This window comes from Camellia sinensis, chromosome 10 (assembly GCF_055761805.1).
Source record: "Camellia sinensis isolate YWXY chromosome 10, ASM5576180v1, whole genome shotgun sequence".
In the NCBI taxonomy this organism is placed as follows: Eukaryota; Viridiplantae; Streptophyta; class Magnoliopsida; order Ericales; family Theaceae; genus Camellia; species Camellia sinensis.
Window position 1 is genome coordinate 136,277,080 of NC_138970.1, and position 144,179 is coordinate 136,421,258.

Here is a 144,179-nt window from a genome sequence, read left to right on the forward strand (position 1 = left end):
AATAGTATTCAAAGCTTAACAAAGAGAACACAAAAAGAGCCAAACAAGGCCTAAGAGGGGGAGGTTGACCCCAAACAACAAAATGTCCTTAATGAAAGATCTTAAGCATGCAAATACAAGACTTTTTCAAGTTATACACAAAGTCTAAAATAGCATGCAAAGTGGGTTAAAAACTAGTGCAAGATTGGGGAATATAAAGCAAATAGTGTTACCCTTGAAGAACACTTGAAGAAAAGCAACCTCAGCCTCTTCCTTATGATCAAAACCAGCTCAAAACTCCAAGAACAACCTCTCAACACCTCCCAAGTCGAAGTATGGTGTAATAGTAGGTGTTCTAGTGCAAAACTAAGAACAAACTACACTTTTAGGCCCTCAAACACATACAAATGAAGAGAAAGAGGGAGATATATATATAGAGAGAGTGATATATATCAAATATATATCATATAAGGTTTGGTTTTGCTGAACCTCCCAAATGGAGAAGAGAGGTCTCCTTATATAGACAAGGCAAAGGCTTGAAGCTTCTTAGAGAAGTAAATGAAAGGGTAAAAGGGACTAAGCTTCTAAGAGAAGCTATCCCAAAGGTCCAAGTTTCTTGAGGAAGCTAAGACGAAGGGTCAAGTTTCCTTAAGAAGCTTGAGCAAAGGGTGCAATCTTCTAGAAGAAGTTTGGATCAAAAAAAGGGGGCAAAGGGGCCAAAATAGCCACACACGTGTGTGGAGGGAGGGTCTGTGCATCCCAGCTGGCACAGCTGGCATGCACCATGCCTGCAAGAGGCAACAATGTGGTACCGGCCAGAAAAGGAGGCCATCGGCCAACTAAATGGTTGGTCGACCACACAAAGTGCTGACCGGCCATCACCAATGGCCGGTGGTAAGAAGACACGGTTGGTGGCCTAAAGCCATGGCCGGTGAGGAGTGGGGATGGCCAACAAGCCATTCCCTGCCCTCCAAACAAAAACACAAGTGTTTGGTGCAAAACCAAACACAACACAGTCGAGTCGAGAGGTCCTAAGGCAAGGCGCGTAGCCGAGACCTCCGAGAACTCAAAACGAACACAAACGTGGATGATCACCGAGTTTTCAAACGGTGACGTCCAAGTCTTGAGGACGGTCAAAAATGGGGTGTCTACAGCAGGTGGTCAAACTCGGCTTTGAAGCATCGAGCAATGAGGCCGAATATGAAGCATTGTTAAGCGGCTTACGGAATGCACTTCTACTTAGTGCTTGGTGACTGCTTGTCTTCTGCGACTCAAAGTTGGTCATCAACCAATTGAAAGGGGAATACGCAGCTAAAAATGTCTGAATGGCAACTTACAAGAAAACGGCGAGTTCTTTGCTGGAAAAATTCAACCATCATGAATTAAATCAAATAACCCGGGATTAGAACACACACGTCGACGCCCTGGCTTGCCTAGCCTCTGCCATCAACTCAAAAATTAAACGGACAATTGAGGTAGGATTCATCCCTAAGTCGAATATTGCCTCCTCAGAGTCAGTTTAGATTAATGTCATAGAATCAGGTTCGAGTTAGATGGACCCTATCGCCGCATTCCTATCTTTCGAACAACTCCCGACGGACAAGAAAAAAGCACATAAGTTGTGAAACAAAGCCCTCACTACTACAAAAATGGTTAAAGATCACACTTTGACAAAAAAAAAAAAAGATCTCACTTTTATTGGAAGTGTGATAAAAAACATTAGATTGATATTTTAATTACACTTAATTTAATTGAGTGTGATAATATTTATTTTTTATGTCACTTTTCAATTAAGTGTGATTATATATATATACATATTTTTAATCACACTTTCTAATTAAAGTGTGATTATATATACACTTCTACTTTTTAATCACACTTTTTAAATAAGTGTGATTATATTTATATTTTTTAATCACACATTCTAATTAAAGTGTGATTATTTATATATTTTTAATCACACATTCTAATTAAAGTGTGATTATATATACACTTCTACTTTTTAATCACACTTTTTAAACAAGTGTGATTATATATATATTTTTTAATCACACATTCTAATTAAAGCGTGATTATTTATATATTTTTTAATCACACCTTCTAATTAAAGTGTGATTATATATACACTACTACTTTTTAATCACACTTTTTAAATAAGTGTGATTATATATATATAGATAGAGATAACTCACTACTAGAAAAGGAGGCTTTAGACACGAAACTTTTTCACCCATTTTTTCATCTTCCTATTTCTCTGTCTCCGTCTCTCTTCTCTCTCTCTCACTCATCACTCTTCTCTGTCTGTCTGTCTGTCTGTCTCTCTCTTTCTCTCTGTGTCTCTGTCTCTCTTATTTTTCTCTCTCTCACTCATCACTCTTCTCTGTCTGTCTGTCTCTCTCTTTCTCTCTGTGTCTCTGTCTCTCTTATTTTTCTCTCTCTCACTCATCACTCTTCTCTGTCTGTCTGTCTCTCTCTTTCTCTCTGTGTCTGTCTCTCTTATTTTTCTCTCTCTCACTCATCACTCTTCTCTGTCTCTCTCTTTCTCTCTGTGTCTCTGTCTCTTTCTCTCTGTGTCTCTGTCTCTCAGATACACCATTCACCGGTGTGTTCGAAAGTAGCTCACAAACAACCAAGTTTCCACCTTGAGGCCAAAGAACCTTTACCCCACTATACATGTCTTTGTCCAAGGCTTTGGGGGTTTTGATCAGGAAAGGGCAGTTGAAGCCCCTAGAGCTACGGCCATTGCCAGAAAAACTTCCCCCCTCCCATAACCCGGCGAAGTACTGCGCCTTTCACCAACAGCATGGTCATGACACCGACCAGTGCTATAGATTGCATCACGAGATTTAGGATCTCGTTGACAACAGGGTGATCGTGCCTCCGGAGAAACCGAATGTCACAACCAGCCCTCTCCCACCACATAACCAAGCTCCACCTCCCAAACGCATTAACCTGATCCAAACTGGGGTTGTGTTATACGACCCTAGCATATATGTCACCCCTTCTCACCTACCCAAGCTGGAGGTGTTCATTCCTGACAGCACTGACTTGTGCATGTTGGACATCTCCCAAACACAACCTGAAACAGTGGTGGTGACTATCGAAGATAAAATTGGGTCGATTGTAGAGGCAGATGAGAATGATGATACAGAGCCTGAGGGTCTGCCAGCTTCATGTACAACCCGAGCAGTTACATCACACCAGCAGATCAGCCTAAGCCAAGGGTGGAATCGCCAGTGGGGGCAGAGATTTGTGTAGTACGGGAGGATGGACCTAATCAGGGGCTAGAGGACCTAGCGGATCTAGAAGAGGACATTGCAAACCTTTAGTTTTTCAATGAACAAGACTCAAGGGACGTGACTGTCAACTGGTTTGATTTGGGAGGGTCAGCAGAAACTACAGGGTGGCTCAGTGACGAGCCGGATATTGTTGAGCAATCTCAGCCAGAATAGGGTCTGTTAGGGACGGGGACATCAACAGTGGCCGGAAGGGCCAGGAATCAGTCTACATCGCTGAAGAGCACCAGTGTTAAGAATTTTGCTCAGAATACAGGCAGTTTGTGTACGGAAGATACTAAACAGTAGGCCGCACTAAAGCAATTTGAGCGGGAAAGGATCAAGGATTCTGAGAGAGCCAGAAAGGCCAAAGCCCCTGCGGGGGTAGAATGTGCTGTGTGCACAAGAACGGAGTGTGCTGTGAGCACAGGAACGGAAGGTGCTGTGGGCACAGGAATGGTTGTAACGGAACTGGAAAGATGTTTGTCGGCTGCTGATGGTATGTGGTGGTAAGACGACGACTTATGTCTTGCCCACATAGGCGAAGATGGGGGACAAAGCTTGTCTAAGTCTTCGGCCTTGTCAAAAATGGTTCGTCTCTGGGCTTCGACATTCACTCCCGTCATTGTTATGACTTTTGAGTTCTATCAAAGAGGGGCAACTGTAGACACTCCATTTTTGACCGTCCTCAAGACTCGGATGTCATCGTTTGAACACTCGGTGATCATCAATGTTCGTGTTCGTTTTGAGATCCCGAAGGACTCGGCTGCGTGCCTTACCTTAGGATCTCTCGACTTGACTGTTTTGTGCTTGGCTGTGGACCAATAACTTGTAGTTTTTGCACCTGAGGGTAGGATGTGGCTTGTTAGCCATCCCTCAAACCCACCGGCCGAGGCACGAAGCCACCAACCTTGCTTTTTTTTTACCGACCAAATATTTGGTCGGTCGGCATGGAAATCTGATCGATCGGCCATTTATTTGGCCGATTGTCTCTTTTTCTGGCTGGTACCTTCTTTTTGCCTTTTCTAGGCATTGTGCATGCCAGTTGTGCCAGCTAGAGTGCACATACCAATCCTCCATACACGTGTATGGAGGATTTGCACCCTTTGCACCCTTTGCTCTAGCTTCTTGAGGAAGCCTGACCCTTTGTCTTAGCTTCCTCAAGAAGCTTGGACCTTTGTCTTGGCTTTCTCAAGAAGCCTTGACCCCTTTGCCTTAGCTTCTCTAAGAAGCTTAGGCCTTTGTCTTGCTCTATAAAAGAAGGCCTCTCTTCTCCTTTGAAGAGGTTCAGCAAATCAGAGATATATATGATATATATACCACTCTCTCTCTATATCTCCCTCTCTCTCTACGTTTGTGTGTTAGAGTGTCCAAAAGTGAGTTTTGTCCTTAGTTTTGCACTAAGACACCTAGTGTTACACCATACCTTGGTTATTGAGGTGTTAAGAGGTTGTTTTTGGAGCTTTTGAGTTGGTTTTGATCAAAAAAGGGGGTTGGAGTTTTGGTTCTTGAAGTGTTCTTCAAGGGTGAGCACTATTGCTTTATATTCCCCATTCTTGCACTAGCTTTCAACCTACTTTGCATGCTGTTTTGAGCTTTGTGTATAACTGATAAAAGTTCTGATTTTTCATGTTTAAGATGTTTCATTAAGGTCATTTTGTGTTTGGGGTCGACCTCCCCCTCTTAAGCCTTGTTTGGCCCTTTTGTGCCTTCTTTGTTTGAGCTTTGAGAAATTTCGTGTATTGGCCTTCTCACCACTGAAATCCAAAGGATTTTCAGTGGTGGTGAAGGGGTTTTGAGGTCTTGCATAGGGGAGAGACACCCCTCTCCCCTTTTGTCTCATATGCTTGAGTTTTTGGCTCATAAAGGTAGCATGCATGCCTAGCTTGTTTGGCTTTATTTCAGAGGTTATTTGGTGTTTATCTAGCTTGTTTTACCTCTGTTCCATGTTGGTTTGTTGACCCCTTGCATGCACCATACACTTGCCTTGCATTCCTCTATTTTGCCTAGAGATGAATCTTGCATTTGGATCACCATGCTTGCATGTTTTGGCTTAGCTTTGTGAAGTTTTTGGTCATGTTTTATCATGTTCAAGCTCTGTTGGGTGTTGATTTGGTCATGCTCTCCATACTTTGTATAGCCTCTTTGCATTTTAGCTTGTTGGCTTCGGGTGTGTGAGTCTTTAGCATGCATTACTTAGGCTATTTTAGTGATTTGGAATCACTTATCATGCCATTTCAGTCCATGTTTTATGCTTACATGCTTGCATTTGATTACCCTTTCAATGCCTTGAAGAGTTGTGGTCCTATGCTCCATGTTTGAGTCCTTGGTGTATGCCTTTTTGTTTAAATCCTTGGGCTGCCATATCAGTGGGTTTTGGGGTGTATTTTGACGCATTGAAACTCTGTTTTTGGTTGCATAATCCATGCCATGTGTGGTCATGATAGTTGTGGTGGCATGCTTCCTTTTATGCCTTAGTTTTAGGCCCATTGGTGTGTATGTTTGCATGAGCATTTGTCCATTATTTCCATCACTTTTGGCCACTGTTTATGGCAAGGCTGAGGTCTGCCCTTTGCAGTTTAAGTCCACCATTACATGTTCGTCGCACGTTTGTTGCATATTTGGTTCATTGTGTGTTGGCACATGCTAGTTCCATTGCATATTTTTCCATATTTGCTACATTGCATTTTGTATGCTTGGCATATTGCATATTTGCATGTATAGGTTGCGCTGCATTTGGCATGTTTTGCTAACTTAGCCTCATATTGCATACTTGATGCTGTTTTGTACACTTGAGCCATATTGCATACATACATTGCATTATGTTTGGTTTGGGGTGTCAAACCAAAACATGGGGAATGACGTGTGTTCGTACTCAAAGTGACGAAACACGTCTCAATCCTCGGTCGCCGACGCCCTTGATCTCAACATGATAGGGCGTTAAACATTCACTTGTTTGTTGCATTCATTTACATTGATTTGCAAGCTTGGTGCCTTTGGTCATCATGCATCGAAATGCGTGGTTGGTGGCCCGAGGGCCGAGGGCCACACTCCCTTGAGTCTATAGAATGATAGGGAAAAGGGCCATGCACACATCGCTTTGAAATTTCCTTGCCATGCACTGTCTGTCCTCTACTGCTGTCAAAACAGGATTCTGCAGGAATATTTGGCCGACCGACTACATACAGTGCCGACTGACCGAAAATATCTGGCCGATGGCTTCACAACTGGTCGATGACAATTTATCAATGGCCGGTGGATCTTTAGCTTGGCCGGTGGCATCCCAGAATGATCAGGGAGTGGTTCAGAAGCATCAAGAATATTTTCACAATGCTCAGAGGTGTAGAACAGTGCAAACAGAGGCAACAGTGGCATGGCAACGGGTTTTCGAACGATGCGATCGAGCATGCATCATTCAAGCATTTCAAGGCGGGGCTGTGGCCACCTCCTTTTGTAATTAATTTATTAATTGATTAGGGTTTTGTAATATTTAATTAGCTAGGACCCTCCGAGGAGGGCAATTTTGTAATAAGTGTGTGTGTGTGTGTGATGTATGTCTTCCAACCCCACGTCTTTCTCCCTTTTATTTACCAGCTTATGATGGTTAGTTTAGGGCATGTTTCAATTAGCATACTTATGATAACATGTTTGCATTCATTCATCTGTCTTACATGCACTGGGCTCGGCGCACCATACTAACTGCATTGTATTTCAATTCCGAGTTTGTGGGAGCCGAATAAGTAGAAGAGTCGGAAGATGCGTACTCCAGAAATTAGATACTATCCGGCTTCATACTGCGTGACTAGGACGCCGAATACATTAGGAAAGCCGAATAGACGGAGGTCAGTGGCTCCGAATGAATAAAAGGGGAATAGGATAAAAGTAGGCTCGAGCTCCGAGGCCCAAAAAGCAAGTATAAATACAAGAACCATAGATTTAGAAAGGTATGTAAGAATCACTTCACAAAACTAAGTAAAGAAGCTACCCTGAGTGTCTGAACTAACTTGTCCGTCGGAGTGCTAATTTCGGCACCCCCGACTTGAGTGTTTGTATCTTTTCAGGTGACTAGCTGAGGATCACTAGCGTCTCCCAGGATCCGAATAGTATTTCCAAACCACTTATCCACAATTGGCACCGTCTGTGGGAATACTCAAATACATCCATGGCAGGCGTGACTGCAGATCCTCCGATAGCCACTGACGAGACCGCACAGAGAGGTGACCTCATTCCAACGAACTCGCTTGGACCAAAAACCATCGCAGCAAGACTTGCCCCGAACCTCTACTCATCTCCAAACCCAACGCAAAAGACAATACAAGCAACCATGGCACAAGCTTGGCAAACCAAACAGAGGTTGGACAACATCATCGCTGAGAACGAACGCCTTCGTCGCGATCTAGCCTCAGAAATAGCAAAATCCAAACAAACGGTGCGCCAGGCATCTGAGCGACCCCCGAGGGCAGATGATCGACGATCTCAGACCCGACAGCAAGAAACTGACGGCCGCCGTGCTTCAACAGATCATCTTGAGGAGTTGGTAAAGGACGAACGTCTCCACCAGTGCGTCCGGAGAAGTGTGGTCGAAACACCTGCCCGTCCGAAGGATGCATTTCCGCTTGACACCGTCCACATGATATACAGCCTGTCAGCAGCCCCGGCCGTGCATGCGATCCAATCACATCCAGGCCTCCAATAGCAACTCACGCCAGCAAAGCGGCCCCGAGAAATGCCAAGTATCACCTTTGACGATTCTGATTTGATCAGTGTAACACTCCTTCATATCGATCCGTTGGTTGTTGACCTGCGCGTAAACCGGTTCACCGTCGAACGCGTTCTTATCGACCGGGGCAGTACCTCGGAGGTTATGTATTATAAAACCTTCACCAAATTCGGATTTAGCGAGTCAGACCTGACTCCGTCTCCTTATCCACTATTCAGCTTCAATGCCACTCCAGAGTACCCTTTGGGAAAGATCAGCTTACCTGTTCGAGCAGGCTCCAGAACGGTAGACGTGGAATTCTTGGTCGTCAGGCTGTCATCGCCGAACAATCTTATCATGGGGCGATCGTGGTTGCATACCTTGCAGGCCGTCCCAAGCACCTATCATCAACTGCTACGTTTCCCAACAGAACACGACATTGAGCAAATTTGCAGATCCCAAAAATCGACACAAGCATGTTATTTCCTTGCCGCCAGAACGCCAAAGGAACTGCAAGTAAACTCCATTGAGGTGCCGAATTAGGAGATCCTAGACGATGTTGGGCGGTATCTAAATGAGAAGGCCACGGAAGATTTAGACCGAGTTGACATTGATGGCAGCCTGAAAAAGTTCTTCATGATCGGCGCCTCTCTGAATGAGGCCGACAGGCAGCAGCTGATCTCTTTCTTGCTCAATAACCTTGATGTCTTTGTGTGGACTCCGTACGAAATTCCGGGAATAGACCCGTCAGTTTCACAACACCATTTGAATGTCGATCTGAAATGTAAGCCGATCGTTCAGAAAGGCCGACGGTCAGCTGCGGAGCACACTGCTGCCGTTGTTGAGGAGGTAGACAGACTGCTTGACGCCGGGGCAATTAGAGAAGTCACTTACCCTACGTGGCTCTCCAATACAGTGGTGGTGAAGAAGAAAAATGGGACTTGGCGAGTGCCCGCTGACTTCACGGATCTGAACAAAGCTTGCCCCAAAGACTGTTTTCCTCTACCTAGAATCGACCTGCTCGTCGATACGACGGCACGTCATTAACGCATGAGCTTCCTTGATGCTTATAGAGGCTACCATCAAATCGCCATGCATCTAGATGACCAGGACAAAACTGCTTCCTCACCCCAAGAGGAACCTATTGCTACAAAGTTATGCCCTTTGGGCTGAAGAATGCAGGGGCAACCTACCAAAGATTGGTCACCGCCATGTTCAAAGAGCAACTCGGCCACACTACGGAAGTATACATCGACGATATGGTGGTCAAGTCCAAAGAAGAATAGAGTCATATAGCCGATCTAGAAAAGACATTCAGCATCTTACGCAAATACAGAATGAAACTGAACACTTCTAAGTGTGCGTTCGGAATCGGCTCTGGCAAATTCCTGGGTTACATTGTCAATCACCGAGGAATCGAAGCCAACCTGAGGCAAGTCACAGCAATCTTGGAACTCGGCTCCCGTCGTTCAGTAAAAGAAGTCCAAAAGTTGATGGGGATGGCCGCTGCACTCAACAGGTTCATCAGCCGGTTTACAGATCGCTGCCGACAATTCTTTCAGACACTACGGTAGGGTAAAGCTTTTGAATGGTCCGCCGAATGCGAATCAGCCTTCAACGGACTCAAGGCCTACCTCCGCTCAGTACCTCTCTTGACAACACCCGGCGCTGGTGACTCGCTCATCCTATATCTGGCAGTTTCCGATAGGGCCGTCAGCGCCATACTGTTAAAAGAGGAGGAGGGGGAGCAACGGCCAGTGTATTATGTGAGCAAGGCAATGGTTGAACCCGAAACATGCAACCTTCCTCTGGAAAAACTCATCTTAGCCCCAGTCATGGTGGCAAGAAAACTGATGCATTACTTCCAGGGACATAGCATTGGGGTGCTAACAGATTATCCCCTCCGATCAGTTCTACGGAGTACAGAAGCATCGGGACGTGTTTCAAAATGGGCTCTTGAACTCGGCCAATACGACATTCAATTTTTATCGAAAACTGCAATCAAGGGGCAGGTGTTGGCCGACTTTGTTGCCGAATTCACCGGCGAGCTTGCCAGCCTCAAACTTGATGAAGTTCGACCAAAGGCTGAAGTTCTACCAAAGCCGAACTGGAGAATTTAAGTTGGGGATATTTGGCAATTATACTGTGATGGATCATCTAACCAAAGGGGCAGTGGCGCCGGAGTTGTAATCATGTCTCCAGACGGCGCAGTAATTGAGCAGGCCGTCAAGCTTGGCTTCGAAGCATCAAATAACGAAGCCGAATACGAAGCCCTTCTAGCTGGTCTGCGGAATGCGCACCTTCTCGGCGCTCGGCGTCTGCTTGTGTTTTGTGATTCAAAATTGGTAATCAATCAGCTAAAGGGGGAGTATGCGGCAAGAAACAACCGTATGGCAGCCTACATGAAAATGGCCAATTCCTTGCTGGCAAAATTTGACCATCACGAACTGAACCAAATAACACGCGACCAGAACATAAACGCGGATGCCTTAGCTTGCCTAGCCTCCGCCATCAATTCTGAGATCAAACAGACCATCGAAGTAGGTTTCGTCCCGGAGCCGACTATTGGCCCTTCGGAGGAAATCCACGTCAACGTTATAGAATCTGCACCAAGCTGGATGGACCCCATTGCTGTATTCCTCTCTTCTGAACAACTCCTAGAGGACAAAAAAGAAGCACACAAGCTGCGAAATAAAGCACTGCGATACTATCTGGATTCGCAAGGAGGGCTTTACAAAAAGTCCCTCTCTGGTCCATATTTGGAATGCGGGCACCCCGACAAAGTGGAGGGGTTTCTGACAGAGATACATGAGGGCAGTTGTGGTGCCCATTCTGGCGGACGCTCCCTGGCCCATCGAGCTATAACGCAGGGATACTATTGGCCGACAATGAGAGCTGACGCGGAGAGTTATGTAAAAAATTGCAAACAGTGCCAAAAGTTCTCCCCATTAACCCATCTGTCTGCTGAAGAGTTGAACTCTATCACCAGCCCCTGGCCGTTTGCTCAGTGGGGACTTGACATTGTAGGACCGTTGCCCAGGGCCCCAGGGAACAAGCAATTCTTAATCGTCGTGATAGACTACTTCACAAAATGGGTCGAAGCGGAGGCTTTAACACATATATGAGATGCCGACATTAAACGCTTTGTATGGAGAAACATCATAACACGATTCGGCATTCTGTGAGCTCTTATCTCAGACAATGGCACCCAGTTTGATTGTGGCGTATATCGAGAGTTATGCAGCAAATATGGCATTCGGCCTTACTTCTCGACACCGGCCTACCCCCAAAGCAATGGTCAAGCCGAAGCCTCTAACAAATCCATATTGGACGGCATCAAAAAGAGACTGGAAAAGGCTAAAGGCAAATGGGTCGAAGAATTGCCGAGTGTATTGTGGGCTCATCGTACTACGTCGAGGAGATCCACTGGAGAAACGCCGTTTGCTCTATGCTTTGGAACCCAGGCAATCTTACCCCTGGAAATCGGCCTCCCAACTCTGAAATCGCAAGTTTTTGATATGGGCCAAAACGACATGATGCTTGCCCTGGATCTAATTCTGACCGAAGAGCGAAGAGACCGCACCCTGGCATCCATGGCACGGTATCAGTAGCATCTCGCCAAATCGTATAATCAGCGAATCAGTTGCGCCGATACATGCCAGGGGAGCTTGTCCTGAAGAAGGTACTTCCAGCCGACCGGAGACCGGCCGATGGAAAATTGGGTCCAAACTGGGACGGCCCCTATCAGATCGAATCCATCACAGGAATAGGGGCATATTGGCTCTCAAACATGTCAGGAAGAAGCCTGCCACGGCCTTGGAATTCAACACATTTACGTAAATTCTTTCATTGACCCGACTTGTGGGCTTGATACTTGTACATATTCCACCGTTGCAATACAATGCTTCTCGTTTTCTCAAGCTCGCCCCCAAGCCTTTAAGGGCCGATTAAGCCTTCCAAGGCTAAAATAAGTCTCCGGATTCAGAGCCTCCTTTGGTGCATGTCACCTCAGGGCCGATAAAGCCTCCGAATTCAGAGCCCCCTTTGGTGCATGTCACCTTAGGGACGATTAAGTCTCTGGATTCGGAGCCCCCTTTGGTGCAGGTCACCTCAGAGCCAATTAAGTCTCCGAATTCAGAGCGTCCTTCCTAGATATCACGATTGGCCAAAATAAAGCCTCCGGATTCGGAGGCCCTTTTGGTGCATGACATCTTAGGGCCGATTAAGCCTATTAAGGCCGATTAAGACTCCGAATTCGGAGCGCCCTTCATGGATATCACGATTCGCCCAAATAAAGCCTCTAGATTCGGAGCCCCTTTCGGTGCATGACACCTTAGGGCTGATTAAGTCTCCGGATTTGGAGCCCCCTTTGGTGCAGGTCACCTCAGGGTTGATTAAGTCTCCGGAATCGGAGCGCCCTTCCTAGATAGCACGATTGGCCAAAATAAAGCCTCCAGATTCGGAGCCCCTTTTAGTGCATGACACCTTAGGGCCGATTAAGCCTATTAAGGCCGATTAAGACTCCGAATTCGGAGCGCCCTTTGTGGATATCATAATTGGCCCAAATAAAGCCTCCGAATTCGGAGCCCCCCTTGGTGCATGTCACCTTAGGGCTGATTAGGTCTCCGGATTCGGAGCCCCCTTTGGTGCAGGTCATCTTAGGGCCGATTAAGTCTCCGGATTCGGAGCGCCCTTCATAGATAACACGATTGGGCAAAATAAAGCCTTCGGATTCAGAGCCCCTTCTGGTGCATGACACCTTAGGGCCGATTAAGCCTATTAAGGCCGATTAAGACTCCGAATTCGGAGCGCCCTTCGTGGATATCACGATTGGCCCAAATAAAGCCTCCGGATTTGGAGTCCCTTTCGGTGCATGACACCTTAGGGCCGATTAAGACTCCGAATTTAGAGCGCCCTTCATGGATATCACGATTGGCCAAACTAAAGCCTTTCGGATTCGGAGCCCCCATTGGTGTAGGTCACCTCAGGGCTGATTAAGTCTCCGGATTCAGAGCATCCTTCGTACATAGCACGATTGGCCAAAATAAAGCCTCCATATTCGGAGCCCCTTTTGGTGCATGACACCTTAAGGCCGATTAAGCCTATTAAGGCCGATTAAGGCTCCGAATTCGGAGCGCCCTTTGTGGATATCACGATTGGCCCAAATAAAGCCTCCGGATTCGGAGCCCCTTTCGGTGCATGACACCTTAGGGCCGATTAAGACTCAGGATTCGAAGCGCCCTTCGTGGATATCACGATTGGCCAAAATAAAGCCTCCGGATTCGGAGCCCCTTTTGGTGCATGACACCTTAGGGCCGATTAAGCCTATTAAGGCCGATTAAGACACCGAATTCGGAGCACCCATCGTGGATATCACGATTGGCCCAAATAAAGGCTTCGGATTCGGAGCCTGCTTTGGTGCAGGTCACCTCAGGGCCGATTAAGTCTCCGGATTCGGAGCGCGCTTCGTAGATAGCACGATTGGCCAAAATAAAGCCTCCGGATTCGAAGCCCCTTTTGGTGCATGACACCTAAGGGCCGTTTAAGCTTATTATGGTCAATTAAGACTCCGAATTCGGAGTGCCCATCGTGGATATCACAATTGGCTCAAATAAAGCCTCCGAATTCGGAACCCCCTTTGGTGCATGTCACCTGAGGGCCAATTAAGTCTCCGGATTCGGAGCCCCCTTTGGTGCAGGTCACCTCAGGGCCGATTAAGTCTCCGGATTCAGAGTGCCCTTTGTGGATAGCACGATTAGCCAAAATAATTCCTCCGGATTCAGAGCCCCTTTGGGTGCATGACACCTTAGGGCCGATTAAGCCTATTAAGGCCGATTAAGACTCCGAATTCGGAGTGCCCTTCGTGGATATCACGATTAGCCCAAATAAAGCCTCCGGATTCGGAGCCACTATCGGTGCATGACACCTTAAGGCCGATTAAGACTCTGAATTCGGAGCGCCCTTCGTGGATATCACGATTGGCGAAAATAAGGCCTCCAGATTCGGAGCCCTTTTTTGTGCATGACACCTTAGGGCCAATTAAGCCTATTATGGCCGATTAAGATTCCGAATTCAGAACGCCCTTCGTGGATATCCCGATTAGCCCAAATAAAGCCTCCGAATTCGGAGCCCCCCTTGGTGCATGTCACCTTAGGGCCGATTTGGTCTCCGGATTCGGAGCCCCCTTTGATGCAGGTCACCTCAGGGCCGATTAATTCTCCGGATTCAGAGCACCCATTGTAGATAGCACGATTGGCCAAAATAATTCCTCTGGATTCGAAGCCCCTTTTGGTGCATGACACCTCAGGGCCGATTAATCCTATTAAGGCCGATTAAGACTCCGAATTCGGAGTGCCCATTGTGGATATCACGATTGGCCCAAATAAAGCCTCCGGATTCGAAGCTACTATCGGTGCATTACACTTTAAGACTGATTAAGACTCCGGATTCGGAGCGCCCTTTGTGGATATCACGATTGGCTAAAATAAGGCCTCCGGATTCGGAGCCCCTTTTGGTGCATGACACCTTAGAGCCGATTAAGCCTATTATGGCCGATTAAGACTCCGAATTCGGGGCGCCCTTCGTGGATATCACGATTGGCCCAAATAAAGCCTTCGAATTCGGAGCCCCCATTGGTACATGTCACCTTAGGGCCGATTAGGTCTTCGGATTCGGAGCCCCCTTTGGTGTAGGTCACCTCAGGGCCGATTAAGTCTCCAGATTCGGAGCGCCCTTCGTAGATAACACGATTGGCGAAAATAAAGCCTCCGGATTCAGAGCCCCTTTGGGTGCATGACACCTTAGGGCCGATTAAGCCTGTTAAGGCCGATTAAGACTCCGAATTCGGAGCGCCCGTCGTGGATATCATGATTGGCCTAAATAAAGCCTCCGGATTTGGAGTCCCTTTCGGTGCATGACACCTTCGGGCCGATTAAGACTCCGAATTTGGAGCGCCCTTCGTGGATATCACGATTGGCCAAAATAAAGCCTTCTGGATTCGAAGCCCCTTTGGTGCAGGTCACCTCAGGGCTGATTAAGTCTCCGGATTCGGAGCGCCCTTCGTAGATAGCACGATTGGCCAAAATAAAGCCTCCAGATTCGGAGGCCCTTTCGGTGCATGCACCTTAGGGCTGATTAAGCCTATTAAGGCCGATTAAGGCTCCGAATTCGGAGCGCCCTTCGTGGATATCACGATTGGCCCAAATAAAGCCTCCGGATTCGGAGCCCCTTTCGGTGCATGACACCTTAGGGCCGATTAAGACTCCGGATTCGGAGCGCCCTTCGTGGATATCACGATTGGCCAAAATAAAGCCTCCGGACTCGGAGCCCCTTTTGGTGCATGACACCTTAAGGCCGATTAAGCCTATTAAGGCCGATTAAGACTCCGAATTCAGAGCGCCCTTCGTGAATATCACGATTGGCCCAAAGAAAGTCTTCGGATTCGGAGCCTGCTTTGGTGCAGGTCACCTCAGGGTCGATTAAGTCTCCGGATTCGGAGCGCCCTTCGTAGATAGCACGATTGGCCAAAATAAAGCCTCCGGATTCGAAGCCCCTTTTGGTGCATGACACTTTAGGGCCGTTTAAGCCTATTATGGCCGATTAAGACTTCGAATTCGGAGCGCCCTTCGTGGATATCACGATTGGCCCAAATAAAGCCTCCGAATTCGGAGCCCCCTTTGGTGCATGTCACCTGAGGGTCGATTAAGTCTCTGAATTCGGAACCCCCTTTGGTGCAGGTCACCTCAGGGCCGATTAAGTCTCTGGATTCAGAGCGCCCTTTGTAGATAGCACGATTGGCCAAAATAATTCCTCCGAATTCAGGGCCCCTTTTGGTGCATGACACCTTAGGGCCGATTAAGCCTATTAAGGCCGATTAAGACTCTGAATTCGGAGCACCCTTCATGGATATCACGATTGGCCCAAATAAAGCCTCTGGATTTGGAGTCCCTTTCGGTGCATGACACCTTAGGGCCGATTAAGACTCCGAATTTGGAGCACCCTTTGTGGATATCACGATTGGCCAAAATAAAGCCTTCCGGATTCGAAGCCCCCTTTGGTGTAGGTCACCTCAGGGCTGATTAAGTCTCCGAATTCGGAGCACCCTTCGTTGATAGCACGATTGGCCAAAATAAAGCCTCCAGATTCGGAGCCCCTTTTGGTGCATGACACCTTAGGGCCAATTAAGCCTGTTAAGGCCGATTAAGGCTTCGAATTCAGAGCGCCCTTCGTGGATATCACGATTGGCCCCAATAAAGCCTCCAGATTCGGAGCCCCTTTCGGTGCATGACACCTTACGGCCGATTAAGACTCCGGATTCGGAGCGCCCTTCGTGGATATCACGATTGGCCAAAATAAATCCTTCGGATTTGGAGCCCCTTTTGGTGCATGACACCTTAGGGCCGATTTAGCCTATTAAGGCCGATTAAGGCTCCAAATTCAGAGCGCCGTTCGTGGATATCACGATTGGCCCAAATAAAGTCTTCAGATTCGGAGCCTGCTTTGGTGCAGGTCACCTCAGGGCCGATTAAGTCTCTGGATTCGGAGCGCCCTTCGGAGATAGCACTATTGGCCAAAATAAAGCCTCCGGATTTGAAGCCCCTTTTGGTGCATGACACCTTAGGGCCGTTTAAGCCTATTATGGCCGATTAAGATTCTGAATTCGGAGCGCCCTTCGTGGATATCACGATTGGCCCAAATAAAGCCTCCGAATTCGGAGCCTCCTTTGGTGCATGTCACCTTAAGGCCGATTAAGTCTCCGGATTCGGAGCCCCTATTGGTGCAGGTCATCTTAGGGCCGATTAAGTCTCCGGATTCAGAGCGCTCTTTGTTGTTAGCACGATTCGCCAAAATAATTCCTTCGAATTCGGAGCCCCTTTTGGTGCATGACACCTTAGGGTCGATTAAGCTTATTAAGGCTGATTAAGACTCCGAATTCGGAGGGCCCTTCGTGGATATCACGATTGGCCCAAATAAAACCTCCGGATTCGGAGCCACTATCGGTGTATGACACCTTAAGGCCGATTAAGACTCCGGATTCGGAGCGCCCTTCGTGGATATCACGATTGGCCAAAATAAGGCCTCCGGATTCGAAGCCCCTTTTGGTGCATGACACCTTAGGGCTGATTAAGCCTATTATGGCCGATTAAGACTCCGAATTCGGAGCGCCCTTCATGGATATCACGATTGGCCAAAATAAATCCTCCGAATTCAGAACCCCTTTTGGTGCATGACACCTTAGGACCGATTAAGCCTATTAAGGCCGATTAAGACTCTGAATTCGGAGCGCCCTTAATAGCCTCCGGATTCGGAGCCCCTTTTGGTGCATGACACCTTAGGGTCGATTAAGGCTCCGAATCTGGATTGGCCTTTTTTGAGATGCATTCGCACCACTTCATTGGCCGAATAAATATTCACTGAGAATGGTTCTTAATTCAAGCCGGTCAATACATGTTTAAACATTTATGCCACGCAATATAGAACTTGCCAGAAAGTTGAAATAATACGATTAATTACACACATAACATTTCAAGACCAAATACAAACGTTGAAAATAAAAGAAATTCTATTTATTCGGCGCGATGTCTATTCATTCGGCACCCTTATCGTCGCTCTTCTCAATTTCGAAATCGGAATAAGGAAAGTAGTGGCGATGATACAGGGGCGAGGCCGAATCAATGCCCACGGCTTTGAGAGCTTTCTCGGTTTGAAGGACCTTGATCTAGCTGTGCTTGAATCCACGATTTTCACATCGGCAGACGACCTCGGCAAGGTCCCGTTTGGTCTTCTCTATCCCGACCTTCAGGCCGTCCTGAAACCCCTTTTCATAACAACTCGAGGTCCGTTGGGTCACTCTCTCCGCAATAACCAATTTAGATTGACCGGCCGCCACCGACGCGCTCGTTCGAACATTCTTCAGCTCCCGAAGCTGACACTCAGCCTTTTCTGCGCGAATCTCCAGACTGCGATTCCTTTCGTCCTTTTTCTCGCTCTCACGTCGTGCTTCCTGCAGACGCATGTCGACTTCGTAAGCAGTATACAGCCCTTTTACGGCCCCACGTATGCCGTCTCGAAATACTTCAAAATCTCAACGTCCGACCATCGATTGTTGGACTTCCGGCGGGAATATGTGTCGAGCGAACTCGACTGCCACATCTGGGTCTTTAATGATAGAATCCCCCTCCATCATTGGTCTATTCCTCACAAAACCCGCAAAACTCAATGGTCGTGGCGTCGCATCAGGCTCCATTTTCAGTCGCGGGCGCGGAGAATTTCCTCGTTGTTGCTTGTCCTTTCGGGGCGATCTGCTTTGATGACGTTCTTCTTCCCAATCCTTGGATGTTTTTCTTCCTGTGCGCGTAGGCTCGCTACTACGACTCATTGTGGCGTCTGATTCTGTCAATCTTCGTCCCTCCCAAGTTGCCTGAATGGAAATAAGTAGGGCCTCTGGCATGCACCTGCCCCATTTATCCTTCAATGTTTGTAGCTCTCCCGAGGCAACGTCAGTAATCCCAAAAGTCAACCCACGAGCTGGGCTAGCTCGCGCTCTGGCTAAAGCAAGGGCAAATTTACTAATCTGGTCGGCCATGTTTTCAAGCACAAGCGCCGATCAATGTGTGCCTCAGCCAGCCCACGAGTGACGCCCATTCGGCTTCCCAAGCTTGCGCCGTGGCCAAGGCAAGGGCAGATTTACTAATCTGGTCGGCCATGTTTTCAAGCACAAGCGTTGATCAATATGTGCCTCAGCCAGCCCATGAGTGATGCCCATTCGGCTTCCCAAGCTCGCGCCCTGGCCAAGGCAATGACAGATTTACTAATATGGTCGGCCATGTTTTCAAGCGCAAACGCCGATCAATCTGTGCGTCAACCAGCCCACGAGTTAGGCCCATTCGGCTTCCCAAGCTCGCGCCCTGGCTAAGGCAAGGGCAGATTTACTAATCCGGTTGGCCATGTTTTCAAGCGCAAGCGCCGATCAATGTGTGCCTCAGCCAGCCCACGAGTTACGCCCATTCGGCTTCCCAAGCTCGTGCCCTGACTAAGGCAAGGGCAGATTTACTTTATTAATCTGGCAATTTGTGCCTCAGCCAGCCCACGAGTTAGGACCATTCGGCTTCCCAAGCTCGCACCCCAGCTAAAGCAAGGGTAGATTTAATAGTCTGGTTGCCCATGTTTTCAAGCGCAAGCGCCGATCAATCTGTGCCTCAGCCAGCCCACGAGTTAGGCCCATTCGGCTTCCCAAGCTCCCGCCCTAGCTAAGGCAATGGCAGATTTACTAATCTGGTTGGCCATGTTTTCAAGCGCAAGCGCCGATCAATGTGTGCCTCAACCAGCCCACGAGTTACACCCATTCGGCTTCCGAAGCTCGCACCCTGGCTAAGGCAAGGGTAGATCTGATCGGCCAAATACCTAAGCTAAGCAGTCGATCTAACCATAACCGAAAGAAATAACATTCATCAATAACATTTTCCTTAGCCAGTTGAGCACAACTCATGAAATTTTATATACTCAAGTTACCAAACAAAAAGCTACAAGCCCGCATAAAAATGCCTAGCAAAAACAAACACTATGATTGTAGCAAAAGATGAAAAATACTAAATTGAAAACCGTAAAAATACATTCGACATCCTAAAAACTGTCAGTCGGCCGGATCAGACATCGGAATCAGACTCCAATGGCTCAACATCCACTTGCTCATATGGTATTGGCATAATCAATGAAGCGTTAGCAGCAGCAAGGGCTTTGTGCCAGCCGTGTTTGAATCCCCGATTTTCAAACTTGGGGACTTGGTCCACGTACTCGGCGAGTCCAGCATTTTTCCCGGCCTCGAATACTTTGAAAGACTCCGAGCCGGCTGATTCCTTCGCCGCCTTCATTTCAGCCAACTCAGCCTCCAGTTTGGAGATCGCCTTCTGGGCCAACTTGAGCGCATCTTCGCTTGCGTCCGCCTTCTTCTCGGCATCCAACCTCAATTGATCTGCACAACGAGCCTTCTCCATCTCGGCGTCGGCCCTTGAGGCTTCCTTGTTCACCCTCAAAGCTTCGACCTCGGCCCTTCTCCTCTGTCCTTCAACTTCCTCGCGTAAATGACCAATCTGTTTGATGGCGTCGCGATGGCGATGACCCATATCGGCTATCCATTCGACGGTCTGTAAAACAGGAATTTAAAACCATAACTTCAACAGTATTTGGATTAAGTGAAGCTAAGTTCGAATATGTACCAAAAGTGCCGATTGGGCGGCTAGTGTTGTCGTATTTAGATTCGTTTCCACTCGGAAAGCCGCGTTGTCAGACGGCAACGACACAAACGTAGCCAAGCTGAATGCAACTTCTGGATCTTTAAGCATCGAAGCATCAGAAGAAACCGTCATGTTTTTTATCATCGGCTGAACGACAAAAGGAACGATCATGTCCGATCCATCCAATCGAGGACGTTTGCCGCCATGTTCTTCTACGCCGGCTTCAAACTCGGCAGGGCGTTTCTCTGCCTCAACTTCTTGGCCGGCCTGCACGATCAAAGTAGATTCAACATCCTGATTTTCCGCCGTCCCCACCTCAAGAACGCGCAAGGACTCTAATTCGCTAATAGGCATGGAGAATTGAGATTCGGTGGCGGGTGGTACTTCAGACGGAAGGGCCTCCGCACTTAGATGCGCGGCCAACCTTTCCGCATTCACCTTCTTGGCAAGTTTTGTCAGGCTTAATCCGGCCATGTTTTCGAGGTTTGCGGCGGGAATATCCTCTAAGCTGTGAAAAACGCCGTCAAGCGAAAGATCCCCTCAGCCCGAAGTAGATGGGGGATTGGCCAAATTCAATACCGCGTCAGACTTAGTTTCGGACTGATCTGATTCGGTAATATTAGCTACACCCCGCTCCGAATCTGACCTTTCAAAACCAACCTGCCTCAAGTTTTTGAATTCGGACAAAATAAAAGCGATGAGAGAGTCTTCACCCTCCGGAACCGGGATATTTTCCACCGCCGAGAAGGTCGTATATGTCGGCCTGTAACGAAGCAGAATGCGGGCCACCCTGCCTTGTTGCTGAAGACTTCGATGGCCAAAATATTTGTGTGCGACTTCGATATCCGAAAGAACGGCGCCGTCAGTTGAAGACAAAACTTTCTTCAAATTTCTCACTGCACAAGCCAAGCCGTAACATTTCAAAGAAGAGGCTTTACAACAAAAACGAACAAATAATAAAAACGAGAAAGCAATCAGCCACCTGACTCACCCCTCCATCTAGGAATAGGGTCGACGTGATCCTCCTCTTCGCTAAATTCCCAGTTACCCTGGACAACGACCATAACATCATCAACTCGTTTTCCAGAACTGGAAAGCATAGTAATCATCTGATGGTCGATATCCTTGGCCCTAAGGAAGAAACGCCCGTGCCGACCAGAAGACTTAGCCAAGGCATAACATTGCCGGATGGCTGGAATGCCAAGGTTAATTCTTAAGCGACGGTTGAGCGCTATAACCCCCATTATGATTCTAAAGAAATTCACATTAGGTTGGGAAGGGATTAAACCCCAATGGTGAAGCATAGCCCTAAGAAACGGGTGAAGGGGGAAACGAACTCCACCCTCTGCAATTGACAAAAGAGGAAAGACAATCGTGGTTTCGTCCTCCCTCTCCATATCAAGAGTGCCGTCTGCCACAAGCGACAGACGGACATCATCAGGAATGGAGAAATGGCGTTTAAAGCCAGCAATACGATCTGACGAGAGGAGGTCTTTTAAATGTTTTGCCATACCCTACAGTCTATGAGAATATGCCAAGGAAGGAATAAACTAGAAAGAGTCCTCGAAGCAAGGGAGGAGAGAACTTACAAAAGGCGAAGAGGATATAGGAGAAGAGAGTTTTAGGGACGATCCAAAAGGCAATCGAACGATGAGCATCATAAAATACATACTTGAAAGGACGTCGAAATCTTTAATCGCAATAAATAGACACGTACGAGGGGGCGGGAAGTCGACACGACAACCGAAAGGGGTGCGCTTAGATATCTGCATGAGGATAAGGCCAACCGCCGAATTTTGGCTCCGACTTTTAGGAATTGAAAACCAAGCACTCCAGCCAACTGTCATCAGTGAAGTGCTTGGGGGGCAATTGTAGGAGCCGAATAAGTAGAAGAGTCGGAAGATGCGTACTCCAAAAATTAGATACTATCCGACTTCATATTGCGTGGCTAGGACGTCGAATACGTTAGGAAAACCGAATAGACGGAGGTCAGTGGCTTCGAATGAATAAAAGGGGAATGGGATAAAAGTAGGCTCGGGCCCCGAGGCCCAAAAAGCAAGTATAAATACAAGAACCATAGATTTAGAAAGGTATGTAAGAATCACTTCACAAAACTTAGTAAAGAAGTTACCTAGAGTGTCTGAACTAACTTGTCCGTCAGAGTGTTAATTCCGGCACCCCCGACCGGAGTGTTTGTATCTTTTCAGGTGACTAGCTGAGGATCACCAGCGTCTCCCAGGATCCGACGAGTATTTCCAAACCACTTCTCCACAGAGTTGAATACTTGTTAGTTGTAGCATTTCACATGCCATCTTTAGAATAGCCGAGCCTATTGTAGTTGCATTCCTGCATGTGTTGCATTAGGCATTTCAGCATAGTTAGGATCATGCATGGATTTCTAACATAGCTTATGTTTTGGCTTGGAGTACTCAGTAAGTGTTTATGCTTTAGCATCCTTGCATGTGTGTGACTGACTGCCAGGATAGCATGCTTTCCATGAGGCTATGTGCTTATGTGATATAACTGCCTGAATGCCTGTGGGTGAAGGTTGGATTATCTGAATTGGAATAATGCATTGACTGTGAGTTTTAAGCCCACTTGAGAGTGGCAAACCATCATGTTTTCTAAGTCCACCCGAGGGTGGCAAATCCACGTCTTAGCCTACTTGCGGGTAGCATCATCGGTCTTGGACTCTTTGATGATTCATCGGTCTTGCATTGCACTCTGCGAGATCAGATTAAGAACCGTGACATTGAGTCCTGAACTGTAGTGAGACGAAATGAACAGAATGGGGTTTCCCCCCGGGACGTTCGGGCGCGTCTACAATTTCTGGCGACTCTGTTAGGGATTTAGAGAATTTGACTCGAACTCATGATATCTTGTTTTGACTACACTTATGTGTTTCTTTGCATTGCATTTGCATTGGTACGCCTAGGACACCGTGTTTGCCATCTGCTATTCCTGAACGGTTTGTTGGAGGCTTGCTTTGTTAAGCATGCCATAAGGCTGACCGGTTACGGGCTTTGCCATGATGGGAACACAAACCCCGATTTTTACCGGGGCACCCTTTTTTGACCATTCGAAGCTAGGACAGGTTGCTTACCTGATTATAGGTTGTTTGAAACCGCTGCGCGCGTAGTGAAACCCTAGCTCCTGACAACATAGGACAGGGAAACCTTACCCCAGCATAGGGGTGTTTTGGCTCTCACTTGTTTGCTATGTGTTTTTAGAGTGCGTCTCTACAGGAATGCATGTATTAGTTTGCAAGTATGGGTATTAGGCCCGCGGGCATCAGCATCAGTATTTGGGGGATCAATTTTACCCGAGGGTATCAGATTTAAGGCAGAACTTTGGGGCAGAATTCCGTAAAGAGCCAAATCCGTTTTGATGAAATCAGGCTGAGATGCTATCTGTTTTCTCTTTTGCTAAGTAGTCTTGGAACCATAGCTTCAGAAGGGTCTGATATCCCTCGGGTACTCTGGACCTGTGTTGTTATGTGATCAGGGGATGAACCACCTGCAGGCGGCACTCAGTTTACTCCAGATGTGGCACTGTTTTGAGCATTTGTGAATGCTGGTTTTTGTACTTTCTGACTTGGGTATTGAGTCTGTCTTGTTGTATCGAGTCAAACCTGTTGAGTCTGTCTTGTTGTATCGAGTCAATCCTGTTTTGTTAGAGTCGGGTGATTTCGGGGATGTTCCCTTGGGCATCACTGTTTTGTTTTGTGTTTGTCTTTTTGCTTTCTCTTGAGTTTGTTTTTGTTTTGGAGCCAGTTACGCCGGAAGTTATGAATGGAACAGCAGTGAATTTTCACACTCTTGTGTTTGCTTCTGCCTTGCGTCTGTTGTGCCAGCAAATTTGAGTGAAACAGCAGTCCATTTCACCTGCTCCTCTGTGCCTTCAAGTCATGGTATTGACCTAAGTTTTTCAAAACTTTTTGAACATTATGATGAAAACGAAGAGGAAGGAATTCCTCGGGTTTTGCAAAATTTGATCATATGAGAGAAAGAGAGGCGTGCTAAACCCTTAATGATTGAAATCATGCTTGTTAGTGTGAGTACTGAGAAGGACCCTGGCTTGATCAAGACTGGTTCTACACTGTCTTCAGCGCGAGCGATTTGTAGCTTTCTTAAAAGTTTTCAAAAAATGTTTTGCGTGGTCCTGCGGAGACCTGTGTGGAATCGCTCTTGAGATTGTGCAGCCCAGGATTGCTCTCAGCCTCGAAACTTGATCCCTTGCTTTCAAACCTTGAACTCGGACTCAGAATGTTCAACGGTCAACCACAATGTGAAGCCTGTGTGGCCAGATTCGAAGTAGCCCTCGAACTAGAGGCAGGGAAGTCAGATCAAGAATATCAAATGTCATCAACAGATGCTTGTGAAGCTAGATCAGAAGCAACCCTCGAACTAGGGGCAAAAATGTCAAAGGTGCTTGAAGAGTCAAAGACGAAGATTGGCAAGAATGCCAAATCCCAGAAGGGAGGAAAGAAGAAAACATTACGGAAGGACAATTGAGCTCCTATCCACAACACTAGGGGCAAATTCAGCACCTCATTGGATGGACTCCTGCATCGTCAGCAAACAACATGCATTCTCCTGGATTTAGATGACTTCAGGATCTCAAAACCATTTGACATGGACAAAGCTACACATTTACCCTTGAGAGGCTCGTTGGGCCGAAAACCCGAAAGGGTGACCCAGGCAAAAGTTAGAGCAAGAAAAAGAAGAAAAAGAAAAAAAAAAGAGAAAAATGCAAAAAAAAAAAAGAAAAGAAAAAAGATGAAAAAGAAAAAAAAAAGAAATGAAAAGAAAAGAAAAACAAAGCTCGTAAGGTTGAAAACCCAGAAGGGCGGCCTTGGCAAAAATTAGAGCTTAAAAGGAGAGGTTAATACCTGAGTGTACCTTAAACCGGAACTACGTAAGGCCTGATTCCCATGTTTGGGATATGTAGGCAGCTTCATCCTGAAGTCCAGCCACAAAGACTTCCAAATTGATTGTGTCCGTGTAATGGTTTTGATCATCTTTGCCTTATCTGTATCCAAGAGTTTGGTTGTGTTCGTCACTCTTAGGACTGACTACAATGCACTGTGGTGCCATTCAAACAAGGGGCAACTTTCCGTTGCCATTCAATGCGCTACGGTGCCATTCAAACAAGGGGCAACTTTTCGTTGCCATGCAGTGTCCTTCAGACAAGGGGCAGTTTTCCTTCCGATCTGAGGTTGTGCATCTCAAGAGTAAGTTCTGTGCTCGTTGTGCAGTGGTTGTTTGCCAAAATGGTTTTTGAGAATTTTTACTGAGGTTGACTGATTCTCTTGAAAATTATCCCATTTTTCCGAAACTAGACCATTTCTTGGACCCAAAAAAGGAAAATTTTCAGTGCTCATAGCCTGACTTGCATGATTTTAAATCAGAAAATCGAACAAACGTGTTAATCTAACTCTCATTTTGGTCAAAATTGTTTTAGTAGAAAACAAAACAAAAAATGGTCAAAATGATGAACTAGGGGCACAGTTGAGTTAGGTGTTCTGTCTTTTCCCCGTTGACAATGCATTTGCCAGAATGGGCACCCTACTTGCCAGAAAGGGCACTCTACTTTCCGGAAAGGGCACCTAGAAAAAGGCACCACTGAAGCTGACCGCAAAAGGGCAAAAAACTCTCACATCCTCCAAGCAACGAGGTATCAAGCAGAGTGTGAAGCACGAACTGGAATGGATCAAGATATTCCACTTCCTCATCTGGACAGATCTAATCACGTCCAAACTCCCCAGCAAAGCATGATCAACCGATGTCAGCTGCAAATTTGCTACACACCCCATCTTAGTGTAACCTCTCTGTGGGAGGAACTTACTGGCTGTGAGCCGAAGAAAAAGAATCTAGCAGCATGCTAGGGGTAAGAGCCCGCAATTTCTTGTTCATCCATCAACCACCCAGGAGAGGGATAAAAAATGAGAGATTGAAGAATAGAGAGATGTGCGTTGAGAGAAAAAGTGAGAAAAGGGATTTTTCAGAAAACTAGAGATTGAGTGCCAAGTGATGTGAGAATCACAAGTGAGAAAGGGTGGGAAACAATACCCGGTGAAACAGGCTCCCAGTGCACGTCTGAGTGTCGTGTCTTTTTGTTTTATCTCGATTCTTGTTTTGAGTCGCCTCGTGTGTTACTCGATCTGTTTAGGTTGTTTACCTTTTGTTTTCCGTTGTTGAGTCGTAGTGCGCTGTGTTCAGTCGTAGGCTCAATACCCGGTTAAGAACTCATCTCTCAATTTCAAAAAAAAAATCGTTTTGTGCTCCGAGTGCCGTGCCATTCTCCATATTTGTGCAAAACAAGATTCTTTCTTTCATAAACCGCAAGGGTTAAACCCAGGTCATGAGAGAACAGTAGAGCAAGGACCCATCTGAAGCTATATGGGTTTCGGGCTGCAAAGCAAGAGAAAAGAGGGAAAATTTGGAGCATCTTAGCATGTTTCAACTTCAACAAATTCCGAGACTGCATTCCAGGTGCATCTTGTCAAGCCTCGCCTTTCTCTGGAGTATGAGTGTATCTTGACCCCAAGCTTAAGCCTGCTTCAAGTCAGAATGGCAGTCCAAGCAGCACATGTGGTTTTAACATGCAGATGTTATCTCTTGCCAATATAAACAGGGTGTACCCTTTTCGAGCTGAGTGTGTTGCAAAGCCCTTTGAGAGATAAATCGGAGGCACCCGAGTACATGTTTGATGCCCCTCTATTGCATAGAATGTGCACTTTTATTGCATGCGTGCCACGCATCGTTATGATTCATGCATAGAATAAGCTTGCTTTCGATTCCGCATAGAATATGCTTTGCTTTCAATATTGCATAGAATATGCTTTCCATGTTGCATAGAAAATGCCTCCTTACTTGCACAGAAGATGCATTTTATCGCACTTCTTTTGTGCACCTTCCTCGCACTTTCTGGTGCATTGTATCTCTCTCACATTGTCTTGTGCATTTTCACATTTCATAGCATTCGTACTGTCTTGTGCACTCGCATTGTCTAACACATCACGCTGTCTAGCGCATCGCACTATCTTGTGCATTCGCACTGTCTTGTGCACTCGCGTTGTCGAACGCATCGCACTATCTAGCGCATCGCACTATCTTGTGCATTCGCACTGTCTTGTGCACTCGCGTTGTCGAACGCATCGCACTATCTAGCGCATCGCACTATCTTGTGCATTCGCACTGTCTTGTGCACTCGCGCTGTCTAGCGCATCGCACTATCTTGTGCAATCGCACTGTCTTGTGCACTTGCGTTGTCTAGCACATCGCACTATCTTGTGCATTCGCACTGTCTTGTGCACTCACGCTGTCTAGCGCATCACACTATCTTGTGCATTCATACTATCTTGTGCACTCGCGTTGTCTAACGCATCGCGCTGTCTAGCGCATCGCACTATCTTGTGCATTCACACTGTCTTGTGCACTCGCGTTGTCTAACGCATCACGCCCTCTTCCACATCGCATTGTTTTGTGCACCTCACATTACATTGCATCATTCGTGCTATTTTGTGCACCTCAATCGCACTGTTTTGTGCATTACATTTCAATCGTGCTATTTTGCGTACCTCAATCGCACTGTTTTATGCACCTTACTTGCATTGTGCGTGCATATTATCGCGCTATTTTGCACATTGCGCTATCTTGCGCACCTCATCTGCACTTGTTAGTGCATTGCGTTTTCATTCGCGCTGTTTTGCACATCGCACTGTTTTGTGCATTACATTGTTTCATTTGCGCTATCTTGCGCATCCCACCAGCACTTGCATTGCATTGTATTACATTCGCGCTGTCCTGCTCAGTCTACCTGCACTTGTTAGTGCATTACGTTGTTACGCACTTTAACCTGCATTGTCGTACATTCCAATAATTTGCATTGCCATGCATTTCCTTACATGCATTATCATGCATACCACCTGCATTGTCGTGCACTCTTCACTTGCATCGACGCGTATGTTTCGCCTCCACCTGCATTGTCATGCACTCTTCACTTGCGTCGACATGCATGTTTCGCCTCCACCTGCATTGTCGTGCACTCTTCACTTGCCTCGACACGCATGTTTCGCTTCCATTTGCATTGCCATACATTTCTCTATCTTGCATTGACATTTGCATTGTCATGCATTTCTCTACTGCGTCATCTAGTATGTATATTGCATTGTAGTTTGCATGCATTTACAGCATTATGCATCTATGGTTTGCGCCTTTCCATGTTGAGCTTGGTTTGGTATGTGCCTATACTTTTCACGTTGAAGCATGGTTATGATATTATGTGTACGCACCTAGTGTTGAGAGTGACGGCACCGTTTTCGTGTTAAACGTGGTTTGTGTGTCCATGCCTTTCCTAGGCAAGATTTGGTTTGGCTACGCGCCTTATCCACTGCATCCATTGCATTTTTAGCTAGCATGTATACTACATTGTACATAGCACATATTGCATGCATTTACTACATCACCTCCATCTATCACTTGCGCCTTTCCATGTTGAGCTTGGTCTGGTATGCGCCCATACTTTTCACGTTGAAGCACGGTTATGATATTATGTGTACGCACCTAGTGTTGAGGTTGACGGCACCGTTTCCGTGTTAAACGTGGTTTGTTTGTGTCCATGCCTTTCCTAGGCAAGATACGGTTTGGCCACTCGCCTTATCCATCGCATTCATTGCATTATAGTGCAGCGTGTTGCATCCAGCATTTAGGATCACGATCTTTCCTCAGCAGGTCATGCCACCCAATTACTTGTATTTTGTGTTCCGTCTACACACACATAGTTCTGCATGTGTATGCTCCTATTCCACTGATGGGATTGTGGTTTGAGGGTGTTGGCACCTTTTCTATGGTAGACGGAGTTTTATGTTGTATCTCCATCCTCTTCATGATATTTGTGTGGCTTTGTATTGCTTGTGGTTTGATCATCTCAAATGTATTGCATATCATTTGCATTGTTTCAATACATTATATATTATTACATTGTTTTGTAATATCGCATATCACTTTGCATCTTATACCGCATTGTTATGCGTCGCCCTTAGGTTGCATTGTCTTGCATCCTCCCGTCCACCCGCGTTGTTTCGCATTCTTAGTTTGCATTGTCTTGCATCCTCTCGTCCACCTGCGTTGTTTTGCATTCTTAGGTCACATTGTCTTGCATCCTTCCTGTACACATTGCATGCGTTGTCGCGTTATGCTTTACTTATATGTGATTAAGTTTCTATACACATTGCATGCATTGTCGCGTTATGCTTTACTTATATGTATTCAATTTCCTATACACATTGTATGCTTTGTCGTATTATGTTTTACTTATATGTGTTCAATTTCCTTTACACATTGCATGCGTTGTCGCGTCGTGCTTTATTTATATGTGTTCAAGTTCCTATACACATTGCATGCGTTGTCGCGTGGTGCTTTACATATATGTGTTCAATTTCCTATACACATTGCATGCGTTGCCGCGTCGTGCTTTACTTATATGTGTTCAAGTTCCTACCCATTGCATGCATTGTCGCGTCGTGCTTTACTTATATGTGTTCAAGTTCCTATACACATTGCATGCGTTGTCGCGTCGTGCTTTACTTATTTGTGGTCAAGTTCCTACACACATTGCGTCGCGTTATGCTTTACTTATATGTGTTCAAGTTCCTTCATTTTCACACATTGTACATGTTGTCGCATGTGCTTCACTTACATGTGTACATTTCATTCCTGCTATACACATTGCATGCATTTTCGCGCGTGTTTTACTTACATGTGTACATTTTATTCCTTACTTTACACATTGCATGCATTGTTGCACATGCTTTACTTACATGTGTATACTTATCAATCGCTTTACACATTGTACATGTTGTCGGATGTGCTTTACTTACATGTGTATACTCTTCGTCACCCCCACACATCGTACACGTTGTCACGTGTACTTTACTTATATATGTTTGTGCCTTCATAGCATTGTTATGCCTATTTCCAAATTGCATTGTTATGCACACACTCGGGTTACGTTGTTATGCACTCCTTCCGCCTGCATTGTCATGCACCCTCTCACTCGCGTTGTCACGCACTTTTCACTTGCATTGCTATGCATGTATCTAACGATATTGTACCTGTTAAGTTCTCTTTCTTTTTCAAGCATGATATTATATGTACGGTTCATTTAAGGTTGGCAAGACCAGAGGAACCGGACAGGAACGATATTGTATGTACGGTTCATTTGAAGCTGGCATGACCAGACGAACCGCACAGGTACTGTATTCTCCGCATCAAACGTAGTGAGAATTACATAATTCTCTTACATCTTTTCTGCATTGTAGTGTAGTTTGGTTTCTGCTAGCTTAAAACTGTCGCCTGTTACACTTCATTACAGATCGAGGTCACAACACGTGATCTCGAGACAACTAGGTAAGAGCCGAAGGAGAGCTTCTTCGATTTTTTGACCCGCTGGAGGGCTAAGGCCTCAATGATGACCATCAGGCCTGTTGACAAGGACCAAATACGGATGACTGTGCGCAACCTTCAGCCCAAGCTCACGCAGAAGATGATCGTCCTCTCCCACCCCACCTTTTGTAGATCTACATGAGATAGGGGTACAGATTGAGGATGCTGTGAAACAGGGCCTCATTGATCATGAGAAAGAGCATCCCAAGAGGGCATTCAACCACAGTACGAATGCAGGCACAAGCAGTGCTGTAGGTGCCAGAGCTTCAGATGTGAGTATGGTCGCAACCACCACCACCCCAAGAACCTTTACAGCTACACCATTCACCGGTGCGTCCAAAAGTAGTTCACAAACAACCAAGTTTCCACCCCGAGGCCAAAGAACCTTTACCCCACTATACATGTCTTTGTCCAAGGCTTTGGGGGTTTTGATCAGGAAAGGGCAGTTGAAGCCCTTAGAGCCGCGGCCATTGCTAGAAAAACTTCTCTTCTCTCGTAACCCAGCGAAGGACTGTGCCTTTCACCAACAGCATGGTCGTGACACCGACCAGTGCTATAGATTGCATCACGAGATTTAGGATCTCGTTGACAACAGGGTGATCGCGCCTCTGGAGAAACCGAATGTCACAACCAACCCTCTCCCACCACATAACCAAGCTCCACCTCCCAAACGCATTAACCTGATCCAAATTGGGTTTGTGTTATATGACCCTAGCATATATATCAACCCTTCTCACCTACCCAAGCCGGAGGTGTTCATTCTTGACAGCACTGACTTATGCATGTTGGACATCTCCCAAACTCAACCTGAAACGGTGGTGGTGACTATCGAAGATAAAATTGGGTCGATTGTTGAGGCAGATAAAAATGATGATACAGAGCCTGAGGGGTCTGCTAGCTTCATGTACAACCCGAGTGGTTACATCACACCAGCAGATCAGCCTAAGCCAACGATGGAATCGCCAATGGGGGCAGAGATTTGTGTAGTACGGGAGGATGGACCTAATCAGGGGCTAAAGGACCTAGTAGATCTGGAAGAGGACATTGCAAACCTTTAGTTTTTCAACGAACATCACTCAGGGGATGTGATTGTCAACTAGTTTGATTTGGAAGGGTCAGCAGAAACTACAGGGTGGCTTAGCGACGAGCCGGATGTTGTTGAGCAATCTCAGCCAGAATAGGGTCTGTCAGGGACGGGGACATCAACAATGGCCGGAAGGGCCGGGAATCAGTCTGTACCGCCGGAGAGCACCAGTGTTAAGAATTTTGCTCAGAATACGGGCAGTTTGGGTACGGAAGCTACTGAACAGCAGGCCGCACTCAAGCAGTTTGAGCGGGAAAGGATCGTGGATTCTTAGAGAGCCAGAAAGGCAAAAGCCCCTGCGGGGGCAGAATGTGCTGTGTGCACAAGAACGGAGCGTGCTGTGAGCACAGGAACGGAAGGTGCTGTGGGCACAGGAATGGTTGTGTCCATGTTCATCGTCTACTTTACGAAGTGGGTTGAGGCCCAATCTTATGCGGTGTTGAAGGCATCACACGTTGCAAAGTTCATCAAGAACAACATCATCTGTCGCTACGGGGTCCTGAACGAGATTATTTGAGATAATGGTTCCCACTTCAACAAGGAAGTGATCGAATTGTTGGAGAAGTACAACGTGGCTTTTCATAAGTCATCTAAATATCGGCCGCAAACCAACGGGGTAGTTGAGGCCGCCAACAAGAACATCAAGCGTATTCTGCAGAAGATGGTGAAAACCAACAGGGACTGGCCAGATAAGCTGCCGTTTGCTCTGTGGGGCTATCGGACTTCAATTCAAACTTCTACTGGGGCAACTTCGTATTCCTTGGTCTATGGGATGGAGGTTGTTCTGCCTATTGAAATTGAGGTTCCGTCATTACGGGTACTGGCTGAGTGTCAGATAGCTGAGGCAAATTGGCAACAAAACAGGTTCGAAGAACTCATGCTCTTTGATGAAAGAAGGCTAAAAGCACTGTATCATGTTCAGGGTTATCAATGGAGAATTGCCAGGACTTTTAACAAGAAGGTTAAGTCCAGGAATTTGAAAGAAGGGGATCTTGTGCTCAAAGACAACTGAGCTCCCATCCACGACCCTAGGGGCAAGTTCAGACCCAATTGGACTAGCCCTTACATCATCAAGTCTATCTGGTTGGGTGGAGCTGTCGTTCTGATGGACCTAGATGGCCTAGAGTTCTCCTAACCGATCAACATGGACAAGTTGAAGAAATACTATCCCTGAGTGGCTTGCTAGGCCGAAAATCCGAAAGGGCGGCCTAGGTAAAAGTTAGAGCACAGAAATTTGAAATTATAAAAACTGAGCTCGGAAGGTTGAAAACCCAGAAAGGGCAGCCTTGGCCAAAGTTAGAGCGCAAAAGGAGAGAGTTAATACACAAGTGAACCCGACCCAAACTACGTAAGGCTTGATTCCCATCTTCGGGATACGTAGACAACTTCATCCTGAAGTCCAGCTATAAACACTTCCAAACCAACTTTGTCCATGTGATCATGTTTGGTCATCTTTGTCTATTCTGCATTCAAGAGCTCGGTTGTGATTTCCAGTGCAGTGCTATTCAGAGTAGGGGCAACTTTCCAGTTGTTGGGATTCGGGGTTGTACATCTCAGTGATAGATCTCTGGCATGTCCAGTTCTGATCCATATTGAAAATGGTTTTGAAAAGTTTTAATAAAAGTTGATTTTACTTAAATTAATCTTTTTACAACTTAGACCATTTTTGGACCAAACGGAAAATTTTCAGTTCTCACAACCTTCAATTACATTGATTTCAGTACAAAGTTCTCTTACCCTTGAATAGAAATTGAAGTTGCTTTTTATTACATTCATAAAGAAAACTTGAAAGTTCGGATTAAAGAAAATAAATCTGGGGCATAGTCAGGTGTTCCTGCGTCCCCTCGCCGAGCTTATGGAAGCCTCTGATGCCAAAGTGGGCCCGATCTGCGCCTCCTCATCAAGCCAAGCTATGTACTCATCTGAGAGGGTGCAACTGAAAGTGGGAGCGGGGGCCAGAAGCTCTCTCGTCCTCCATGCTGTGGCATACCGAGCTAGCTGTGCACCTTAGACCAGAAATGTAGTCAGGTACTCTATCCTCTCTTTCGGGCATGTCTGATCATGTCCGAACTGGCGCCGGAATCAGAACGGGAAGTAAAAGACACAGTGTGTCAGGACAATCAACTGAATCTCGGGCTGGTGGGTCATGCTATAGCTCATCAATGGTAAATTGAGCCAAGGGCAACGCCAAGCAATGTCGAGAGCAGACAAACTGCACATCCAGTCGCACCACCATCTGTCATCAAGGGCATCGACTAGACGTCGCCCAAAGAAATAGCCGCGAGCTGAATATGCTGGGCATGAGTCCACAACCTTCAATTTATCCATCAACCATATCTGGGGAGGGATGAAAAATGATAGATTAAAGAATAGAGAGGTGTACGTTGAGAGAAAAAGTGAGAAAAGGGTTTTGAGAGAAAAGCCGAGCTTGAGGGCCGAGTGATGTGAGAAATATATGTGAGATGGGGTGGGAAGCATTACCTGTAGTAGTAGTGGACTCCTCGCGAATCTAGTCGTCTCCCGGCGATGAAAAGCGTTCAAACCCATCAATGTCTCAGCTAGTGTCATGGCGATGCAGCTCTTGCCCTCTTTTAAGCCCTGTCAGCCAACGGTGAAATTGAGGAGGCCATACTCAAGGCCACTGTCAGATCTCTAAGAGCCGATGCATCAGATGAAATTGGCACGTTTCTTATCCTTGGTTGAACCACAAATGGCACAACTGAGTCCGACTCCTCTATGCGGGGCCGTTCGTCCACAACCAAGTCTGACTCTTCCATGCACGGCGGCTTGTTGGTTGGGAATCCCTCGAAGCCGACTTCACTTTCGGTAGGATGTTTCTCCATCTCGGCAGTCTTAATTTGAGCCGTTTCTTCCACAACTGGTAGAGAAGACTCAGTCGTGGCAGCAGGTTTAGATTGGAGGGTCTCGGCTCTCCTCGGGGAGGCCATCTGTTTGGCGTTTTTCTTTTTGGCAAGTTGCGTGAGTGATAACCCATCCATATCTTCAGGGTACACGCCGGGAAGGTCCCGTAAGTCTGTAAAGATGTCTTCGAAGGAGACGTCCCCGCGGCCAGAGGTGGACGGAGGGTTGGATGAATTGAGGTCGGCTTCCTCAAAGGTCAACTTTAAAGCCTCGTCTACCTCGGCTTCAAACTGGCTTGACTCCTCAGTGACTTCTTCAGCTACTTCCACTTGCTCCGAATCGGATGCCTCAAAACCAACTTGCCTCAAGTTTTTGAAGTTGGTTAAGCCAAGGGCCGTAAGATAGTCTTCACCCCTCGAAACTGGAATGTTGTCCGCCGACGAAAACGTCGTATACTTTGGCTCGTATCGAAGAAGAATGTGGGCTGCCCTCCTTTGTTTCTGAAGGCTTGAACGGCCGAAGTATTGGAGCGCGACTTTGATTTCCGCAAGAACGGAGTTGTCTGTTAAAACCAAAACTTTCTTCAAATCGTTTCATATGCAAGTAAAACCATAAGACCACGAAAATAAAGCCGAACGCATATAAGGAAGATAAACGCAAGGAGCTATATGGCCACCTGGTTCGCCTCTCCATCTAGGAATTGGATCTAGGCTATCTTCGCCTTCACTGAACTCCCAGTTACCTCGGACAACGACCATGACATCATCAACTCGCTTGCCAGAGTTGGCAAGCATAGTCACTAATTGATGGTCGATGTCCTTGGCCCTAAGGAAATAGCGCCCATGTCGGCCAGAAGACTTGGCCAAGGCATAACAATGCCGAATAGTAGGTATGCCGAGATTAATCCTAAGGCGACAGTTTAACTCTATAATCTGCATTATGATTTGGAAGAAATTTACATTAGGTTGGGAAGTGATTATCCCCCAATGGTGAAGGACGGCTCTAAGAAATGGGTGAAGGGGGAAACGGACTCCGCCCTCAGCAATTGATAAGAGTGGGAAGACGATTGTGCTTTGATCATCCCTCTCCATATCAAGAGTGCTGTCTGTCACGAGCGACAGATGAACGTCGTCAGGGATGGAAAAATGTCGAAAGCCAGAGACTCGATTCGCAGAAAGGAGGTCTTTCAAATGCTTTGTCATTTTCGTCAGTCTATAGAATACGCTAAATTGAAAACAAACAAGGAAATGGGATTCAAAATAAAGAGGAAGAGAACTTACAAGAGATGGAGAAGACAATGAAGAATGGACAGAGGTTGCAGAGGTGTATCGGAAGGTAGACTAAGAGCTTCGAGTATGCAAAAAATATACACGCATTCAAAAAGACAACAAAATTTTAAATCATAATAATAAATGAAAAAAGTATACGATGAGGCGGGAAGTTGTAATGATGACCGAAAAATGCGTGCGTTCTGACACTCGCATGGGAATGAGGTTAACCGTCGAATTTCAGCTCTGACTTTTCAAGTTCGAAACCAAACACGCCAGCTAATTGTTATTAGTGGAGTGTTTAGGGGGCAATTGTGGGAGCCGAGTATTAGGGGATGTAAAGAGGCCGAATATTATTCTTAGAGAATCGAGACATATACATTGCATTCGGCTCCGTCTTATATAAATTTAGAGGTATCCCAATTAGCCATAGAACCAGTTGAGCGATGAGCCAAGTGGAGATAGGTCCGCAACAGAAGGAGTCGAGTAAATAATTGCATGGTGGACTAAAGGTGGGACCAACCCTGAGGCCCAGAGGAAAATATAAATAGAGGAACATCAACCAAAGAGAGGTATGTGAGAATAAGTAAGCTTAACTTAAGATAGAAGTAACCAAGAGAGTATATACTAACTTATCCGTCAGAGTGCTAATTCCGGCACCCCTGACTGGAGTGTTCATTCCTTTTCAAGTAGCTAGCTGAGGATCCCGAGCATCCCATTGAATCCAAAGAGTATTTCCAAACTACTTCTCCACAATTACAAATTCGAATGGAGCTAACTAGTTAATAACAACACATTAATATTAAAGCACTAAATTAATGGGATAAGAGGCAACGAGCCACAAGCGCACAACTGAGAACATCCTCTCGAAAACCTCTTTGTTTGCTACTAGATTATGTTATGTTTGCTGTCATAAAATTATTCTATTTTGGCCTCAGTTTCTACTCTGTTCTGCTACAGAAAACTGGCCGGCTAGCCGGCCATTGTTTTTGGGGATTACCCTATTACAATAGATCTGAAACAGAGTAAAACAAAGTGTTTTCAGGAGATGTTTATCCTCTCAGCCATTCCCTATCATGAAGATGATCAAGGGAGGAATAGATTCGGTTCACAAATCATCAATATTCTCATGTTTGTTGCATGACGATCTTAGAATCGATAGGACAAAAGCTTAATAAAAAGAAATAAAAGACCAACAACACCTCCTTCTTATCATGGAGTTACCTCAAGGAAAGGGGTGGACATTGCTTCTTGAATCACTAAACATCACTAAAACATATGTAATGATTCAAGACACAATGGGTTCAATATAACGTCCTATTGAACCCAACTTAACTTTATTACCCTTTTTTATATTACCTTGCCATTTTCTTATCTTTTTTTTATTTTGTCCAAAAGTGATAATTACGTCCGCTAAGTGCAAAAAGCGATAAAGAGTAGTATCAAACAAGAGGTTGTGCTTAGCATGAGAGAGATGTAGTGCCTTGGCAATGAACTCCAAAGAGATTAAACCATTAACCATGGAAAGTCTATTTCTTATGCCTTGAACAATAACCTAGTGTTTGAGACAACTCTTAATCAAAGGTGATTATGCAAAGGTGATTATGGCAAGTGTGAATATTTACAAAGGTGATTATGGCAAGTGTGAATATTTACAAAGATGATTATGCAAAGGTGATTATGGCAAAAGTGAATATTTACATGAAAACTATGTAAATAAAGTTATCAACTCAAATAGATGGGTGTATATGGCCTAAATACCCAAATCTATGAGGACTTACAACAACACAAGCATAATCTTCAAAGCATAAACTAAATAAACACTTAAAACAACCCCAAAAACTACAAATCAGTCCTGAAATCATTTTGAAAAGAGTGGAAAATTAAGACAAAAATGGAAGAGAACAAAGCTAGGAAGCAAGCCTAAGGAAGGGTGGCTAACCCCTCCACTTTTTGGACCTTCAAATCACATATTTTAACCCCTAAAAACTCTGAAAAATAGTAGCTAAAAGCAAAGAAACAAGTGTGAAGAACAATGATATAAGCTATGGGATATGGTTCAAGAAAGGGTGGTTAACCTCTCCATCTTTGGTAGCTTTTAAATCTCAAGTTTCAGCCCTCAAAACCAATCCAAAACAATGTATAAACAACAAGAAAAATATAAGAGAAGAGTAGTGTAAACAAGGGAAAAGATGGAAAAGGTTATACCTCTTGAAGAGATGATACTCTTGGTTAAGCAAACCATAAGATGAACACTCTTGAGAGCTGAAATTTAGGGTCAAGAATCTCAACAAGAGGTCTCAAGTTTTTGGTATAGGAAGTGTATAGATAGTGTATGTGTAATGCAAGAGATAGACGAAGTGTGTTGGACAAGTTTTTGGTTTTGGCCTAGATTTTCTAATTGCAAACCATGAGGGGAGGTCATCTGTTTATAGAAAAAAACTATCTCACGTCGGAAATATTTATAATATGCCAGTTTGTGCAAGACATGCACATGAGGGGACAATTGGCTGCAAAATATCTGTCTATCACAAAACATGGCTGGCTGGCCATAGAGAGGGACGGCTGGCCAACCAAAAATGGTCTGTCAGCCACTTGTTGGTTAGCAAGTCTCTGGGTGGTCAGGCTAAAAAAATTAGGCTTTTTTGGTTCAAATGGAGTGCATGGTTTAGGTTCTAAGGCTTGAAAATCGAAGCCTTTTGCTGACGAATTTGAACAATTTGTACATCATAACATTTCACCATCGAGTGTTCAACATGAGGTGCCCAAGTCTTAAGGGTGGTCAAAATAGGGTGTCTACAGTTGCCCCTCTTTGACAGAGCTCGAAGTCACGAAATGACGTGAGTGAATGCCAAAGTCTGAAGACGATCTATTTGACAAGGTCGTAAGACTTGGGCAAGCAATCAAAATGTAAATGCAAGTGGTTGAACTCGAAAGTTGCCTATATATCCCTTTCCAAGGAATCAAACCAACATAGTTCAAGGGCAAGATACAAATGATATGCATAAAGAATATACTTTTGAAAATTGGATTTACACGCTTCGCAAAGCCGGTTAGTTTGGAAATCTATGATCATGCAAGACAATGCGATGAGCAATAATGGAGATGACAACATATGAATAAAACAAGCCTCAAGCTTAAATTAAAATTAATCTAACCGTGTTTCACATGAAAAGGAGTTAGCAAACAGCAATTCCAAACACGTTCCATGTACATTTCACACAAAGAGGAGGTGAGACAAAAGGTACAAGCCAAATCACGCCTCACGTAGAAAGGGGAAGAGGGTACAAGTCAAATCACACTCGTATGAAAATGGTGGATACAAAAAGCACGATGCACATGATTACAACATAATTTCAATACAATTGCTATAATTGATGTGAAATAGGATGCAATGCATTTCCATGTAACACAATAGGCAATAGAATTGAAAAGATAAACCGAAAGTGGCTGTTTTTTAAAACACCTCATAAATATCTCCAACTTACCATTTGAAGGTTCTTGAATGCTCAAAAAAAGGATACAACTTGCTTAAGCTTGAGATCGGGGCACTTTCCCACTTAGAAGAAATGGCGGGGCTTGAAACAGTGCATCCGAAATCACATTTCAGAATTCTTTGAAGCATGACTGAACCTAATTTCTTTAATTCTTCCTTTTATAGATGAATACAGGACTAAGTATGCACATAATATACAAAATCTCAGTCAAAATCCACTCTGGACCAGTTGAGGAGTTGGTTGGCCACCCAACCCAGGTACGGGGGCAGATTCGGGTTTTTACACCTGAGGCACTTTAAAAACAAGTCTTGGCCCTATATTCCACACCCTTAGACTCCAAAAACTCTCTACCTCTCTCTCTAGGTGTTCTCTCTCTCTTTCTCTCTCTCTCTCTCTCTCTCTCTCTCTATCTAGATTTTTATCCTACGTGCGTTACCCAACGAACCATGCAAACTTTATTCATAAAACCCATTTGGCCCTCTACACTTTGAACCAATTAGATTTTGTTTTGGTTGAAGTTTTTGGATTTTCATTATTTTGGGCTCATTCTCATGGGTTTTTCTGTGCTTTTGGTATTTTCTCCAGAGTTTTGACTTTTCTCTCTTTTTTCTCTCTCCTAGGGTTTGATTTTGGCATTTTTCACCTATTTTCCTCATTTTCATCATTTTCTCTCACCATCCCCTACTTTACTCATGGCAGATGATATTCTATATGACGGTGCTCCTCTCGAGGTACCAGTGCTTCCACATGCTACAGAGGTTGAGGAGCCTATAGTTGATGAGGCTAACAGGGTGGTGAAGGACATTACCGCTGATATTGTTACAGAGGAGATCTACCCTCTTGGGCTTGAGCCTGAGTTGCTACCATTGGGGGCGAGCTCTTTCGACCTGCCACCTACCATCTACGCACACATGTGATGGCCCCTGGAGGCATGCTGCATTTTGAGGACTTCGCTGGGGGTGTGCCTGAGGATTTTCTCTTGAGGGAGCATGCCTTTCATCTCTGTCACGACGCCGTAGAGGTAAGAAACTTTGCTTTCACATACTTTGCTTGCTTTGATATTTCATTACAATCTTTCATCTACCATATACTTATCAAATTCCTTTTTCAACATAAGGTGATGCTCTCATCGAGAGAGGCTACGGGGCTGTGATGGTAAGGGATTGGTATTAGGAGCTCCCTACTGGAGTCAGAGAGTTGGTCGATGAGGCAGGCTTTGACCTATTCTGCTTAAGACTCGTGTGACTGCAGGTTAGTTGAGCCCTCCTCGGCGCTTTGGTAGAGAGGTAGTGGGATACCACCAACTTCTTCCACTTCTCCTCTACCAGGAAGATGATGATGACCCCCTATGACTTCTCCACAATCATAGGGTTGAGAGTAGGGGGTGATTCGATCCCCTTGGACATTGACATGGGCTACTGGGAGGCTGCTTAGATTTATCTACTCGGAGCGCATCCTCCCCTAGACAGGTCGGCCATGATCAGATATAGCTACTTCTATGATCACTTCCATGGGAGCCAACCCAAGACTCAGGAGGAGGTCGAGCAATATACCCAGGGCTTCTTGATCTATCTCATCGGTACCACTTTGTTTGCGAACAAGTTGAATATTATAGGTTTGTATCTGCTCAACGCTTTAATGGTCTTTCCTCGAGTACAATTCTATGATTGGGGTAGTACTGGCCTCGCCACCTTGTATGGCTACATGAGCTTCCATTCCTGTAAGAAGGGGAACAAGGTCAAGAGCAATTGGAGAGCTTGGGAGGTACACACTGCACTTTCTGTTTCCAATTCTATTCATATATTATTCTTTCTACTTTGCACTTTCTGTTCATTTCTGTGGTCCATTATGCCTTCTGCTTTGCATTTTCTGTTCATTTCTATTTCTGCCTATTGACTCACAAACTGAACCTTTCATGTAGCTTTCGGTATATGCTTACTTTTCTTCCCTTGCCCCAGTTCCACGAGATGAGGTAGAGGCTATTGTGCTGTACTCCCGGTGGTGCGACGGCAAGTGCCATCCCTGGCGTTGCGGTGATAATGTCTTTTCTTACCACTGCTGGTTCTTTGATACAATGGTGACGCATGAGGTAATCTGAAACCTATACTCACTTATGCTTCATTTCTATTGCTACTACTTTAATCCTTGCTCTAATAATTGAGACATCTGTGAATTTTCCGATCGTAGGTTACGTGGCAGCCGTGGGTAGCGATGCCAGCCGAGACGCGAGATGAGTATGCCGGGTCTTCAGACCCCTCCCGGATGCAAATCTTGCTTAAGGGGCCTTTTTGGAGGACTTGGTATTGCGGAGAGAGGTTCGTGTGTTAGACCTTGGGTTCACTTGCCCTCGTTGTTCCTGCTCCTCCTTGTGCATCAATGAGGACAACCGATGGTTTACTAGTCGAGGCCATCATGCAGTTTATGGCGGGGCAGGATGCCGATATTTTTCGCGGGGCCGGAGACTATGCCGAGTTCATTAGTACCCATTTGATGCCACCTTTGACCAGAGCTCGCGCATCCGGGGTGCTGCTCAAACGGCTGAGCTTGATGCTGCAGAGGCTCCCTATGTTGTTCATGTGGTAGGTCTTCCTGTGATTGTGACTGTGATCACACATAGGCGCCCGAGTGGGACTGCCTATAATATTCTGATCGAGCAGCCAAATGAGGAGCATAAGTACTTCAAAGACCCCGATGAGCAGCACGTATGTTCTTCATTTCATAGTTTGTATTACACATTCTCTTTTTTGGATACTGATGTTGAAACTCATTTGCAGGTACTGGTGGGCTACATAGATGGCCTGCTTTAGTTGGTCGCCTCTTTGATCCACATGGTGCGGAGAAATGAGGCCGTAGTTGCTCTCCACGGTTATCAGGTAGCCTTCTTTTCTCATCTGTCATACACTGATTCTGTTTTTGTGATATTCATACAATTTTGCACCACACTGTACTGATTTTCCATACTCATACTAATATTGCACTGATGCTGTTTTGATACTTTGCTTCTTGCTTTTAGCCTCTATCCGCATTTGCAATACCGGTGGCACCTTCTCTGGTTGTGGGGAGGAAATGCAGACAAACTCCTGGACACGGCAGGGGGTGAGAGTTGGGGTTGGGGCAAAGGTAGGGGTGCTCGGCGTGGAGAGTCTCAGGTAGAAGAGACTTCCTCATCCTCGGAGCCTATTTTGAGCAGAGATGATGCCAAGACCAGCGGCATTGAGGAGACAGTGAGAGGGAGCTCTGAGTCTGGGAGTGAAGAGGATGAGGCCGGTTATGAGTCAGGAAGCAAAGAGGATGACACTGGCTCTGGCTCTGAGTCCCACTTCTTTGATGACAGTGGTACCGATGGTGATTGTTCCCCTGAGTCCCCTCTGAGGAAAAGGACGAAGAGGGCCTCTCGAGCCTGGCTCTGATTTTTGCATTTTCCTTTTCTTTCTTTTGGTTTGTAGTTTAAAACTTTGTACAGCGTCAGATAGGACTTTACTTTTTGTTTTAAACACTTGTGTTTTCTCTTTTGTAAAACCTATGATCGGGGTTGAGCCCTGCTGTTTTATAAAAGGATTTTTATTTTGTATAGCATCTTGAGAATGGCACCACACTTGCATAAAATTGAAATTGAATTCGAAACTGAAAATGCTTGTATTTGAAAGATGTCCATAACCGTATATTGAGCCTTCAACTGACAAAAATACTAAATACAACTTAATAAAGGAAAAACAAAGTAAAAAAACCTAAACATAGCTATTCACACTTGCTGGAAACAAAACGCTCAAAACAAAACTTAAAAGCAAAGAGGACCAAATAGAACACTGCTGTCCAACTGCCTGGCCAACACACTTGGTCGGCCGGCCAAATGAATAGATGGCTAGCTGAGAAAGGTGGCTGGCTGACCAAGACCAGTGGCTAGACAACTGGCAACAACTATCAACCACCCACGTAACCTTTCCTCTAGAAAATTCTTCTCTTGCTCTTTCCTTCGATAGAACAACATCTTTTCTGCGTTTTTCTCTAGAAATGGAGATCTTTCTTGCCGAGAGGCTCAATGATTGGATGGCCACTTTGGATGGCTTGGAAAATGTAAATTATCTTGGTTTCAGCATAAACGCTCTTTTTTCGTTGAGCCGTACTTCGTTTTGTTTTCTGTTCCTGCATGCCGCTATCTGATGTTGGAATCTAGTTAGACTTGTGTTTCGCTTTAGATCAAAAGAAATGTGTCCAACTTTCGAAGATTTTCAAGCCTTAATGGAGTCCTGGCATGATGAGATGATTATGTCTCAACCCTGTTTTGGCCATGCACGGGCTCTTGAACGAATGCGGAGGCTTACTTTACACGAGGCTCAGTCATTGGCTCATGACGAGGAGTTGGATATACCTGGATTGATTCATTGGTTTTCTGACATTGGAGACAGAGGTGACCTTCTCTGGTGAGGTTATCGTCAACATGCCCTCTGCTTATGTTTGCTCGCACACTTCCTACTTGCACCTAGTTACAACAGAGCTAGCACTAGATTGATCGAAGTGGCCCAATGCCTTAAGAAGGGTAAGAGCTGTATAGGTTTGGCATTGGCCGAAACTTTGATGGGTTCGGATGCCTTCCATCGATGGGAGACTTCTCGATTTAGGGGGAGTCCATTGCTTCTTTTGGTATTGTTTCCCTCCCTCTCTTATTTATGAGTGCTCACATCACTTGGCACTCACTCTCTATCTTCTCTCAAAACCTTTTCCTTACTTTTTCTCTCAACATGTATCTCTCTCTTCTTTAATCTCTCTTCTTTTTCATCCATTTCCCAGGTATGGTTGATGGATAAGCTGAAGGTTGTGGACCCTTGCTTCGAGTATTCATCCAGATCCTACTTCTTTCGTCCATGGCTAGTAGATTTTCCCACAGAGGGATTGTGGTGCGATTGGATGTACAACAGATCCGCAACTGACATTGCTGAGCGTTGTCCCTGGTTGACCTTGACCGAGATGAGTAACAACATGTCCTGCCAACCGAGTATACAGCTGATCGATCTTACACACTGTATCTTCTACTTCCCATTCCAGTTCAGACGCCAGTTTGGATGTGATTAGACTCGCCTAGATGAGGGGGTGGAATACCTTGCTCTATTTCTAGTTCATGCTTCGCACATGGCTCGATACCTCACTGCTTGGAGGACGAGAGAGCTTTTGGCCCCTACTGCTAGCTTCAGTTACGCCCTTTCCAGCGAGTGTTTGTCTTGGCTTGAGGATAAGGCACAGGTTGGACCATCCTTGGTTGTAGAGACTTCTGAGAGTGCGGGCAGGAGATAGAGGATAGTCACCTGACTCGTCTATGCCCCTAGTTTGTTCCTTTGATTTTTTTTTCAAGTTTTTATGATGTAAAAACATCTTTGATTTGACAGGAGAGCTAGAGAATGTAACTTGTGTTGAAATCATGTAATTAAAGTTATGTGTACTGAAAAGTTTCCTTTTTTTTCCAAATAGGGGTCTGTGTTGAAAGAGGTAAAATTTTGAGAAAACCGACTTCAATAAAACTTTTCAAAACAATTTTCGGAAACGGTCACTACCTGACACACTTGGAATCAATCCTTAAGACGTATAGCCCCGAATCAACAGATCATAACTGTCCCCAACTGCATTCACCATCACTGCTCTATCATGCAACTAGTCCTTCTACGAAATGGAGTTAACACAACCAAGCTAACAGATGACAGAAAAAAATGGATCGATTAAACAAATGAACATGATAGTTGAGTTGAAAATGGCTATGGCCGAACTTCGTGATGAAGTTGCCTGTGTGTCCCAAAAGGTGGGAATCAGGCCTTATGTAGTTTGGTTAGGGTTTGCTCGTGTATTAACTCTCTTATTTTGTGCTCTAGCTTTTGCCAAAGTCGCCCTTTCGGGTTTTCAACCTTGCGAGCTCTATTTTTCTTCATTTCTAATTTGTTATGCTCTAACTTTTGCCTAGCTCGCCCTTGCGGGTTTTTAGTCCAGCAAGCCTCTCAAGGATAGTATTTCTTCAACTTGTCCATGTTGATTGGTTGCTAGAACTCCAAGCCATCTAAATCCACGGGGATGATTCCTTTCCCCCACTAGATAGATTTGATAATGTAAGGACCAGTCCAATTAGGTCTGAACTTGCCCCTAGGGTCATGGATGGGAGCTCGGTTGTCTTTGAGCACCATATCTCCTTTTTTAAAATTTCTGGATTTGACTTTCTTGTTGAAGGCCCAAGTGATTCTACGCTAATATCCTTAGATATGATACAACGCCTTTAACCTCCTCTCGTCAAACAACATTAATTCTTCGAATCTGTTCTACTGCTAATCCGCCTATATTATCTAACACTCAACCATGATTCTCAAAGACAGTATTTCGATCCCAATAGGCAAAACAACTTCCATCCCATATACTAAAGAGTAAGGGGCTGCCCCCGTAGATGTTCGAATTGACGTTCTATAACCCCAGAGTGCAAAAGGCAGTCTATCTGGCCAATCTTTATAGGTTTCAACCATCTTTTATAGGATGTTCTTGACATTCTTGTTGGTGGCCTCAGTAGCTCCGTTAGTCTGGGGTCTACATGCTGATGACTTGTGAAAAGCCACGTTGTATTTCTCGAGCAAATCCACCACCTCTTTGTTGAAGCGTGAGCCATTATCCGATGTAATCTCATTTGGCACCCCATACTTGCAGATGATATTGTTCCTGATAAACTTGGCCACATGTGATGCTTTCAAGACTAAGTAAGACTGCACTTCCACCCACTTGGTAAAATAGTCTATCCCCACCAAGATGAACTCATGTCCATTTAAGCCCTTTGGCGAGACTGCTCCGATGACATCAATTCCCCAGGCTGAGAAAGGCCAAGGTGAAGTCATGTTGTAAAGCTTTGATGGTGGGATGTCCATGTGATTAGCATGAATTTGACATTTGTGGAATCGTCAAACAAAGTTAATACAATCCTCCTCCATAGTTGGCCGAAAATAGCCTTGTCTAAGGATCTTCCAAGCTAGCATCACAACATTCATGTGTGCTCCACATTCTTCCCCATGAATGGCCTCCATGAGATGCTTCGACTCTTCTTCTTCAACACAGAGCTTGTACATTCCCACATGTCTTCTCTCGTATAACTTATTTCCACAGATGATGAACTGAATGGTCAGACGTTGTATTCCCCGTTTATCCATGGCATTTGCCCCTGGTGGATACACATCCTTCTCCAGAAAGTTCCAAATGTTGTAATACCAAGGGTTCCTGTCTTGAACTTCATCTATTGCGGCTATCATCTCATAAGCAGGCGTATGCTTCTGTTAAATGATTATCGGATGCATGTTAACCCTGAGCGGTATGCCTACAAAGGAGAATAGAGTTGCCAGTGCATTAGTGAACCGGTTGTTCTCTCTCAGGAGATGTGTAAATGTCAGTTTCTCATACCTTAGAATCAGAATGTCCAGGATCAGATGATAAACCTTCATTTTCTCTTCTTCAACCTTCCAGTCTCCATTCGCTTCAGAAACAACCAGGTTTCAGTCTTCGATGACGTCCAACCTTATTGGCCCTAGTTCTAGGGCAGCTTCCAATCCAACAATACACACCTCATATTCTGCTTCATTATTAGATACTTTAAAACGAAATTTGAAAGCTAGGGGTACATGGGAATCATCGGGTGCTATTGGCAACACGCCTATTCCATAACTGTACTGATTAGCGACTACGTCAAAGTACATTCTCCATGTCTGCTCTTCCACCTGCAGAATCTCCTCATCTGGGAATAGGTACTCTGCTGCTTCATCTCCAAAGTGCATTTTTGCAGGTTCAACCTCAGTCTGTACTCCCTGATCCGTTCAAAGAATTTTTCCAGCACGGTGTAGTGGCCTTCCTGCTCTTTGGATTTCACAATCATGTTGTTCACATACACCTCGACTTCTTTATGAATCATGTCGTGCAAGATGGTGGTTGCAGCCTTCAGATATATAGTCCCGACGTTCTTCAACCCAAAAGGCATAACTCTATAGCAGTAGGTACCCCACAGCGTGGTGAATACAGTCTTCTCTCTGTCCTCTAGCACCATCAAAATCTGATTATACTTGGAAAACTCATCCATGAACGATAACAACGCATGGCCGGTAGTGAAGTCTACCAATTCGTCGATGTGTAGTATTGAAAAGTCATCATTCGGACTAGCCTTATTAGATCCCTGAAGTCAACACAAACTCTGATCCTGTTCTCCTTCTTTAGAACTGGAACAATGTTGGCCAACCAAGTCAGATATTCAGACACCAACAACGCACCAATCTGCTTGGTGACTTCCTCTTTAGTCTTCAGTGCCCAATCCAGACAGATTCTGCGGAGTTTTTGCTTGATAGGTTGGGCCTTAGGGTCAAGTGGAATCCGATGCTGTACAATCTCAAGATCGATTCCAGGCATGTCTTTGTAGGACCACGTAAATACATCTTTGAAATATTTTAATAAAGCAATTAAATGTTCGCGTTCCTCCGAATACAATGTGGGCCCGATCTGGACTAAGCGACGATCCTTTTAGTACCGACATTAATTGGAATGATTTAATCTATGCAGGGCTTAGTACGCCTCTCCTCCTCTCAATCAATCAAGTTTTTCAAAGCCTGTGGGATTTTTTTCTCTTCGTTTTCATTAAAATTTTGAAAATCTTGGTCAATGCAATAAATTAATGGCACAGAGAAGTAAACGGAATTTGTAGCATTCTTATTTAGAAGTTCTGGATCTTCGGTTACAATGTACTCAAAAGAAAATGCAAAAGAGGACCTAGACAGGACCTTGGCATCCCGGTTACCACCCCCAGAAGTGTCAAACTCAGACTGCCTAGACTGACTCGAATTTGATTCCGACTCCACAGACACGGTGGAATTAGATTTTGGCTCATCATCCGATTCAAAACTAGAAATAAAGCTGTGAAGCCCTTGAAATATGTATTCACTTTAAAGACCCTAATGTTTGAATTATTTTCTTAAAGCCCCTTCGTTTACTTGAATTAATTCGAATCTTGTTGGTTAGCATTACTATTTTTATTTTTATCAAAACAGGAATTTCCCTAACCGGATTAGGATCCCTAACCTAATTTAATTCTACATAAGTTACATGTATTTAACTCCATGCCCTCACTCTTTATTTAAATTCAAAACTTGCCCCAAACTAGTACTTGTACCTTGTACCTTGAGTACCATTAATCTTGTAAGATACATATATACATATATATATATATATACCTAGAGGAGTGTGCCTAGAACCTAAAATGATTTAAATAATAACCCCATCACATTTTCCCGAGGAGCCAATTTTCAAGAAACACCATCATGGACTTCTAGGAAAACACAACCTAGTGACCTAGACCTAGGATGCAAAATCCAAGAACTAGTTTCATTACAACTAGGAGTTGCCTAAACCAATGAACAAGCCTCCCAAATCCCTTCCATTCCTTTAGAATTCAAACAAATCCTAACCTTTCCATCCATATCCAACTAAGGGACTTTTAGGACCTTTTGCCTCAAAGGTTTGTCTATAAATACCAACACACCCCCTAGCTTGTAAACTCACACAACACACTCACTCACACACACATTTCGGTTAGAGAGAGGGAGGAGAGCAAGAGGGAGAAGTCTAGAGGAGAAGGAGGAGGAAGAAGAGAGCTTCTTGTGCAAAGCTTAGTAGGTAAGCCACAAACACAACCTTCTCTTTCATTTCCCTTTTCTAATGCATGTTTCTAAAGGTTCTAAATAATTTTTTTAGATCTGTTATTACTAAGTTCTTGTGTTAAAAATGCTAAGGGTTGAGTATTGATTACATCTCTCTTGTATTTTCCCCATTTTGGCACAAAACCATCTTCTTTTTGTACCAATCTCTCAACTTTTGAAGAGCACTCTTTCAAACAAATTTTATGAGTCAAACATGTGATAGTTAGCATATTTTCTTCACAAAAGAAATGAAACTTTCCCTTGGTGGAACTCCTTTTTCATAAATCTTCTTGTTTTGGGTAAAGTACCCTAGAATCTGTTTTTGCAGCCCACTTCCAGAAATTTTAGAAAAATGTACAAAATTATTCTAGACCTCTATTTTATTTCAAAACCTTCCTTAAGGTGTTATCTTTCAACTAAAATTTGTTCCATCAAAAACATCAAGCGGTTTGCAAGAAAATCAAATTTTCGTAAAGGTCGACGGATCTCGACAGCGCTGGAATATTTTCTAAATAACTTAAAATCTGGAAACGCAATCCCATTTCCGAAAAATGTTCTAGAAACTAGATCAAATTCCCTACAAACCATAGGAAGGCCAAGTCCAGTAAAGGATCTAAAATAGTCCTTTCATTGTAATCTTTATGCGACGCTAAATCTGGAAATTTTATTATGTGTGGATGTTTTATACCCTTGAGTTCATGAGATTGCTTATTAGCTTATGATCATATCTTGGCATGATATTATATGTGTTTTGGTTATGTTATTTACCTTTCTCATCTTAATAATGCATGCTTATATGGATATTCTTGTCTTATAAGTAGGAGTAACCTTGTTGTAAAATATTTAATTCAACGGGAAACCTAATGGGGAGGGTATTGGGTTTTCGTGCACTTAGATAATAAAAAGATGTGAAATGTGATATATGGATTATTGGGATACGTTCCCTATTTGAAAGTTAAAGTCTTGCGCAAGTCGTTTTCGGAACCCTTGAATGGAGCGGTTGTATTTGGACCCTAGGTGGTTTGGTTTAAGGAGGGATTCGGGCAAGGCCCTATTTACCGTCTCTTTTGAGGCCCTGCGGTTGGCGCTACATGGTACATAACCGTTGGTAGGCATCCGAGGTTAGGTCTGCAACAAAGCAGCAAAAGAGGGGGCATACCGAATAATCTACGTCCGATTCTTGTGGTTGGGAGGACGGGGGATTTCTAGTTTGCTAACATCTAACTTAACCCTTCATTTATTTATTGAAGTATCATGCTTTATTACTTGATGTTATAATTGTGATTGTGTATTGGACTGGGAAAAAGGGGTAGGGTGTGTGTGCGTTTACTGGGCATTCAAAGCTCACGGCGTATCATGCCAGGTAACGAAGCGGAATTCACGGCTGGAGACGATGAGCCTGAAACTTTTGAAGACTTTTGGCTATTCTAGAAAAAAAAAAATAAAAAAGATTAGAAGTTTCTTTTTGGATGTTTTGTAAAGACTCATTTGTAGATTTAAGCTTTCTTTTGGGATGCAATGTAATGGAACCATATTTTGAGTCATATATATTGTGATTGTTATGTATTTATATTCTATATATAAACCTTATCGTTACTTATGAGACCTTGTGTCAATGCCTTTTAAGATCTGTCAAAAGGGTAGTGCGCTGCCTAAGAAAGCTGGACGTAGAAGGGAGGCAAATTTGACTCCTCCGACGATTTGGGATCTTACTTGGTTATTGACCATAGGACTCATTAGTGACTCTCCTTTGACTGCAACCAATAGTGTAGAATCGGGGCATCACAAAAGCCCTTCTCCAACTGCCAATTGAGGCGTGGTGCCGTCGACACGTCCAAAATGCAATTGATGGAATCCACAATCAGTTCCTCTTTGATCATAGATACAGTAAAGGTATCCCCCAAGTTCTCCGTATTGGTCTCAGGATCTGTTAAAAGATTGGTTAGTGTTGTCCCTACTCCAGCCTCACTATTATTTGAATCATCCTCTTTGCTATGGTCGACGTTGACGCTTGGATCAGCCCCCTCTTTATCACTATCTTGGAGCTAGTGCTCAAAGAAGATTTCAAAACCTGAGAAATGCTTTTCCATCAATGAATCCATCCAAGGCTCAGGAAAGTCACAGAAGGAGAAATCCTCTCCTTCTCTGACAAAGCGGCCATTCAATGTTCCCCGAATTGGTCTATGAACGAGCTCATAATGCTTCCCGGCTCTTTTGGCCTTGGCCCTTTCTCTCACTTCTTCTCCCTTCCTTCTCCAGTCCTCTTTTCTAGGCACATAGCCCAACCCAAAGGCATGTGAATTATGTAGCATGTCAGCTGGCACCGCAACACCTTTCCTCCCGCTCCTTCCGAGCTTCATTTTTGGAATATGTCATGACTTGTTCATGAAGTAAATGGACTGAGCACTGATATACATGCCTTCGTCCTCAACTAAGATTGTCTATACCACTTGGGCTTCCATGAAAGTCAATCCTGAAAGAAAGACATCCTCATCACCAAGATTGATTTCTAGTAAAGGCGTAGTTATCTCTGTCGGTTGATGAATAGATAAATTCCCAAAGGTGGTGGCCACTCCTCTCTCATGAGGGTATTTCCACATTTGATGGAGGGTAGAGGACACAGCCTTCATGTAATGCAACCAGGGCCTCCCTAGAAGTAGGTTAAAGGTAGCTGGCACATCAAGTACATAGAACTCAATCTCATGCCCGGAAGGGCCCACTTGGACTTCTACTTTAATCGCTACTCATGTTGTTATATACTTGGATCACCTTGGTTGTGGGGATGAAATCTGTAGGTTTCAGGCCTATCGCATAGGTAGTACGAGAAGCAGAGACGTTGATAGTAGAGCTGGTGTCCACTAAAACCACTGGCACCCACTTTCCTCTGCACTCGACAGATATGTACAATGGCTTGTTGTGAGCCGATCCTTCTGGCGGTAACTGTTTATCGGAGAAAGTAAGCATAGGCTTAGTGCTACTTGGGAAGATCAAGTCAACAAGTTGCTCTGGCGTAGTATCAATGGATAACTTAGCTGTATCCATTACCGACAATACCACCTATCAGTGTACTCGCGAAGCCATGAGGAGGACCCAAATAGAGATGTCAGCTAGGATTTTTTTGAGTTGTTTCAGAACTAGCTCATTCTTCAGCTTCTTCTCATTTCCCTTCTCAACCTCCCTATCTTTTATGAGGGTTCGGCCTGATCCAAATGTGGAGGTTTGAAATATAGTTCACTCTTGGTGAGATGGTCTATTTCCTTTGTATACCAAGTACTGTTTGGGATATTGTAGACACCCCATTTTTGACCATCCTTAAAACTAAGGCGCCTCCTGGTGAACACTCAATGATGAAATAGTACACTATACAAATGTTCAATTTCTTCAACAAAAGGCTTCGATTTTCTAACTTCAGAGCCCAAACCTTGCACTTCCTTCTGACCAAAACCGAATTTTTTTCTAGCCTGACCACTCAGAGGCATGCTAGCCAAAAAGTGGCTGGCAGGCTAATTTTTATTGGCCGATCGTCCCCCTTCTTGGCCTACCGGCCATGTCCAGTAGCAGACAGATATTTGCTGCCAGCTGTCCCCCTCATGTGTATGCCTTTCACCAGCTGGCTCAATATTGATATTTTGAACAGAGGAACCTGCTTTTTTATAAATAGATGACCATCCCTTTTGATTTTAGGTTTCAAAAATTTACCAAGAGTCAAAAACTTGCCAAACACACTCCCTCTCTATCTTGCAATATACATGCACTATACACACTTCCTAATCCAAAAATTTGAGGCTTCTTGCTGAGATTATTGAGTCAAAATTTCAGCTCTTGAGGGCGAACACTTTGCGGTTTGTAAACAAAAGAGCATCTTCTCTTCAAAGATAAAACTTTTGCCTTATTTAAACTATTCTTCTCTTCTCTTTTTCTTGGTGTTTATACTCTGTTTTGAACAAAAAAAGTATTGAAACTTGTGATTAAAAAGCTACCAAAGGTGGAGGGGTTAACCACCCATTCTTGAACCTTATTCCATAGCTTATATCCTTGTTTTCCCCCACTTATTTCTCAACTTTTGGCTACTATTTTTTAGAGTTTTTAAGGTCCAAAACATAGAGGGGTTAGCCACCTTTCTTTAGGCTTGCTTACTAGTGTAGCTCGACTTTTCCTGCCTAAATATTTTTATTTGGGAAAATTTAGGAAACCCATGACTCGTGCCAAAGGCCACGTGTCTGTCATCACTAAGATTGTCTTGGCTCAGGAACTTAGGTACGAGAGGGGAAAGTCATGAATAAATTGAGCACCCCCACACCCCCGATCAAAGATTGGCCTCTACTAATCATGATATTAATCTTATTTACATTATATGCTCTTGTTCCGATTATTAGGCATCATACCGTTAGCAATAAACCCCCTAAAGGATTAAACCATTAAGCATGACACCTCAATCTCATGTTTTAGACAAACAGGCTTTTTGAACCACTTTCAAAGCAAAACAAACGCCAAGAAATGAGGGAGGTTGTAGAGATGATTAAGTGTGCTTACAAGTATGGAAAGCCATAAATAATGTAATTAACTTAAAGGAGATGGTGTCTAAGGCCTAGAACACCAAACCGAAGAGGACTATTACACTATAAGCATGCAAAACAAAGCTCAAATGCAATTGTCAACCAAAAATAGTGGTAAAACAGGTCTAATACAGTCCTAAAATATGTTGGAATTGAACGAAAAAAAGCTAGATTAATATGCTAAAACATAGCACAAACTAGGCTAGTAAGCAAGACACAAGGAGGGAAGGCTAACACCTCCAAATTTGGACTTCAAAACATGATTTTGGCCACTGAAAAAGCTCTGAAAATCAGTGTTTAAAAGCTTAGAAAAAGATAGTAAAATGATGGGAAACACAAGGGAAAAAGCCTTCAAAGCAAGATACAAAGAAGGGTGAACCACCCCTCAACCTTCAATTGCCATAAAACCCAAGTTTCAGCCCAAAAATACAAATGTTTTACAGCCCAAAAAAAGTTGGAAAATTGTAAGAAAAAGAGTAGTTAAAGCAAGCAAATAGGCAAAGCCTTATACTTTTTGAAGAGAAAATCAATTCCAAGCAACAAAACCAAGCAAACAACACCCTCAAGAGCTGAAACAAGCCTCAAAGACACCTCAGCTCAAAGATGAGAAGGTTTGGTTAAGGGTGTATAGGCAAAGTTTAAGAGTGTATAGGCTAAAGTGTATGAATCTGCTAGACAGAGAGGAAAAATTTTGCTCTAAAATGTTTCTAACCTTAAAGCATGAGAGGGATGTCTCCTATATATAGAAAACATGAAGTCTCCTCAAGAACATCCAGCCCTACACGTGGGGGCAGATGCATGCATTGGTGCAAACAGTTGGCACAACTGTCACAAAAATATCTGCAAAAGAAACTGGTGGCCGGCAACCAAAAAGTGATGTCCAGCAGAGGTGGCCGGCAGGCCACCAGAAGTTGCAGGCTTGAAGAACCAAGGCTTGGTCCAAGAATGAGGCAACAAGAGTGTAGGGTTTGAAGGGCTCAAAGCTGTGGCATCCCACCGAGGAGTTCGAGCACTTGACGAGCCTATAAACTCATCATCGGGTGTGCATGCAATGGTGTCCAAGTTGTAAGGGTCGTCAAAAACAGGGTGTCTACAGATGCCCCTCTTTAACAAAACTCGGAGTCATGAAATGACGTGAGTGAATGTCAAAACCCGAAGACGTTCCATTTTGACAAGGCCATAAGACTTGGACAAACAATCAAGACAGAAATAAATGGTTGTGCCCACAGGCTGTCTACGTATCCCTTTGCAAGGAATCAAACCAGCGTAGTTCTGGGGCAAGATGCAAATGATATGCACGTAACTTTGAAAGCTAGACTCAAACGCTATGCGAAGCTAGTTGTTTTGAAAACTGATGATCATGTGAGATGATGCAATAAGCTATAACAAGGTGCGATAAGCAATAACGAGATAACAAAACATGAATGAGCAGCTTCAAGCTTGAAACCAACACAGGTTCCACTTCGACCATGCCAAAACAAGAGACAAGGAATGCAAACACCGCTTAGGGTTACGTCTCATGTATCTTGAGAAACTGAGAAACAAAAACCGCACGGGGTTGTGTTTCACACGTCCTGAGAAACAGAAGAACAAAAATTGCTCGGAATCGTGTTTCACACATCTCAAGAAACAAAAAGACTACTTGAGCTCACACTTCGTGCCTCTTCAAAAACAAGAGAACCCGCTCAGGCTCACGTTTCGTGCGTCCCGCGATAAAAGAAAATCGCTTGAGCTTGCGCTTCACGAGTCTTGAGATACAACACGCCCAGGGCCGCACGTCACGCGTCCTGAGATACAAGAAAAATAACTCGGGCTTGCGCTTCATACGTCCCAAGATGAAACATAGCCAGGGTCGCGCGTCACGCTTCCTGAGATACAAGAAAAATCGATTGAGCTCGCACTTCGCACGTCCCAAGATGAAACATGCCCAGGGCCGCACGTCATGTGTCCTAAGATATAAGAAAAATCACTCGGGCATGCGCTTCACACGTCCTGACAAGAAACACTCCTAGGGCCGCGCACCATACATCTTAAGATAGAAGAAGAACCACTCAGACTCGCACTTCAAGCATCTCGAGATAAGAGAAAATCGCTTAGGCTCACGTTTCATGCATCTCGAGATAAAACACGCCCAAGACCGCGCGTCACGCATCCTGAAATACAAGAAAAATCGCTCAGGCTCGCGTTTCATGCGTCCCTAGATAAGAGAAAAGAGGGGTGTGCGATAGATACACAAAGGTAAACAAATGCGATAGATGTACAAAGTGAATGTGCGTGATAGATGCATAAAGTGAATGTGCGCGATAGATTCACAAATGTGAATGTGCACATAAATCAAAATAGTGAGAGCGCATGTTTCATGCAAGATGGTCAACTAACATATGATGGCAATTGAAGGCACGTTCTATGCAAGAAGCAAAAACATACTTTACGTGAAATATAAATGATGTGAGATACGTATGCAATATGTGATGCACATTCCATGCAATAGAAAAAAGCAAAAGCCTAGATTGAGGAAACTCGGTGGCACCTCCGAGTTACCTCTCGTAGGGATTGCAATATGTTCAAAAAGATACACCTCGTTCATGTTGACAAGTAATGAATATCGTGCACCAAAACACAATTTCGAGCTTCCTTTGAAACAATCTGAACTCAATAATGAACTTTCCTTACACTTCTTGAGGAAACAAAGACACAAAACAGCATCAAGACTTAGAGGAAGGCCAATGACCATTTGTCGGCGACAGACGGAGGCCATCAAATAGTGTTGCCGGCCACCGATGGTAGTTCAGGGTTTTTTGGTCTTTTCACCCTCGGGTCTTTAAGTACACATCAAGACTCATCATTTCCTCACTTCGCTAGGTCAGAAATTCTTTCCTCTCTCTCTAGACACTTCTTCTCTCTAGATCCGAGCTTTTTATGGGTTTTCTAATGCCCCACGCAAACTTTATTAGCTAGACCCTCTTGAGTCTCTTCACTTTGAACAGACTGGATTTTGGTTTTGACACTTTCTTCCACATTTTCACCATTCTAGGCTTGTTCCCCTCGAGTTTCTCTTGGGTTTCGTGAACTTTTCAAGCTTTGACTTTTTCTTCCATTTTCTCTCTCCTAGGGTTTACTTTGTCCAAGTTTACCCTTTTTCCTCCATTTTTCTTCATTTTCATTTACTTTTCACCCATTTTCCAGATGGCAGGTGATTCACCGCATGACGGGACCCCTCCCACGGTTCCACCAGTATTTCCACCTGTTGCTGAGGCCGAGGAGTCGGTCGCTGCTACGGCTAGCAAGGTGGCTCAGGGTATTGAGGCTGACCTTGAGGCAGAGTTTGAACCTAAGCTTGAACCAGAGCTGCTGCCATTGAGGGTACTGCCTTTTGATCCAGCGAGGTATCATCTGTATTTCTTTCATTGCCTTTTACTTGACTGTACTTTCATCACTGCCTTATCTGATTCATCTGTTCTTTGCCACATGGAGAGTCTCGTGCCTTCAGGGGGTACAGAGCTACAATTACGCGAGATTGGTATGACGAGCTCCCTGCTGAAGTTCGTGACATTATGGATGAGATTGGCTTTGGCCTCTTCTGTTTTGGCCTAACGCGGGTCATCGCGAGTCTTCCTCTTCTAGGTGCACCAGTGGAGAGGTGGCAGGTCACCACCAACTCCTTCCACTTCTCCATTGTCGGGAAGATGGCGATGACTCCCTACAACTTCACCATGCTTACGAGCTTAGGAGTAGGGGGTGATCCGATCCCTTTTGACACCAACATAAGAAAGTGAGAGGCCGCCTAAATCAAGCTGCTGGGAGCACGCCCACCCTTGTACCAGACAGCTATAGTCAAATATAGTTGGTTTGCTGAGCATTTTAGAGAGAGCAAGATAGAGACATTAGAGGAGATGGAGTAGTACGCCAGAGGCTTTCTGATGTTTGTTCTTGGTACCACCTTGTTTTCGAACAGGTGGAACACTGTGGGCTTATATCTGTTGAGCGCCTTGGTGGCCCTTCCTCGGGTTCGCTTCTATGATTGGGGTGGAGCTAGCCTTGCCACTCTGTATGGATATATGAGCTCTACCTCCCGCCTGAGGGGAGAGTTGATCTGAGGCTACTGGCAAGCATGCAAGGTATGCATTTCAGCTCCCTCTTTGCATTTTACATTTTTTGCTCCAAATTTCCTGCTTTATATCTGTTCAACACCTGTGCTTTCTACTTTGCACTTTCTGCATCTGTTCACACATTGCACTTTCTGCTTTGCACTTTCTATATCTATTCATGCATTGTGTTTTCTGTTTTACAGTTTCTATATCTATTCATGCATTGTGCTCACATATTACTGTACTTTCCTTACATTTGTGGGTTTATGCTTATTTTCCCACACTTGCCCTAGAGCTTGTAGAAGAGCTCCCCTTAGCAGTTCCCTATGCGAGGCGGTATGATGGCAGATGCTAGCGCAAGAGTCGCGAGTTGTTCACATTCTTTCGGTACTATTTTGACACAGTGGCTACCCACGAGGTAACCCAAAACACAGTCATTTTCTCTTTACAACTGTTTTGATTCACATTTTCACAACTGACAACAACTAATAATCTGTACACTCTCTATTTGCAAATCATGTAACAGCCCTGGGCCATGATGCCGACTGCGATACAGGACCAGTATGCTGAGGCCTGGGCCACTTCTCGCTTTCGTATTCTACTTAAGGGCCCAGTCTACCGGGCCTGGTTCCTGAGTGAGTGGTTTGTCCATCAGACCGTGGGCTTACCAGACCCGATCGTTCCGATGGCACTGCCAGAGTCTATAAGATTAGCAGGCAGCCTACCCGCTGATGCAGTCACTCAGTTCATGGTGGGCTTCGATGTTGATTACTTTAGGGAAAAGGGTGACTACGCGAGCTTCATTTAGACCTATCTGGTGCCACCTCTGACAGGTGCTCACAAAGGCGAGGGGGCGAAGGCTCTTACAATGAGAGATGCGTGTAGGGTGACCAAGGCAACTAGGGCCCATGTTAGAGAAGCTCCTTGTGCAAGGCAAAGCACCCGTTGGCCAGAGCTTCCTACCACGTTCACATGCTAGCGGCATACCATGGCTACTTACCAGGTCTCGATTGAGCCTGCAGCGGCTGAGCATGAGCTTGCCGGGGTTTGAGGCCCGACTAAGGTATGGACCATACTTTACGATTTGCACCTTGCATTTCATTTCAGATATGTTTATTGTAGACACTGATCATCCAAATGCATTTACAGGCATCGATAGAGTGCACAAGGAGCGCTCTCGAGCTGATAGCCTCCTTGATGGGTATGGTACAGAAAAGAGAGACGTTACTCGGTCTCCACGGTATCTTGTAATTTCTTTCAGTTTGTACTTCATGCTATGAAATTTCCACTGATACACTGGCATTTCAACTGTAGTGTTCCCAGACTGCATCGGTACATTGTATTGGCACACTGTATTTATACATTGTATCGGATTTGTGCATGCACTCATTCTTCATACACTGCTTACATCTGATACACATACTGCTGTTGATACTTTAACACCTGTCATTTTCAGATCCCAACTATACCGATTGCACCAGTAGCAGCAGTAGCACCAGCACCGGTGGTACCCCCTCTAGCAGCAAGGAGAAGAGAGAATGATATGGGCACCCGAGGCCAGAGCAGTCCTCCTGAGCCCATCTTGAGCGATGACGATGCTGAAACCAGTTACTCTGAGAAGGCAGTGAGTCGGCATTCTGAGTCGGTCAAGAGTGAAGACGATGGTACTGGCTCGGGTTTCGAGAGTGGAGGTGACAATGCTGAGGCGGGTTCAAGGGCAGAGAGCGGAGATGATGCCGGCTCTAGTTTTGGCTCAGAGACTGATTCAAACAGCGAAGCTGATGGAGATACTGCCCCAGAGTCCTCTCCTCTAAGGAAGAAGACGAAGAGGGCCTCTCGGGCCTGAGGCGACTGGTGCTGATTTTTTTTAAAATTTTTTTCTTAGTTTCTTTTTGTTTGGTAGCATTAACAGATGTATAGCCTCAGATAGATTTTATTTGCTTTGAAAACTTATACTCCTCTTTTATAAAAACCATGATCGAAACAAAACCTCGCATTGTTTATAAAAAAGTGTTGTTATTTTTGCATCATGAGCACCATATTAGAATGAAATGGACATGGAATTGAATTGGCCAAGTCCGCGCTTGATTGAAACAATGTTCTTAATCGGGTAATGAATCGACCAACAAACAAAATACAAAATGCAAAACATAACTTGATAAGCAAAAACAACTTGATAAACAAAGAAAAAACAACTGGAATACAAATAAACAAACCTGCAATAACTAAAAAAAACTCAAAACAAAACCTTAAAATACTCGAAGATCAAGACAAAACACAGACTTCCAACACTACGTAGCACACGAGTGGACGACAGGCTTGAAATGAAGCCTGTCGGCCGAAGATAGAGCCTGCTGGCCATATGCCGGCCACAAGAGGTGGCCGACAGCCCACCAATGTGGTCTACCAGCCACCTGCCGGCCATCAAATGCGAAAATCACCAGATCATTGACAGCTGACTTCCACTTATTGCCTTATCTCCTACAAAAGGTTCTGCTTCATGAATTATTCTCCAGAACTTCATTTCAGCTGCAATTTCTTCACAAATAGAGCCATTTTTTGCTGAAAAGCTTTCGGATTGGATAGCTGCTTTAGACGGCTCAAAAAAGGTCAATTTCTGGGGTTTCGGCATAGTGCACTTTTTTCGATGAGCCAAACTTCACTTTGTTGTCCGTTCCTTCATGCCGCGACATAATGTGGGGACTTGATTACACATGTCTTTAGCTTCACGGGATAAGAAATATGCCCAACAATTGAAGAATTTCAAGCACTAATGGAATGCCGGTGCGATGAGGAAATCATGCCTCAGCCCCATTTTGGCCACGCCCAAACTTTAGGATGGATGTGTGGTCTTACTCTGCATGAGGCTCGATCTCTGGCCCACAACCAAGAGCTGGATATTCCCAGCTTGATTCATCGATTTTCTGACATCAATGACTGAGACGGCCTTCTCTGACGGAGTTTTCGGCAGAATGCCCTTTGCTTATGTATGCTTGCTCATTTCCTTCTTGCCCCTAGTTTTGGAGGGTCCAACATTCGGTTGATTGAAGTGGTCCAAGGTCTAAGAGAAGGCAAGAGTTGCATTAGCTTGGTGTTGGCCGAGACCTTGATGAGCTTAGACGCCTTTCATCGATGGGAGACTACCAAATTCGCGGGGAGTCCACTACTTCTTCAGGTAATGTTCCCCGCCCTTTCTCATATGTGTTTCTCACATTGTTCGGCACTCATGCTCTATTTTTCTCACAAATCCATTTTATCACTTTTCCCTCAACATATATCTCTCTATTCTTTAATCTCTCTTTTCTTTCATCCCTTCCCAGGTGTGGCTTATGGAGAAGCTGAAGGTAATGGACTCTTTCCCTGAGTACCCAGCTCGAGGCTATCTTTTCCGCTATCGTCTAGTGGATTTTCCCAACGAGGGGTGGTGGTGCAACTCGATGTGCAACAAGTCTGCTGTTGACTTAGCTTGGCGTTGTCCTTGGCTTAATCTGACCGAGGTGAGTTACAATATGGCTCGACAACCTAGAAAACAGTTTATCGGCCTTACACATTGAGTGTTCTACTTTCCCTTCCGGTTCAGACGTCAGTTTGCGCATGATCAGACCTGCCCAGAGGAGGGGGTAGAGTACCCAGTTTTATTCCCCATCCGCGGTTCACACTTGGCTAGGTACCTCACTGCCTGGAAGATGAGAGAGCTTCTGGCCTTTGCCCCTAGTTTCAATTGTGTCCTTTCTGGCGAATGCTTGGCTTGGCTCGAGGATGAGGCACAAACTAGGCCTACTTTGGCTTTAGAAGCTTCCACAAGCACGAACGGGGGACGTAGGAGCACCTAACTCATCTATGCCCCTAGTTTATTTCTTTGACCTTTCTTTTTCAAGTTTTTTCGATGTAATAAAAGCAACTTTGATTTGTATTAGAGAGTTGGAGAACTTTAAGTTGAAATTAATGAAATTAAAGTTGTGAGCACTGAAAATTTTCCTTTTGGTCCAAAAACGGTCTAAGTTGTAAAAGGTAAAATTTGAACAAAATCAACTTTTATTAAAACTTTCCAAAACCATTTTTGAAAAGGATCACCACTTGACAAGCACAGAATCAATCCTCGAGATGTACAACCCTGAATCAAGAGATGATAACTGCCCCTTGTTTTAACACCACTGCTACACATTGTAACCGGTTCTTCTTTCAAGGTAAAGATCGCAACCGAACCATCAAGTAAAGAACAGACAAAGATGACCAGATCAGGCACATGGTCAGAACAATTGAGTTGGAGGTGATTACGGCCGAACTTTAGGATAAAGTTGCCTACGTATCCCAAAGATAGGAATCAGGCCTTACGTAGTTCAGTTCAAGTTCACTCGAGTATTAACTCTCTCCTTGTGTGCTCTAACTTTTGCCAAGGCCGCCCTTTAGGGTTTTCAACTTTGCGAGCTTAGTTTTTCTTTATTTCTAATTTTTTATGCTCTAACTTTTGCCTAGGTTACCCTTCTGGATTTTCGGCCTAGCGAACCTCCACCTGACCAGATAGTTTTGATATTGTAAGAACCAGTCCAATTGGGTCTGAACTTGCCGCTAGGGTCATGGATGGGAGCTCGGTTGTCTTTTAACACCATATCTCCCTCTTTGAGATTCCAGGCTTAACCTTCTTGTTAAAAACCCTAGCAATTCTGCATTGATAGCCCTGAACATGATATAATACTTTTAGCCTTCTCTCATCAAACAGCATTAGCTGTTCGAATCTGCTCTATTGCCAGTCTGCCTTTGCTATCTGACACTCAACCATAACTCGCAGCGACACGACTTCTATTTCAATTGGCAGAATGATTTCCATCCCATAGACGAGAGAATAAGGAGTTGCCCTTGTAGACGTCCGGATTGAGGTTCTATAGCCCTAGAGTGCGAATGGCAATTTATCTGGCCAATCTTTGTATGTCTCAACCATCTTTTGTAAGATATTCTAGATGTTCTTGTTGGTAGCCTCAACAGCTTTGTTGGTTTGCGGCCGGTATGCAGACGACTTATGAAAAGCCACATTGTATTTCTCTAACAAGTCTATTACCTCTTTCTTGAAATGGGAGCCATTATCTGATATGATCGTGTTTGGGTATCCATATTGGCAAATGATGCTGTTTCTGATGAACTTAGCCACATGCGATGCTTTCAACACTGCATAAGATTGAGCTTCCACTGACTTTGTAAGGTAATCAATTGCCACCAAAATGTATTGCCCATTCGACACTTTTGGCGTGATTGCACCGATGACGTCGATTCCCCAAACTGAGAAAGGTCATGGCGATGTCATGTTGTACTGTTTTGACGGCGAAATGTTTATGCGATTTGCATGAATTTGGCATTTGTGGCATCGCCGAACAAAACCAATACAATCCTTCTCCATAGTGGACTAGTAGTAATCTTGCCTGATGTAGACGCGCCCGCGGAGGGGGGGGCCTTATGCTACTATAGTTCGGACTCGCGATTTTATTCTCGCGGTTCTTAATCTGAACCAAAGAGTCCAAATCTGGCAAATCGTTTTGAGAAACAGATTTTTGAAAAAAGTAGTGCCAAACATGGACTGCTTTGCCAGATACAGAGTCGCCACCTAAATATTTTTAAAATGGGGAAATTTAGGAAACCCTGACTCGGTGCCGAAGGCCACATGTCCGTCATCACCGGAGTTGTCTCGGCTCGGGAGCTTGGGTACGATCGGGAAAGGTCAGCTATGAGCACCCCCTTTCGCCCGGTCCGAAGACCGGCCCCTACTAACCATGATATCCGATTTTGAAAACATTACGTGTTCTTATTCCATTTATTAGCCTAGAATTACTATGTTACGCGTGCAGCAAACAAGTATAGACTAGATTGCCTAATTTGGAAATAAGCATTGCATATCCGTTTGTTTTGGAAAATGTTTTGGATTTGCTACTCGCAAGTAGGCTAAAATGCGGATTTCAACGAGTTTTTCCAACTCAAACAATCCATCCTTCACCCACCGGCACCAAACAGTTTATCACATAAGCATCTAGCCACATGGTAAACATGTTGTCATGGCAACGCTCACACACATGCGGGATGCTAAAGCATAAATACTTACATCGTACTCCGTGCCAAAACAGTAAACTAGTTAGCAAACATGCATGTCCTAGTTCATGTTAAAAATGGCTAATGCATCACATGCAAAAATGCAATCTAGGCAGGCTCGGCTAACCCTAAACATGGCATGTGAAATGCGATCAACTACCACATATTCAATTTGTGAATTGAAGTACAGAAGCAGTTAGCGTGATGTACCGAGCCTAATGTATGTAATACAAATGTATGGATGCACGCATGCATAGCATAAGGTATGCTAATTTTAAAGATGCCCTAATCTACCATCATAAGCAGGTAAACAAAAGGGAAGAAAGAAGTGGGGATTGGAAGACATACAGACCACCCACACACACTTATTACAGATTTTCCCTCACTCGGAGGGACCAAATAAATATTACAAATTAATTAACTACGCAAGCTAATTAAATATTACAAATTGCCTAATCAACTAAGCAAATTTAACTAAAACTAAGAAAACAGGAAAATCACCTCGGGAAACGCGCCGCCATGCATAGGCTGCCTCTGTTTTCCTTCCTTCACTCCTTTGCAGGTTGCCAAAACCTCAGGACTGCTTCCTTGGATGCTGGGAGACATCACCGGCTGCATGTAATTTCCACCGGCAATGGTATGTGGCCACCGGCACGAAATGAAGTTGTCGGCAGAGAAATGATTGCCGGTCGGCACCTTACACTGCCGGTCGGCAGAGTTTTCCTGCAGAATCTGCAAATGACAGCAACAGAGGGCAAGGCAAAGCATGGCAGCACAATTCAAGGCATATATGCACCAACCATGTCCCTTATCATGGTAATGACTCAAAAGGACATGTGCCTCGATTCTCGGACCACCAATCACGCATTTCCATGCATGATGGCCCAAGGAATCAAGTATGCAATTTTCATGTCAAATGAAATGCAAACCAATCAACCAAACAAGGCCCAATTCCTATCATCAAGTCAAGGAATAAGACATGCATGCAAGATGCAATGCAACCTAGGCATGCAAGCTAAAGATGCAACATGACATGGCAACAAACTTATGCAAGCATACAAGTAAACATGAGGTAATGCTAACCAATGAAAAGGTGGTCTTAAACATGGTTTGGGCAGCTCTAATAAGGCCCAAAACAGTGGCCAAAATGACTAAAATAAAGGACCAAAACACATGCACACATGCACATAATTAAGGGCCAACACTTAGGCACAAATTGGACAACCCTCAAGCACACTTGAAAGAGGCATTCATGGACAAATTAGCATGCAACATGAGCTCTAAAATCATGCTAAAACATGGTGCCAAACCAAGCAATAAATCAAGCCAAGCATGCAACAAATGGCCTAAGTGCTCAAAACAAACCAATGGAGTATTGAACTACACTTAGCAAGACCAAACATGGCATGAACTCATCGACCAAAAACAGAGTTTTAGGACATTAATACAAGGCCTAAGGATCACTTAGATGGCATCCAAATGACTCAAAAACAAAGGCATGCATAAACACCAAAACATGGAGCATTGCTACACAAGCTTATGAGGCATTAAAGGTGCATGCAAGGCAGTCACGCAAGCATGAAAATGGGACTGAAATAACATATAGGGTGACCCCAAATCACCAAATCAATGCAAAGATGTCATGCTATACATGCACATACTTGAGGCCAACAAGCCAAAATGCAAAGCGGCTATATGATGCATGCCAAAATCAACCCAAACACTTATGGACAGACCTAAAACATGTCAAGATAAGCACAAAATCTTCACAAATGTAAGCCTAAAACATGCTAGAAACAAAGGCACACAACCTAAGACATGTTAAGGGATTACAAGGCATTACATGGCAACTATGCTAAGCATGCATGGAGTACCAAAACCAATTTAAAATCATGTTATATTATGGAAATATAAGCATGAAAAACAGTCTATACATGCTCAACACACACTCAAGCATAGGCTCCCTTTAGAGGCCAAAACATGCCCTTTTCAAGGACAACAAGGAGAGGGGGTGGCCCTCTCCTTTTAGAGACTTCAAGGCACCATCTCCACCACTGAAATCCCTCAAGATTTCAGTGGTGAAGAGGCCCAAATACCAAAGTCCCGAAACTAGTACAAAATAGCACAAAATAAGGCCTTTCAAGGCCTAAGAGGGGTCAAACACCCTCAAATCACAAAACACCTTTAATAAACAATCAAGAGGGTCTAAAAACAGAACTTTTTTTGTATTATACACCAAGCTCAAAAACGAATTTAAGACAGGTAAAAATAAGGTGCAAAAATGGGGAATAAAGGGGTGAGATTCTTACCCTTGAAGCCTTCTTCAACAATGATGCTCCAATGGCCTTCCTTGGCTTGAATCCAACACTAAAACTTCAAAATCAGTCCCTTAGAACCTCAGTTCCAAGAGGAAGGTGAAACACTAGGTGCTTGTGTGCAATAGTATGGACTAAAACACACACAAGAGCACAAAAGAGAGGGAAAGAGAGATAGGATGTGTATCTAACCCTAACCCTAGAACTCAAACCCTAATAATGGCTGTCTAAGCTCTCAAAATATCTCAAGTGTCTAACCCCTCAAGCCAAGAGACAAGCATTCTCTATATAGAAGCTTTTGTCTTGTAGAGCTTACAAGACAAGCTTCATAAGAGGGAGATCCCTCCATACACGTGTATGGAGGGGAGCAAAAGCAAGACAGCTGTCTTAAAATATCTGCAAAAGCAGATGCACAGTAGTCGGCCGGCCAAAAATGCCATCTTGGCCAAGAATAGTGCCGACCAGCAACAAATAGTGCCGGCCGGCAATATACATTGCCGGTGGCAGGAAAAACCAGCCGGTGGCCTCTAGCCACTGCCGGTGGTGTGTGGGGAGGCCTCACAAGGCATTCCCTGCCCCTTCAAGGCAAAACACAAGTGTTTGGTGTAAAACCAGACACTAAACAGTCAAGTTCGGAGATCCTGAGGCAAGGCGCACGAGCCGAGACCTCCGGAAACTCCAAACGAACACAAATATGGATAATCACCGAGTGTTCAAACGGTGACGTCCAAGTCTTGAGGACGGTCAAAAATGGGGTGTCTACACCCGAGAATCTTTCGGGCTAACATTACTGTAGACACCCCATTTTTGACCGTCCTCAAGACTTGGATGTTATCGTTCGAACACTCGATGATCATCCATACTCGTGTTCGTTTTGAGTTTCTGAAGTTCTCAGCTGTGCACCTTGCCTTGGAGCCTCTCAACTTGTCTGTTTTGTGCTTGGTTGTGGACCAAGAGCTTGGGGTTTTGTTTCTGAGGGAAGGGGGTGGCCTGTCGGCCAGCCCTACAACCCATCGGCCAGGCCCTGTGCCTATCGGCTATGCCCTCTCTCCATCGGCCATAAGTGGTGGCCGGTCGGCACCTTTGATGGCCGGTCGGCACCATTTTTTGCCGGTTGGCCATTTTTTTGGAGAGACCCCTTTTTCTGCTTTTGTAGATATTTTTCTTCTCGCTGGTGCCAGCTGTTGACCACTTTGTGTATCCTCCATACACATGTATGGATGGATTTTAACAAGCCATTAGCTTGTCCAACAAGCTTAGGACTTTTGTTTCTATATAAGGGGAGGCCCTCCCCTTTCTCCAAGGTTCTGAAAATTTGAGATTCAAACATATATCTCTCTCTCTATTTCTTCCTCTCTGTCTTTTAATGTGTGCTTGTTTGTGCTCAAAAGTGCCATTTCTTCACACTTTTGCATACAAATACCTAGTGAAACACCTTCATTATTGAGTTGAGGTTCTTGGAGGTTACATTTGAGTGGTTTAAGATGGGTTTTTGTCTCTGAAGTTGCTGTTCTAAAGAGGTTCTTCAAGGGCGAGTCTCTTACCTCTTTAAAGCTTTATTTTCATAGCTTATTTGGCCCTATTTACATGCTTCTTTTAGCTTAACTTTCAACTGTAAAAAGCTTCATTTTTAAGTGTTAAAAGTGTTTGTTTAGGCCTCTTTGGTGTTGGGGGTGGTCTACCCTCTTTTGTGCCTGATTTGGCCTTATTTTGAGCCATCTCTTTTAGGCCTTTGGATCACCTTTGTTTGGCCTCTTCACCACTGAAATCCAGTGGATTTTCAGTGGTAGAAATGTGGTTTTGAGGCCTCAAATAGGAGGGGGTTGTCCCCCCCTCCTCTTCTCTTGTTTGCTTGTGTTGATGGCTCATCAAAGTAGCATGTCTTTCTAGCATGTTTTGACTCCATCTTAGCATGCCTTAGGCCTTATTTTAACATGATATAACCCTGTTTTGGCTTGGTTTGATTACCTCCTGCATGTTTCTTGCACTTGTAGTGCAATCCTCCTTATAGCCTTAATATGCATCATGCTTTGGACCATCATTCTAGCATGTTTTTGGCTCTAACCCAGCAAGATTTTAATCATATTTTGCCATGCTTAAGATCTGTTTTAAGTGTTTTGGGTCATGCATGCCTTGCTTTGTATAGCCATAGTGCAATCTTGCTCACTAGCTTTGAGTTTCCAAGTCACTAGCATGCATTGCTTGGGCTATTTGCATGATTTAGCATCATTTGGTATGTTATTTCAGTGTGTGTAGTGTGGTCTTACTCTCACATCTTTCACTCTTTCAATGCTTTGGAGGGTTAGTGCTTTATGTCCTAAACATGAGCAAATATGTATGACATCTTGCCTAAGCTTTTGGACTACAATTTTAGTGTGTTTTGGCTGTTATTTTGCCATAATACAACTTTGATTTTTGTTGGTGAAGTCATCTCATGCTTGGTTTTGGTAGGTGTAGTGTAATCCTCCTCATTGGCCTTGTATGCTCCATGCTTCATGCCTCTAATTCTAGCATTTGTTGGGTATGTTTAAGCATGCTTCTAGCATTGTTTTGACCTACCTTGGGAGTGTTTTGAGTCATCTTGGCTCCTTGGGGCTTGATTGATATGGCTATGGTGCAAGTCCCTTTGCTAGTCTTAAGCTTTGAGCCTCCTAGCATGCTATGCTTGTGTTATGTGCATGATTTGGCATCATTCCTTACATGACTTTAGAGCATATTTCATTGCCACACTCTCACATATTCCACTTCTTCAATGTGTTTGAGAGTTGTGTCCTCATGCCTTGTTTATGAACCAATGTGTATGCATGCTTGTATTTGTTTTTGGACTTCATTTTTAGCATGTTTTGGCCATTATCTTGGCAAGCATGAGGCTTGTTTGAGCTTGGTTTGGTCCATTGAGTTTTGCATTAAATAGCCCTTGCCATGCTCATATTGTTTGCATGTTGTTGCATTGCATTGTTGTTTGCATGCTGTTGCATTGCATTGTGTTTGCATGTTATTGTGTTGCATTGTGTTAGCATGTTGTGTGTGTTGCATTATGTTTGGGTTGGACGTCGATCCAAACGTGAGGAATGTTGCACGTTTCATGCTCAAAGTGATGAAATGTGCCTTGTTCCTTAGGTCACTGACACCTTTGATCATTAATGATAAGATGGAGGTTCATTAAGTCTTCTGCGTTATTTGTGTGCATTCATTGACATTGATTTGTGCAACTCGGCCTCTTTGGCCATCATGCATTGAGATGCGTGATTGGTGGCTCGAGAGCCGAGCACTACACTCCTTTGAGCTTAAGACATGATAAGGAGTGTAGTTGCACACACATTTTCTTGCAAATACACTCCTATGTCTCTATTAGTGCTCTGTTGCAGCAAATGGAGAAATTACAGGAAGTAGTGGCCGACCAGCCATCAGAGCTGCCGACCGGCCATCTAATATGCCAATAGACTATCACAATTGGCCGATAGCCATTAACTTTGGTTGATGGCCATTCCTCTTGGCCGACCACCCCTCAGCATGTCCATAAGGTGGATCAGAAGCATCTTGGAAGTTGGCACAATTTTTAGAAGTTGAAAACAGTGCAAACAGAGGCATCATGAGGCACGACAGTGGATTTCTGAGCGAAGCCGACTGAGCATGCATCTCTTCCTTGCCCGCGAGGCCATTTCACTACTTATGATTAGTTTGTGTGATTAGTCATTCAATTTGTTGTGTAATATCTCAACTAGCGTATTTATAGCTATTTGTTTCAATTCGGTTGTATAATAATTAATTAGCTAAGTTAATTAATTAGTTTGGTTTGTAATAATTATTTTAATTAGCGTAGCTAGTTAGCTTATTATTCGGACCCTCCGTCGAGAGGACGAATTTTGTAATAAGTGTGTGTGTGTGTGATGCATATCTCTCAACCCCACATCTTTCTCTCTTTTATTTACCAGTTTTTTATGGTAAGTTTTAGAGCATATTTCAATTAGCATCCTTATGCTTTGCATGCGTGCATCATTCATCTGTCTTGAATGCACCGGGCTCAGTGCATCATACAAACTGCACTGTATTTCAATACCAATTTGAATACATGTTATCTAGTTGCATTCACATGACATCATAGAATAGCCGAGCCTATCTTAGTTGCATTTTCCATGTGTTGCATTAGGCATTCTTGACATAGCTAGGGTCAAGCATTGATTTCTAACATAGCTTTTGTTTTGGCTCAGAGTACTAGGTAAGCTTTTACGCTTTAACATCCTTGCATGCGTGTAAGTGTTGCCATGGTTAGCACGCTTGCCATGAGGCTATGTGCTTAATTGGTATAAATGCATGAATGCCTGTGGGTAGAGGCTTGATTTCCTGAATTGGGATAATTCATCAAATGCGAGTTTTAAGCCCACTTGAGAGTGGCAAAATCATGTTTTTCTATGCCCACTTGAGGGTGGCAAATCCGCGCTTTAGCTTACTTGCGAGTAGCGCTTTCAAACCATTTTCTAAAAACAAACATGAGTTGTTTTGTTCCAATCCGTGTGATTGAGTCTATATTTGTTTGCTGTGCGCATCATAGTAAAGTTAGCTAATAAATTGGAATAAGAATGCATGTGTTTTCAAAAACAACATATCAAGTTAGTAGAGGCCGATCCTTTGATCGGGCGAGCGGAGGTGCTCATTTCAGGACCGTCCCCTCTCGTACCCAAGTTCGCGAGCCCAGGCAACTTTGGTGATGACGGACACGTGGCCTTAAGCACGAGTCAGGGTTTCCTAAATTTCCCAAAACAAAATATTTAGGTGGTGACTCTGAAATCTGGCAAAGCAGTCCATGTTTGGCACTTGTTGATTCAAAATTGATTTTTGCAAACCAATTGCCAGATTTGGGCTCTTTGGTGATTTATTAGTCTTACATTGCACTTTGTGAGATTAGATTCAAAACCGTGACAGGAGTTCGAACTGTAGTAGCTAAGAACTACAATTCGTGCCCTCGCGTGCGGAGCGGAGTTCTGGCCGGTCTACATTACTCTATTCATATGCGATCTGCACTCTCCTCTATGGATGGCCTCCATCAGGCGCTTTGATTTCTCTTCTTCGACACACAACTTGTGCATTCCCAAATGACCTCTTTTGTCCAATTTACCTCTGTAAATGATAAATTGGACGGCTATTCGCCGTATCCCCTTTTGTCCTTGGCATTTGTCCCAGGTGGATAAATCTCCTTTTCCAAGAAATTCCAAATATCGTAGTACCAAGGGTTTTGTCTTGCGCTTCATCTATTGCGGCGATAGTTTTATAGGCCAGCATGTATCTCTGCTCAGTGATGATTGGACGCATCCAGACTCCAAACAGGATGTCTACCATGGATGATAGAGTTGCTAAAGCATCAGCGAACTTGTTGTTCTCTCTTAGTAAATGCGTGAAAGTTAGCTTTTCAAACCTAGGAATCAGAACATCCAGGGTTTGGTGATAAATCTTTATCTTTTCTTCTTTGACCTTCCAGTCTCCATTTGCTCGAGACACAACTAGGTTCGAGTCCCCGATAACATCCTACCTTTTTTTCCCTAGTTCCAGGGCTGCTTCTAAACTATCGATACACGCTTCATATTCCGCTTCGTTATTAGACACCTTGAACCAAAGTTTGAAGGCTGAAGGTATATGGGAGTTGTCGGGTGCTATCAGCAACACACTTATCCCAGAACCATATTGATTGGACGCTCCGTTAAAGTACATTGTCCAAGTCTCCTCCTCGACTTGCAGAATGGCTTCATTTGGGAACAGGTATTCCACCGCTTCATCTCCTTCTACTGGGTGATCTACTAGGAACTCCACTATAGCTCTCCCCTTGACCGACTTGCGAGTGACATACTTGAGATCAAATTCAGAGAAAAGAAGCAACCAATGGGCTAGCTTACCCATAAGCGCTGGTTTCTTCAAGAGATATTTGATGGGATCTAATCTCGAAACCAGAATTACGGAGTGAGCTAACAAGTAGTGCCTCAACTTCCTGGTAACCCATGCCAAGGCTAGGCAAGCTTTCTCCAATGGAGTATAGCGGGTCTCATAATCTAGTATTTTCTTGCTCAAGTAGTACATGGCTTTCTTCACCGTATCCTCAGATTCTTGTGCAAGCATGCATCCCATTGTTGTGTCTATTACTAACAGATACAGAATCAAAGGATTCCCCAGCTCTGGCGGTGACAACACAAACAGATTTTGAAGATACTGCTTAATCTGCTGAAAGGCAAATTGACGTCGATCATCCCATCGGAATTTCTTCCCTTTCTTTAGGAGACCAAATAATGGTTCGCAAGTCAAGGTTAATTTTGAAATAAACTGTCTTATGAATTGCACTTTACCCAAAAAGCCTCGCACCTCCTTTTCAGTCCTTGGTTGTGGCATTTCTAGGATGGCCTTGATTTTAGAAGGATCTATTTCGATGCCCCTCTACGTGATTCAAAAGCCCAGCATCTTCCCTGCTTTTACGTTGAAAGTACATTTCCGCGAATTCAACCTCAGTCTGTATTCTCTGATCCATTGAAAGAATTTCTTCAAGACAGTGTAGCGGCCCTTTCTTTCTTTGGACTTGACAATCATGTCGTCTACGTACACCTTGACCTCTTTGTGGATCATGTCATGTAGAATAGTGGTTGCAGCCCTTTGATAGGTAGCCCCTGCATTCTTCAGTCCAAACAACATAACTTGATAGCAGTAGGTACCCCACGACGTAGTAAGTGCAATTTTCTCTCTGTCCTCCGGCGCCATCAGAATCTGGTTATACCTGAAAAACTCGTCCATGAAGGATAGCAATGCATGACCTGTAGTGAAGTCCACTAATTGATTAATGTGCGGCAGGGGAAAGTCATCTTTCGGACTAGCGCTGTTCAAATCCCTGAAGTCCTCACACACTCGGATTCTACCATCCTTTTTCGACACTAATGTTGGCCAACCAAGTCAGATATTCTGATACTAACAATAAACCTACCTTGATCATCTTGGTGACCTCTTCTTTGATCTTCAAAGCCCAATCCGGACAAATTCTTCACAACTTTTGCTTGACGGGTCGAGCCTTGGTGTCCAGAGGGATCCGATGTTGTACAATCTCGAGATCGATTCTAGGCATGTCTTCGTAGGACCATGCAAAAACATCTTTGAAATCTTTTAATAAAGCAACTAAGTGCTCGCGCTCCTCCAAACACAATGTGGACCCGATCTGGACCAAACGCGGATCCTTTTAAGTACCTACATTAATAGCAATGATTTCATTGGTGCAGGGTTTTGCAAACCTCTCCTCCTCTCGATTAATCAAGTTTTTCAAAACCAGAGGAATTCTTTCCTCTTCATTTTCGTTAAAATTCTGAAAATCTTGGTGAATGCAATAAACAAGCGGCATAGAGAAATACTCAGGATTAGCAGCATTCTTATTCATATGATCCAGCTCTTCAGTTACAACCGACTCAAAAGCAAAAGAAAAAGAGGACCGGGACAAGACCTTGGCATCTGGGTTATCACCCCCGGGAATACCAAACTCGGACTGAGAAGAACCAAAATCTAATTTTGACTCCGCAGACTGTGTGGAATCAGATTCGAGCTCATCACTCAACTCAGAACTAGACAGGTAGCCCTCATCCAGCTGCCAGACAAGAGATGGTGCTTCAGATGCATCCAAAATACTGCTGGATGGGTTCACATCGGGTTGGTCCCCGATCATGGAAATGATAAGGTTATCCCCCAAGTTCTCTGAATCAACCAGAGGATCTGTAAGGAGACATGCAAGTGCTGCCCCTACTCCAAGCTCGCTATTGTCTGAGTCACTTTCCATACTCCTTTTAGCTTCAGCACTTGGTTTAGCCTTTTCCTCAGCATCACTATCTTGCAACTGTAGATCGAAGAAGATCTCAAAGCTAGGAACATGCTGCTTCGCAGAATTCATCCAAGGCTCAAGAAAGCCGCAAAAAGGGAAGGCTTTACCCTCCTGAACAAAGTGGCCATTCATCGTTCCCTGGATCAGCCTGTGAACGAGCTCATAGTGTTTCCTAGCTTGCTTGGCTCTGACTCTGCTTGCCATCTCTTCCATTTTCCTGACCCAATCCTCTTTGGTGGGTACATATCCTAGACCAAAGGTATGCGAATTATGTGGCACATCGGCCAATGCTGTGACACCTTTCCCGCCACTTCTTCCAAGCCCCATTCCTAGCACATGCTGCAGTTTGTTCATGACATAGATTGATTAGAAGCTGACATACATGCCTTCATCAGCGGCCAAGATGGTTTGCACTACCTGTGCCTCACCCAGCGTAAACCCTGAGAGGAAAATATAGTCCTCGCCATGAACAATATCTAACACTGGTGTAGTTACCTCTGGTGGGGGATAGATAGACGAATTTCTGAAAACAATCGCCACTCCCTTCCCATGGGGGTACTTCAACATTTGATGGAGGGTAGAGGAGACTGTTTTCACCAGATGCAACCATGGTCTCCCTAGTAGTAAGTTAAAGATGGCCAAGACATCCAGGACATGGAACTCGACATCCAGCTGAGCTGGGCCCGCCTAGACCCTAATTTGAATTGTGCCCATAACCTCTTCACTTGTATTATCATATGCTCGAATCATTTGGGCTGTGGGCACGAAGTCTACCAGTCTATGGCCGATGGCATAAGCTGTGCGGGAAGGATAGACATTGATAGCTAAACCAGTGTCGACCAACACAACTGGTACCCATTTCTCTCTACACTCAACATATATGTACAAAGGTTTGTTGTTAGTTAAGCCTTCCAGTGATAGTTCATTATTAGAAAAGGTTAGGGTTAGCCTAGCACCACCTAGGAAGACCAATCCCACAAGCTATTCAGGGGTAGTGTTATTGGACAACTTAGCTTATCTATTGCTGATAATATAGCCTGTCGATGCACTTGGGAGGCCATAAAAAGACCCTAGATTGAGATGTCAGCTTGGATTTTTTTCAGTTGCTTCAAAACTGCTTCTTCCTCTAGCTGCTTCTCTTTCTGTTTCTCAACCTCTTTGTCTTTCCCAGAAACCTCAGCATGGTCTAAGTGTTATGGCATGAAATATCACTCACTTCTCATCATGTGATCAATTTCCTCCGCGTACCACGTGTTGTCTGGAAGGCACTCACCCCAGCCTTCGTTAGTGTGAGCTAGAAGTAGATCGTCGTCCTCCCACCATACACCTCTGGCAGCTGACAAACAGTTGTTCAGCTCCGTTTGGTTCACTTTCCCTTCACAAGTTCCCCCCGCAGGGTGTTGGGCCATTACAACTTTTTGGTTTTTTTCGATCCTCACTTGTGCAAACTACTTCAACGTAGCTTCTTGTTCTGTGTCAACAGTACTCACAACGCCCAGTTCTTGAGCTGAATTACTCACGCTGGTGTTCTCTGACAATTTCCCCTCTTCATCGGCCATTCCGGCCACCGCAACAATTCTTTCTTTCTTTTCCTCCAATTTCATTTCAGTTGCTTCATCCGTGTTGGGCTCATCACTTAACCACCCAGAGTTGTTCGTTGACCCATTCAAATCAAACCAATCAATCTGCATATCCCCTTGATCTTGTTCATCAAAGACCCGCAGGCTGTCTAAGTCCTCCTCAAGTTCTGCCAAATCATCTAGACCTTTGCTCGGGCCATCCTCTCTAACCACATTAACCTCCACTGCAGTTAGCAATACCACTTCTGGCTTGACTTGATCAACCGGCACAATGTAGTAGCTTGGATCATACTCTCTCTCAGACAAGTCCTCAGAGCACTCAAGCAACAGAGTCATACTTTCCTCTAAGCCAACCTCCCTTTGACTACAACTGTCACCACCACAGGTTTAGGTTAAAGTGAGGAGATGTCCATTATGCACAAATCTATGCTTTCAGGAATGGACACCATCAGTCTGGGTAGGTGGGAAGGGGTAATATATACGTTGGGAATGTAGGGGATGGCCAGTGTGTGGATTAGGTTTAGGTTGTGAGGTGAGGGAACTTGATTGTGGGCCGAGAGAGGATTGGTAGCTACATTTGATTTTTGGGGTGGTGAAATCTCCTTATTGTCAATGAGATCTTGAATCTCATGACGCAGTCTGAAGCATTGGTCAGTGTCATGACTGTGCTGCTAGTGAAACGCACAGTACTTGGCTGGGTTGTGTTTCGGTGGAAGAGGATCAGGTAGTTGGCGTGGCACTAATGGTTTGAGGTGCCCTTTTTTTATCAACACCTTCATAGCTTGAGATAAAGGCATATAAAGTTGGGTAAAGGTCCTCTGGGGTTGGGCAGAGTTGTTTTAGGTTTGTGCTGCTGTACTGGCAAAGGGACTGGTAGTCTTGGTTGTGGTGGTGACAACGCTCACATCCGATGGCAGCACAGCTGTGCTACCACTGGTGGTTGCATTGGAACTGCGGACAAAAGGCCTCTTGGCCTGCTCTTTCTCATCAGTAATCAACCCCTATTTCATAGCGTCTTCAATCTGAACACTCATCTCATGGAGCTCATTGAAAGTGAACTAAGGTAGGACGATTATTTCTATAACAACTTCTCGTGCAAATTGCGGACTACAATCCTTACTTGATCTTTCTCGGAAGGTTGTGTGGTCATCATTGAAGCTTTGGCCCTCCACCCTGCCATGAATTCTGAGAGGCCCTCCTTTGGCTCCTGGCGCATTGCCTCGAGATCACGAGTTGTGACCTCAATTTGTGTGTTGTATGAGTATTGTGCAATGAAGGCCTCAGCCATTTCCTTCTGACTCTGGTTCACCGAATCCTCCAACTTTGCATACCATATGGCGGCTATACCAGACATGGTACGACCAAAGAGTGAGAGCTGTTGTAGCTTTGTTAGGCCCATTAGTCGCAGGATGTCGGAAAACAACCGAAGATGAACCATGGGATCTTCGGAGCCATCGAATCTATTGATGTGTGGCATTTTGAATTGATCTGGCAATGTCACTGCAGAGTCGGTATACCCGTCTTCTATGTCGGGAATAGAGTTGACCCCCTTGTGCTCTCTTGAAGAGCTTCCCTAGTTTGTTGACCTTAAGCACAATTGGGTCAACCTCAAACTGTAATGGAACCCCGGTTTGCTACACAGGTGCTTTGGAGGCTTGTGATGGGATTGACTCTACCAGATTGCCCTGATTCTCAACTGGGACAGTGGCTCCGAGTGCTGGGATACCTGTAGGAGGTGCATATGATGCATAAGCCACTGCCGGTTGTGGCTATTGTTGTTGCAGCCTATTTATTACCTCAGCTTGGTGAGCAGCGTCTTGTTGTATGGTTTCAACTATTTGCTAAAGGTGATGGATTAGGTCCTCCATGCTGAGTGGGAGATATTGACCCATCGGAATGGATGAATGATCTCGTACTGGACTAGATCTAGAAGACTGTCCTTGAGCTTGACTTGATGCAGGTGAAGTTAGGGGTGACTGCTGTTGAAATTGAACCGATGAACTCTACCTTACTCTGCTCCGTCTAGTAACCAGTGGGAGCGAAATAAACACGGGCTGTCCCCTAACAAGATCTCCGGCCTTGTAAAGCCCTCTGACACAGGTCCAGAGCACTTGGGGGATATCCGAACTGTCCGAAGCTATGGTGTTATGCTACCTAGAAAAAAGAAATAAAGGAAAAATAAAGCAATAATCAAAAACCACACAGCACCTCAGCTCAAATGTTAACAACACACAGATGTAATCAAAGTTGTAGGACTGCATTCAACATTGAATTTTGCCCCCAAAACGGATACCAAACTTGCAACTGATACACACGTTCCCGTACAGTTTCACTGTAAAGCACATACCAGTTAAGTGAGGGCCAAACCGCCCCTATGAGGGGGTTGGGTTACCCTATCCTAGTTTTGTCAGGACCTAGGGTTCACGCAATCCTATTTTTGGGTAAGCATTATGTCCTAGTTTGGAACAGTCTCTATGGCTTTCGATATGTAACTAGGCCAAATGGTTAAAAGGGTACCTCAGCAAGGCTACCTAATATACCTCTCACACCTAACACTGAGAAGTGAAAGGAGGATCAAGCGGTACAGCGGTAGTCCAGATCCAAGGGTTGTGTTCCCATCATGGCAGAACCCGTGACCGGTCAGCCTTTTGGCTAGCTTTACCTCCGGCAAACCATCTAGGAATAGCAGATGGCAAACTTAGTGATTTAAACGCACCAATACAATTGCGATGCAAAGAAACATATAAATATAGATAAAATTTAGTATCATGATGTTCAAGTCAAGTTCTCTAATTTCTCCATCAGAGTCGCCAGAAATTGTAGCTTGACTTTTTCTGTGCCCCCTTTCGAATGGCGAAATAAGCCCTACAGTTCGGACTCCCGCGATTCTGAATCTAATCTCACAAGTGCAATGTGAAATTGATAAACACCAACGAGTCCAAATCTGGCAAATCGTTTGGAAAATTGATTTTGAATCAAAATGCCAAAAATAGACTGCTTTTTCAGATACAGAGTCGCCACCTAAATATTTTTATTTGGAAAAATTTTGGAAACCCATGACTCATGCCAAAGGCCACGTGTCCGCCATCACCAAGATTGTCTCAACTCGAGAACTTAGGTATGAGAGGGGAAGGTCATGAATACATTGAGCACCCATGCTCGCTCGATCAAAGATCGGCCTCCACTAATCATGATATTAATCTTATTTACATTATATGCTCTTGTTTCAATTACTAGCCTAGCATTGCGCACACACACTAGTACAGACTAACTTTGCAAGAATTGGAACACTTTGATTCATGTTTGTTTTGAAACTTGTTTCAAATATATACCACTTGAAAAAGTGATCGCATATGAACATTACTCAAATTATTCCAATTCAAGCAATAAGCCTTTATCCACAAGTATTCAAGCAGTTTATCATTTAAGTAATTAACTTCATGGCAAGCATGATAAACATGGAAGTTATCACACTCATGCAATTATGCTAAAGCGAGTAAAGGCTCACCTAGTACTTCAAGCCAAAAAAAAAGATGCGTTAGAAAAATGCATGATCCTAAGTTATGTGATATAACTAATGTAACACATGCAAAAATGCAACTAATAGGCTCGGCTACCAGTATGGCATATGAATCAATTAAATAGCATGCGGTCTAAGAACGTATTCAAAGAAGTATAAATAATAACAATGCAGTTAGAATGATGAACCAAGCCTTGGTACATGTAATACAAGTGGATGCAAATATGGAGTATGCTAAACAAAACATGATGCCCCTAAACTATCATAAGCTAGTAAATAAAAGGGAGAATGACGTGGGGTTAGAAGACATACACGTTATTACAACATTGCACTCTCATGAAGGAGAGTCCAAATGAACTAAGCTGTGGGACCCGAATATTGGGAGACGTAAAGAGGCCGACTAATTGGACCTGGAGAGTCAAAATATATACATCGCATTTAGCCTCGTCTTATACATACAAATCCAAAAGTACTCTATTCGGCCAAATAACCAGTTGAGTAAGGGGCCGAATGAAGAGCGGTTTGCAACGAAAGGAGTCGAGTAAATAGTTATACGGCGAATTGAAGTTGGGCCCAACCCTGAGCCCCAAGAAAAAAAAAATACAAATAGAAGAACATCAGCCAGAGAGAGGTATGTGAGAATTAGTATGCTTAACTTAAGATACAAGCAATCAAGAGAGTATATACTGACTTATCCGTCGGAGTGCTAATTCCGGCACCCCCAACCGGAGTGTTCATTCATTTTCAGGTTATTAGCTGAGGATCTCGAGCGTCCCATTGGATCCAAAGAGTATTTCCAAACCACTCCCCCACCATTGGCACCGTCTGTGGGAATACTCAACTACATCTATGTTGGGCATAACGGAAGATCCTCCGATAGTCACTGATGAAACGACACAGAGAGATGACTTCACTCCGATAAACATGCTTGGACCGTAAACTATAGCCGCAAGACGTGCCTTGAACTTCGACTCACTCGCCTAGAACTCACCCTCGACCTCAGCACATGAGACAATGCAAGCGATCATGGTACAGGCGATGCAAAACGAACAGAGGCTGGAAAACGTCATCGCTGAGAACGAGCGCCTCCGTCAGGATTTTGCCTTGGAAGTAGTAAAATCCAAGCAAGCTAAACGCCAAGATCCCATACGACCTCTGAGAGAAGATGGTCAACAACCTCGAGTTCGAAGACAAGAAACTGGCAGTGATTCTGACTTATTATCACTGGAACCCAAAAGGAAGGAACGAGTAGAACCCACTAGTTCCTCTGAAGAAAGTCAGCGTGCACGCCATAAGCGAAGGCGAAGTGATACAGGCGACGAAGACCAACATAATCCCTTTGTGCAACGAATCACAAAGGCAGTATTACCCAAAAAGTTTAAAACCCCTCATTCACCCTGTACGACGGGAAATCAGATCCCACTAATCGCTTCCGACATTACAAGCAAGCTATAACGTTGCATGCGGATGACGAGGCCCTCATGCGCCGAACATTTCTGAGCAGTTTGGGACCGTTGGCCGTCAGATGGTGTTATAAATTGGAACCAACATCGATCAAGAGCTTCCATCAACTCCAAAAATCCTTCAAGGTAAGGTTCATCACCAATGAGGTCCAGCCGAAGTAGGCCGACTCTCTCTGGGCAATGCAAATCCAGTTAGGGGAAACATTACAAGCAAACTCGGTGCACTATTGGGAATGCTTTAATCTTGTTGATGACGCCTGCAACAACTCCATGGCCATCACCGCCTTTAACATGGGGTTGCATCCTGATAGTGCCCTCCGCAGTTCCTTGACTAGAAGGCCCCTCAAAACAGTCTGGTCATTGATGAAGAAAGTCAAGGAATATTGCAAAGTTGAAGATGACGCATTGCAGGTCAAAGCCTGGCAAAAGGCCATCAAGATGGCTCCGTCTGAAATTATTCAGCTGATAAATTTTGTACCATCACAGAGCCCTGAACCACGAGGTCAGGCTAAACGAGACAAGAAAAGTTTGCGCCGATCAAACGACCAATGCCCCCACCGAGCCAATGAACAAGTTCAAGTGGATAACAGGCGTGCAAGGAGCGTGGACAAGATGTATACGGAGTTGTTAGAGCCGGTCAGCACGGTTATGACTAAAATTCAACATCTGTCGTTCTTCAAGTGGCCTCCCAAGATGGTGGGACCTCCCGACACAAGGAGACGGGATAGGTGGTACGAATTTCACAAAGATCACGGTCATGATACCGACAGTTGCTATGCCTTGAAAGACCACCTTGAGGAAATGGTACAAGACGGTCAGCTCCAGCAACACGTCCGAAAGAATAACTCAACCAAAACAGTTGCCCTAAGGCAGGATTCACCTCCGCTCAGCGTAATCCATGTGATATACAGCCTGCCGACAGCCCCCGCCGTGCATTCAATTCAGTCTTATCCTGGCCCCCAAAAGCAAATCACACCAGCAAAGCAGCGCTGCGAAGCTTCGCGTATTACCTTCAACAATTCTGATTTGATTGGCGTGACACTCCCCCACATTGACCCGTTGGTCATTGAACTATGCGTAAATCGGTTCACCATTGAACGCTTTCTCATAGACCAGAGGAGTACTTCGGAGGTTATGTATTATAAGACCTTCATCAAACTCGGGTTTACTAAGTTGGACCTATCTCCGGTACCTTATCCGTTATTCGGCTTCAATGCTAATCCAGAATACCCATTGGGCAAAATCACACTACCAGTTCGAGCGGGCTCCCGAGCAGTATATGTGGAATTCTTGGTTGTCAAGCTACCTTCGCCGTATAATCTTATCATGGGATGAACTTGGTCGCATGCCTGCGTGCCGTGCCCGGCACCTATCACCAACTACTCCACTTCCCGACTGAACGAGGCATTGAACAAATCCATGGTTCCCATAAATCGACATAGGCATGTTATCTCTCGCCGCAAAGACAACAAGAGAGCTAGAAGTGAACTCTATTGAGGTGATAGATCGCGAGAACCTGGACGACGTTGGATGGCTTCCAAATGAAAAGGCCATGGAAGCCCTAGATTGAGTTGAAATTAACGGGGATCCAGACAGGTTCTTCATGGTCGGCACCTCCCTGAATAAAACGGACTGGCATCAGCTAATTACCTTTCTACTCGGCAACCTTGATGTATTCGCATAGTCGCCGTATGAGATGCTGGGCGTAGATCCATCTGTTTCTGAGCACCGTCTAAATGTTGACCCCAAATGTAAGCCGATCATTCAGAGAAGCTGGCGGTCAGCCGCAGAGCACACTGCTGCCGTCGTTGAAGAAGTTGACCGGTTGCTTGATGTCGGGGCAATCCGGGAAGTGACCTATCCTACATGGTTGTCGAATACTGTGGTGGTAAAGAAGAAAAATGGAACTTGGCGTATCTGTTTGGACTTCACAAATTTAAATAAAGTTTGCCTCAAGGACTGTTTTTCTCTCCCTAGAATTGATCAACTGGTAGACGCCACGGCATGTCATCAACGTATGAGCTTTGTCGATGCCTACAGAGGCTACCATCAAATCGCCATGCATCTGGAGGACCAAGACAAAACTACATTCCTCACCCCAAGAAGAACCTATTGTTATAAGGTTATGCCTTTTGGCCGGAAGAATGCAGGGGCAACTTACCAAAGACTAGTCACTGCCATGTTTAAGGAGTAACTCAGCCGTACTATGGAAGTGTACATTGATGATATGATGGTGAAGTCAAAGGAAGAGCAAACTCATCTGGCTGACTTGGAAGAGACATTCAGCATTTTACGCAAATACAAAATGAAGCTGAACGCTTCCAAGTGTGCATTTGGGATTGGATCCGGCAAATTCCTTGGCAACATTGTCAATCACCGAGGTATCAAAGCCAACCCGAGGCAAATCATAGCAATCCTGGAACTCGACTCCCTTCGATCAGTGAAGGAGGTTCAAAAGTTGATGAGGATGGTCGCCGCACTTAACAGGTTCATCAGTCGTTCCACAGACCGCTACTAACAATTCTTTCATACCCTACGATAGGGCAAGGCTTTTGAATAGACCTCTGAGTGCGAAGCCACTTTCAACAGTCTGAAGACCTACCTCCAATCACTACCACTCTTGACAACACCTTCAGTAGGTGACCCGTTCATTCTATATCTGTCAATTTCCAACAGGGCCGTCAGTGCCGTACTATTAAAGAAAGAGCTTGGGGAGCAGCAGCCAGTATATTATGTGAGCAAGGCAATGGTTGACGCCAAAACACGATACCTTTTGTTGGAAAACTCATCCTAGCCCTCGTCATGGCAGCAAGAAAGCTGATGCATTACTTTCAGGGGCATACCATTAGGGTACTAACGAACCACCCCCTTTGGTTAGTACGCCATAGTGTAGAAGCGTCAGGGCGTGTTTCAAAATGGGCTCTTGAACTCGGCCAGTACAATATTCAGTTTCTGCCTAGAACTTCAATCAAGGGGCAAGTGCTTGCCGACTTTGTGGTCGAATTTGTTGAGGGTCTTGCTGACTTCAAGCTTGATGAAATTCAATCTAAGTCGGACTGGAGAATTTATGTTGGGGACATTTGGAAATTATACTATGATGGATCGTCCAATCAACGCGGCAGCGGGGCTGGAGTAGTGATCATGGCTCCCGATGGAGCAATAATCGAGTAGGCTGTCAAACTCAGCTTCGAAGCATCAAATAACGAGGCCGAATATGAAGCCCTGCTAACCGGCTTATGGAATGCACATCTCCTAGGTGCTCGACATCTGCTTATATTTTGCGATTTGAAATTGGTGATCAATCAGCTAAAGGGGGAGTACACGGCCAAAAACGACTGTATGTCTGCTTACATGAAAACAAAAAATTCTTTGCTGGCAAAATTTGACCACCATGAGCTGAACCAAATAACTCATGATCAGAACACACATGCAGAGGCCCCGGCTTGCCTAGCCTCCGCCATTAACTCAGAGATTAAACGGACAATCGAAGTGGGTTTCATCCCTAAACCAAGCATTGGCCTTTCAGAGGAAGTCCAGATCAATGTCATAGAGTCAGGTCCGAGTTGGATGGACTCCGTTACTGCATTCCTATCTTCCGAACAGCTTCCATCGGATAAGAAAGAAGCACACAAGCTGCGAAACAAAGTCCTGCGGTACTATTTGGATTCGCAAGGAAAACTTTACAAAAAATCCCTTTCTGGCTCGTACCTAGAGTGCGTTCATCCAGATAAAGTCGAGGGACTCTTGACTGAAATACATGAAGGTAACTGTGGTGCCCATTCTGGCGGGTGCTGTTTGGCTCATCGAGTTGTGACACAAAGGTATTATTGGACGACAATAAGAGATGATGCCGAATGTTGTGTGAAGAAATGTGAACAGTGCCAGAAGTTTTCTCCCTTAACCCATCTGCCTGCTAAGGAATTAAGCTCTATAACCAATCCTTGGCCATTCGCCCAATGGGGACTTGACATTGTCGGGCCGCTGCCTCACGCCTCGGACAACAAGTGATTTTTGATTGTCGCAATAGATTATTTCACCAAATGGGTAGAAGCGGAGCACTAACGCATATTCAAGACACTAACGTGAAGCGTTTTGTATGGAGAAATATCATAACGCGATTCGGGATTCCAAGAGCACTAATCTCAGATAACGGCACCCAGTTTGATTGCGGTGTCTACAGAGAACTGTGTAGCGAGTGTGGTATTCAAACCTATTTCACCACCCCAGCTTATCCACAGAGTAATGGCAAAGAGGAAACCTTCAACAAAGTTATTCTGGATGGCATCAAGAAGAGGCTGGAGAAAGCTAAAGGTAGATGGGTTGAAGAATTACTGAGTGTATTGTGGGCTCATCGCACTACTCCAACACGGTCCACTGGGGAAACGCCGTTCGCTTTGTGCTTCGGAAATCAAGCCATCATCCCCTTGGAAATCGGCCTCCCAACCTTGAAATCGAAAGTTTTTGATATGGGCCGAAACAACATGATGTTGGCCTTGGATTTAATCCTGATTGAAGACTGAAGAGACCGTGCCCTTGCATCCATGGCACAGTACCAACAGCAGCTCGGTAAGTCGTATAATCAATGCGTTCAGCTACACCATTATGTTCTAGGCGAATTGGTCCTGAAGAAAGTGCTTCGAGCTGCCAAGAATCCAGCTGATGGAAAATTGGGTCCTAACTGAGACGACCCCTATCAGATCGACTCAATCACGGGAACAAGGGCATATTGGCTGAAAGACATGTCTGGAAGAAGGCTGCCATGCCCCTGGAATTCCTCGCATTTGCGTAAATTCTATCATTGAACCCGACCTGTGGGGCAAGATATTTGTTTTGAATGATTCACCATGTACACATTTTGTTTTTGCAATGCAAAGTCTCTTATTTCGTCACTGTGAAATTCGACTTGTTGTAACTCTAGAGCCTCTGTATTCAGAGCCAATTAAGCCTCTGGATTCGGAGCGCCCTTCGTCGATATCACGAGTGGCCAAAATAAGTCTCTAAATTCGGAGCCCCATCAGCGCAAGACACTTTTGGGCCAATTAAGCCTCTGGATTCGGAGTGCCCTTCGTGGATATCACGATTGGCCGAGATAAGTCTCCGAATTCGGAGCCCTTTCAGCGCATGACACTTTAGGCCCGATTAAGCCTTCAGATTCGGAGCGCCCTTCGTGGATATCACAATCGGCCAAAATAAGTCTCTAAATTCGGAGCCCCACCAGTGCAAGACGCTTTTGGGCCGATTAAGCCTCTAGATTCGGAGCGCCCTTCGTGGATATCACGATTGGCCAAGATAAGTCTTCGAATTTGAAGCCCTATCAACGCAAGACACCTTTGGGCCGATTAAGCCACTGGATTCGGAGCACCCATCGTGAATATCACGATTGGCCAAAATAAGTCTCTGAATTCGGAGCCCCATCAGCGTAAGATGCTTTTGGGCCGATTAAGCCTTCGGATTCAGAGCGCCCTTCGTGGATATCACGATTGGCCAAGATAACTCTCCGAACTCGAAGCCCCATAAGCGCATGACGCCTTTGGGCCGATTAAGCCTCCGGATTCGGAGCGCCCTCCGTGGATATCACGATTGGCCAAGAAAAGTCTCCAAATTTGGAGCCCCATTAGCACAAGACGCTTTTGGCCCGATTAAGCCTCCGGATTCGAAGTGCCCTTTGTAAATATCACGATTGGCCAAGAAAAGTCTCCGAATTCGAAGCCCCATCAGCGCAAGACGCTTTTGGGCCGATTATGCCTCCGGATTCGGAGCGCCCTTCGTGGATATCACGATTGGCCAAGAAAAATCTCTGAATTCGAAGCGCCATCAATGCTAGACGCTTTTGGGCCGATTAAGCCTCCGAATTAGGAGCCCCATCCGTGCAGGTCACGTTTTGGTCAAAAAAGACTCCAAATTCGGAGCCCCATACGTGCATGACCCGTTTGGGCCGAGTAAGCCTCCGGATTCGGAGCGCCCTTCGAGGATATCACGATTGGCCAAGAAAGGTCTCTGAATTCGGAGCCCCATTAGTGCTAGACGCTTTTGGGCCGATTAAGCCTCTGAATTAGGAGCCCCATACGTGGATGACACGTTTGGGCCGAGTAAGACTCCAAATTTGGAGCACCCTTCATGGATATCACGATTGGCCAAGATAAGTCTTCGAATTCGGAACCCCATTAGCATAAGACGCTATTGGGCCTATTAGGCCTCCAGATTCGGAGTGCCCTTCTAGGATATCACGATTGGCCAAGATAAGTCTCCGAATTCAGAGCCCCATCAGCGTGAGATGCTTTTGGGCCGAGTAAGACTCCAGATTCGGAGCCCCATCCGTGCAGGTCGCGCTTGGGCCGAATAAGTACTCCAGTTTTGGAGCGCCTTCGATGATACCATAATACACTGCAAAAATGGAAGCATGCAAGCATCCAAGATGAAATGTTTCATTAAATTAAACTAGAACAATCCGCATAAACATAAATTAAAGCATGCAAGCATTCAAAATGAAATGTTTCATTAAGTTGAACTGGCACAAACCGTATAAATATTAGCTGAAACATGCAAGCATTTAAAATGAAATGTTTCTTTAAATTGGTCGATTGGCAGAAAGTGTATTAACATAAGTTGAGGAATGCAAACATTTAAAACAGAGTATTTTATTAAATTAACCAATAAATACATAGTTGGTGCCCAATCTGCATTGGAGCGTTTACAATATGTTCAATTGTATTCGGCATCACGCTTGTCGTCGCTCTTCTTGATTTCGAAAGTGCCAAAAGGAAAATGATGACGTTGGTATAATGGCAACGCCGATTCACTGCCTGCTTCTTGGAGCGCCTCTGCTCCTTTGAGAGCCTTAATCCACCCATGCCTAAAACCCTAATTTTCGCATCAGCATACTTCCTTGGTGAGTTTCTCCTTGGTCTTGTCTATCCCTACTCTCCGGCCATCGTGAAAGCCTTTTTCATAACCCATGGACCTTGCAGTCTCTACAGCAAACATGCTTGTCGTATCTCGATCGAAAATCGCATGACCTATCAACCGTTGGGTCACTCTTTCCACCACGACCGGGTTAGATTGTTCGGCCGCACGCAGCTCAACAGTTTGGGCCTTCCTTAGCTCACGCTCGGCTTTCTCCGCACGAGCCTCCAAGTTTCGAATTCGTTCGTTCTTCTGCTCTATCTCCTATCGCGCGACACGTAGACACATACTGACTTCATAGGCAGTATACAGCCCTTTTACTGCTCCATGGATGCCCTCTCGAAATACTTCAAAAACCTGTCGACCAACCATCGACTGTTGGACTTCCGGTGGAAAAATCGGTCGAGCGAACTCAACTGCTACACTTGGGTCATGAACAAAAGAATCTGCCGCCGTCATCGGTTTATTCCCCACGAAAACTGCAAAACTCAACGATCGCGGTGTCACATCGGATTCACTTCTTGGTCGCGGTCGGGGTGAGCTGCCTGTTGCTGTTTTTCCCTTTTGGGTGATCTACTTCGACGACTTGGGGGCTGACCATTTTCCTGTTCCCTTGGCGTCCTACTTCCCGTGCGTGTTGGCTCACCGCTGTGATTCATTTCAGTGTTAAGCTCAGCCAATGTCCGCCCCTCTCCTTTGCTGTTGAAAAATAGTCTATTTAACATTCGCACTTATCTAACCTTCCGCAACAAACTGGTTTAAATTGAGTCTGAACACAATAAATGGATTTATGGGCGCGAAGAACTCACCCCATTTATTCCTAACGGATGCAGCGGCCCCGAGGCGATTTCATTAATGCTAAATTTCAAAAGCCCGATGCCGATCAATGTGTGTCACAGCCACTCCATGAACTAATGATATTCGACCTTTGGAGTTCATACAATGGCTGGGGCTGGGGCAGATTTAGTAATCTGATCGACCAAATATCTAGGCCCGATGCAGATCGACGTGTGCCGTAGCCACGCCACGAACTAATGATATTTGGCCTTTGGAGTTCATAGATTGGCTGGGGCAAGGGCAAATTTATTAATTTGATCAGCTAAATATCTAGGCCCGATGCCGATCAACGTGTGCCGCAGCCACTCCACGAACTAATGATATTCGACCTTTGGTGTTCATAGATTGGCTGGGGCAGGGCAGATTTATTAATCTAATCGGCCAAATATCTAGGCTCGATGCCGATCGACGTGTGCCGTAACCACCCCATAAACCAAGGGTAGATTCATGAAGCTAATCGGCTATTCGACGAGGCCCTAAGCCGTTGCACTTATTTGGATAAATTGAAGGATAAATTACTAAATTGCCTAGTTATCTAATCGGCAAGTGTACACGGATGTTTTATCCCAAGTAGCAAAAAGCAATACTATTCATCAATAGCAAAATTAAGCACAAATAATAGCAAAGTACAAACGAATTTTCATTAGTAAATTGGGTGCATACAGTAGCCATTTTACATATCAAAACTACTAAACAAAAAGCTGCAACTTTGCATGGAAGATGCCTGACAAAAACTTAAAACAGTAGCCATTTTACACACAAAAACTACTAAACGAAAAGCTACAATAATACATTCAAAATCCTTAACAAAAACAACAAAGGTGTCGCCCTAATCAATCCTTCGGGTCAGACTCCAGCAGCTCAACCTCCACTTGCTCGTATGGAATCGGCATAGCCATTGTCACATTTACAGCAGTAAGGGCTTTGAGCCAGCCGTGTTTGAATCCCTAATTCTCAAATTTGGGGACTTCTTCCACATAATTTGCAAGGGAGGCGCCTTTCCCAGCCTCGTACGCCTTGGAAGCCTCGGAGTTGGCTATTTCCTTCGCCTTCTTCGATTCTTCCAAGTCGGCCTCCAGTTTGGCAATCGCCCCTTGGGCTAACTTGAGTGCACCTTCGCTCGCGTTTGTCCTCTCCTCGGCGGCCAATCTGAGCTGGTCCGAATTTCTATCATTTTCCATCTCGGCCTCGGCCCTTGCACTTTACATCATCGCCCTCACCACTTCGAACTCGGCCCTGCTCCTTTCGCCCTCAACTTCCGACTTTAAACGACCAATTTGTTCAATGGCGTCATGCTGGCGCCGGCCTATCTCAGCTATCCTTCGGACCATCTACAAAACAGGAAATTAAAACCAAAACAGAATACGCATAAAAGCGAAAGACAGGATCAAGTTGTATACCAGAAGAGCCGATTGAGCGGTAATGCTATTGCCAACAGATCCGGCTCCGCTCAGAAAGCCGCCTTGTCAGCCGGAAAAGAGACCGACGAAGTCATGCTCAACGCCACAGCTGGGTCTTTCATAGTTGACGCGTTAGAGGAGATCAGCATGTTTTTTATCTTTGTTTGAATGACAAAAGGCACAACCACATCCGACTCCTCTAAGCGCGGCCGTTTGTCAGCGGGGTTTTCTTCGGAGCCGGCCTCGACCTCAGCAGGACGTTTTCCCGCCTCTCGTTCAACCTCTTGATTCGCCTGCTCTATCGGCTCCACTCGGCATTCCGAGTTTGAGCCATCTCCACTTTGATAACAGGCAGGGAGGGCTCAGCATCGGCGACGGGCGGCACTTCAAATCGAATGGCCTCTGGCACTTCCGATCGACTGGCCTCTACTCTCCGCCACGCAGCCATCCTTTCTACGTTTTTGTTTTTGGAAAGTTGTGTGAGTGACAACTCGGCCATGTTGTCAGGGTACGTGCTGGGAAGGTCTTCTAATCCAGTAAAGATGTCGTCGAAGGAAACGTCCCCTCGGCCCGAAGTGGACAGAGGGTTGGCTGAATTGAGGTCGGCTTCCTCAAAGGCCAACTTTAAAGCGTCGTCTACTTCAGCTTCAGATTGGTTTGACTCTTCAGCGACTTCCTCAGCTAACTCCGCCCGCTCCGAGTCGGATCCGTCCAAACCAACTTGTTGCAGGTTTTTGAAGTTGGTTAAAACAAGAGCCGTAAGAGACTCTTCGCCCCTCGGAGTTGGGATGTTTTCTGCCGCCGAAAACGTCGTATACGTCAACTCGTATCGAACAAGAATGTGGGCCACCCTCCCTTGTTTCTGAAAGCTTGGATGGCCGAATTATTTGAGCGTAACTTTAATTTTCGCAAGAACGACGTCGTCGGTTGAAATCAAAACTTTCTTCAAATCGTTTCCTGCACAAAAAAAAAAAAAAACCATGAGACCGCAAAAATAAAGCCTTGTAAATATAAGAAAAATAAACGCAAGGAGCTATATGGCCACCTGGTTCGTCCCTCCGTCTAGGAATAGGATCTAGGCAGTCCTCGCCTTCACTGAATTCCCAATTACCTCGGACAACAACCATGACATCGTCGACTCTCTTGCCAGATCTGGAAAGCATAGTCGCCGATTGATAGTCGGTGTCCTTTGCCCTAAGGAAATAGCACCCATGCCGGCCAGAAGACTTGGCCAAGGCATAACAATGCCGAATAGTAGGTATGCCGAGATTAATCCTAAGGCGACGGTTTAACTCTATAATCCCCATTATGATTCGAAAAAAGTTTACATTAGGTTGGGAAGGGATTAGACCTCAATGGCGAAGGACAGCCCTAAGGAATGGGTGAAGGGGGAAACGAACTCCGCCCTCTGCAATTGATAAGAGAGGGAAGATAAGTGTGCTTTCATCAGCCCTCTCCATATCAAGGATGCTGTCTGTCACAAGTGACAGACGGACATCATTAGGGATAGAAAAATGGTGTCGAAAGTCGGAGACTCGATCCGCGGAGAGGAGGTCTTTCAAATGCTTTGCCATTTTCGTCAGCCTATAGGAGTACGCTAAACTAAAAACAAACCTGGAAAAGCGATTCAAAGCAGAGAGGAAGAGAACTTACAAGAGATGGAGAGGACAATGAGGGATAAGAGGAAGTTGTAGAGGTGAGTCGGAAGGCACTCCAAGAGCTTCAAGCGTCCAAAAATGTGTATGTATTTGAAAAGATGACAAAATTTTAACTCACAATAAATGGAAGAAGTGTACGAAGGGCCGAGAAGTTGTAATGACGATCGAAAGATGTGAGCTATGACATTCGCGTTGGAATGAGGTTAACCGCCAAATTTTGGCTCTGACTTTTCGAGTTCGAAACCAAACAGACCAGCTAACTGTTGTTAGTGGAGTGTTTGGGGGCTAATTGTGGGGGCCGAATATTGGGAGACGTAAAGAGGCTGAATAATTGGACTTGGAGAGTCAAAATATATACCTCGCATTCGGCCCCATCTTATACATGCAAATCCAGAAGTACCCTATTCGGCCAAATAACCAGTTGAGTAAGGGGCCGAATGAAGAGCGGTTTGTAACGAAAAGAGCCGAGTAAATAGTTATACAGCGAATTGAAGGTGGGCCCAGCCCTGAGCCCCAAGAAAGAAAAAATATAAATAGAAGAACATCAGCTAGGGAGAGGTATGTGAGAATTAGTATGCTTAACTTAAGATACAAGCAATCAAAAGAGTATATACTGACTTATCCGTCGGAGTGCTAATTCCGGCACCCCCGACCGGGGTGTTCATTCATTTTCAGGTTATTAGCTACGGATCTCGAGTGTCCCATTGGATCCAAAGAGTATTTCCAAACCACTCCACCACATAAGCTAATTAACTAACTAACTAAAGCTAAGCTAATTATTACAAAACAAATTAAATTAGCTAAACTACTTCATTAATTATTCCAACAAATTAATTAACTATTCTAGTTAACTAAAATAATTACAAAACGAAATCGAATAACTAGTTTACTAACTAATTAATTACAACACTTTACAAAATTTACTAGCTACAACTAATTAATTACAACAAATATCTAAGCTATATATTTAAACTTAAACAAGCTCGGTATGTGAAGAATTCTCACGCACGTGCTCAGTTTTCACCCGAAAAGCCACTGTTTTACTTCTGGAGAGCCTTTGTTGCACAATAGAACACCAACACTATTGCCCACTTACAGAATAACTATGCTTTACTTCAAAAACACACTGTTGAATTTTACATCAGTGGCCGGTCGACCAGTGATCAGGCCTGCCGGCCACCTATGATAGCCGGCTGGCCATCAAAGATCGCTTGCCGACCAGAGAAAGTGGCTTGCCTGCCACTGCTGCCAGTTCACCTTGCTGCAATAGAGAACAAATAGAGCATGCACAGGTTATTTTCAAGGGTTTGTTTGCATAACTCGCTCCTTCTTTTCATGAACAAATCAAAGGAGTAGTAAACTTAGTCCACAAACCATCAACTGAAGCAATTCCATTGGATGATGGCTCATGAACCAAAGTGTGCAAGTTAAATGAATGCAACAAAATAAGACTAAAAGCCACCTCCCTATCATGGAAGATCAAGGGAAGTGGTGACCTTTAGAAACTTGATCAATTCATCACTAGTAAGTATGAAATGGCCCAAGTTCCATGTGTTCAATTAACGACCGATTGAACACAATGAAATTATTATCTTGCATCTTTTTAGCCTTAATTTTATTACATCATTTTAGATTACCAACCAATCTTTAGTTCAATAAGTCAAATGGTGAGTTTAAGTCCTCTAATGGAAAGAGGGCTCAAACCAAGAGTTGTCTTAGGCATGAAAGAGACATCATACCATTGGTAATGAACCCCTTAAGGGATTAAACCATTACGCATGACACCTTAATCTCATGCTTTAGACAAATAAGTTGTTCGAACCACTTTCAAAGAAAAACAAAAGTCAAGAAATGAGGGAGGTTGCAGAGATGATTAAGTGTGATTACAAGTATGGAAAGCCATAAATAAATGCAATCAACTCAAAGGAAATGGTGTCTAAGGCCTAGAACACCAAACTCATGAGGACTATTACACTATAAGCATGCAAAACAAAGCTCAAATGCAACTATCAACCCAAAATAATGCTAAAACATGTCTAATACAGTCCTAAAATATGCTGGAATTGAGCTAAAAAAGGCTAGATTAATATGCTAAAACATAGCACAAACTAAGCTAGTAAGCAAAACCCAAGGAAGGGAGGCTAACCCCTCCAAATTTGGACTTCAAAACATGATTTTTTCCATTTAAAAAGCTCTAAAAATCTGTGTCCAAAAGCTTTGAAAAAGATAGTAAAAGGATGGAAAGCACAAGGGAAAAGGCCTTCAAAGCAAGGTACAAAGAAGGGTGAACCAGCCCTCAACCTTCAATCACCTTAAAACCCAAGTTTCAGCCCAAAAATATAGAAGTTTTACAGCCCAAAAATAGTTGGAAAATTGCAAGAAAAAGAGTAGTTAAAGCAAGCAAATAGGCAAAGCCTTATCCCTTTTGAAGAGGAAATCAATTCAAGCAACAAAACCAAGCAAACAACACCCTTATGAACTCACACAAGCCTCAAAGACACCTCAGCTTAAAGATGAGAAGGTTTGGTTAAGGGTGTATAGGCAAAGGTTAACAGTGTATAGGCTAACGTGTATGAATTTGCTAGAGAGAGAGGAAAAATTTTGCTCTAAAATGTTTCTAACATTAAAACATGAGAGGGAGGTCTCCTATATATAAAAAACATGAATTCCCCTCAAGAACATCCAGCGCTACACATGGGGACAGATGCATGCATCTGTGAAAACAGTTGGCAGAACTGTCAAAAATATCTACGAAAGAATCTGGTGGCTAGCCGGCCATCATTGGTGGCTGGCAGGTCACATCAATGGATGGCAACTAAAAAGTGATGGCTGCCCAAAAAGGTGGCAGACAGGCCACCAAAAGCTGCAAGCTTGAAGAACCAAGGCTTGGTCCAAGAATGAGGCAATAAGAGTATAGGGTTTGAAGGGCTCAAAGCTGTGGCATCTTGTTGAAAACTTTGAGCACTTGACGAGCATATAAACTCATCATCAGGTGTGCATGCAATGGTGTCCAAGTCGTAAGGGTCATCAAAAATGGGGTGTCTACAACTAGCTTTGTTCTACTCTTCTTTTACTTACCTTTTCTAGCTTTTCAAACTAATATTCAACACTATGTTTTTTCGTTTTTGGGTCTATTTTAGTTGTTTATTTAACTTATGCTTTGAATACTATGCTTGTGTTGTTGTAAGTCCTCATAGATTTGTGGTTTAGGTCATAGACACCAATTCATTTGAGTTGATAGCTTTTTATTCCGTAGTTTTCATGTGAAAAGTCTCACACTTACAATCATGTTTGCCTAATCATCTCTGCAACCTCCCTCCTTTTTCTTCTTCTTTTTTTTCCCCCGTGATTAAGAGTTATCTCAAACACTCGGTTGTTGTTCAAAGCGTGAGAAAGAGACTTTCCATGCTTAATGGTTTATTCTGTTCGGAGGTTCATTACTAAAGCATTACATCTCTCTCATGCTAAGCATAACTTTTTGTTTGACACTTCTCTTCATCGTTTTTTTTTTTTTCATTTAGTGGACGTAGTTATCACTTTTGGACAAAAATGAATAAAGGATGACAAGGTAATGTAAAACAGGTTAAAATTGGAGTAAAAGTGGTAAAAAAGAGTAACAAAATTGAGTCCGGTTCAATCGAACATTATATTGAACCCATTAATTCTTGAATCATTACATACTCTTTAATGATGTTAACGATTCAAGAAGAAATGTCTACAAAATTCCTTGAGGTAACTCCATGATAGGGAGGAGCTTTTGTTGGTCATTTATTTCCCTTCATTGAGTTTTTGTCCTACCGGTCCATATATCATCACGCAACAACTTTGCAATAATTGACGGTTTATGAAACGAGTCTATTCATCCTCTGATCAATTTCATGATAGGGACAGGTAGAAAGGATAAACATCTCCTGGAAACACTTTGTTATTGCTTTGTTTCAATTTAGTGGCAGCGGGGCAGTACCCAAAAACAGTGGTCGGCCGGCCACCTTTCTGTCCAGCTGACCACTTTCCAAGGCCAGCAGCCACCCTATTTTATACAGGCAGTGTCATTTTCAAGGCAAAACAGAGTAGAAGTTGGGGCAAAAACAGATTAAATTTCTTACTACAAGTAGAACAAATTCTGGCAGCAAACAGAGAGGTTTCTGGGAGGACGTTTTCATTTGTGCGCGTGGGACGTTTTATTTCCCGTGGTCCTTCAAAATTAATTCTTTGATTGTAGTATGTTTAAATTTAGTAGATTCGTTCAAAATTGTAATAGCTAGTTAAATTTAGTTATTTGTAATAGCTAGTTAAATTAGTTAATTTGGTGTTGTAATAATTAGTTTAAATTCGGACATTCGGACCCTCTTGCATGAAGGCAAACTTGTAATATTGTGTATGTCTTATAACGCCCATTATTTCTCCCTTCTATTTAATTGCTTACGATGGTTACATATAGCATCATATTTTGGTTTCATGCCACTACCATGACTTGTATCCATTTTTGCATGTATTGGGTTAGGTTCATCATTCTAACCTTCTTGTTATTTCTCGCTTACTTGAATACATGCGCTACCATATACTTTGAGGTGGTCCACATGTCATGTTAATAAACTGAACCTAGTAGTTGCATTATGTATGTGTTGCATTAGTCACTTGCATATTAGAGCATGCATTTTCAAACTATTTTCTTCTATTTTCGCTTGCCTCGATTAGATGCTAGGTGAGCTTTTTTGCTGTAGTATATTGCATGTATGTTTGTGTTTCCATATCGAGCATATTACCATAAGGCTAAGTACTTATTTGATATATCTCTTGAATGCCGGTGGATGAAGGTTATTTCGCTTAAGTTGGGACGCATTTGATTAATGTATATATGAGCTTGCTTTTTCAAGTGGCACATATTCAAAACACTTTTCAAGTAAACATGAAATCAAAGCATTCTAAAGTGAGTGACTTAATCTATACTTATGTGCCTCACATAGTAAGATAGCTTAATAATCGAAACAAGAGCATATACTGTTAGGGATGACAATCTAAAACCGGGCCGACGGTGACTCGACCCCCTGACCCCGAATTCAATGGTTATTCACTGAAAAATATCCCTTACGGGCCGGGGATGGTACTCAAAAATTCATCCCCAATGATATCCGGGCCGGGGACGGGGATAGGTGTTTCAAACCCGGACCCGGCCTCAACCCCCACCCCGCTTAATCCCCGAGGTGAAATTACCGTTTTATCCTTGGATATATATATGCTTGTTTTGTTTAGGGTTTGACACAGAGACACAAACACACACACACTCTGCCTCTGCCTCTCACTCATACGGCACTTCTCTCTCTCTCTCGCTCGCAACTGGTCTCTCCCTCTCTCTTTCATTGGTCACCGCCGTGCCTCCCTCCTCACCGGTGATCCTCCGTTGCCACCGAGCCTCTCACTCACACACGGCGCTCCTCTCACTCTCTCTCGCTCGCCACTGGTCTCTCCCTCTCTCTTTCATCTGTCACCGCCGCGCCTCCTTCCTCATCGGCGATCCTTTGATCCTCCGTCACCGACGCTCCTCCGTCGCTGCTCTCTCTGTTTATGTATCTCTCTCTCTCTCTAGGGATTTGGATCTAGGGTTTACATATATGTATATTATATATATATATATATATATGAGTATATAGATTTGTTTATTGTAGATCTGTATATCTGAGACTGAGTATATCTAAATTTTTTTTTATCTACGCGCAGGCGATTAATCTCGACCCTAAGAGCGCTGATCTCTTCGCTGACCGCGCTCAGGCTAATATCAAGCTCAACAACTTCACCTGTACTGCAAATCCCCGTCTCTTTCTCTCTCTCTCTCTCTCTCTCTCTCTCTCTCTTCATATATGTATGTGATGAATTGCAAGATTTCATCTTCATCTCTGTTTGTGGTTTAATTTGAATGTATTATTGTTAAATTGGAATTTGCAATTCGGTTAATTGTGTTTATCTCTATGTTGTAATTTACTTTCATGTATATTGTATTATATATGGTTCATACTTGTTACTTGGAGCTTGTGATATGAAATTCTTGATAGTGTATGACAGTTTGTTTGTGGATTTTATGTTAATTATACTACATCTGCTTGGTTCATACTTGTTACTCTGAGTTTATCCGAATTTGTTGAAAGTTGAAACTTGTTAGTCATAACCTGTTAGTCATAATTTGTTAGTCATAACCTGTTAGTCATTTGTTGAAATTTGTTGAAATTAATTTGTTAGTCATAACCTGTTAGTCATAATTTTGAAGATTAATTTGTTGAAATTTGTTAATTTGTTAATTTTGAAGATTAATTTGTTAATTTGTTAATTTTGAAATTAATTTTGAAGATTAATTTGTTAATTGTTTTATGACATTTTTTTTTTCAATTTTAAATTTACATCATTCACTTCTTTTAAGAAATAAATTTCAAAGTTGAAATTTGTTAATTTGTTAATTTCATTCAAATAATTCTCAAACTTCATTCTCTAACTTCAAAATGATAATTCTCTAACTTCATTCAAATAATTTGATGTAACAAGTTAAAAAAATCAAAATGCTTCATTTCTTGTTTAATGGGTTAGTGGTCAGACAAAACTACTAAGTTTAAACCTGTTAAAATACATCACTCACTCACATTCTTCTCCGCTGGTGTTTACTTGGACAAAGACTTTCAAAGGATTTCTTCCTATGTTTGCCACCACACGGTTAAGTTGATTTGCAATCTACAAAAACACAAAGCAAAAGGCAAAAATTTAAACAATCACTTATGAAATTAGAAGGCTGAAGAGATAATAGTAATCCACTTAAACCACCTTTTCAGCAAGTTCATCTTTTACATTCATCATTTTCAGCAAGTTCATCTTTAACATTCTAAAAGCAAAATAATCTATGGAACAGAAACACTTTGCTCTCACTTGATGTTTAGTTAATTTGTTTCTCAGTTCCACTAATTCAATCCATGTTATTAGTTATTATTAATTTGTTTCTTAGTTACAATAATCTACTTTTATGTTACCTCTATTAATATTAATTCAATCCATATTATTTTTATAAAGGTTAAAAATGTCAGATGTTAACTCTGAAGCACCAGTTAACTCTGAAGTACCCGTTAACTCTCAAGTACCATTTGAGAGTGACGCGTCACAACATTCATCGCCAGCAACAAACGCACCTACTCACTCACCATCTCCTCTCTCTAATCAACTTGTTATTGATTTAGAAGAAGAGTCTAATACTACTTGTAGAGGAACTAAAAGAAAACCTAGTGTTGTGTGGGAACATTTTAAAAAACAACAAGTCAATGGGGTATGGAAGGCAATATGTAATTATTGTAATAAGCATCTTGGAGGTGATTCAAAAAATGGAACTAGGCATTTGCATGATCACCATAAGACTTGTACTAGGAAAAAAATGATGGACATGAGGCAAAAAGTGTTAACTAACAACTTTAGTAGAGAGAGTCCAAAAATGAATTTTTATATTTTTGATCAAGATTTTGCTAGGAAAGAGTTGTCACATGCCATAATCTTGCATGAATATCCCCTCTCTATCGTAGACCATGTTGGTTTTAAACGATATTCAGAACCACTTCAACCATTGTTTAAAGTGCCTTCTCGAAATACGATAAAGAGTGATATTTCAAAGATTTATGATTATGAGAGGGTGAAGACATTGAGTTTGGTGGAGCATAATAAAAGTAAGGTGGCAATCACAACTGATATGTGGACTACTAGAAATCAAAAGAAAGGATTCATGGCTGTCACCACACACTTTATTGATGATTCATGGACATTGCAAAGTCGCATTTTGAGGCATATTTTTGTAAATTTGCAAATCATTTAAAAATTGTATCTTATTCAGTTCAATTTGCACGTTATTAATACTTGTTTATGAATATCATGTTTTAGGTTTATTTATGTTCCATGTCCACACATAAAAAGAAGTTCTTTGTAATACTTTGCTTGAGTGTATGATGGACCGGAATATTGATAGGAAAATCTCGACTGTTACTGTTGATAATTGCTCCACAAATGATGCCATGATTACCATGTTGATGGATAAGTTAAGTGATTCATCACTTTTGTTGGGTGGTACGTTGTTTCATATGCGTTGCTATGCGCATATTTTAAATTTGATAGTGAAAGATGGATTGGATGTCATACGAGTTGGTGTAGAGAAAATTCGAGAGAGTGTAGCTTATTGGACAGCAACACCAAAAAGACTCGAAAAATTTGAAGAAATAGTCAACCAATTGCGTATTCCACATACTATGAAATTAGGACTTGATTGTGCAGCTAGGTGGAATTCAACCTACTTGATGCTTCAGACAGCCTTATTGTATAAGGATGTCTTTTTTAGGTTGAAAATTAGAGTGCCCCAACATAAGACTGTGCCAACTAAGCAAGAATGGGAGTTTGCTAGAGAGTTTAGTGGGTGGTTTAAGATTTTTTTTGCTATCACTGAGTTGTTTTCTGGTACAAAGTATCCCACAGCCAATGTTTGTTTCCCAGCTTTATGTGAGATTATGATGACACTGTCTCAATGGCTCTCTTGTAAAATTGAAGTGATCAGAACAATGGCATCAAAAATGGTGGAAAAATTTGATAAATATTGGTTAGTGATACGTGGTGTTATTGGAGTTGCAGTTGCACTTGATCCTAGGTATAAGATGAGTGTATTGGAGTTTTATTTTGAAAAACTTTATGGAAACAAAGCTGAAGATGAAGTTGATAGGGTTCGTCATATTTGTTATGATTTGTTGCAAGAGTATCAGCACTGAGTTGGTATGGAGACCGATGTTGTTGGTTACTCTTCTACTCATCCAGAAATTGTTACAGAGACCCTTTCAGAATTTGATTTGTTTATTAGTAGAAAGAGAAGTAAAAAAATGAAGAATGTAAAATCAGAGTTAGACCATTATCTAGAAGATGATGTTTTGCCAAGAACTTCAGGTTTTGATGTTTTGAATTGGTGGAAAGCTAGTGGACCAAAGTATCCAACCTTACAGGCAATAGCTAGGGACATTTTAGCTATTCTTGTATCCACTGTTGCTTCTGAGTCAGCATTTAGTACTAGTGGAAGATTAGTGAGTCCACATCGTAGTAGACTTCATCCAAACACATTAGAAGCATTAATGTGTGCACAAAGTTGGTTGTGGAGTACAGAGATGAAAGGTATTATTTCATCTAATCTACATATTATTATTTCAAATTTTATTATTTATATTACCATGGAATAATTTCAATTCTAAATTTATATTCTTTACTTTTTAGGAAATTCAACATTGGAATCGGTGGGCTATGCAATTATATATGATGATGATGAGATCGAGTCGGATCACTCATGTGCCACTTTTGTGTTTGTTGTCATCTTTTTTGTTTTAATTGTTAACAGTTTTTACATTTTATTATTAGTATTAATTATTTGTTTTTTTTTCCTTTTGTTATTTAACAGGAATTCAAGTTGAAGGAGATGATGGAAGTTGTGTGGTTTGTATGGGTATTGGACAAACAATGGATTTGATTTTTATGTTGTAATGGATTTTTTTTTTTTTTTTTAATTTCAATTTTTGGGTAACCTATCCCTTGCGGGTTGTGCTTGGGATTAATTATTATCTTTGTTACTGGTTGAATTTTCTTGTGTGTATGGGCTACTGGACAGATGTTTTGTTTGTTATTTTGTTGCTACAGGATGTTTTGTGTTTGGGTTGCGTATTTGACTGTTGTATATATTTGACAGATGCTGCTGGACAGACTTATTGAATTTGTTGACATATATTGGCAGATTATATATTGATAGATTATGTTGAATTTTTGGCAAATTGTATATATTGGCAAATTGTATATATTGGCAGATGCTGCTGGACAGATTGTATATATTGGCAGATTATGTTGAATTTTTTAAGTTCTTAGTGATAGGATGAAAGTTGTGTGTGATAGGATTTTTTTAACTGGACAGATTTATTGAATTTGTTGACATATATTGACAGATTATATATTGGCAGCTTATGTTGAATTTTTGGCAGATTGTATATATTGGTAGATTGTATATATTGGCAGATGCTGCTGGACAGATTGTATATTTTGACAGATTATGTTGAATTTTTTAAGTTCTTTGTGATAGGATGAAAGTTGTGTGTGATAGGATTTTTTTAAACATGTACAGATTATGTTGAATTTTTTAAGTTCTTTGTGATAAGAAGAAAGTTCTTTTAATTTTAAAACATGTACAGATTCTTAATAGGATGTTTAAAATTATTTTTCGAAAAAAAAAACACATAATCAGGGAATTTGCGGGGTCGAGGATACCAGATCCCCGATCAGGAGCGGGGACGTGGGGGATATGGGGTCCCCGTCAGGGATCGGAGAAGGGGAATTTCTCACTATCAAGGAACGGGGACGGGGAGTATGGTCCCCGACCCTGCCCCGCCCCGTTGCCATTCCTATATACTGTACATAAAAAACATATCATGATTAGTAGAGGCCAATTTTTGATCGGGTGAGTGAGGTGCTCAATTCATGACCTTCCCCTCTCATACCTAAGTTCTTGAGCTACGACACTTTGGTTATAACGAACAAGTAACCTTTGGCAAGAGTCATGAGTTTCCTAAATTTCTAAAATATATTTAGGTGGAGACTCTGAAAGCTGGCAATGCAGTCCATTTTTGGCATCTCTGATGGTAAATGGATTTTCTAAGATTTGCCAGACTAGGACTCTCATTTGTTTAATCTATTTCACAATGCACTTGTAAAACGAGATTTAGAAACACAAGAGTCCGAACTGTAGGTCTATCGTATTGGATGAGACTAAACCCCTCCAAGGAGCACGAAAAACAAGCTACAATTTCTGGTGACTTTGCTGGGGAGATTAGAGAACTTGACTTGAACTTCATGATGTGAAATTTTATCTACACTTATATGTTCTTTGCATTGCATTTGCATTGGTGCTTTAAGTCAATGTGTTTTCCATCTGTTATTCATGGATGACTTGCCTAAAAGCTTGCTAAAAGGCTGGCCGGTCATTGGCTCTGTCATGTTGGAGACACAACCCTCGGATTTGGATTATCATTGTACCGCTTGATCCTCCTTTCATTTCTCGGTGTTAGGCATAAAAGGTATATTGGGTAATCTTGCCGAGGTACCCCTTTCGACCATTCAACCTAGCTGTATATAGTAAAGCCATAACGACTATTCCAACATAGGACAGGATGCTCACCTGTCTGCTGGATTTTGTGAAACTACTTGCTTGAAGTAATAAAATCATTGATCATGCCAAAATCTAGGACAGGGTAACCTTACCCCCTCATAGGGGTCTTTTGGCTCTCTTTATTTGGTATATGCTTTACAGTGAAACTGTATAGGAATGCACCATATCACTGGCACAGTTGATATCAATTTGTGGGGGCAAAATTCGGTGGGAAATACAGTCCTTCAGTTGTGATCATATCTATTGCAAATTGGGCTGCAGTGCTGGTTGGTTTTTTTATTATTGTTTTCCTTATTTCTTTTGCTAGGTAGTTTTGCAATCATAGCTTCAGAAAGACCTTATATCCCTCAAGTTTTATGGACTTTCTCTGGTAGGCTTTGCAATATCCAATATCTAGTTGACGGTCAGCCAGCGTTAGTCTCTCTCCCACCAGTTGTTTGGAGGAGAAGAACCATTTAGTTTTCGCTAACACGGAACGCTTAGCAGTCGCCTGCCCGTTCTCACCCAATCAGCTCACTAATAGCTAACTCTCCTAGACCCGCAATGGCATATAGTAGTCCAGAAGAAGTTATGACTATGATGACAGCTTTTTAGAGAACCATGGATACATTGAATCATAGAATCGCCGCTCAGGATGAAACTATTACCAAAATGCGACGCCCATCTGGGGCATCGACATCTACTATACATGCAGTCCCGGCTGCCCAGCCAAATCCTGACCCACCGCCACCAGTTGAAAACCCTCAAGTCTTGGATCCCCAAGAGATGTTAGCACAGGCTCAAGCTTTCAGGCCTCTAGCACAACCCCACGGGGGACTTCTTTCTTTGATATAAACGACATTGATCCGGCTATGATAAAAATGGCCAGGCTGGAGAAGGTGCTGAAAAAATCTCAACGCTTTAATTCCATCCTGGATATCGAAAACGGTTATACCGAGGCCTCTGTTAGATTGCCAGAAAAGTTCAAGATGCCTTACATCGATAGATTTGATGGAAACAGAGATCCTATTGTTTATGTTCATCTTTTCTCGATTGTTCTGAAAGCAATGGGCCTGACTCGGGCTTAGAAGCTGTCCTTATTCGGAAGAACTTTATCGGACGTGGCAGCTATCTGGTACGCCAAACTGGAGGACTTGACTAGATGAAATTCGCAAGAGTTTTCTGAGCGGTTTGTTAATCAATACTCATAGAATACTCAGATAAAAGTAATGATCAGTGAGCTAAAAGCGGCCGCTCAGAATCCCAAGGAACCCTTCATTGACTTTGTTACAAGATGGAAGGCAAAGGCAGCCAAGATGATGAACAAGCCCCTCAGAAAAGGGAACAAGTTGGTTGGTAGTTCAGAATCTCAAACTGGATATGTTACAAAGAATGATAGTAGTGACACTACCTATATTTGCTACTTTGCATGAGTTGGGAGTTTAAATTGAAAGCGCGTTTAAGAAAGGCATCATTCAGAGAACCAGTGAATCGGCAAAGAGGCCATTTACCAAGAGTACCAATGCTAGCAATAACACTATTCCTCGGCCTACCAAGATTAGCACTGTTGCCATAGCGGTCAAGATAGCCAATCCCTTCGCTAGTGTAACCTCACAACCCACCGATCCAAGCCGAAACCAATATAGAACCTTTACCCCCCTTCACATGAGCCCAGCCCATGCTCTTATACTTCCGATGGAAAAAGGGCACCTTAAGCCCTTTGACCCTCGACCTCTCCCTGACCCACTTCTAACCAAACACGATCCCACCCAATACTGCATTTTCCATTAACAACATGGTCACCCTATTGATCGTTGTTATTGCCTTTGTCATGAGATCCATGATCTCATCGACAATAAAATCATAGCCCCACCCTCCAAACCAAATATGACCGGTAACCCACTCATTGTCCATAACCAAGCCCCCTTATCCAAAAATATCAACCTGATCCATACACTACCGCCCACCTTTAACCCCAGCACATATGTCACCCTATTCCATCTGCCTAAGACTAAGGTGGATATGTGCGTAATGGATATAACATCCAAAACCCAATCAGGGCCTGTGGGGGTGGAAGTGGAAGAGAAGAGGAATTTACCAGAAACAGGAATGTCTAATACCCAAGTTGTGGTGAAGAGGCCCTCACTTGTAGAAGAGTATGACCCCAGTCAGTATATTGTGGCTTTAGATCAACCAAAGCTCGTAATCATACTGCCAGACTCGCTCAGCATCAACGCTATTGGAGAAAATGAGCCTGGGCAAAATCTGAATGATTGGCTTGAACGAGGTCTTGATGATTTGGCAGAAGTAGAGGAAGACCCAGAGAACTTCTTCGAGGAAGAGGATATGGGCAATGTTCAAATTGGGTGGTGGGATCCAAGCCAGCGTAAATGCAATCATGGGTGGTTGAGTAGTGAAGAGGAATCCGATACGGAGGAGCAAATGAATAAGAATCTAAAAGGAAAGGAAGTTGGTGAGAATAACAAGGCTAAGGCCATGCCTATGACTGAGAATGAGCAAGCATTGGAGCAGTTCCAACGAGAGAGGATAGAGGAAATACAAAGAAAGATAGCCCGGGAGCAGGAGAAAAGGAAGATAAAGGAAGAGGTCGAGTCAAAAGCGAATGATCTTCAAACCACAGAAAAGCCTGAATGGGAATCCGGTGATAGGAAAAGGATACCAAGGAAGCTTAGGCGGTACCATGATACAAAGATTGAATCAACTGTAGAATAGGAGTGGTACGCCGACAGAGGGTGCAATGTGACCCACCAATGACTATAGTGAAATGGTGTGAGGACAGTGATCTGAGCCTTGCATATAGTAATGAGGGTTGGAAAACTAATACCCTTGATAATACATGGTATATAGATGAGATTAACCATATGACCATAAATGGTTGTTATTTCAAGCCCCCATCCTTAAATCAAGCAGAACCCTCCGGGAAAGAGGCTGAGAAGTCGAAAGAGAAAGACATAGAAGAAGACCTGGTATTAAGGCAACCTAAGAAGATCTAGATAGATATATCGATTTAGGGGCTACTGATGGCTTCCTGGGAGCACAGGCAAGCGTTGCTAGAGCCATTGAACAAAATTAAGATGACTCTAGACACCATAACTGATCAGCTGGTGTCTTTGGTTAAGTCTGAGGATGTTACTCGTGTGTTGTCTTTTACAGAAAAAAAAGCTACCACCTGAAGGGACCAACCACAACAAACCCCTGTACGTGACTTTGGAGAGCCAGAAGAATTGGATCCTGGTAGTGCTAGTGGACACTAGTTCGGTAATTAGCATATGTTTGGCAAAGACCGCTTACACCATAGGCTTGAAACCAGCTGACTTCACGCCTACGACACAAGTTGTTCGAGCTTATGATAATACTAGCCGTGATGTCATGGGAACCTTCAAGATCCAAATACTGATTGGCCCATCCGAGCATGAGGTTGAATTACATGTGATGGACGTGCCAGCAACCTTCAATTTGCTCTTGGAAATGCCTTCGTTGCACTGGATGAGGGCAGTTTCATCAACGATTCATCAATTGGTGAAATATCCATTCAAAGATGGGATTTCCTACTGTTTATGGCAATTCTTCGATCCACCCTTCCTTGGGAAGCACCGTGTCCTTATTAGAAATACTGCATGGAGGAGAGGATGTGTTCCTCTTTGGTTTCTCTTTGGCAGAGGCTCGACTGGTACAATCTATCATAGTAGAAGATGACGGGAATTATGTGAGCACCCAATCCATCTATATGATGAATAAGTAAGGACACTTTCCTGGATCGGGACTGGGTAGAAATGAGAAGCAAGGAAATACTATTGCTAGAGAAATAAGCCACAACCCCCATGTTTTTGGGTCAAAGTACAAGCCAACTGCAGAAGACTGGAAGAGAAAGGGGGACGAATTGAGGGCGAGAGTTAAAAAAAAAGGGCTGGGAAATAATTTAAACTAGTCCACAAGCTAATTAGGGGAACCCTGAACAGACACTTTGTCCGCCAAGGAGAGGATTTTCCTTTTGTGGATTTCCAGAGCCATGGATCGAAAGGAAAACCAATATGACATACCCGGGATTTGAGATCTTCTTTGATCACCAGTTGTCAGACAAAGATGAGAAGAGGAGCGGATTGACTCGAGTGTCGGTTTAGGGAAAGACAGAAATGTCAACTTAGGTAGCGATGAAGAGGAGCTGACCAATTGATGAACTCCGACGCTGGGGCTAAGTCTACTAACTTGGGAGATACTATTACTATCTTTATAATCGGGGATGAACCAGCGACAGATTACTCCGATCTCATTGTAGACGCAGTTGAGGCTCCATGCCTAGTTTGGCAACTCGAGAGGGGCTCAATTGACAGTTCTAAACCAGATGATGAGCCTGAATCTAAATCCACCTAGTCTGTTGAGTTGGAATCAGATTCAAGTCTGTAGCTCTTCATTTTTCGTGCCCTCTTTCAAAAGGTTTGAAAGAAAGCCCTACAGATTGGACTCCCGCAGTTCTGAATCTATCTCCCAAGTGCAATGTGAAAATAATAAACACCAAAGAGTCTAAATTCGGCAAATCTTTTGAAAAATAGATTTTGGGATCAAAATGCCAAAATTGGACTGCTTTGCCAGATACAGAGTCGCCACCTAAATATTTATTTTGGGAAAATTTAGGAAACCCATGACTTGTGCCAAAGGCCACGTGTCCATCATCACCAAAGTTGCCTCGGCTAGGGAACTTAGGTACGAGAAGGGAAGGTCATCAATTGAGCACCCCCGCTCACCTGATCAAAGATCGGCCTCTACTAATCATGATATGATTTTTTATCGACATTTTGTGCTCTTTTTCCGGTTATTTAAGCTAGCTTTACTATGTGATGAGCACAAGCAAGTATAAACTAGTTTGCTCAAGTTGGAACAATTCAATTCATGTTTACTTTGTGAAAAGTGTTTGAATTTGCCACCTCAAGTGGGCTTAAAGTTTGTGAATTTACCACTCAACAAAGTGTGCTTAAAACTGTGAATTTTCCACTAAACATAGTGGGCTCAAAACTTACATTTATTGAATCATTCTAATTCAAGCAACAAGCTTTCATCTACCAGCATTCAAGCAGTTTAGCAAGTAAGCATTTAGCCTCATGGCAAGCATGCTAGTCATGGCAATCACTCACACTCATGCAAGTATGCTAAAGCACTAAAAACTCACCATGTACTCCAACCTAAGATAAAACAAAAGAGTTAGAAAAATATGCATGATTCCTAACTATACAAGATGTCTGATGCACCACATGCAATAATGCAATTAATAGGCTCGGCTACTAATATGGCATATGATTCAATTAAACGACATGTGGTTTAACACGTATTCAATGAAGTAATTAAAACGATAATGCAGTTTGAATGATGCATCGAGCCTTGGTGCGTGCAAGACAAGATGAATGGATGCAAACATAAGGTATGGTAATTGAAATATGTCCCTAATCTAACCATCAAAAGTGATTAAATAAAAGGGAGAAAGACGTAGGGTTGGAAGACATACACATTAGTACATTTTGCTCTCACGAAGGAGAGTTCGAATGAATAAAGCAAAACTAACTAGCAACTAATTAGAGCTAAACTAATTAAGCTAAGCTAATGAAGCTAATTATTACAAACCAAAATAAATAACTAGCTAAACTAATTAACTAATTATTACAACACTTTTAATTTAACTAACTAGTAAGCTAATTAAATTATAACACAAATGCAAATAATGCTAAGTAATTAAAGTATTTAACTACTCTGCCACTACTCTGCTTCGGGAAATAGAAGATGCACATGCTCGGATATCACCCAAAAGGACCTCTGTTTTGCTCCCAAAAGCCCCTGTTTGCAAAGTTGAACACTTCCAGAACCATTTTGCTCCACCTTACCAACATTCTGCAGAGGTTTGCATCAGTGGCCAGCTGGCCACTGGTAAGGACTGCCGGCCATCAATGGTGCTCTGCCGACCACCTGTCGGCCATGTATAGTGGCCTGCCAGCCATTGATGCACTGGCCCAACTTGCTGCAACAGAGAACAAATAGAGCAAAAAGAGTGTATTCCCACAGATTGTTTGCATAACTTACCCCTCCTTTTCATGAACAAATCTAAAGAGTTATGAACTCACGGTACAAACCACCAACTCAAGCAATATCATTGCATGATGGCTTGTGACTCAAGATGTACAAGTTCAATAAATGTAAAATGAGACACAAAAGAACCATCCCCCTATCATGCATAATCAAGGGTAATGGAGACCTAGGAAACTTGACACATTTCATCACTTTGAGTATGAAATGTCCCAATTTTTCTTGTGTTCAATTAACGTCGATTGAACACACAACACACAAGTTATTATCTTGTTCACTTTTAATCCCAAGTTTAATTACTCTTGTTTAACTTACTAACCATTCTTTAATCCAATTAAGTTCAAAGGTGAATTAAAGTCCTCTAATAGAAAGAGAGCTCGAAACACAAGTTGCTTTAGGTATGAAAGAAGTATCATACAATTTGTAATGAACCCCCTAAGAGATTAAATCATTAAGTATGAAACCTCAATTTCACACTTAGGCAAACAAGTGCCCTAAAACATTTTCAAAGAAAAATTAAAAGCCAAGAAAGGAGAGAGGTTGCAGTGATGACTAGTGCTAAAAATAAGTGTGAAAAACACTAAAAACATGCAATCAACTCAAACAAGTGGTGTCTAAAGGCCTAAAACACCAAGCTTGTGAGGACTATTACACTACAACGATGAAATACAAGACTCAAATGCAACAACGAACCCAAAAAAGAGTTAAAAAAAGCCTAAATCAGAGGCTAAAACATGCTGGAATAAAACTACCACAAGCTAGAAAATTAAGCGAAACCATGGCACAAACCAGGCTAGACAACAAGACACAAGGAGGAGAGGCTCACCCCTCGAAATTAGGACTTCAAAACCTGATTTTTACCACTGAAAACACTCTGAAAATTAGTGTTTAAAGGCCCAAAAAAAGATGGTTTGAAAATGGGAAACAAAGGTGCAAAGGCTTTTAAAACAAGAAATAAAGAATGATGAACCACCCCCTAACCTTAAATGGCCAAAAACATCAATTTCAGCCTATAAAACAGGTTTTTTTACAGCTCATAAATTGCCCAAAACAATGAAAAAAAGATAGGAATACAAGTATGTAAAGCTAGCCTACAAAGCTAGTATTATACCTCTTGAAGAGAAGAGTGATTCCAAGCAACAATTCCAAGCAAATGCCACCTTCTAGAGCTCAAACCAAGCCCAAGAACACTTCAACTCAAAGATGAAAGGATTTGGTTAAGGGTGTATAGGCAAGAGTGTAAGAATGGTAGGCAAAAGTGTAGAAAATTTGTAGAGAGAGAAGAAAATTTTGAGTCTAAAATTTTCTAACCTCAAAACATTAGAGAAGGGGCCCTTATATATAGAAAACATGAAATCTATACAAGCAGATCTAGCCCTCCATGTGTGGACAAATGTAAGCATCTGTGCAAACAGCTGGCACAGCTGGCATAAAAAATCTGCAGAAAACACTGGTGGCTGGCCGGCCATCAGTAATGGCCGGCAAGGCATCATTGATGGCCGACAGGGCATATCAATGGCCAGCAGACAAGAAATAATGGCCAACAGCCTCCAGGGATGGCCGACAGGCCACCAAAGATTGCAGGATGGAAAGTCCAAGGCATGGTCCAAAAATGAGACAAAATGGATGCAAGGTTTGAAACGCTCAAAGTCGTGGCGTTCCGCTAAGGACTACGAGTGCTTGGCGACCAAACAGACTCATCATCGGATGTACCTGCCAGAACATCCAAGTTTTGATAGGCCGTCAAAAATGGAGTGTCTACAGTTGCCCCTCTTTGATAGAACTCGGAGTCATGAAATGACGTGAGTGAATGTTAAAGCCCAGCGACGACCCATTTTGACAAGGCCGTAAGACTTAGGCAAACAATCAAAATAGAAATAAATGGCTGCACCCGCAGGCTACCTACATGCCCCTTTGCAAGGAATCAAACTAGTGTAGTTCTGGGGCAAAATGTAAATGATACGCATGATGGAAGAACGTAACTTATGATCATGCAATCAGGCTGCACATTGAAAAATTTAAATGCAAATGCTATGCAAAGAAAATGCCACATAACTGAGACATGGTATACCAATTCCAATCACGAAAAGAAGTAAGTAAATAAACACGCCACACATGGGAGTCACTAGCCAAACTACATTTCATGCAGAAAAGATATAAGAAAATTAGGCAGGCTTAACCACGTGTTACGCAGGAAAGGCGAAGAACGACACAACCATCAGGGCACACCCGAGGTCTCAATCGAGATCCTAACGCATTACACGCATGAGGAGGAAAGGGTGGCGTGAACACCGGGACGCACCAGAATGTTTTAAACCGAGAGAGGTGGTGTGAACACCGGAAGGCACCCGAATGTTTTTAACCGAAGGGGTGGTGTGAACACTGGGACGCACCCGAATGTTTATAACGGAAGGGGTGATGTGAACATCGAGACGCACCCGAATGTTTTTAACCGAAGAGTGGTGTGAACACTGGGATGCACCCGAATGTTTTAACCGGAGGGGGTGGTATGAACACTAGGACACACTCGAATGTTTTTAACCGAAGGGAGTGGTGTGAACACCGGGACTCACCCGAATGTTTTTAACCGAAGGGGTGGTGTCAACACCGGAATGCATCCGAATGTTTTTAACCAAAGTGGGTTCGTGTGAACACCAGGACGCACCCGAATGTTTTTAACCGAAGGGGTGGTGTGAACACCTCGATGCACCCAAATGCTTTTAACCGAAGGGGTGGTTTGAACACCGGGACGCACCCGAATGTTTTTAACCGAAGCGGGTGGTGTGAACACCAAGGCGCACCCGATTGCTTTTAATCGAATGGGTGGTGTGAACACCAGGACTCACCCAAATGTTTTAACTGAAGGGGTGGTGTGAACACCAGGACGCACCCCAATGTTTATAACTGAAGGGGGTCCTAAAGCGTCTCACATGAGAGGAGGAAGAGTGGAAGGATACGATTCGAAGGGCACAAATGATTTTAACTAGAACTCCTCTGAATGAACCATACATACAATATTGTGCATGTGCAGGAAAGAGACTTAACAAGCGCGATACTTAAATGCATGTTCTATGCAAGACAAACAGTCGAGATACAATGTCAATGGAATGTTCTATGTCAGAAACAAAAGCAGAAGCATATTCTATGCATGATTGATAAGGGGAGCATATTCTATGCGTACAAGCAGATGCAGATTTCACGCATGATTCAAGAGTGAACAACAGACACGCTTACAATTCTTGTGAGATGCACATCTTATAACAACATATGTGAAATGCATATTCTATGCCACAAAGTGAAGTACATGTTCCATGCAACAACGAACAAGAAATGCATGTACTATGCAAGATACTAAAGCATGATTTGGCGAAAACAAACTCAGTAGCAACTTCTGATTCACCTCTTGGAAAAGTTACAATTTGTTTAAAGGACACACCTCATTCATGTTGACAAGTGATGAACATCGCGCACTGAAAACACAGTTTTGAGCTTCCATAGAGACAATCTGAACCAAATAGTGAACAATCCCTTCAATTCGTGAAAACCAAGGACCCAAAACATCATCAGGACCATAAGAAAAGTCGCCGGCCACCTGCTGGCCACAAGAGAAGGCCGCCGGCCAGGTGCCGGCCACTAGTGAGCCTTGCCGACCATCGATGGCAGTGCGGGGGCAAATGGGACTTTTCGGCTCGGGTCTTTAAATATGAGCCATTGGGGTTCATTTCCTCACTTCCTCTTGTACGAAATCTTCTTCCCTCTCTCTCTATAGACACTCCTCTCTAATTTGCACTTTCTACGCGTTTTCCAACACCCCACACAAATTTTATTCGCTAAACCCTCTTTGTTCCCTTCAGTTTGAACATATTGAAATTTGATTTCGGTGCTTCTTTCCTCATTTCCACCATTCTAGGTTTGTTCCCCTTGAGTTTCTCTCGAGTTCGGTGCACTTTTTTTGGTTTTGACTTTTTCCTTCATTTTCTCTCTCCTAGGGTTAACTTTTTCCAAGTTTACCATTTTTCTTCACTTTTCACCCATTTCGCACCTATTTTCAGATAGCGGATGAGATTCCTCATGACGGGGCTCCTCCCGAGATTTCCCCAGTAGTTCCATATGTTCCCGAGGTAGAGGAGTCGGTAACTGACCTTGAGGCCGACCTAGAGGCAGAGTTCGGGCCTGAAGCCGAGCCAGAGCCTTTACCGCTGAGGGTATGGCCTTTCGATGCAGAGAGATATCATCCTCAGACACACATATTACCCACTTTCGAAGGCATTAGACATTTTATCGAGTTTGCTCGTGGCACACCGAAGGACCTCCTACTGAGGAAGCCAGATTCTCACTTGTCGGCCATTGCCATTAAGGTATGAACTTTGTTTTTATGCAATTCTGCCTTTAGTTACTTGCATTTCTTGCACTGCCTTTATCAGATTCACCTAACTGAATTTCATACACTGCCTTGTATCTGACTGCATTTCGTGCACTGCCTTATATCTAACAGCATTTCATGCGCTGCGATAGGGTGAGTCTCGTGCCTGGAGAGGCTACGGTGCTACGACTGCTTGAAACTGGTACGACGAGCTCCTAGCTGGAGTTCGCGACATCATTGATGAGCCGACCTTCGACCTCTTCTGCTTTGCGTTGACTCGGGTCACTACGAGCTGTCCCCTCCTAGGAGCACTCATGGAGAGGTGGTGGGATACCACCAACTCCTTCCACTTTTCCACCGCATAGGAGATGACGATGACTCCTTATGACTTTACCATGATCACCGGCTTAGACGTAGGGGCCGATCTGATCCCTCTTGATACAGATATGGAGGAGTGAGAGGTGGCTTGGTTTGAGCTGCTGGGGGCAATCCACCCATATACCAGACGGGGATGGTCAGATACACTTGGTTCGTTGAGCGATTCAGAGGGATCGAGCCCGAGACAATAGAGGAGATCGAGCAGTACGCTAGGGGCTTCCTGATGTTCGTCTTCGGTACCACCTTGTTTTTGAACAGGTGGAATACCGTAGGCCTGCATTTGTTGAGTGCCCTGGTGACCCTTCCTCGGATTCGTTTTTAGACTGGGGTGGAGCTGCCTCACCACGCTACATAGATACATGAGCTCTACCTCTCGTCTGCAGGGAGACTTGATTGGAGACTACTGGCGAGCCTAGGAGGTACACATCTCAGCTTCCTTTTAGTACCTTATAGTTTCTTTATAGTTTCTTCTTTACATCTATTTCAACACATGCTTTCTGCTTTGCATTTTTGTATTTGCTTAAACACTGTTCATAGAATGTGCTTTCTATTTTTCACTTTCTACATCCGATCGATTCTGTACTGATCACATACCACTGCATTTTCCCTGTAACTATGGGTATATGCATACTTTCCAACTCTCGCCCCGGGGCCTATAGAGGAGCTTCGATTGACAGTCCCCTATTCGCAAATATGTGACAGTCAGCTTTGCCATAGGACCCGCAAGCCTTTCACATTCTTTAGGCACTGCTTCGATACTGTAGCCGCCCATGAGGTAATCCGAAACACAATCATTTTTGCTTTGAAACTGTCAATTTAGCAACTGACAGCAACTAATAATCTATACAACTTTTGTTTGCAGATCATGTGGCAGCTGTGGGCCACGATGCCAGCAGAGGTTCAGGACCAGTTCACTGGTGCTTGGGACACCTCCCTATACTGCATTCTACTCCAGGGCCCAGTCTGCTGGGCTTGGTTCTTGGGCGAGCGCTTCGTCCCGACCCGGTCGTCCCGATGGCTCCACCAGAGTCCATGCTATCCACAAAGAGCTTATCTATTAAGGAGGTCATCCAGTTTATCGTGGGCCTGGAAGCCGACTTCTTCTGAGTAGAGGGCGACTATGCAGCTTTCAACTAGGCACACTTGATGCCGCCCCACGAGAGCAAGGTCGAGAGTGACCCAGGCGAGTAGAACCTGTGGCAGAGGGGCTTCCTAGGTGAGGCAGAGGGATGGTTGGCCAGAGCTTCCTACCACACTAACTTGCTGGCAACACACCGGAGATGCCTACCAGGTCCCGATTGAGCCCGCAGCGGCTAGTCATGAACTTGTCAGGATCCGAGGCCCAACTCTAGTATAAACCACACTTTAGCACTTGCACTCCATAATTTATTTCAGATATATCTATGGCAAATACTAATCATTCAAATACACTTGCAGGCATCGATCTAGTACACAGGAGGTGCCCTCAAGCTGATAGCCTCTCTGATGGGATTGGTACAGAGGAGAGAGGTGCTGCTCAGTCTCTACGGTATTTAGGTAATTTCTTCAGTTTTACATTCCAGGCATCAAATTTCCACTGACACATTAACACTGACATTTCAACTAAAAACTTCCCAAATAGCACTGATAAATTGCATCGATAGATCACATCTGATGCACTACGCTCGCATACTGTATTCACACACTGTATCTGACTCCTGCATGTACTCATTCTGCATACTATGCTTGCATCTAATACGCATACTGTAAGTATTATGTGACAATTGCCTTTTCAGATTCCCACCCATACTGATGGCACCAGCAGCAGCTGCAGCGCCCACACCAGTAGTACCTCGTCCAGCAGCAGGGAGGAGAGAGACAAGCTCTGACACGTGGCCAAGGCACAGCTAGGGGCACCCGAGCTGAGAGTGGTCCTTTAGAGCCTATTTTGAGTGATGATGACACTGAGACGAGCGACTCTAAGGAGGCAGTGAGTCAGCATTCAGATTCATCTGATAGTGGAGGAAATGCCACTAGCTCGAGTTATGAGAGTGGAGGCAATGCCGAGGCGAGCTCTGAGGTGGAGAGCGGTGATGACACTAGCTCAGGTTTCGGTCCAGGTTTAGACAACGGTGCTGACGTACACAATGCTCTAGAGTCCTCTCCTCCGAGAAAGAAGACGAAAAGGGCTTCTCGAACCTGAGGCAACCAGCGTTGCTTTTTTGTATTTTTCTTAGTTTCTTTTTGTTTATAGTTATAGCACATTGTACAGCTTTAGACAGGTTTTATTTGCTTTAAAAACTTGTACTGCACTTTTGTAAAATCAACCATGATCGGAATGAAAAACCAGTTTTTATGAAAAAGTGTTGTATTTTGCATCATGAGCACCACTTAGCATGGAAATGCGACTGAATTTGATAATGAAAACTAAACACTTATATTGGCACAACATTCTTAATCGGGTAATGAACCGACCAACAACTGAAATAAAAAGCAATATACAACTCGATAAACAACACAACAACAACTTGATAAACAAAATGATGACAACTCGATAAATAGAACAACATACAACTGGATAAGTAAAACAACGCAACAACAAATGACATACAAAAATAACAAACTTGCTAAAACTGAAAGGACTCAAAACAAGACCTTAAAACAGACTAAAAGTAGAACAAAACATGTGTTACCAGCACTGTTCAGCACAAAGGTGGACAGCAGGTCAAAGTGAGAGACTGCCAGCCATAAAAAAAAAAAGAGGTTGTCGGCCACATGCCGGCCATGAGAGGTGGCCTTCCGGCCATCAGTGCCTCTTGTCGGCCATAAATGTAGATTGCCGACTATATGCCGGCCACATGCCAGCCATCAATGTACAAGACCTCCAAATTGTTGACACCTGGCTCCCACTCACTACCTTATCTTCTACAAAAGGTTGAACTTCGTAGTTTCTTCATTCCAGCTACAAATTCTTCACAAATGGATCCATTTTTCACCAAAAAACTCTCGAATTGGATTACGACTTTAGATGGCTCAAAAAAGGTGAATTTCTAGGGTTTCGGCATAAATGTACTTTTCCCGCTGAGTCGTTCTAAGCTTTATTTTCCATTCCTTCATGCTGCGGCTAGATGTTAGAACCCGATTGTGCATGTCTTCAGCTTTGGGAGACAAGAGATATGCCCCACAATCGAAGAATTTCGAGCGCTAATGGAATCCCGGTGTGATGAGGAAATCATAGCCCAACCCTACTTTAGCCACATCCAAGCTTTGGGACGGATGTGTGGGCTTACTCTACACGAGGTTCGATATTTGGTTCACAACAAAGATCTGGGCATTCCCAACCTGATTCGTCGATGTTAGCACATTTCCTTTGTTTGTGGATGTTAGCACATTTCCTTCTTGCCCCTAGTTTTGGTGGGTCTAGCATTCGGCTAATTGAAGTGGCGTGAGGCCTAAAAGAGGGCAAGAGTTGCATTGGCTTAGTGCTGGCCGAGACTTTGATGGGCTTAGACACCTTCCATTGCGAGAGACCACCAAATTCGCGGGAAGCCGACTAATTCTTCAGGTAATGTTTCCCACCCTTTCTAATATGTGCTTCTCACATCACTCGGCATTCATGCTCTGTTTTTCTCTCAAAGCCCTTTTCTCACTTTTCTCTCAACATACATCTCTCTATTCTTTAATCTCTCTTTTCTTTCATCCCTCCCCAGGTGTGGCTAATGGACAAGCATACTGTTGCCCTGCATACTCAGCCCGAGCATACTTTTTCTTCCAACAGCTAGTGGATTTCCCGAATGAAGGATGGTGCTGCCACTGGATGTGCAACAGATCTACTGCTGACATTGCTTGGCATTGCCCCTGGCTTAATCTGATCAAAATGAGCTACAACATGAGTCGGCAACCCGACATTCAGCTGATTGGCTTGACACACCATGTATTCTACTTTCTGTTTAGGTTCAGGCATCAGTTTGGACATGATCAGACTTGCCCAGAAGAGGGGGTAGAGTACCCTGGTTCATTCTTCATCCAAGGTTCATATTTGGCTAGGTACCTCATAGCTTGGAGGACGAGAGAGCTTCTGGCCCTTGCCCGTAGTTTCAGTTGCGCCCTTTCTGGCATGTACCTGACTTGGCTTGAAGATGAGGCGCAAATCGGGCCCACTTTAGCATCAGAAGCTTCCATAAGCACAAGCAAGGGATGCAGGAGCACCTGACTCATCTATGCGCCTAGTTTATTGCTTCGATCTTCACTTTTCAAGTTTTATGAATGTAATAAAAGCAACTTTGATTTGTATCAAGAGTTGGAGAACTTTGTATTGAAATCAATGAAGTTAAAGTTGTAGCACTGAAAATTTTTCTTTCGGTCCAAAAAATGGTCTAAGTTGTAAAAGGTAAAATTTGAGCAAAAATCTACTTTTATCAAAACTTTTCAAAACCATTTTCAATACGGATCACCACCTAGCACGCACAGAATCTATCCTCGAGGTGTATAACCCCGAGTCCGAAGATCACAAAATGCCCCTTGATTGAATAACACTGTTCAGCACTGTAACCAGCTCTTCTCTCAGAGTAACAATCACAAACGAACTTCCAGATAAAGAACAGACGAAGATGACCTAATCAAACACATGGACAGGACAATTGATCTGGAGGTGTTTACGGCCGAACTTCAAGATGAAGTTGCCTACATATCTTGAACATAAGAATCAGGCCTTACATAGTTCGGTTCAGGTTTACTCAAGTATTAAATCTCTCCTTTTACACTATAACTTTTTCCAAGTCCGCCCCTTAGGGTTTTCAACCTTGCGAGCTCAATTTTTCTTTATTTCTATCTTTTTTGTGCTCCAACTTTTGCCTAACGAGCCTCTTAGGGATAATATTTCTTCAACTTGTCCATGTTGATTGGTTAGGAAAATTCTAGGCCATCCAGGTCCATGAGAATAACAGCTCTACCCGACCAGATAGTTTTTGATGTAAGGACCAGTCCAATTGGGTCTAAACTTGCCCCTAGGGTCATGGATGGGAGCTCAGTTGTCTTTCAGCACCAAATCCCCTTCTTTGAGATTCTAGGACTTAACTTTCGTGTTAAAAGCCTAGCAATCCTACGTTCATAACCCTGAACATGGTACAATGCTTTCAGCCTTCTCTCATCAAACAGCATCAGTTCTTCAAACCAGCTCTGGTGCCAGTCCATCTGCTATTTGACACTCAGCCATAACCCGCAGCGACGGAACTTCTATTTCAATTGGCAGAACAGCTTTCATCCCATAGACAACAGAATAAGGAGTTGCCCTTGTAGACGTTCGAATTGAAGTTTTATAGCCCCAGAGTGCAAATGGCAATTTGTCTAGCCAATCCCTATAGGTCTCAACTATTTTCTGCAAAATATGCTTGATGTTCTTGTTGGCGACCTCAATAGCTCCGTTGGTTTGTAGCCGATAAGTTGGTTACTTATGAAAAGCCACGTAGTATTTCTCCAACAAGTCGATACTTCCTTCTTGAAATGGGAACCATTATCTGAAATGATCTCGTTTGGGACTCCATAACGACAAATGATGTTGTTTCCAATGAACTTAGCCACATGCGCTGCTTTCAACACTGCGTAGGACTGAGCTTCCACCCACTTTGTAAAGTAATCATTTGCCACCAAAATGTATTCATGCCCATTTGACTATTTTGGTGTAACTACACCAATGACATTAATTTCCCAAACTGAGAAAGGCCATGTTGAAGTCATGTTGTACAGCTTCGACGACAGGATGTTCATGCAATTGGCATGAATTTAGCATTTGTGGCATTGTCGAACAAAATCGATACAATCCGCCTCCATAGTAGACCAGTAGTAACCTTGCCTGAGAATCTTCCAGGCTAACATTACTCCACTCATGTGCGCTCCGCACTTTCCTCCATGGATGGCCTCCATTAGGCACTTTGATTCCTCTGCGTCGACACACAACTTGTGTATTCCCAGATGGCCTCTTTTGTACAGTTTACCTCTGCAAATGATAAATTGAACGGCCATCCGCCGTATTGCCCTTTTATCTTTGGCATTAGCCCCTGGTGGATAAATCTCCTTTTCCAAGAAGTTCAAGATGTCGTAGAACCAATGGTTTTGATCTTGCACTTACTCTATCACGGCGATAGTCTCGTAGGCCGACGTATATCTCTGCTCAATGATGATCGGACGCATCCAGACTCCAAATGAAATGTCTATCATAGAAGATAGAGTTGATAATGCATCAGCGAACCTGTTGTTCTCTCTCAGTAGATGCGTGAAAGTCAACTTCTCAAACCTAGGAATCAGAACATCTAGGGTTTGGTGATAGATCTTCATCTTTTCTTCTTTTACCTTCCAGTCTACATTTGCTTGAGACATAACTAGGTTCTAGTCCCCAATGACGTCCAACCTTTTTTCCCCTAGTTCTAGGGTGGCTTCCAAACCAGCGATACACGCCTCGTATTCTGCTTCGTTATTGGATACTTTGAACCAAAGTTTAAAGACTAAGGGTATATGGGAATTGTCTGGTGCTATCAGCAACACACCTATCCCATAACCATACTGGTTAGACACTCCATCAAAGTACATTGTCCAAATATCTTCCTCAACTTGCAGAATAGCTTCATCTAGGAACAGGTATTCTACTACTTCATCTCCTTCTACTGGGTGATCTGCCAAGAACTCTACTACTGCTCTCCTATTGACTGACTTGCGAGTAACATACTTCAGATTAAATTCAGAGAGGAGAAGCAACCAACGGGCTAGCCTACCCGTAAGCACTGGTTTCTCAAATAGATATTTGATGGGATCTAATCTCGAAACCAGAATTACAGAGTGAGCTAACAAGTAGTGCCTTAACTTCCTGGTAGCCCATACCAAGGCTAAGCAAGCTTTCTCCAGCGGAATGTAGCGGGTCTCATAATCCAGCATTTTCTTGCCCAAATAATAGATTTCTTTCTCCATTCTATCCTCAGATTCCTGAGCAACCATGCATCCCATCGTTGTGTCTGTTAATGACATATACAAAATTAAAGGCTTCCCTGGCTCTGGTGGCAACAACATGGGTGGATTCTGAAGGTACTGTTTGATCTGCTCAAAAGCAAATTGGCATCGATCCTCTCATCAAAACTTCTTTCCTTTCTTCAAGAGACCAAAAAGTGGTTCACAAGTCAAGGTTAATTTTGAAATAAACCGTCTTACAAATTGCACTTTACCCAGAAAGCCTCGCACTTCCTTTTCAGTCCTTGGTGCTGGCATTTCTACGATGGCCTTGATTTTGAAAGGATCTACCTCAATACCCCTCTGTGTGATCTAGAAACCCAGCATTTTCCCTACTGTTACACCAAAAGTACACTTCTGTGGATTCATCATCAGTCTACATTCTTTGATCCATTAGAAGAATTTCTTCAAGACGATGTAGTGGCCCTCTCTTTTCTTAGACATGATAATCATGCCATCCATATACATCTCGACCTCTTTATAGATCATATCATGCAGAATTGTGGTTGTAGCCATTTGATAGGTAGCCCCGGCATTCTTTAGCCCAAACGGTATCACCCGCTAGCAGTAGGTTCCCCACGGTGTAGTGACGGCAGTTTTCTTTCTGTCCTCAGGCACCATCAGAATCTGGTTATACCTGGAAAATTCGTCCATAAAGGAGAGCAATGCATGACCCGCGGTGAAGTCCAATAACTCATCGATGTGAGGCAAGGGAAAGTTGTCATTTAGACTGGCTCTATTCAGATCTCTGAAGTCCACACACACCTGAATTTTTCCATCTTTCTTCGACACTTGGACGATGCTGGCCAACCAAGTTGGATACTCAGATACTAGCAAGAACCCTGCGTCTATCTGCTTGGTGACCTCCTCCTTAATCTTCAAAGTCCAATCTGGGCGTATTCTCCATAACTTCTGTTTGATAGGACAGACCTCGGGGTCGAGAGGGATCCGATGCTGTAAAATCTCAGGATCGATTCTAGGCATGTCTTCGTAGGACCCCACGAAAACATCTTTGAAATCTTTTAATAAAACGACTAAGTGCTTGCATTCCTCCGAAAACAACGTGGACCCAATTTGGACCAAATGCGGATCCTTCTTAGTACCCACATTAAAAACAATGATTTCATTAGCAAGGGGTTTTGGAAACCTCTCCTCTTCTCGATTAATCAAAATTTTCAAAACCAGAGGAATTCTTTCCTCTTCGATTTCATTAAAATTTTGAAAAGATGATCAATGCAATAAACAAGCAGCACAGAGAAATACTCAGAATCTGCAGTGGCATTCTCATTCACAAGGTCAAGCTCATCCAGTTCTTCAGTTACAACCAACTCAAAGGAAAAAGAAAAGGACGACCTTGACAAAACCTTGGCATCCGGGTTATCAACCCTAGGAATACCAAACCCAGACTCAGAAGCACCGGAATCTGATTCTGACTCCACAAACTCTGTGGAATTAGATTTTGGCTCACTACCCGACTCAGAACTTCTAGACAGGTAACCCTCCTCTAGCTGCCAAATGGGGGAAGGTGCATCAAATGCATCCAAGATGTTGCTAGAAGGGTTCACACCTGGTTGGTCGCCGATCATGGAAACGGTCAGGTTATCCCCCAAGCTCTCTGAGTCGATCAGAGGATCCAAAAGGAGACATGCCAATGCTACCCCTACTTCGAGTTCATTATTGTCTGGGTCACTTTCCGTACTCCGTTCAGCTTCAACAATAATTGGCTCAGCACTTTCCTCTGTATCATTGTCTTAGAGCTGCAAGTCGAAGAAAATTTCAAAACCAGGAACCCGCTGCTTCTCAGAGTTGAACTAGGGTTTGGGGAAACTGCAAAATGGGAAGTCTTCTCCCTTTCAAACAAAATGACCATTCAGGGTTCCCCGGATTAGTATGTGCCAAGTTCATAGTGCTTCCTGGTCTGCTTAGCTTTAGCCTTACCGGCTATCTCTTTCTCTTTTGTAGCACAATCCTCTTTGGTGGGCGTACAACCAAGACCAAACGTATGCCGATTACGTGGCACATCAACCAATGCGGTAACACCCTTCCGGCCATTTCTTCCTAAACCCATTCCTGGCACATATTGAAGCTTGTTCGTGAAGTAGATTGATTGGGCACTGACATACAAGCCCTCATCAACTGCTAAGATGGTTTGCACTGCCTGGGCCTCAGCTAGGGTAAATCCAGAGAGGAAAACATACTTCTCGCCATGAACAATTTCAGCACAGGTGTAGTTATCTCTGGCAGAGGATATATAGATGAATTCCCAAACACAACAGCCACCCTTTTCCCGTGGGGTATTTCAGCATTTGGTGGAGGGTGGAGGAGACAACTTTTACTCGGTGTAGCCACGGCCTCCTAGCAATAGATTGAACGTGGCCGGCACATCCAGGATATGGAACTCAATGTCCTGTTGAGCTGGGCCCACTTGAACTCTAATTTGTACTGTGCCCATCACCTCCCTACTGGCATTGTCAGACGCCCGAATCACTTGGGTTGTAGGCATAAAATCCGCAGGTTTCAAGCCAATGGCATATGTTATGCAAGATGGGCAGACGTTGATTGCTGACCCGATGTCGACCAATGCCACTGGCACCCACTTTTTTCTGCACTCTACTAATATGTACAGAGGTTTGTTATGTACTGAGCCTTCTGGTGGCAGTTCCTTGTCTGAGAAGGTTATAGCTGGCTCAGCACCTCCCGAGAAGACCAATCCAACTAGCTTTTCAGGAGTTATGTCAATGGACAACTTGGCTTTATCCATTGCTGATAGCATAACCTGTTGGTACACGCGAGAAGCCATGAGCAGACCCTAGATTGAAATATCGGCCTGGATCTGCTTCAGCTGTTTCAACACAGTTTCTTCTTCCAACTGCTTTTCCCTTTGATTCATTACATCTTTATCCTTTTCGGGGGCTTCAGCTTGATCCAAATGTGGGGGTTTGAAGTACCGCCCACTTCTCGTCATATGGTCAACCTCTTCAGAGTACCTGGTATTGTCTGGCAGGTCTTCACCCCAATCTTCATCGGTGTGAACCAAAAACAGATCATCATCATCCTTCGACTATGTACTTCTGGCAATTGACAAACAATTGTCCAACTCCTATCTGATCATTCCTTCATTAGAAGTATCCCCCGCAGCGCATTGAGCTATTTTAACTTCTTGTTTGTATTGATCCCTTTCTTGCACAAACCGCTTCAACGTGGCTTTTTCTTCAGTATCCGCGGTGCTCACGGCGCCTAGTTCTTGAGCTAAATCCTTGATACCCGTGCTCTCCGGAAATTTCCCTTTGTCCTTGGCCATTCCGGCCACTATAGCTATTCTGACTCCCTTTTCTTTAGGTTTTCATTCGATTTCTTTCTCTTTGTCAGTCTCATCACTAAGCCACCCAGAGTTGTCTGTCGACCCATTCAGATCAAACCAGTCAATCTGCACGTCCCCCTGATCTTGTTCATTGTAAAACTGTAGATTGTCTAACTTTTCTTCCAACTCCGCTAGATCATCCAAACACTAGCTCGGGCCATCTTCTTGAACCACACTGACCTCCGCTGCTGTCGGCAATGCCATCTCAGGTTTGGGTTGATCAACTGGCATAATATAACAGCACGGGTCATACATCCCCTCAGCTAGGTCTGCAGAGCTCTCAAGCGATGGATTGACATTCTCTCGCAAGGCCAACCTCCCTCCTTCTGCCACTGTCACCACCATGGGTTCAGGTTGAAGAGTGGAAATATTCACCATGCACAAGTCCGTGCTCTCAGGGATGAACACAACCGGTTTAGGTAGGTGAGAAGGGGTTATGTATACGCTGGGGTCATATTGGATGGCCAGTGTATGTATTAGATTTAGGTTCCGAGATGGGGGAACTTGGTTGTGGACTGAAAGAGGGTTGGTAGTCACATTTGGCTTTTGGGGTGGTGTTATCACCTTGTTCTCAATCAGATCTTGAATCTCATGACACAGCCCATAGCATTGGTCAGTGTGGTGACCGTGCTACTAGTGAAAGGCACAATATTTGGCCAGATTGTGCTTAGGTAGGGGAGGACTGGGCAGTGGGCGTTCTTCCAATGGCTTAAGGTGGCCCTTTTTTATTAGCACCCTCAAGGCTTGGGATAAAGGCATATATAGTGGGGTAAAGACCCTTTGAGATCGGGCTTGGTTGTTTGAGGTTTGTGGGTTTGTACTAGCGAAAGGCTTTTTAGGCTATTCCTTTTCACCAGCGATCGACCCCTGTTTCATCACATCTTTAATCTGAACCCCTATCTCGTGGAGCTCAGTGAATGTGAACAATGGCAAGACAATCATCTTCTGTAGTAATTTCCCTTGCAGATTACGGACCACCATTATGATTTGGTCTTTTTCTGAGGGCCTAGTAGTCATCATCGAAGCCTTGGCCCTCTACCAGGTCACAAAGTTTGAGAAGCCCGCATTTGGCTCCTGTCAGGTTGCCTCAAGATCACGGGTGACCTCGATCTGGGTATTGTAAGGGTATTATGCAATGAAGGCCTCAACCATTTCCTCCCAGCTCCGTTTCATAGAGTTTTCCAACTTTGCATACTGGATAGTTACTATCCCTAACAAGGTCCGGCCGAAAAGTGACAGCTTTTGAAGTCTGGTGAGGCCCATTGGATGCAGGATATTTGAGAAGAACCGCAAATGGACCATAAGATCCCTAGAGCCATCAAACCGGTCTATGTGTGGCATTTTGAATCTGTCCGGCAAAGTTACTGCAGAGTCGGTGTATCCATCTTCGATGTTAGGGATTGAGTTCACACCCTGTGCACGTTTGAAAAGCTTCTCTAGCTTGTTGACCTTCAATGCAATGTGGTCAACCTCGAATTCAAATGGTGCCTCGATTTGGTACACTAGTGCCTTAGGCTTGTAGTGGAATGAGGTCTATCGGGTTGCCCAAATTCTCTTGGACATCGACAGTGATTCCTGGTGCTGGGATACCCACTAGAGGCGCATGGGAAGCAGAAGCCGCTGCTTGAGGTGGTTGTTGTTGCTACAATCTATTTATCACTTCCTCTTGATAGGCTGTAACTTCAGCTTGGCGGGTTGCATCTAGTTACATGGTTTCAATGGTTTGCCGAAGATGACGAAGCATGTCCTCCATGCTAACTGGGGGATGTTGAACCATCAGAACTGGCGAATAATCTCTTACTGGAGTGAAAGTAGAAGACTGAGCTTGATTGGGCGCAAGTGAAGTAAAAGATGATTGGGCGCAAGTGAAGTAAAAGATGACTACTGGACTGGTGAATTATGCCTTACCCTCCTCCATCTCGTAACCAGTGGGAGCAAAGCAAACACTAGTTGACCCCTAACAAGATCCCTGAATCTGTAAAGTCTATTTACACGAGTCGAAAGTGCTTAGGGGGTAACAGAACTGTCTGAAGCAATTATGAGAAACTACCTTGCAAAAAGAAATAAAGCAAAAAGAAAGCGAAAATCAAAAATCGCACAGCACCTCAGCTCAAACACTAACAACACACAGTTGTAATCATAAGCTGTAGAACTGCACTCAACACTGATTTCTGCCCCCAAAATTGATAGCCAAACTTGCAACTGATACATATATTCCTGTACAATTTCACTCTGAAAGCACATATCAGTTAAGTGAGAGCCAAAACACCCTTATGATGGGGTAGGGTTACCCTGTCCTAGTTTCGTCCGGAACTAGGGTTCACTACTCAAACAATGTGGTTTCATGCAATCCTACATTTGGGTAAGCAACTTGTCCTAGTTTGAAACAGTCTCTATAGCTTTCGATATGCAACTAGGCCAATTGGTCAAAAAGGGTACCTCTGCAAGACTACCTAATATACCTCTCACAACTAACACCGAGAAGTGAAATGAGGATCAAACAGTACAGTGGTAGCCCAAATCCAAGGGTTGTGTTCCGACCGTGGCAGAGCCCCCAACTGGTCAACCTTTTGGCAAGCTTTTCCAAGCAAGCCTCCAGCAAACCGTTCAGGAATAGCAGATGGAAAACACAGTGACTTAGGCGCATTAATGTAAATGCAAATGCAAAGAAACACATAAGTGTAAATAAAATGTCATATCATGAGTTCAAGTCAAGTTCTATAAATCCCCAGCAGAGTCACTAGAAACTTTAGCTCATCTTTTCTTGTGACCCCTTTTGGAAGGTTTAAAAGAAAGCCCCACAGTTTGGACTCCTGCGGTTCTGAATCTAATCTCACAAGTGCAATGTGAAATTGATAAACATCAACGAGTCCAAATTCGTCAAATCTTTTGGAAAATCGATTTTGGGATCAAAATGCCAAAATTGGACTGCTTTGCCAGATACAAAGTTGCCACCTAAATATTTATTTTGGAGACATTTAGGAAACCCATGACTCCTGCCAAAGGCCATGTGCCCGTCATCACCAAAGTTGTCTCAGTTCGGAAGCTTAGGCACAAAAGGGGAAGGTCATGAATTGAGCACCCCCGCTAGCTCCATCAAAGATCGGCCTCTACAAATCATGATATGATTTTTTATCAACATTATGTGCTCTTGTTCAGGTTATTTAAGCTAGCTTTGCTATGTGATGCGCACGAGCAAATATAGACTAGTTTGCTCAAGTTGGAACTATTCAATTTCATGTTTGCTTTCTGAAAAGGGTTTGAATTTTCCACCTCAAGCGGGCTTAAAGTATGAGAATTTCCCACTCAAGAAAAAGGGCTTAAAACTGTGAATTTGCCACTAGACATAGTGGGCTTAAAACGTACATTTATTGAATCATTCCAATTAAAACAACAAGCCTCCATCCACAAGCATTCAAGTAGTTTGGCAAGTAAGCATTTAGCCTCATGGCAAGCATGCTAGTCATGGCAATCACTCATACTCATACAAGTATGCTAAAGCACTAAAAACTAACCTAGTACTCCAAGCTAAGATAAAGCAAAAGCGTTCGAAAAATATGCATGATTCCTAACTATACAAGATGTCTAATGCAACACATGCAATAATGCAATTAATAGGCTCAGCTACTAATATGGCATATGATTCAATTAAATGACATGTGGTTAAAGACGTATTCAATGAAGTAATTGAAACGACAATGCAGTCTAAATGATGCGCCAACCCTTGGTGCATGCAAGACAAGATGAATGGATGCAAACATAAGGTATGCTAATTGAAATATGCCCCTAATATAATCATCAAAAGCGATTAAATAAAAGGGAGAAAGACGTGGGGTTGGAAGACATACACATTATTACATTTTCCTCTCACGATGGAGAGTCCGAATGAATAAAGCAAAACTAACTGGCAACTAATTAGAGCTAAACTAATTAAGCTAAGCTAATGAAGCTAATTATTACAAACCAAAATAAATAACTAGCTAAACTAATTAACTAATTGTTACAATACTTTTAATTTAACTAACTAGTAAGCTAATTAAATTATAACATGAGTGCAAATATTGCTAGGTAATTAAAGTATTTAACAACTCTGCCACTACTCTACCTCAGAAAATGGAAGATGCACATGCTCGGATATCACCCAAAAAGACCTGCATTTCACTTCTGAAAGCCTCTATTTTCAAAGTTGAACACTTTCAAAACCATTTTGGTCCACCTTACCAAAATTCTACTGAGGTTTGCATCAGTGGCCAGCCGGCCACTGGTAAAGACTGCTGGCCATGGAAGTGGCCTGCCGGCTATCAATGATGCTCTGTCGGCCACCTACTGGCCATGGATAATGGTCTGCTGGCCACTGATGCACTGGTCCAACTTGCTGCAACAGAGAATAAACAGAGCAAAAAGAGGGTATTCCCACGTATTGTTTGCACAACTCACCCCTCCTTTTCCTGAGCAAATCCAAGGAGTTGTGAACTTAAGCCACAAACCACCAACTCAAGCAATTTCATTGCATGATGGCTTGTGACTCAAGATGTACAAGTTCAATAAATGTAAAATGAGACACACAAGAACCATCCCCCTATCATGCATGATCAAGGGAAATGGAGACCTAGGAAACTTGACACATTTCATCACTTTGAGTATGAAATGTCCCAATTTTCCTTGTGTTCAATTAATGTCCGATTGAACGCACAACACACAAGTTATTATCCTGTTCACTTTTAATCCCAAGTTTTAATTACTCTTTTTTAGCTTACCAACCATTCTTTAATCCAATTAAGTCCAAAGGTGAATTAAAGTCCCCTAATGGAAAGAGAGCTCAAAACACAAGTTGCTTTAGGTATGAAAGAAGTATCATACCGTTGGTAATGAACTCCCTAAGGGATTAAACCATTAAGTACGAAACCTCAATTTCATACTTAGGCAAACAAGTGACTTGAAAACACTTTCAAAGCAAAATTAAAAGCCAAGAAATGAGAGAGGTTGCAGAGATGATTAGTGCTAAAAATAAGTGTGAAAAACACTAAAAATATGCAACCAACTCAAACAAGTGGTGTCTAAAGGTCTAAAACACCAAGCATGTGAGGACTATTACACTACAACTATGCAATACATGACTCAAATGCAACAACCAACCCAAAATAGAGTTAAAACGGCCTAAATCAGAGGTTAAAACATGCTGGAATAAAACTACCACAAGTTAGAAAATTAAGCTAAACCATGGCACCAACTAGGCTAGAAAATAAGACAAAAGAAAGGGAGGCTCACCCCTCCAAATTTGAATTTCAAAACCTGATTTTTACCACTAAAAACACTCCAAAAATTAGTGTTTAGAGTCCCAAAGAAAGTTGGTTTGAAAGTGGGAAACAAATGTGCAAAGGCTTTTTAAACAAGGAATAAAGAGGGATGAACCAACCCCTAACCTTAAATGGACAAAAGCACCAATTTCAGCCCATAAAAATAGGATTTTTTACAACTCAAAAACAGCCCAAAATAATGAAAAAAAGATAGGAATACAAGTATGTAAAGCAAGCCTACAAAGCTAGTATTATACCTCTTGAAGAGAAGAGTGATTCCAAACAACAATTCCAAGCAAATACCATCTTCTAGAGCTCAAACCAAGCCCAAAAACACTTCAGCTCAGAGATGAGAGGATTTGGTTATGGGTGTATAGGCAAGAGCATAGGAATTCTAGGCAAAAGTGTAGAAAATTTGTAGAGAGAGTGAGAGAATTGTAGAGAAAGAGGAAAATTTTCAGTCTGAAATTTTCTAACCTCAAAACATGAGAGAGGGGGTCCCTATATATAGAAAGCATGAAATCTATACAAGGAGATCCAGCCCTCCACGTATGGACAGATGCAAGCATCTGTGCAAACAGCTAACACTGCTAGCATAAAATATCTGCAGAAAATACTGGTGGCCGGCCGGCCATCAGTAATGGCCGGCAAGGCATCATTGGCCGGCAAACAAGAAATAATGGCCGATAGCCTCCGGGGATGACCGGCCGGCCACTAGAGATTATAGGATGGAAAGACCAAGGCATGGTCCAAAAATGAGACAAAATGGATGTAGGGTTTGGAAGGCTCAAAGTTATGGCGTTCCACTGAGGACTACGAGCGCTTGGCGAGCAAACAAACTCGTCATCGAATGTACCTGCAAGAATATCCAAGTCTTGAAGGGCCGTCAAAAATGGGGTGTCTACAAAGTCCTTATGAGGAGTCTGAGTCTGGCACATCCGGGGGTGGTAGTCCAGGTGCCAAGGTCCTATCTAGGTCCTTTTCTGCATTTTCTTTTGAGTCGGTTGTAACCGAGGAACCAGAACTTCTAAATGAAAATGCTGCAGATTTCGTTTACTTTTCTGTGCCATTAATTTATTGCATTGACTAAGATTTTCAAAATTTTAATGAAATTGAAAAGGAAGAAATTCCTCGGGCTTTGAAAAACTTGATTGACAGAGAAGCGGAGAGGCGTGCTAAGCCTTGCGTAGATGAAATCATTGTAATTAATGTGGGTACTGAGAAGGATCCCCGCTTAGTCCAGATCGGGTCCACATTATCTTCGGAGGAACGCAAGCGTTTAATCACTTTATTAAAATATTTCAAAGATGTTTTTACGTGGTCCTACGAAGACATGCCTGGAATCTATTTTGAGATTGTACAACGTCGGATCCCTCTTAACCATGAGGCTCGACCTGTTAAGCAGAAACTTCACAGGATCGATCTAGATTGAGCACTGAAGATTAAAGAGGAGGTCACCAAACAGATCGATATAGGGTTTTTGCTGGTATCTGAATATCCAAATTGGTTGGCTAATATCGTTCCATTTCTGAAGAAGGATAGCAGAATCAGAGTCTGCATTGACTTCTGGGATCCAAATAGAGCTAGTCCAAAAGATGACTTTCCACTGCCGCACATCGACGAACTAGTGGACTTCACTTTCGACCATGCATTGCTATCATTCATGGATGGGTTTTCCGGGTATAATTAGATTTTGATGGTGCCTAAGGATAGAGAGAAGACGCTGTGGGGTACCTACTACTACAGAATTATGCCTTTTGGGTTCAAGAATGCCGGGGCTACATGTCAGAGAGTTGCAACTACCATCTTGCATGACATGATCCATAAGGAAGTCGAGGTGTACGTAGACGACATGATTGTGAAATCCAAAGAACAAAAAGGCCACTACACCGCGCTGGAAAAATTCTTTGAACGGATTAGGGAGTATAGACTGAGATTAAACTCGCAGAAATGCACCTTTGGGGTGACTACAGGCAAAATGTTGGAATTTCTAATCATGTAGAGGGGAATTGAAGTAGATCCGTCCAAGATCAAAGCCATCTTAGAAATGCCACCACCAAGGGCTGAAAAAAGAGGTGGGCAACTTTCTAGGCAAGTGAAATTCGTAAGACGGTTTATCTTAAAATTAACCTTGACTTGTGAACCACTATTTGGTCTCTTGAAAAAGGGAAAAAAATTCTGATGGGATGATTGATGTCAGTTCGCTTTCGAACAGGTCAAGCAGTATGTAGACGCGCCCGCGTGGGGCCCTCACCACAGTTTGGACTCGATTCGTGTCACGGTTCTTAATCTTGAACCAAAGAGTCCAAATCTGGCAAATCGTTTTGAGAAAAACAGATTTTAGGAAAGAAGTGCCAAACATGGACTGCTTTGCCAGATACAGAGTCACCACCTAAATATTTTTTATGGGGGAATTTAGGAAACCCTGACTCGGTGCCGAAGGCCACATGTCCGTCATCACCGGAGTTATCTCGGCTCGGGAGCTAGGGTACGATCGGGGAAGATCAGCTATGAGCACCCCCTCTCTCCCGATCCGAAGATCGGCCTCTTACTAACCGTGATATCCGTTTTTGAAAATATTATGTGTTCTTAATCCATTTATTAACCTAGAATTACTAAGTTATGCGCACAGCAAACACGTATAGACTAGATTGCCTAATTTGGAAACACGCATTGCATATCCGTTTGTTTTGAAAAATGCTTTGGAAATTACTACTCGCAAGTAGGCTAAAATACGGATTTCAACGAGTTTTTTCAACTCAAACAATCCAACCTTCACCCACAGGCATTCAAACAGTTTATAACAAATAAGCATCTAGCCGCATGGTAAGCACGTTATCATGGCAACATTCACACGCATGCAATATGCTAAAGCGAAAATACTTACATCGTACTCCGTGTCGAAACAACAAACTAGTTAGCAAACATGCATGTCCTAGTTCATGTCAAGTTGACTAATGCAACGCATGCAGGATGCAATTGGAGTAGGCTCGGCTAACCTAATCATGGCATGCGAAAATGCGATCAATTTGATGCATGTATTCAATTTGGAATTGGGGTGCAAATGCAGTTAGCATGATGTACCGAGCCTAATGCATGCAATACAAATGCATGAATGCACGCATGCATAGCATAAGGTATGCTAATTTCAAAAATGCCCTAATCTACCATCATAAGCAGGTAAATAAAAGGGAAGAAAGACGTGAGGTTGGAAGACATACACACACTCACGCACACTTATTACATAATTGCCCTCACTCGGAGGGGCCAAATGAATATTACAGTCCGAATAATAAACAAATAAATTATTACAGAACTTCTAATTTACTTAAAAGGATGAATGCGAAAGGAAGAAAGGTGGCCACAGCCCCCTACCTCGGGATGTGCGTATGATGCATGCTCGAAACCCGGCTCGCCTGGAAAACCCGTACCATCCCAAGGCTGTCTCTGTTTACACTGCCCTATCCCTCTGAAAAATTCCAAAGTGCTGGGACAGGCTTATTACAAGCTGCAGAGGACCACTGGCTGGGGGAAATTCCCACCGGCAGTGTCTAATTTCCACCGGCTGATTCTGGATTTATCGGCCTTTCACCAATGGCCGGTCGGCACTTAATTCTGCCGGTCGGCAGAAACTTCCTGCAGGAGACAATTTTGACAGCAACAGAGAACAGACAGTATATGGCATGGGATTTTCAGGCACATGTGAGCATGGTCGTGTTTCCCATCATGTGTTGAACTCAGGGGACCATGGCCCTCGATACTCGAGCCATCAATGGTGCATGATAGCCCAAGAGATCGAGCTTGCCATTTGATGAAAAGAATGCATGCAACACACAAATGAGGACCGAGGCCTTATCATGTTGAAGTCAAAGGCCCCGGTGATCGAGAGTTAAGGCACGTTGCATCACTTATGGTATGAACGCCCCTTAACCCTCACACTTGGTTTGACACCCCAAACCAAGTAATGCAATGCATGTTATGCTAACATGGCTCAAAATGCAACATGATATCAAGATGCAAGGTATGCCAAGTGTCATGCAACTAGTATGGCAAGCATGCAATATTAGGCATACAAGATGCAAATGCAATGTAAATATGGACACTTTAAGCCAAAGGGGCATCATGATACAACACCTAATGAAGCAAACATACAACAAGCAAGCCAATGGCCCTAAGGTTAAGGCACAAAAGGAGGCACTTCACTCCCACCAACATGACCACTCATGGCATGACTTGGACAAGCCAAAACATAATTTTAACATGCAAGAATGGACTCCAAAAACCATTAATATGGCAGCTAAAGTGACTCCAAAGAGGTGTGTGCATCAAGGCTCATATCTAGGCATAAAAGGGCACACCCTCAAGGCATAAAAGAGGTCACACATGCACACATATAAACATGATTTATGGACTGAAATGTGGTCCTAAATGATGCCAAATCATGAGGATGATCATGGTTATGCATGCTAGAGGTCAATATGCTCAAAGCTTACAAGCCAAAACATAAAGAGATGACACCAAACAAGGCAAGTATGACTGAAATGAATGGCCAACAGACCTTAAACATGGTGAAATAATGCCAACATCTTCATGCAATCAAGCCAACACATGCAAGAATCATGGCCTAAACACAAGATACAATCCTAGGCCAAATGGAGGAATGTAAAGCAAGTATATTAAGCATGCAAATGGGTACAAATCTGGCCAAAAACAGAGATCACATATGACCTAAAACACCCAAAAAAAACTTCTGAAATGAGGCCAAAAATGATCAAGCATGCATGTTACCCTTTTAAGCCAAAATACAAGGAAACAAGACAATGAAGGGAGAGGGGTGTCCCTCCCCTATGCAAGACTTCAAACCACCTTCCTCACCACTGAAAATCCACTGGTTTTTAGTGGTGAGAATACCAAAACACTTAAGCAAACAAAGCCTTACCGAAGAGGCAACAAAAAGGCCAAATAAGGCCTAAGAGGGTGAGTTTGAACTCAAACCATGAAAGACTCTTAATGAAAGTTCTTAAGCATGAAAATACAAGCCTTTTTTATGTTATGCACAAAAACTAAATCAGCAAGTAAGATAGGTAAAAAGCTAGTGCAAGTTTGGGGAAACAAAAGTAAAATGCTCACCCTTGAAGCACACTTCAAGAACAGCCAAGGTAGCCTCCTTCTTTTGATCAAAAACAGTCCAAAAACTCAAGAATCAACCCTAAAAGTCCTCAATCTCGGAGCAAGGTGTATTAGTGTGTGTATTGGTGCAAAAGTAAGGTAAAATCACACTTTTAGGCCAAGAAACACACAAAGGAAGAGAGAGAGGGAGATATAGAGATAGGGTGTATCTATATGTAGACGCTCTGGTTTTGCCTTCAAATTCTCTAACCTAGAATAAGGAGAAGACCCCTCCTCTTATAGAACTCCCTCTTGCAAAGCTTATACAACAAGCTTGCTTAGAGGGCAATCCCTCCATACACGTGTATGGAGGGAAGCAGAGTTGGTGCCAGCTATCACAGCTGGCACAAAATATCTACATAAAGTAGATGAACAGTGGTCGGCTGCCCAAAAATGTCATTTTGACAAAAAAGAGTGCCGACTGGCAACAAAAGATGCCGACCGGCATAAAAGATTGCCGATGGCATCAAAAACCAGTCGGTGGCCTCTAGCCACTGCTGGTGGTGTGTGGGGATGCCTCACAAGGCATTCCCTGCCCCTCCAAGGCAAAACACAAGTGTTTGGTGTGAAACCAGACACTAAACAGTCAAGTTCGGAGATCCTGAGGCAAGGCGCGCAGCCGAGACCTCCGGGAACTCCAAACGAACACAAACAAGGGTAATCACCAAGTGTTCCAATGGTGACGTCCAAGTCTTGAGGACGGTCAAAAATGGGGTGTCTACACAGTACCTTTAGAATCCACCTATATTGTCTCCACCACAACCAGGAAAGCCGTTGATCATGTATTTGTTAGTAACAGATTCAACTATGGGGTGCGTGCTAGCTCAAGAATCAGAAGCCAAGGCGGAGAAGGCCATCTACTATCTGAGCAAGAAGAAGCTAGATTACGAGACTTGCTACTCTTCTTTGGAGAAAGATTGCTTAACTTTGGTTTGGGCAATTAGGAAGTTGAGACACTACTTGTTAGCTCATTCTGTAATTCGGGTTTCGAGATTAGATCCCATCAAATATTTCTTTGAGAAACTAGCACTTACAGGAAGGCTAGCTCGTTGATTGCTTCTTCTCTCCAAGTTGGACCTCAAGTACGTCACTCGCAAGTCTGTCAAAGGGAGGGCAGTAATGAAAGTTTTGGCAGACCACCATGTGGAAGAAGATGAGGCAGTAGAGTACCTCTTCCTAGATGAGGAGATTCTATAGGAAGAAGAGAAGACATGGACAATGTATTTTGACGTAGCAGCTAATTAGTATGGTTATGGGATAGGCATGCTGCTGATAGCAGCTGATGATTCCCATATACCCCTAGCCTTCAAACTCGGGTTCAAAGTATCTAATAATGAAGTAGAATACGAGGTGTGTATCGCTGGATTAGAAGCTGCCCTATTGGACATCATCGAAGACTCGAACCTGGTTATTTCTCAAGCTAATGGAGACTGCAAGGTCAAGAAGAGAAAATTAAAGTTTATCATCAGACACTGGACATTCTAATTCCGAGGTTTGAAAAACTGACATTCACATATCTACTAAGAGAGAACAACCGGTTTGCTGATCCGTTGGCAACTCTATCCTCCATGGTAGACATACCACTCGGGGTTAAGATGCGTCTCATTATCATTGAACAAAAGTATACGCCTTCTTATGAGATGATAGTTATAATGGATGAGGTTCAAGACAAAAACCATTTGTATTATGACATTTGGAATTTTCTGGAGAAGGATATGTATCCACTAGGGACAAATGCCAAGGATAAATGGGTAATACAACGCCTAGCTTTCCAATTCATCCTTTGCGGGAATAAGTTGTACAAGAAAGGCCATCTGGGAATGTACAAGCTCTGCATCGAAGAAGAGGAATCGAAGCATCTCATGGAGTCCATTCATGGGGGAGAGTGTGGAACACACATGAATGGTGTGATGCTGGCTAGGAAGATCCTCAAGCAAGGCTATTATTGGTCAACTATGGAGGAGGATTGTATGAACTTTGTTCGACGATGCCACAAATGTCAAATTCATGCTAATCGCATGAACATTCTGCCGTTAAATAACATACTTTTTCATGGCCTTTCTCAGTCTGGGGAATTGACATCATTGGGGCAGTCTCACCAAAGGACTCAAATGGACATGAGTTTATCTTGGTGGCGATCGACTATTTTACCCAGTCGGTGGAAGCACTGTCTGACTCAGTGTTGGAGGTGTCACATGTGACCAAGTTTATCGGGAACAACATCATCAGCAGGTACGGGGTGCCGAATGAGATCATATTTGACCACGGCTCGCACTTCAAGAAAGAGGTGGTGGATTTGCTAGAAAAATACAACGTGGCTTTTCACAAGTCGTCAACATAGAGACCGCAGACCAACAGAGCTGTTGAGGCCGCAAACAAGAATGTTAAGAACATCCTGCGGAAGATGGTTGAAACCTATAAAGACTGGCCAGATAAATTACCTTTTGCACTATGCGGTTATAGAATGACAATTCGAACATCCACAGGGGCGACCCCCTACTTTCTAGTATATGGGATGGAAACTGTGACACCCCAAATCTACACTAAGGGTTGTAGTCAAGGGAAAGTCACTAATGTGTCCTATGGCCAATAATCAAGTGAGATCTTAGATCGCCAGAGGAGTCAAATTAGTCTTCCTTCTAAGTCTAGCTTTCTTAGGTACCGCACTATCCTTTTGACAAATCTTAAGAGGCATTGACACAAGGTCTCATAAGCAACGTAGGGAATTATATTGGTGTTAGAATATAAATACATAATAGCAGAATCATTACAAATATCCATATTTACAAAATCTCGACCCATTAACATTATATCCAAATATGGACTTTACAAAACAACAAAAGAAAATCTTAACTTTCTAGGATAGCCAAATGTCCTCGAAGGTTTCTGGTTCATCGTCTTCTGTTGTGCACTTCTCTTGGACACCTGGCATGATACGCCATGAGCTTTGAATGCCAGTAAACGCACACATACCGCATCCATTTTTTCCAGTTCAATACACAATAGCATTTACAAAATAAAAAAAAATAAAATAAATAAATTAAGGAAAGGGGTCATGGCATTTAAGTTCATAGCACAAATTTTATGGTTAGTCGTTAGTAGTCTAAAAATCCCCCAAAGAGATTTCGTCCTTCCAACTCCTAGAATTGGACGCGGACTATTCAATATGCCCCTCTTTTGCTGCTTTGTTGCAAACCTTACCTTGGATGCCTACCAACAGTTATATACTGTGTAGAGCCAACCGCATGGCCTCAAAAGAGATGGTAATGATGGGCCTTACCCAAATCCCTTCTTACACCGAACTACTTAGGGGCTAAACATAACCGCTCCATTTAAGGGTTCTGAAACAACCACTTATGCAAGATTTAATTTATCAAAGGGAACGCATCCCACTAACCAATAACTTCTTCTCATAATAATAATCAGTGGTCAAAACCCCATTAGCCACCCCATTAACCAATAACTTTTTCTTGGTCATGCTTCTGGGCCTCCATGATTTCACTAATCAACTTAGGTATCACCTTTTGTACACGAAGGTATACCTTTGTATCCTGAGATTCTACCCGAAGTCTAAATTCACTAAGAGTCTTAAGCATATCCCATTCCTTTATTGCTAATTTAGCTATCATCCCTCTGCCTTTGCAACTCAGGGCGTCTACTACTACATCGGCTTTATTGTGATGGTATGAGAGAGTGAACTGGAAATCTTCAAGATACTCCATCCACTGTCTCTATCTCAAATTTAGGTCCTTCTGTGTGAATAGATACTTCATGCTCTTATGATCTGTGAAAATCTCAAATTGTTCCCCATACAGGTAATGTCGCCATTGCTTTAGAGCAAAAACTATGGCTTCTAATTTCAAGTCATGCGTTGGGTAGTTTCGCTCATGTGGTTTCAATTTCCTAGATCCATATGCGATTATCTTTCCATTTTGCATGAGCACAGATCCTAACTCTTCTTTAGATGCATCGCAATACACAGTGTACCTCATTTCCCATTATGGAATGATCAAAATTAGCGCACTAGTTAATCTCTTCTTAACTCTTGGAAGGAATTTTCGCAAGCTTCATCCCATTCATATTTTACTCCCTTTTGCGTCAAACAAGTCATAGGTCTAGCTAGTTTGGAGAAATCTGGGATGAACCTTCGGTAGTAACCAACCAATCCAAAGAAACTGCGAATTTCTTACACAATTTTCGATTGTCTCCAATCTAAGACTGCTTCTACCTTGGTTGGATCCACCGCAATCCCATTCTCAGACACTACATGCCTTAAGAATTTCACTCTATTCAACCAGAACTCACATTTGCTTGCCTTAGCATACAACCGATTGTCCCTAAGAACTTGAAGGACAATCCTTAAATGTTGCTCATGCCCTTCTTCAGACCTTGAATATACCAAGATGTCATCAATGAACACAACTACAAAATGGTAAAGACATGGTGTGAAGATCTTGTTCATTGGGCTCATAAATACTGCAAGCGCATTGGTTAGTCCCAACGGCATTACTACAAACTCATAGTGACCATATCTAGTTCGAAAGGCAGTTTTTGGTATATCCTCCTTCTTGACTCGTAGTTGATAGTAGCCCGATCTGAGATTGATCTTTGAATAGTACCTTGAGCCTCTAAGTTGATCAAAAAGACCATCGATTCTTGGGAGTGGGTATCGATTCTTGATCGTTACTTGGTTGAGTTGACGGTAATCAATGCATAGCCTTAATGACCCATCCTTCTTTTTAGCGAACAGGACAGGCGCTCCCCACGGTGAAGTACTTGGCCTAATAAATTTTTCGAGTAACTCCTGCAATTGCATCTTTAATTCTCGCAGTTCCGTTGGTGCCATACGATATGGGGCCATGGACATTGGTGTAGTTCTAGGTTATAGCTCAATACTAAAGTCTATCTCATGGGTTTGGAGGCAATCTCGATAATTCCACAAGAAATACATCTCCATATTTGCATACTACTCACGAAAGTTCAAATTCTTCTTAGCCCTCCTCATTTAAAATCAAACTTGCTACCCTACCCGCAAGCTACTCGTGCCACCACGTCCTACATTTTGTTGAAGTCATGGAGTCTTGTTTATCTCCCTTAAATTGGAAATGTGTTTCATCAAGTGTGTGAGCTACTACTTTCCTCTGACAGCAGTCGATCACCGCTCGGTGGGCAGACAACCAGTCCATGCCCAAAATGATATCGAAGTCTGACAAAGTTCGACACTTCTATTTTACAATCCTTACAGATCAACCCTATCCGAACGTGCACTCCCATAGGTGATATTACACTTAAGGCAAATTTTAAGGGTTCATATACAAGTTCTAATAACTTAGCACAAGCAGAGGATATAAAAGAATGCGATGCACCAATATCAAATAAAACATGCACCCAAAAATTATATAGCATTGGATTACCATCAATTACAGAAGGGTCCGCTTCTTCCTCTTGCAAGGTAAAAACTCTATCGGTTGCCACTGGTCTTAGCGTTCTGAGTTCTTCCACTCTTCTGGTACTGCCGCCCAGTAGATCCTGTCTAGTTTGTCTGAGGCTTCTATCCATCCAATGCCTAGGCATTTGCTCTGGAACCTCCTCTATGGTATCTTGATGGAGGGAGTTGGCATCATTCGCTCTTTTTGGGCCCCAACTGCTGGCAATGAAAGCACTGGAGTTGTCCTACCGGCCTTGGTTGATGACCTTCTTTCTAGTTCTGTTGCTGCTGTTGTTGTCATTGTTGTTGTGGTTGTGGTCTTGAGTAGGGTTTCGGGGCCATATTTCCTTTCTGGTTCCTCTGAGGTCCTACAGATGTCTGACACACTTTCCACTTGTTCCAAGTTTTCCTTGCGTCGAGTACTTCCCTTTTAGATTCTAACGTTGTCTCCAATACCTCGGCATATGAATGGAGTCATTATCTAGCCCCCACTGAACATCCTTGCTTTCTCTTTATCATTTTCTCTATATCTAGTTGCGTAACGGACTAACTCCACAAATTTTGCAGCCTATTTCCATTATGGTCATAGTCCCTTGCTCCAAGTTTTGAAATTCCCTAACTCAGTCTTGGCAAATTGTACTTGAAAAGTATGTATTTCGGAATAATTCCTTAAATTGGTTCCATGACATGTGTGTAACGCCATGCGTATTCTTGATTAGTTCCCACCAATGATCGTCCTCATCATCAAGCTCGAACATGGCCAAGGCTATTCTATCAGCATCTTCGGTTATCCCCATAGTGTCCAGCATCTTCTCTATCTATCAAAGCCAATTCTCAGCCCCGCTCGGGTCTGGTACTCCTGTGAACTTTGGGGGCCTTTGTTTACTGAACTCCAAAACGAGTTAAGTCCTTTCATTTTGCTAATTGTTCCTTCGTTGTTCCAATTCCTCTAGAATTTGATGCCCAAGATTATTAGGGATATTAGCTCCCACGGGTATGGGCCCATGTTGATTTCTGGGACGGTTCCGAGCATTGTTGTTGGTTTCTGAATAGTCGTTAGCTCGCATATCCACCATTCTGTTCATGGTACGGGGTAAGTTGGTTTCTAGATTTCTAGCTAGAGGTAATCTTTCTACAAGATTTGAAATTGAGGTTACTTTTCTTAGGGTGTGATGGATATTAAAACAAGTAACAGTCAACACATATAGAACAAGTCATCATTTCATATAATTATATTAGGCATCAATACAAAAGGCTTCCATATCATAGTTTCTCTCAAAAACATTACACACGCCATAGTCACAAAGTTACTACATACATTTTAAAGACCCCCAACATGAGCGAATCTCACAAAAAGTCTAGCTTACTATCCCTAGATTAACTCTCATTCCCCGACCAATCGAAGTCTTCTTCAAGGTCCTCATCAGTCGAGTCGATTTTCTGGCCAAAGGAGCAGGGCATGTATATCAGCGATGGGGGATGCGTTCAAATGACACCTCAATTGGGAAGGCTGGAGTTGTTCCTGGTTATATTGGTGGTTGTTCTACCTCTATTAGCTGATTGTTATTGTGCCCAGAGTAGTGAGACTCACTGCTTTCCGCTTGTATCAGAAATTGTTGCAATGTTTCTCCTGCTAAGGCTTAGTGCATCAAAGAGTTCAATTTCTAGTCATCCTGCTCATTTCGAACTACACTTCTCGCTACGCGACTTAGGTATTGTAGGCGTCGTTGAACTAAAGACCTCTTTTGTTCCCTTGTGTAATAAGAGTAATCCATTTCCACCTTTTGTATCTCCTTGATAATCATCTCCTCGACGGTGAATTCACACCTTCGACGGCTCAAATAGGTATTCAGGGACAAGGCCCTCCTGCCTTGCATGTGGAATGCTCCCCACATGTTGAGACTGATGTCAATCGTCTGGCAACTTTCTGACAACATCCTAAGGTGGAGGGGAAAAGATTTTAATTATTAGTGTCTTTTAAATTAATATAATACTGTAATAGTAAAATACAATAATGTAAAGGGGTAAGGGCTTCTAAAGTCGCGTATTGGGTTGTGCGAGCTAAGGGTTGACCCTAGGCTCTGATACCAAATTGTGACACCTAAAATCTACACTAAGGTTTGTAGTTAAGGGAAAGTCACTAATGAGTCCTATGGCCAATAACAAAGTAAGATCCCAGATCACCGAATCAGTCAAATTAGCCTCCCTTCTAAATCCAACTTTCTTAGGTAGCGCACTACCCTTTTGACAGATCTTAAGAGGCATTGACACAAGGTCTCATAAGCAACGTAGGTAATTATATTGGTGTTGGAATATAAATACATAATAGCAGAATAATTACCAATATCCTTAATTAAAAAATCTCATCCCATCAACATTACATCCAAAAGAAAATTTAAAATTTCATATGGACTTTACAAAGCAACAAAAGAAAATCCTAATTTTCTGGGATAGCCAAATGTCCTTGAAGGTTTCCAGTTCATCGTCTTCTGTTGCGTGCTCCTCTTGAACACCTAGCATGATACGCCGTAAGATTTGAATGCCCAGTAAATGCACACACACCCTATCATTTTTTCCCAGTTCAATACACAACAACATTTACAAAAAAAAAAAAAAAAAAAAAAAAAAAAAAAAAAACCAGAGAAAAGGGTCATGGCATTTAAGTTCATAGCACAGATTTTATGGTTAGTTGTTAGTAATCTAGAAATCCCCCAAAGAGATTTTGTCCTCCGAACTCCAAGAATTGAACGCAGATTATTCGGTATGCCCTCTCTTTTGCTGCTTTGTTGCAAACCTTGCCTCAAATGCCTACCAACGGTTATAGACCATGTAGCACCAACCGCAGGGCCTCAAAAAAGACAGTAATGATAGGCCTTGCCCAAATCCCTCTTTACATCGAACTACCTAGAGTCTAAATACAACCGGTCCATTCAAGGGTTCCGAAACAACCACTTGTGCAAGATTTAATTTACCAAAGGGAACACATCCCACTAACCAATAACTTCTTCTCATAATAATAATCGATGATGGAACCCCCATTAGCCACCCCGTTAAGTTTCCGTTAGATTAATTGTTGTAATTAGTTAGGACAAGCGATAAGGAAAATAAATTTGCACAGGTGTAAGCATCATCAAAGGTCAAAAATTACATGACCTTAACATGTACACTATCATACCAAGACATGATTATATATAAGTAAGCACATTCATAAAGCCAAGAGCACAAAACATTAATGTAAACAAAATTTTCAGATTCAGAGTCACTTAAAGATCAAGATTAAAAGAACTACTTTAGATTTTCCCAAAATCTGGCCTTTCTATGGTTCGTAGAAACTTTTATCTAGTTTTCATAACACTTTTTAGAATTGGATTAGCTTTTCTAGATTTTTAGTTATTTCAGAAATACTCTAGTTCTGTCCAGATTTGTCGATCGTTATGAAAATCAGATTTTCTCACAAACTGCTAACGGTTTTTCAATGAAACCAATTTTCCTTGAAAGCTAACTCCCTAAGGAAGATTTGGACATAAAATTGAGGTCCATAAGAGTTTTTTACATTTTTCTAGAATTTCTTAAAGCTCACTGATTTAACCGGTTCTTTGCAACAAGTATTAGAAAATGACATGGGCCATAAAAACACACTCATTGTAGCTTGCTTTTCATGGTCCTTTCGGATACGATAGCCCTACAGTTCGAACTCCCATGGTTCTAAATCTAATTTCACAAGTGTAATGTGAAATAGATAAACACAAATGAGTCCAAAATTCATTTGAAAATCGATTTTCAATCAAATGCCAAAAATGGACTACTTTACTAGATTTTAGAGTCCCCACCTAAATATTTTTGGAAAATTTAGGAAACCCATGACTCGTGCCAAAGGCCACGCATCCATCATCACCAAAGTGTCTCGGCTCAGGAACTTAGGTACGAGATGGGAAGGTCATGAATTGAGCACCCCACTCACCCGATCAAAGGTCGGCCTCTACTAACCATGATGTGATTCTTATTTACATTATATGCTCTTATTCCGATTTATTATTGCTAAATTCAATAAGTGATGCACACAAGTATAGACCAATTCGCAAAATTTGGAATGCTTTAATTTTATGTTTGTTTTTGAAAAAGGTATTTTGGATACGTGTCACTTGAAAAAGCAAGCTCGTATTTACATTTAGTCAAATTATTCCAACTTAAGTAAAAAGGCCTTCATCCACCGAATTCAAACAGGTATATCACTTAAGCAATTAGCCTCATGGAATATACTTGATATGACAACAATCACACACAATGCAACATGCTAAAGTAATAAGTGCTCACCTAGTACTCGAAGCCAAACAAAGCAAAATAATTAAAAAATATGCATGCTCCTATATAATGCTATATGACTAATGTGACACATACAATCATGCAAATAACAAGTTCGACTACAAGCATGGCATTTGATTCAATTCAAGACATGGGATAAAGCATGAATTTGCACAAAGAATTTGATCTTGACATTGGTTAGAATGATGAGCCGAACCCTTATGCATGCAAAATGAGTAGATACAAGTCATGGAAAAATGCTAAGGAAACATGATGTTCTATGCTACCATCATAAGCGGGTAAATAAAAGGAAGAAAGAACTGGGGGTTGGAAGACATACACCCATTATTACATATTTTGGCCTCGCACAT